The sequence below is a fragment of the Sciurus carolinensis genome, chromosome 11 (assembly GCF_902686445.1).
Source record: "Sciurus carolinensis chromosome 11, mSciCar1.2, whole genome shotgun sequence".
In the NCBI taxonomy this organism is placed as follows: Eukaryota; Metazoa; Chordata; class Mammalia; order Rodentia; family Sciuridae; genus Sciurus; species Sciurus carolinensis.
In genome coordinates, this window is record NC_062223.1 from 42,914,206 (window position 1) to 43,058,384 (window position 144,179).

The 144,179-nt window shown below is 36.6% G+C and overlaps 2 protein-coding genes across 2 annotated transcripts; one reads left to right on the forward strand and one right to left on the reverse strand.

The window, feature by feature from the left end:
* Positions 1-14,105: 14,105 nt before the first annotated feature.
* Pdhx (pyruvate dehydrogenase complex component X) lies at positions 14,106-83,261 on the reverse strand. The gene is made up of 11 exons (XM_047518098.1): positions 83,079-83,261; positions 62,822-62,902; positions 50,333-50,433; positions 40,041-40,240; positions 37,250-37,348; positions 35,787-35,961; positions 33,842-33,989; positions 27,528-27,586; positions 23,918-24,076; positions 17,557-17,621; positions 14,106-15,170 (listed from the first exon to the last, which is right to left on the reverse strand). The coding sequence occupies exons 1-11, from the start codon at positions 83,236-83,238 to the stop codon at positions 14,912-14,914; spliced, it is 1,506 nt and encodes a 501-aa protein (XP_047374054.1). The 5' UTR covers positions 83,239-83,261; the 3' UTR covers positions 14,106-14,911.
* A 200-nt stretch (positions 83,262-83,461) lies between these two features.
* Apip (APAF1 interacting protein) lies at positions 83,462-113,318 on the forward strand. Its single transcript, XM_047515789.1, has 7 exons — positions 83,462-83,658; positions 102,868-102,968; positions 107,187-107,235; positions 109,034-109,151; positions 109,438-109,573; positions 112,284-112,451; positions 112,995-113,318. Exons 1-7 carry the CDS (start codon positions 83,602-83,604, stop codon positions 113,092-113,094), a joined length of 729 nt encoding a protein of 242 aa, XP_047371745.1. The 5' UTR covers positions 83,462-83,601; the 3' UTR covers positions 113,095-113,318.
* Positions 113,319-144,179: the final 30,861 nt, after the last annotated feature.

Genomic DNA, 144,179 nt, shown 5'->3' on the forward strand with positions numbered 1-144,179 from the left:
CCTTACATCCTGGAGTCTCTTGGCCCCTGTGGATCTAGCACATTGCTTTCCTTTTCTATAGAGGCTCCAAGTTCCAAGTGGTCATTCTCCACAACTGTCAAACCCAATGACACTGTCTCCTGGATTAATGTCCAATGGCTCCTCTCAGAAGGCAGGGAAGAAGTAAATGGGTATATAAAGAATTGTGAAAGCAGTGGTTTCTAATAATTTGTTTTCCTTCTTCTAATGGTGGGGAATTCCCTCAGTGGATTTACTTACAGCAAAAATGGCATCCCGCGTTAGACTTCCCCCGGCGTTCATTCATGCTGGTATTTTTCATTTAACTTTTTATAGTAGGTAGGTTTCCCCTCTACCTAAAAACCAAAGGGAAAACCCAGGTTCTTTCATTTGCTCACATTCTACAATGCTTCTTCGGGCTTTCCATTTTCATATCATCTTCAGCTACCACAGCCTGGTTTGAAGGACAGTGGGGACAGGTCAACTAGGAGGTGTCCTGACCTCAAAGCAGGAGAACTCCCAGGTGCCTCTTCCCTATAGCTCTGGGCTATTTGAAAATGTCAGCAGGTCTCATGATAGAAGAAAATACCACTTCTTTCCCAATCTGTCTGGGCTCAGTGAAATATAAAGAATAAATTGATTATTTCACAAAATCTGATAACTGTCAGTCCCCAAGACCCCAAGAGATAAATAGTAAGAGGTTATTTTCAACCTTCAGGGAAATGAAGAGACTTTCTTGATGTAACCAAAATAAAGGAATGATGCCTATCGATTAGGAGAGGGACTGTCCTGCTCTGGGGGTACCCTGTGTCCCTGGCTCTAGGAGACCACCTAACTGGTAAAGCAGTTGCCCACAAGAAAAGCTTGAGCCATGGGATGGTTTTATCCTAAGCGTGATTTGTAATTCTTTTCTTCCTGTCAGGGGAGTTCACACTGTGTCCTGTCCCAGGCTTTGCACTGAGGTTAAATCACACTTCAATGAACTTTGAGCATTGTTGAAAAAGGCACCACAATTGGGGAAGGAGGAAAAAGAGAAAGTGGTACCCACCTGTAAGTCCAGTGACTTGGGAGGCTGAGGCAGGAGGATGACAAGTTCGAGGCCAGTCTCCCCAACTCTCAAGAACCTGTCTCAAGACAAAAAAGAAAAAAGGGCTGAGGGATGTAACTCAGCAGTAAAGTACCCCTGGGTTCAATCTCTGGTTCAAAACAAAACAAAACAAACAAACAAAAAACAAACAAAGCCATGACGCTTACTTTGGCTAACAACAGTCATGATTTTGGAGAAGGGATGGTGGGGATTTTGTGCAGATAATACGTGAAAAGCAACTGTAAAATAAAGGCATCACTTCATTGCCTGGGTGGTGAAACCAACCAACCTCTTTACTCTGCTCTCACACTGAATGTATAGGAGCCACAGATCTTTTTTACTTTTCATTTTTTTAGCTCCAGCTGATGAATCCACACTCTGCTCCAAATCCACCTCCTGCTCTTCTTAGGCAACCTCCTTAAATCCCTATCCACCCATCACCTACCACCAAAGACAAGTTCTATGTTCCTTGAAATACAGGAGTGCTCTTAGATTTGCTATCTAAAATTTTGCCCTAAGATTTTTTTTTTTCCTTCCGAATTCATGCACTGAGAATTTGGTAAGGTATACACCTCAGAGTCTTCCATTTTATGTCCATTCAGAAAGTCAAGCAAAGCAGACTAGTTAATCCAGGAAAAGGCCAATTTAGTCTAATCATTTCATGGCCCAGTAGCCATGAACCTCTCTGAAAAGTGGCCTCTGATGAGAGGGAGCCCAAATGCGGGTTCTTGCTCTATTTCTAATAGCCACAGGGCTTGGAGAAAAGACCACTTTGCTCTGACCTTGAGTTTTCTTCTCTCCTGCATAAAAACGAGAAGTCCTGTCTCTTTCAGCTTCATGCTCTATGCCATGAAGTTGAAGATACAACTTGTACTCACCAAAGGGGCTTAAAAATATTAGTACCTAACACTCAAGCACTTTATATGTATTAACTCATTTAATCTTCTCAATAATCCTGTGAGGTAAGAATTATGATTGTGACCCCTAAATTTTAAATGATGAAAAAAGGCACGGAGAGAGACCTATGCCAGACAGTATTGTAGAACGGAGGTGTGCTTTTAATCACCATGTATACAGGAGAATAAGCATATCTGAGGATTAAGCTTCCTTGACGTCTGCATGCTTTGAAGGTAGAAAGGGAGCGTGAGAATCAGTTCACCTGTCAATCAACAGCATTTCAGAGAAGCAAGAGCAGAGCTAGAGTGTGCCCTCTCTGCTTCTTGCGGGTTTCTCTTGCATTATTTAGTTTTCAACACTACTACAGAAAAACACAAGCACTTCATGGAAATGTGTAAATCAGGATGATTCTGGCAGCAAAGCCTAGACTCACTCAAAGATAAAATGATCAGTTGGGATCTCTTTGCCACTTACTGACCTGCCTGCCAGTGTATTGAGATGGGAAATACTAAAAAGATAGTAGTAGATGAGAGAGTAAAAGAGGTTGGGTGGACAGACTGATGCTTGAGACAAACTTGGAGAAATATGTTATTTCCAGGGGTCTTCAAAATAGCCACTCTGAGGTTCACTACCTTATTCTGATCTCTAACATGAGACTCCTGGAAACAAGCACCTTTCACTGAGCCTGATCCTGGCAGAATAGGATCTTTGCAGAAGAAAGGACAACATGCTTGGTCATTTTAAAATAGGTCCATTAAGGACCCTCAAGTCAAACAAGACTGCGGGGAAAGTTACTTATCGGTCCACTACAGAAAGGCAATGATGAGAACTTGTAATTCTCTTTTAAGTCCATTGATTCCAAGTTCTCTTCTTGATTCTTATACTCCCTAGAAAAACTTTACAAAATTATTCAGTGTCATCTAGTTCTCTTCCCTTCCGTTTTTTTTTCTCTGTCAGTAATCCTTTGGGAGTAGGGTGGAGTTGCCATATCATTTGTCTTCATATGCAGTCTATCTACAAGAGAACACCACCTTTTGGGGCAAATCAACAAAATAGCACCTCTTGATAGGATCTAGGTTGCTAGTGATAGGTACTACTGGAAACTTGGAATTCTATATATTGATACTTTCCACCAAATTGTTACATGTTATATATGCTATTGTACGGAATGAAATGTTTCTTTCCCTTGAGCCCAAAGCACCCCATAATAAGCTGCAGATTCTTTGCTACTGTGCCATTGATTTACCTACTGTACTTTGTAACCAAGGAGAGCTATGAATCATCTTTCCTAACCCTTCAGCTTAAAAAAACAAGATCAGTTTTGATACGATCTCTTCTTTATCTAGATTTATGTGTGCAGAATCCTGATGCATTCTGAGGGCATTATTTCTTCCTGAAGACAGCCTGCCCTCAGTGTTTGTTTAATGATAATTTTTCTTTCAAGCTCTTCCTGTCTGCTTGCTCCCTTTCAAGGCTTTGTATTCACAGCAATCCCTGAGTCACATGCGGTTAGCTTTCCAGCATTCAGAAATCACAGGCAGGGAGCATATTTTTTGACCTTTCTTTTCCATGGGTCACTAAACCCTCTTAAAATTCTGATTTCTTTAAGAGGGGGGCTCAAAGATAATCTTCCTACCCCCTTCTTATTCATTAATTTTCATGTCCCAGTAATGTCACAGATTTCATCCAAGTGTTGGACTCTTAACGGTATGCTGGGGATACCGAGATGAAGAATCATGATTTTGTTCTCAGAAGCTCACAACATGGTGAATGAGATAAGAAAGGTCATGATTAAACAAAGTCGGAAGTGCTCTAAGGAAAAGCAAACGGCATTTGCAAGCACGCAGAGGAGTGCTTGACAGAATCTGAAAGATCCCAGAGAAACCCATTCCAGAGCCAAGAGGAGGTTACGCTTGGGGTAGCAGTCATGGCGGGTTGCACCCAAAGCAATGAATGGGTTGATGAGGATGTAGCAAAGGCAATAATTAAAGGGGAAGTTGGAAGGGGTCATGGTCAGAGCATGAAGGGCTTTGTCCCTTGAGCAAAGAAATTTGAACTTAAAGTAGAAAGGTGTTACCAAAGGGCAGAGATGCCAGAATTGTGATATAGCATGGTCATGTATGGAAGGATAAAACCCCTGCTAAGTTCATGTACATTAGTAAGATTTTGCGTTTGTCTCATCTGACATTGCTTCTTGGTCCTAGTGATAGCATTCCAGTATACAGTAGCACAGGGAGGCCTATTCAGGCTTAGTGCCAAATCCCAGAGCCAGTCTACCTCTCCTGGAGATGCAGTGATGACCTTCTTTAAACTCTCACAAAGCTTCTGGTGTACAGGTCAGAGAAGAGTGATCAACCTGGAACAGGATCTGTGCACAAAGTCATGAAGTGAGGGACCCAGAGAAAGAGAACAGTGCAAATGACCCTTAGGGAAGATAGCACGTGAGGAGGCAGAGACACAAGTCCACAGACTCCAGGTGTCACGTCCAGTACGGGAGCGAGGGGGTAGGGTAGGGGACAAGGAACAGGGATCAGAAGAGCCAGTGGTTCCCTTGGTTCTGTGGAAACGTTGTTGCACAGAATATTATACCATTTCCAAGTTGGAAAAACTAAGGAACAAAGAAACAAATTAAATTGACTAAGGGAGAAAGAGAGGTGGTGGCAAATTAATGAAATAAATCAACGACTTTGTTTCCAGTCTTTTTTCCATGTCCAAGAGCAGCCTGTCTTATCAAGTGAGCCATTCTTCCTCTGAAATCATGCATTCTCTGAGCTCAGGAAAGGTTTCAAATGGAAATGTCCTAACCCTCAAGTAATGCCCTAATCATCACCTATTGTCACTCCTATCTGTAGCATAGCTCATGTGCACCTAAGTACTTAAGTCTCATCCTAGGACTTGGAACCTGCATAAGCAAACAATTGCATTTCCAGTGATACCTGAAAAATTCCTACTATTTTTTCCTCTGGTCCTTGACCTGTTCATTTTTCACAAGAAATTTTGGATCAAGTTAATACATTATTAAATTTCCTGAGTGCGTGGTACATTTGGCTTTTCTGATTTCAAGGCACATCTGCTTCCCAGCTTTTCTACAACTCCTAATCTTTTCCCTCATAGGCATGTGTATAATGGACTTTTCAGGTTTTTAAAATGAAAGTTTAAAACTTTCACTGAAGCTCAGGTGCTTGAGTGAATTTTTATTGGTGACTTTACTGGCCAGGATGTTTTAGGGACTACCAAAGCAGTTTCAAAATGACTGGCTCAGTATCCTGTTGCCCAAGTGACTTTCAGCCCAGCAAAAAAAGTCTTCGTGTTGTTAACTGTCCTGAACACACCCTTAAGCTAGGGTGTAACTCCCCAGTCCTCCCCTTTAGGTCACATTTCCTATTTTATAGTTGAAACCAAGTTCTGGATGCTGTACACTTAATATAGATTTAATGTAATATGTACAATTCTGCAAACCTGCACAAAGGAGGATTTTATAAGCACCATTTAAAACTACCTGAAGGGTAGTTTCTAAGAAACTTTCTATGAATCTGTTTATAACGCAACCTTTTTGAAAACAATAATATCACTCCCTGTATCAGTGTACTAATTTCATGTATTAATTTTACACAACTGTAGAGGCGACCATTCTTTTTTGTTCACTAAGCAAGTTCCACACCAGCAGAAGAACCAACCACACTTTGCCCTTAAGCTTTACTAAATAATATTGAAAACTGTGGGCCACTGAGACAGAAATTTCCCTGATGAGTCAGTAACTAAGCCCAGCAAAAGATCTCATGGTTCCAAGTAACTGGCCCACGGCCTTTTATACACAGTTCTGCTTTCTCCGTGGCCTCTGTGTCTAATTTCTGGTTAGGAACTGAGAAATTTGGTTGATTTCTACTTCCGTAGGACAGTAGTGGTGCTAGTCAAGGCATCCCATGCTGACAGAAAAAGTGGCAGAATCCCAGGCTCTGGGAACTCCTTCCCACTTTAGCCCCCCACCCCACCCCATCTCCATGAGGTCCTAAGGGATGCAATAGAGAGGAAAGAACAAGGCCAGACAAAGAAAGAGACACTGTTAATGGGCTCCTACCTCAAACCCTGACGAAGTGGGCCCTGGTGAGCTGGCCTGGCTCAAAGCACTCTGTTTGCTAGAGGAATTGTTCCTAAATCTGGTTGCACACTCCAACCCTGAGAGGTTTGTGTTTTCTTTTGTGCTAGAGTTCCAAGTCTTACCCAGACTTTTCTGCAGGGGTGGGCCCTGGATCCTATGTTTTAAAAGCAGGGGTATTGACATGTGTCATGATGCCCATCTGCCATCTCCTGGTCTTAGGGAACCACCCATCTAAGTTAAAAGGCTTAGGTTCGCGGTTTGCTGCAGCTGAATAGTACCAGCTTGTGGAGCCAACTGTTACATTTTCAGGAATTTTGCAAGTGAGTACACAGCCATTATTAAAAACTGAATTTTATCAGCTTGAGAATAAAAATTCTATCCAAAACAAATAACCAAAGCTCATCACTTCCTAATAATTTACTATTATCCATGTTCTTGAGATTTTATGTCTTTCATATTTTAATGGTGAAATGATATACAATGATGTACTAATCTACATCTTTTCCCAATTTCCCATTCAGTGACATCACATTGGATGCTTGAAATCAGAACACTTTATAGCATGGAAATCAACCACCATAGCAAATCAGAACTTGATAAGTTGAGTCTCTAGACTTAAGAAAATGATGGAGAAAATGTAAATAATACAGATGAAACTTAAAATGTCATGCCTAAAAAAATTAAAAATTGAAAAACAATAAAAAAGTCATGTCTATCACTTGTACATTGTAAGCAGCACAAAATCTGAGGAAATATTCTTCTAGTATTTGAAAACTATATAAGAAAGTACTCTCTTCATTGACAAACATGTGAAATAACATAAATCCCTTTTGTTTCTGGTAAAGAAAAACACTAACTTTCATGTTGGGAGCCAGATTTATTCATCAACTGCAACTGCAATTGGATTTATATACGTATATATAAATGAGTCTGTAAAATCAGGAAGAGCATTTTGTGAGAATTACCTATATAAAATTTAAAATAAAGACTATTGCATATTCTAGTATTTGTCAATTATGTATCTTATTATTTGTACATGAGTAAAGTTTATAGTAGACTTACATTTGGTTGTACATGCACATTTCCTCCCTAGAGGGCTAGTTGTTAAACATTTACCAGCACATCACTGGCTAAACCAAGAACAGAAACAGTGTGCAGTCTCATGGGCTTCTATTCTACAGGTCTTCAGTTTACCATTCTCTTGTCATGAAAAGTACAGTTACATCAAAAGGAAAAGAAATTGTCCTTAAGATCCAAAGCAGATAATTTAATGTGCCTGAGTCCTTGGTAAGACAGCTGCCTGATCTCTCCTGCCAAGTGGAAAAATTGAGTGAATCCTAACAAGAGGACACTGTTGGAATCACAGTCTGATGAACACCTTCCCTCTAGCAGAGTCCTCATCAGATGTTGGCTCCTTGGGGGCAGAGCAGAGGGGTATAGGAACCAGGAGGGAACACAAGGGGTTTGAATTTCCTGGTCAAATTTAGTACATAACCAAGAAAACTTCTACCTTCCAGCAAATGGAGTACAGGAGAACACCACAGCTCCTTACACATTTCAAAATCATCACGTGGTGATTTGAAAATGTCTTCATAAAGGTCAAATAAAACACAATTACCAAAGTATAGGAATTTCTAAAATCCTGTTACCTAATGGTCTTGTTTGGTAACTTTAAGCAAATGCCAATAACCAACATTAAGCATTAAGGGGTTTTCTTTAGTGCGTGTTGTGTGGGGGAAGCAATGAAAATATTTTTTTTGGAATGGCAAGTCCTGTCTCTAATCATATCAGAGTACTGACTGTCCATGTTATTCTTAAGTTCTTGTCCATGTGACTATTCAATTTTTAACATACAGTAAAAACTATAACTGGTGTTCCATATTTTTTTTATTTTGTCTTAATCCACTCATCTTATTGCCTCTTTAATGATTTTCTTCTTTTAAAGATGTGGGGGGAAGAAAAGTCCTGTTATTATCTAGTATAATGAGGCAGAAACCTTTGCTAAAAGGTCATCCTCCATAAATTTTCATTTATGGAAAAAACACAACTGTTCAATGACAGACTCTTTAGGTAAATTGCTTTTGAACTTCCTACTCATGGTTGCAAAAAATACATGTGCAAAAAGACTTCTCTGGCCTCCAAATATGAGATGAGTCAATGCTACCACCTTAAAATGTTCATGTATCAATCCAAAATAAAAGGGACATTGGCCTTAGAACATTTCACAAAATGCATATTATGGGCCAGTCTTCGATATTAATAGTGCTTTTACTTAATAGTATGTTCTTGAAAGCTAGGCACAGAACTGCTCCAAAGAGATTCCCCCAGTCCCTTAAAAAAAGGAACATTTGGTGAAAGTCAAACTGACCCCTAGTGGGGTCAGCTGGGGAAGAGTGGAGAAACCCAATCAGCCTTGCATCCTACAAGGTAGAAGCCTCCTGTCAACACTTCACCAACTAATATCTGTGTGTATGATGGTACGTCTTGGGTGGAAAGTGATATACTCGATACAAAAGCATATCCAAGAAACTTAGAAAACAACTCAGAAACCTACCAAGCTTTGGTGGCTGCACAGAAGGAACACGTGTTTTTAACCACAAAGATATTTACTACATCTTGTTTTAAAAATTTGGGAGACATTTCATTTTCTGTAACTTATTATCCCAGAGGAAAATTTAAAACACTCTTCGGTTATCACCCACTTGCTCTAAAAGTGAGACGTAGAGGTGGTTTTCTCATTTGACCCTTAATTATTAATTCATACAGGCTTACCCCTTCATGAAACAAAAGTTAAAGAAATACCTCCCTTATCAATAGTAAAATCCAGAAGAAGCTAAAATGTCAGACTTCTCTGTGGTTTCAGCCACAGATTTACTTTTATGGTATGTGCAACGCCAGAAGATGCTCCTGGAAAGCTCACCAAGCTGTTCCCACGGTACCAACACAGCAGCTCTTCCCCAACTAACCAGTCCTGTTAATGTGCTAAATTCATTTTCTGCGTGATCTTGGACAAGTTACTCGTCTTCTGTGAAGTACTGCTGATACTTAAACACCTATTTTATTGGTGTGATGAGGACTTTTGATTTAATGACACATGCAGAGTATTTGGAGCAATGCTTGGAACACAGTAGGCTAGCTATCAGAACTGTATTATTCTATTTTCATGGATAGCATATGCAGTTTGAAGGTTTGTAGATATTTATGAGAACTACATTCTATATAAAATGACACTTTGTTTTTGATTAATCTATACTTATTTTACCAGTTTCTCTATTTTTAAGTTTTTTTTTGTTTTTTTTTTTAAACAAAGCTATTCCTCTTGATAAGTCTCCAAAGTTGCAATGGTTTATTCTGGAGATGAGAAAACAAATATGCAAAAGTCCTACACATCACTGAATATGCACTTCCATTTTGCCCAACTCATTAACTCATACAGCAAAGAACATTTTATTTTTGAGAAGTAAAATTTAAAGTTCTATCTAAGCAGCTCCCTATATGAGCAAATTTCCTAACTAAGAATTTCTTATTGTAGTGATATGTACAGGTACTGAGTCAAGGTCTTAGAAATGAACTGGTGAGCTTGTGTATTTGGGTAACAAAAAATTTGGTTATTGAAATCAGAGAAATCAGACCGAAAAACAAAAAGAGGGGAGTTGGTTATAAGAGCAATTTAAAACCTGGTTAAAATGTCACCTGCTCTGTGAAGTCTCTCTCTTGTTGAATTGTATTCGGGCACATAAATATCCCTATGGTTTAAGCTGATTGCAGTTAAGGGCTCTCAGCTATGCACAATAGGTGTTCACAACTGTTTAATGAATAATGTCTTTCAACATTTTACTTAAATGTCTCTTCCAGCAAATCAGGTAATTTAATTTACATGGAGTGACAATATTTTCCGAATAATACCTATAACTGGACAGATTTCTACCTACAAAGGTTCTAACACGATCTGCTATTCAAACTGTCTGAACATTTGTTCTTATTCTAAATTGTGAAATTACATTTTACTTCCCAGGTTCTGTCAACCTCTTGTGCTAGCAGTTACTAACTCCCTGTCTCAGATTGAAAGATGCCCTGTGAGGCCAGCTCTACCATAATAAATGCCACTTTAAAAACCATTTCTCCTTTACAGAAGCCTATTACTCAGCTTCCTCAGTGAAAGACACTTGAGAGACATCGATAGTTCTGCTGCTGCATGGCTGGTCAGCAGCTGTGGAACATCCAGGGATGATTTGGCCCTGCTGTGAGTCTGGAATGGCGGCTCCAGTTGGCTGAGGACCACCTTCCCATGTTCCCAACATAGACACCATGTGCTCCAGACTCCACTCTCAGTCCTGCTTCCCTCAGCAAGCCAGTCCACCAGCTGAGGCACACTGAGTCCTGGAGACTGGCTTGGTGATTAGGGACAAATCTGGCCTGGGCAACCCAATGAACTTCTCTGCCATCACCCATTGGTCTTGATTGAGTGGATGCTGACTTAACTGACTTAACTCACAGAAGCCTGGAATTGCTGAAATAAAAGCTAAGTTAACTTTGGCTTTGAACTTGGACCAGATTCAAAACTATTTACAAAAGGTAAAATCCTTACAGGCACTAAACCCCTAATTTTTTTTTTTTTTTTTTTTTTTGCTTTCATTTTTCTAAATCTTCCATTAGAAACATGAGTCAAAGCATTTAACTTTAGCATTTCAGGTTACCAGTCGTTGTTTACAATAAAAACCACAAAAAAATTCCTCAGTATTTCCTGCACACTTTTATCAGAAAGAGAACCATGACAGAGAAAATATGAAGGTATGGTCATGTAATAAGCACACTAGTGTTATCACTGAAGAACAGGCTCTTCAGTAGAACCATCTCACCTGCAGTATCAGCTTAGAAATCTCTTATTTTGCAGTACAGAAAGCTTGACCTTTTGCACCACAAAACTGAGTTCAAACCCCAGCTGTGGCACCTCTGAGCTTTGGCCCTTCTGTGTACCCTCTGAGTATGTATGTGTAATCTCTGAGATTCTACGGAGGTATATTGTTGCAAAACAAAATACACCTCCCACATAGAATGGAAGAAATTAAACAGGATAAGCTACCAGTACAATGATTTTTCCTTGTTTCCTCATTTTATAGGTAAAAATATGGAAACAGAGAAATAGTTTTATGCCAAAAGCACAGCAATTTATAAAGCTGAAATTAGGTTTAAACTACTTCTTGGTTTATAAGTATACAAACTTGGGAAGAAAAGTATGTACTAACTACCAGTAAGTAGTTCCATTGGGAATGACGACAATTTATTACCATCCTATAACTTCCGGATACACACCATTCCTTAACAGATTGATGTTGAGGCAATGATAACAAGTGTAATGTGAAACTTTTTATGATCAAAGAAACAAAAAAGGCTGCTACTGAAAGAGGTTCATAATCATATTTCAAAGTACATCTGTACACTACCTTACAATTTCAATTAAATGGTATCTTCAATATTATAATAGCACACAAATCACATGTCCCTCTGGCCCTGTTTCCATCTCCCAACACCAACGGACACTAGAAAAAAAAATTTAAAAAACATAACACTATTTAAAATGAGTTCATTGAAAAACTATTGGCTTTTTCCAATTACAAAAAAATTAAATGTCTTCTGAAATATACCATTTGCTATATGTAACTTATCAGTCTTACTTTTTGATATTGGCAAAAGTGAGCCAAGGGGGACTGTGCTTTGGATGGGAAAGGATGCCACTGTTGCTGCACTGTGATCAAACACACCCAGCCACGTGTTCAAAGCACACCACAACATCCCTCTTTAAAGACACTGACCTAGAGCAGATCCCAAGGAGTGGGTGCTTTCACTGGAGCAAAAACTTCCAGAAGATTCCTGCTGACAGAAATCTTTCCATTTTTACATACATTGCATATTCCAGCCAGATGAATCTTTAAAAGTAATTCTGCATTGTTACCTCCTTCTTCAAAAATTCAGAGTTTCCCATTAAAAACACCAGGTTTAAATTAATGGTTGATTCTTACCTACAGCATACTTGGTTCTTTCATTTTGCTTTACCTGAGACAAAGTCCGTCAGGATGCAATGTGTAAAGAGGACAGATATTCCTTGGAAACCAAGATTTAAGTGCCATTTGAATTCCTCTCCTGTACTCTTACTATAATACATTAGCTCACAGCACCACCTATCTGTCAATGAAAGATTAGAAAAAAGGCTTTCCACATAACAGCCACATGGCTGGTCTATACAATTTATTGTGAAATTAAGTCCAAAGTCTAAAAAAGAAAAAAATTAAGTCCAAAGTCTAAAAAAGAAAAAAATTCTAAAAAGAGGTTGCATTGGACATTTTATATAAAATACCTTCTACTGGTATATATAAATGTCTTGGTCATGTTTCAAATAAAAGTCTCATTAGCAGGATTCACATGTTTTTAATCTAGTACAAAACAGTGAATAGACTGTCTGTAAATATTAACTAGAAATTGCAGTTAGGGAGAAGCAGAGTCATTTTGACTTATAAATCCCAACATTCATAGGTATTTCCATGCTTTAACACGAATGTGTGCGGCTTTTTCCTTAGAAAAGGTTTTAGTCATTTCCTGTTTAAATAGGAAACAAGACCAGTTATAGCATTCCATTTTTCTATCCTTTCTATATGATATCTATCTACTAGAAATAAATCAGTATAATGTAGCAGGGGCCTGTTGATGCACATACAATTCAAAAGTATACCATATTCTTTTCTCAAGTCAACATTATTTTTTGATCTTACACTGTGATCAAATTCTTTTCAGAAATGACAATTTCCTATACAAACCTTATCTCTATAGGAATATTTGACAAAATATTTGCAGTTAGAATGAATAAGCGTTTGTAGTAAAAGCTGAAAATTCAAACCATAAGAAGTGTTACATGAACAGCCCAGCTGGGATGTCTACAAAGAATCAAAATATCTTCAATTGATACTACACATGTGTGCAGTTCACAGCAGTTCTACAAGGCAGGTTTAGGTGGGTATCAACACCCATTTCATCTACAGGGAAATGGTACACTACTGTTTATGGACATTAGTCCATGGAAACGAGAACTCCAAGGCAAGGTTTATGTATGCTCCAATGTTCAAAACAACCAGCGGGGGGACCCTCCAAATAATTTCAACAAAAACGGCCCTCGGGGCCAGGTGCAGCGGTACAACAACTCAGGAGGCTAAGACAAGAAGATTGCAAGGTCAAGGTTGGCCTCAGCAACTTGACAAGACCTTGTCTCAAAATAAAAACCAAACAAACAAAAACACAAAAAGAGATGGGGATGTGGCTCAATGGTAAAGCACCCCTAAGTTAAATTCCCAGTACCAACAAAAAAAATGAACTAAACCAAACAACAACAACAAAAACTGAACTTGAAATAATGTAATTTATAAAAGTTATTTTGAAAATTGCATTTGATTACAAATTTCAGAATGTTAATTATGACTTAAAGCCTATTGTTAAAAAATGGCTATTAAAAATGAGTGAATTAAGCATCTTCTTAGCAATTGATACATTGAGGCAGTAATTATTTTAGAAGGCTCTTTTGTTAGGGTTTATAGCTCATCATGTCATACCTAATACAACTTGTATCATGCAGTCTTTCTTCTGGTGATTTATGTCAGCCAATACTAGTGGGAACCTTTATGTGACTGGTGAATTAAATTACCATTCGTTACTATCCAATTTAAATACAGTTATTTCACCGGTATAGCAGAGTTGCCAAATCAGAGAAGCTCTTCTAACATTTGTAAGTCATCTGTTTTGCTTCTTGAGTCTTCTGTTCTACTCCTTCCAAAGTTTTACATTCCTTATCAGTTACTTTCTAATATTATATTATTTAAATTCCTTCTTTCCTCCTGTAGAAAGTCCTTTTTAAGATGTGCTAGAGAACTTACTAATCTACTTCCAGGTTTTACTTAAACTTCTATGTCCTAACGTTCAGAGTAAAATAGAAATTTTTAAATTCTCATATTTTATTGCACAATACAAACTTGATTAAAATGCACTAAGAAACAACATTTATGTTTAAATCAACACTAACTTAAAGTGTTTGGTAGGAGATAACAATTTATTCAAATATATCTCAACTCAGGATGAAGGTGAGCACTTACTTATGAAGGTTTAAATGAAGAAAAGTTTTTCATTGAACCAAACAACTTTTTTAGTTTCTCTTTTTTCATTTTTCTTTTATCTTCTCAAAAGTTCACAGTGTTACAGAAGTGAAAATAAAACGGATAGAAACATATATGGCTAAAACATATATGGCTTTATATACATAAAAAATTTAATGTTGCCACAACCCCTGATACAGTGTGATCCTCATTTATTTACTACTATCCAGAATAAACTTCTGTACATATTAAATTGTTCAAGTATATCTACAGCAGTGTTTGTAAAAAAGAGGTCCCACTGCTAATTCTCTTTGAAATCTCTTTGAAGACTACTTCTAACTTCAACACAGTTAAGGTAGACCGTTATATTTGAATTTACAACATACTATACATTCTAAAATATCCCAAAATGTTCAAATGCGCCAAACGTAAAATCTGATTTTTTACCTAGTTTAATATCCCTTCCGTACAGCACCAGAGGTTAAAAATGGATCTGGCTAAGCAAATATTCTCTTTCCTTTATTTGTTACAGTTTATCTTCACTTATTTCTATAATAATAAACCCAAATTGAAAATGAAGACAACTTGAGTCAAATGCTTTCCCCTTAAATAAATAAATGTTTCCTTTCCTTCATACTTAAATAATTAATTGTTTACTTGGTAACAGCTACTCAATTAGCCTCTTGACTTAGAGGACTAGGCAAGTCGGATAGGATTCTCTAGGTTTGCTTTAAAACTTTCAAGGAACTTGGTAGCCAGTTCGTCATCGACCACTCGACTGTCACTTGACATTGTGACCGTTATGAGCTGGTGCTGCTGCAGTCTGGCATTCCCCTCTTCATCCTCAGTGAGCTTGAGTACAGGTCGGAATCTCCCAACAGCCAGAATGCAGGCCTGTGGAGGGTTGATCACTGCAGTGAATTCATCGATGCCGAACATCCCCAGGTTGGAAATACTAGAGAGGGAAAAAGCAGCAGAAGGTGGTGTGTCCGCGGTCAAAGTATGTTCTCCCTGAAGCATATCTTTTTACTTTACTAAAAAACAGTACTGTGCTACTGAACCTTCTACCAAGCTACTCAAAGACTAAAGAATATATATAAGCACACACATAAACATTATATCTATTATCAAACATTCAATGTTGGACTGGAGGTCCTAGGCAGTGAACTATGGAAAGAAAGAGGAAGAAAAGGAGTAAGTACTATAAAAAAGAGTAAGAATTGCTTTTATTCAGTTGATTATGTACATGGAAAATTGAAGGCTCTATAGATAAATTATTAATAAGTGAATTTAAGTCACTAGATAAAAAGTCATATAATTATAAACAAGTTACTGCGATTAGACAAATAAATTGAAAAACAGTACCATTTATAATGGTATTGAATACCAAACACCAAGAAATAAATGTAATGAAAAAAAATACATGCGACCTCTACAAAGAAAATTATAAAACATAACTGAAAGAAATCAGAGTTCAACAGGACTCAATACTTGGATGATAATTTTCCTCAAATCAGTCAAAAGAGTTAATGCAATCAAAATACCAGAGGGTGCAGAGTGTGTATGTGTGTGTGTGTGTGTGTGTTGTGTGTATGTATAAAATATATCAAGTTGATTTTAAAATTTATTTGGAATATAAAAAGCTAGAAAAGATAATCTTTGAAAAAAAAATGGAAGATTTTCCTTAATATATATCAAAGTTATTATAGCTTAGTTATAACTGAGCAAGAGATAGAAAACAGGACAATGGAGAAGAAGATAGAACATAGAAAACAGAAACATATTAATACATACATGGTCACCTTCCCAATTCTATGGAGGAGAAACTATTTCAATAAATGATGCTGGGTTCAATTAATATCCATATGGAGGGAAAAAGAAAACCCTGATTTCTTCATTACCATGTAAAAAATTCCAATTTCAGATGAACTATGATCTACATGTGAAAAGTAAAGATAGAATGCTTCATAATGACAACTTAGAAGAATTAATTTCATGACTATTGGTCAGGCAAAAAATTCCCAACAAAACAAATAATGCCAAGTACCAAAAAAAAAAAAAAAAAAAAAGAAAGAATCGCTGATAAATAGAAATCATTAAAATTCAGAACTTCTGTTCATTAAAAAAAAAAAAAAAAAAAATCACCAAGAAAGACAAAAGGCAAGTCACAATGGGAAAAGGCACTTGAATTAGTACCTCTACACAAAGGCCTGTGAATCTGGAAATAACAATAACTCCTACAAATAATTTTTAAATCTGGATGCAAGACTTCAACAGGTACTTTATCTGATGAGTTACCAAATACCCAAATGGCTGAGAAATGCAAAAGTACTCAACATTATTAACTGAAATTTCCCTGACCAAAAAGAGCACCACTACACCCTCCAAGAATCGTTAAAATTTATAAGCTAACATTAAAATGTTGGCAAGAACATAAAGCACTGGGAATTCTCATGTACTACTGAAGGAAGTGTAAATCTGTATAGCCATTTTGGAAAATTATTTGGCAGTATCTATTAAAGCTTTTAATTCAAGAATTCTACCTTTAGGTCTATACTGTCTCTATAAAGCAAAAATGTCATATATTCACCATAATACACTAGGAAGAACATCTACAGTATCATTATTTCCAATGTACCAATCTGGAAATGACAAAATACCCATCAAGAGTAAAATGGATACTTGGCACTTTCATACAACAGAAGGTTATATTCTACAAAACTGAATAAATGGCTGCTTCACATGACAATTTGGTGAATTAGACATTAGTGATGAGTGAAAAAAAATCAGGCAATAAAGAATATACAGTCTGTACATAAAGATCAAAATAAGTACAGTGGTTACCTTTGAGAGGGGTGATGATTAGGAAGAATAAAAGGAAGCCTCTAGGATATTAGTGATGTTCTCTACCTTTCTTTGGGTCATTACTCAAGTTTCTTCACTTTGTAAAATACTCAAGGTATGCTCAGTGTACTTTACTGTATGTGACACTTAAAAATATAGTTGGTAATAACAAAAATAGAGATCATAAGTAGAAAGAAAACTTCTGAAGTTTATAAATCAATCATATTCATAAATTCATTTAAAATAAAAGTTTAAGAACCTGAATGTCATTTTGTGCTGGTAATGCTTCCTTCAACACTAATGGGTTCCTATAACTTTAACAGGAAAGCATAACTAGTCTAAAAAATATTTTTATATATTCTGTTATCTAAATAAATTATGTGATATTTTGCTTAAATTAAAAAAAATGTTTCATATAAATAAAACAGGTTGGCATGGACTTCATAAGTTATATCTATTTCTTTGATGCTACTGATAATTAAGAATTTAAATCTTACCTAAAAGATCCTCCTTGGTATTCTTCAGGTAACAATTTTCCATCTCTTGCTTTCTTTGATAATGCCTGAGAAAAATACAAATGAAGCATGACAACAAAAAATGTTATACATTTAATCATGTCACTTGTAATATTTGTACAGGCTACATTCTGACCTGATATGTCTGAACTTAACTTTTTAAGATGTTAGATATATAATTTTCTCTAATACAATTTTAAGAACAAACAAGTTACAGATAACCCAACAAGCTGAAGTCCAGCAAGTTCTTAAAATTTTTACAAATGTTGGACTAACCCTGTGCATTAATAATATGCATAATGTTTCAGTATCTTCTATATATCCAAAGCAATTTTCTATTTTGCCTATAACTCTTTTTCTTATAAGACAAAAATTCTAAAAAACACATCTGGCAAAATTTACTTAATCATTTTCCCAGTGTTATAATTTGGTTCATTGGTTTCTTCTGAACTATTCCAGATAAATTTTCAGAAGTGGAATTACAGTGCCTGGAGAACGTCATTTTTAGTTCTGGACACCACACTGAAACACTGCCTAAATGAACCAATCCAGTTTATACTGCCACAAGGAATATAAAAACATCCTAGTTTCACATTGCTCTTTTTATACTGATTTCTAAAAACTGAGAAGGAAATGCCAGATGACATTGGCATTTAGAAACTAGTTAAAATTTTCTCTCACTTGCACTTTAAATTAACAACAGTTCTGTTAATCTTTATTTCTCAATGCTTCAAAAGCAAGGAACAGAGGTTGAGTCATCATACATGAAAATTAGTAATTTATTTATGAGGGAAAGGGTAGAAAAAAAGTAAAGTCAGTCATTTGGTAGATGAAATAAATTTGGGGCTTATGTAATACTTTGTATTTATGTAATACATAGCCAACAAAGACACTATTACAATCATAGTTGAGAACTATTTAATTCTAAGTCACAGACAACTTAAGTACAAAAGTGATCAACACACTATTGTAACTTATTGCCAACTGAAACAATTATAAATGTATACTATTTGGATATAGCTACTTATAAAACTATATGAATTTAAAGTGAAAATGAAGATAAGCTTTGACTTGTATAATCTTTGGAATATCAGAAACAGTACAATTTACAAATGCATTATTTTTTTGCCTTTAAGCAATATAGTAATGCACATGATTTGAACAAACACGTACCACATGAACTTTGAAAGACATTGTTTTTTAAAGGTAGATGATCTCAAACAGATCCTAATGAATTACCAGGATGGAACAAATATATAAATAAATTTCATCATACGAAATAGATTCAAATAAACATGTTATATCTTTAAAAAAATCTCTGTAGACAATCTACCAGCAGGATATGTTTGTCAATGAACTCTAATGAGAAACTAGAATACATATAAGGTCTGATGAGAACTGCTGATTCTGAAAATTTGCAATTCTAACTGGGATCTCCTGGCAATGCGAAGTTAAAACCAAAGTGCATGTTACCTGAACAGGCCTAACAAATGTTTCTAGATATTTCATAAGCTTTGCTGATTCATTCAGAAAAATTCATTGGGTCCTTATGAGGTAAACTTTGTCTCTGCCTTTAAAAACTCTTACAATTAATGAAGAATTAAAGCATAGCATGGGATCTAGGGCTTATTACTATTTTACTCAGGGAATTACACAGTTGAACTTGGTTGGCACCTACACTGACATCTTTACAATTAATTACTGATGGTTAAAAAGTGAATATTTAGCACAGGTGTCTTTAATGAGGCGTCTACAGCTCTACAAACTCTTCAAAAATTATCGATAAAAATTTTTATTGAAAAAAAAATTTAAAAATAAGTTCACTGAGAAACTACTATTCCAAGCTATCTACATACAGACATACATGAAATGCCTCAAAAAATGGTAAAGAAAAAAAAATAGAATCTGTCTAGAATTGGATAGATGGCAATGAACAAGACAGTTAACAAGACAGTAGGGCACACAGAAAGGTCAGAAAATAAATAAACAAGACAATTTCAAAGACTAATAAGCTAACGGAATCATGGGATAATGTTAAGGGCTACTAAAGTATGGAAGCTATAGCAAGACTTATAAAGTGGCATCTGAACTGATGAAAAGTAGTCAGTCAAATGATAATAAGGAAAAATGCGTACGGGAGGTCTGTGTCACTAACAAGAGTCCAGAGCTCCACCTGTCCATGATCCCACAGTCCCCTCAAAAAGTTTGCTCCTGCCCTGTCAGGTAGAGCATGCTTTGTTCTCTTCATTGCAGGTTTTCTTGTCCACTGCCTGCTGCAAAGGCCACAGCCTCACATTCCTGCTGAGTCTTCACTGCTTCTTTGGGAGACTATTCTCTGAACTCAGGTCTCTCCTTTCTTATCTCTTTTGGCCCCAGTCATGTATCCCAAATTCTGAATCACAAGACCGGTAGTCTTGTGAGAGAATACCAAAAGCTGTAGTCCTTTGTGTTTGTGCACTGAGTCAGCAATTACAGTGCATTTGGTCTACAACTGTCTGATTCTTCAGACAGTCTTGACTTGTTTATTTCCAGAAGTCTGGGAACTATTTATCAAATACTTTCTTGAGAGGAAATACTACTGATTCTGGAAGGATAATGATCCGACTATGACAGACAAACACGGCTGTGTAATTACTAAATAAGAAATAACAAAGCTGCTGGGGAGCACAGGCTCTAGCCTGTCACCCAATCTACGGGGTCCAACTACCTGCTCTATCTTTCAATAGATAAGATCGTGGACACATCACTTCACTTTTTTTCCTTATCAGTAACTTCACTGACTTGATAAATTATCATTATGTTCTTGGTAGAGTGGTTTTAAAGATGACTGAAAAGAGTTTATATATAAAAGGCTACAAGAAAGTTGACACAGTAATGCCAACTGCCATTATTATAATTATTCACTGTACAAATAAATACCTTTAGGATTCTTTAAGCAAGATTACTAATACTATATTAATATTGAATTAGGCATATTGTTCTATCTGGTCTGAAGCAGACTTTATTTGTAGAATTAAAACCATTCTGAATTTTGTCTGTTCAAATACATAAATATTACATTTTTTAACAAACCACAGTATGAAGCTTGATGTAGAAATGGTGACATGATTCCAACCATGTAAAAATGACACTCTAAAAGTGAGCCTTTATTGTCTGTTTTGGAGAGTAGGGTCAAAATATAAGAACACCTGAAGCATAAGGCAGTGCATTTATTACCAAAAGAAAAAATACAGCTATACTTGGATACCTAGGCAGATGCTGTTTTCTGCATAGCAGGACAGATTCCAATATAATTTTGCTTGATTTGGACTAAATCAAAATCTTTATTGGATATGAAGGACACACACACACACACACACACACACACACACACACGCACATTCTCTATCTCTCTCAAGGTTTCTAATATATACTCAATTCATACATAAAAACAGACACAAGCATACATCTAAACAGACAGACAGACAGACACACACATATTAATAAACATGCTCTTGGTTTCTAATGCTGGATAAATGTTTTTTAATGCTTCCTAATTCACGGAAGCTAAATGAACATTATCTTTGTGAAAAATATATAAAACACAGTTTTGAAGCCACAGTTTAAAAAGTAAGACAAACAATACCACCCAAGGTTTTTTCTTTTTTAAATCATGTTTATGTCTTCTAAACCATTTCAGCAAGAAGCTAATTTTGGAAAAAAATCAGAGGTTTCTCTCTCTCTCTCTCTTACATGTACTCGTGTACACATGCCTCTGTACACTAAAGAACTATGCCGATATACCAAGCAAGGAGCCCGTTTCTCATGAAAAGTTTTAGGGTGGTTCCAAGCTTTTTTACTCCTGAATGCAACCAATGATGCTTATATCCATAAAGGTCGTTCTGCTTTGTACCACATGATCCACAGGCCTGGCATGAGACACGACCAGCAGGAGTGGTCCATAGAAGATTGTACGTGGTGGACCAACAGAATCCGATTATTTGGTAACCAGGAACGGGAGAAAGAAAAGGTGGCAACAAAGAAGTGGAGAGTTAGGAAAGTAAATAAATTAAAATGAAAGTAAATAGTAAGGAGGAGGAGAGAGGTAGTTTGGCATAGAAGTGATTATGAGATCTAGGATCAAACTGCCTGGGTTTAAATAAATCCTCACTTCTACTACTACATCAACCTGGGCTAACAGGATTATATGAAATACTTAGCCCAGTGCCTGGCGCATCAGAGGATCAAGGGTGGAATGTTGATCACAGACAGGAGAGTGGGAAAGAAGCAGGTAGAATGGAAAGCACAGAGGAGCACCAAAGCTTAGCAAGCCCTAGAGGTGCCAAGTGCCAGGGAGTGCTCAAGGACTACCAGGGGCCATCACCTTCCAAAGGTTCTGACTGCCTTCCCACTGCTGGCAGGCCCAGCTGAGGTCTGCTCTAGTGCCTCACTATCTCTAAAACGTGGCTGTTGCAGGACTCAAGGAAAGAGAATGCTACCGTAACTGTTTTATGTATTACTGTAGTAAAACTGCTGAATTGTCAGGAATCAAAGAAACTATACCCTAATGGTTAATTTTTAAAATTTAATGAATATAAAAAATAAAACTCTAGGTCTACTGTTAAGGTTGGTAACTAACGTTTAAATAGTACCTTATACTTCACATGTAATCTCAACACTTAATCTCACTTGGACTTCACAACAACACTGAAATGCATGTGTTCTCAGTGCTGCTAAAAACCTTTGATGAATAAAAGGCATGTATAATAGACCTTGTGTCTGCTGATTCACTTTTCCACAGCTTCAGTTAGTTACCCATGCTCTACCTCAGTCTACAACCATTAAATGGAAAATTTCAGGCATAAACAATAAGTTTTAAATTGCCTGCTGTTCTGAGTAGCAGGATAAAATCTTGAACCAACCAACCTGCCCAGGACATGAATCATCCCATTGTCCAGTGTATCCACACTAAATACAGCTGCCTGCCCACCAGTCACTCAGCCTGTCTTGGTACTAAATCAACTGTGCTAGTATCACAGTGCTTATATTCAAATAATTCTTATTTTACTGAAAAATGGTGGCCTGAGGGGGCAAGAATAATGATACTGGCAATTTTATTATAATATACTATTATAATTATTCTACTTCATTATTAGTTGTTATCTCTTACTGTGCCTAATTTATAAATTAAACTTTATCATGGGTATATAGGTAAAGGAAAAAAAACCCAGCATATTTAGGGTTGTTTCAGGCATCCACTGGGGATTTTGGAATGCATCCCCAGTGGATGAGGGCAGATTACTGTATGATGTCTCAGTAAATCAATGACTTTTGACTTGGATAAATTAGTGTCATCCTTCAATTAAGAAAAAGTTGTATTTTTCATCTATGCGAATATACTCTGCAAATCTTCCAAGGAGGAAAAAACACCTTAAAATGTCAACTACACTAAGTTCATTTTTAATTACATCTGAGTCTAAAATTCAAGTGAGCTCAACATTTAGGGGTATGCATTTAAAACCAAACTAACTTCCATTCACTTATTTTGGGTAAATAGTCCTACACATTTATACTAACAGTACACCAAGTAAGTCTTATCTTCTGTCTTTTATTCACCTTATAACTTGTTTCACCACTAAACATACAATAGGTCCTTGGTAGATGGAAAAATAAAATACATCACTTACTCAAATGAACCTGAAGATTTCAATATAAACACTTCAAAGTCCTGTGATACTTCTGCCAAGAAATACCCTTGCAAATTACTGAGGCTGTAAAGGCTGACCAACTGCCTGTATTTCTGCTTATTCAACAAGTTTTTTTTAGTGAAATCAGATTCCTCCATATTGAAGCTAAAAAAGAAAACTGCTTTTCAAGATATAGAAAAAATAAAGTACCTTGCCTCTGGAATGCTAATTACTTTTAGAAGTCTCAATTTTAAAGAGGAAATGAATAAAATAAACTTGATGAATGGAATGTTGTTATCACTGAAGTCTGGTTATGACGACTTTCATAGAAACGTGGTTTCAGCTTTATTTCAAATTTAAATAATCTAATGCTATCTTAAACAGCATCTTTAGGACTGAATTCTGGACTCTGTGAAATAAAACTTGTATCTGGAACTTAAATGAAGTCGCCTTCTAACTTATCTATATTTTATTTCTGAATTTTTGAATATTAAGTTTTCTTAAATTGGGTCATATCTGAATAAAAACGTAAACGTTTCTAATAGGCAGATGAGAATCACTTGAAATATCTCCTCCCCCAAAATCTAGTGTAACCAGAATGTCAGGACTTTATTGGAAAGTAATTACTTGAAAGGGCAGTCTAACAATTTGAAAGCACAGTATTTGTTAAGACATACCTTTACAGAGTCAGCAATTTCCTGTATACCTTTAGCAGCAGCATTTTTTATGATTGGTGTAATTAAACCTTTATCTGTTGCCACGGCCACTGAAATGTCAATAGAGGGCAGTTGCTTCGGGCCCTCTCCATCCCAGCTTACATTCACTCCTGGCATTTGCTGAAAATAGAAAAAAACGTGTTATTAAAGAAGTGGCTTTTCTAGTTACAGAAAAATAATTAACATTTAATGTATTTTCCAAAGTGAATATAATTGAACAGAAGAAAATAAATAATAATTTGGTTTGAATCTCTATATTGTTTATGTTTGAGAAAAATAATTAACATAATCTAATGCTGTCTTTAACAGCATCTTTAGGACTGAATTCTGGACTCTGAAATAAAACTTGTATCTGGAAGTTAAATGAAGTTGTCTTCTAATTTATCTATATTTTATTTCTGAATTTTTGATTATTAAGTTTTCTTAAATTGGGTCATATCTGAATAAAAACTTAAACGTTTATAATAGGCAGATGAGAAGCAAGCACAAGGAAATTCTGATGGTGTACATGTTTTGATCTTTTTACAGCATGGTTAAAAAAGGGTTTCCTTTGTTAAAAATAATTGCCAGAAGGCAGCTGATGTTCATTATGCTTCCTGCCACATGATAAGCAATATGACCTTGAGGAGGAGAAGGGAGCAGAAAGGGTTGGTGATATTCAACCTCATTCCTTTGCCATAAAGGAAGCCTGACTTTTTAGCACAGTTCTGGAATATATATTAGCAAACCCTCAATAAATGACTATCCTATTTAAAAAGAATTCCCAAATTTCATAAGCTATACACTACATATGAGTATACATTTAACATATAAGCAACTATATTGAAAGATGGCGGGGGGGGATAACAGATGGGATGACTAAATGCATGGAAACAGTGCACTGATAATGATAACGAATATCACAAGATAAGATGGTGATGAAAACAGGCGTCAAAAGGTAATTTCTCATCCCCCAAATTCTTTGCTTTCTACAGAATAAGATCCAAACTGTTCATTATGCCATTTAAGCATGGCAGTCCACAATCCGGAGTTGCTCTACTGAAGTCATTTTACTTGCAATCACCCCTAAGTCTCCATCTTAGTCCAACTTCCCACTGCCATGCTAGGCTTGTACACACTTCAGGATTACATTCACATCATTTCTTGACTGTTCTTTCCATTTCTCCATCTTTCAAGGCTCACATAATTTATTCATTCAACAATGAGACAATGTCAAAAGAATAAAATATGAAGTTCCAACCCCCTATAAGATTTTTAAATTCTTCAGACAACCCTAAAGTAAAACCAAAACCCAACCAAAATCAAAAATCCCTCCCAAATGAAGACTATTTGGCAACAAATTCAATTAGAAAACTATGTAATAAAAAACCGTGGAACATGGTCTAAGTTGCAGTCAAAGGAAAATTTATTATGTTAAGCCTTGTTAATAAAAATAGAATTAAAATGAATTACACAGTTTTCTAACCAAAATGAGGTTAAAGAAATAAAGGAAGAAATACAAAATAAACTGAGAATACAAACATGCAATTATAGATTCAAGACAGTTTCAAATAGTTTCAGACAATGAGGACATTTAAAAGATTATAAGAAATAAATTTAAATGATGCTAAGTTAATAAGTTTGGGAATACAGCTGAAGAAGGTGATTTTTCTGGGGAAATAAAAACTTTCATAATTGGTTTAAGAGAAAGTTAAAAATTAAAGAGATCAATAACTATGGGGGGGAAAATTGAAAAATAGTCAAATGCCCTCCTCAAAATAGAACTAGGTTCAAAATTTCACTGGTGAGTTCTACAAAACTTTAAGAAATAAAAATCCTTATTAAAATGAGCACAGAGAAAACAAAGAAAAAAAACCTGACATGACTAGTACAAAATTTAAATTACAATTACTTATGGTTTCTGATATATGAGAAACATTAACAAATAGCTAATGACCACTAGAGAGTCACTTAAGGAGTATGAAATTGAATCATGATTAGAAAATCATTACTATAATTCAAATATTTGGTTAAGAGAAAAGCCATATGAACATTAAGAAAAATGTTAAAAAGGTTTGCCTTCAAAGTTATCCATGATTGTATTTTTTGAGAAATAAAAATGAATTCATTTTAAGTGCACTACAAATACATTACTAAACAAGCAGCAATTTAGAAAACAGTCTCATTACAGAGAGAAGGCAGGATGGAAAATGGCATTGAGTGGGAAGGCAGGAAGCTGGGTTCTAGATGATACCTCCAGTCAGCCACCTCCACTTCACCTGCCTTTCTGCTACCCACGCTGCAACATCTATTAGGCTCCTTGAACTTAACACATCCAGAACCAAACTAGAGATTCCCTACCTCAAACTTGCTTCTCTCCCAGTTTTCCCAATCTTAGTAGATGGATTAAGTCTACCTCCCACTGCTTGAAAAGAATTCCTTATTCTTTCTTTCTCTCATGTCCCATATTAAACCCTTTGGTCAGTCCCACTGGCTCTACTTCTGAGATGTAACCAGCTCCACTGCTACTCATAGTCCTTTGTGCCACGGTCATTTTCTACTAGGAAGGCTCCCTGGCCTCTCCACTGACTAAAGTCACATGTGAACAGAGCAGTCTCTCTCTCTCTTTCTTTTTTTAAAGTAAGTCTGATTACATTCATTATTTGCTTAAAAGTTTCCAAAGGCATCCTTCTCATTCATAATAAAATCACTAGTCTTCACCATGGCTGGCAAAGCCTCCTTTGGTTTCCCTTTAACTCCTCCCTCTATTTTTTTTCTTCTTACAAAACAAAAAAACAACTCTCCACCCTGTCCACTCTTGACACACACCCTCAGGGCTGTGACTCTGGATAACAGGATACACTCCTCAGAGCCACTGGTCTGGAGTGCTCCTCCATCACAGATCTATTTGGCTCACTCCCCCTCTTTTGTTGATCCCTGTCTGTTATCACCTTGCCAGAGAGGACTCCCTTAACTCTTGAAAAACAGCACCTAGTATTCTGGCTCCTTATCCCACTTTTTATCCTTATCATTTTCACCATCTGCCATGTTTATTGTTCCCCCTTCTAGAATATAATACCCACGAGAGCAGAAGCTACATGGGCTTTTGTTCACTACTATATCTCTATTGCTTAGAATGTATTCAGCACAAGATAGTGTGGTTTAATTAGTATTTGTTTTGGTACCAGGGATAACCTAGGGGCCCTTAACCACTGAGCCACATCCCCAGCCCTTTTAACTTATTTTGAGACAGAGTATCACTAAGTTGCTCAGGGTCTCACTAAGTTGCTCAGGGTCTCAATAAGTTGCTGAGGTTGGCCTTGAACTTTATTACAGGCATGCACCACCACACCCGGTTCTTCAATTAGTATTTGTTGAATAAATGGTCTTTAAACTGTTAATATTAGTTTGGGAGCCCCTTTGATTTTCAATTTCTTCATTTGGAAAAGAGTGAGATTAAGTGATAGGATATTCTAGCAATAAAATAGTAAAATTTGTGTAACTTAAAAATGAGTTTTATTCTTTTTTTATAAAAATCCCAAGACATGAGACTATTTTACAAGCCAAAATTATTTTGAGACTGGTCACTTACTTTAAGAGTAATGGCTGCTGCCTTGATGATAAAATCATTTACTGACACTTTAATGTCATCTGAAAGAAAAGTAAACATATTAAAATTAGTATTCACAATAAAACTTTTAACATTGACCTTTACAATGTCAAACTTGTAAATTATGGACTGCTCTGACAAACAATAATGAAAAATATCACAGATTTTTGTTTTCTGGCTTAGTTAATAAGTTCCCCTGATGAGAAAAATTTGTGTTTATATGGTTCCTAGATAAATAATAAATGTAAAGTTCACTTCTAGGGATTGAGAGTGTATCTTAGTGACAGATCATATATGCTTAGCACGCTCGAAGCCTTTGATTTGATTCCCAGCACTGCCCGCTCCCCACATATCACTTCTGAGTCTTAATTACAATTTTTTGCAAGCACTCAGATATTCTACATGAGACATTAAAGACTATATTACAACTATAATTAGAAAGGAACCAACTCCCATGTCTCTAAAAAGACAAAAGGTCTCTTTGTGTTGTGTGTAACAGGAAGTTTTCAAGATTATTCTTTTTTTCCTCATTCTCTTCAAATGTCCTTATTCTGTGCTTGCTTTATAATATATTGACTATAGTAGAAGAGTGGTATAGGTAAGTACTTTAGATAAACAATTATATGTATTTATAGGGTGTGTTCAAAAATTTCTTCTTACTAATGGGTGTAAAAAGAATTTAAGATGACCACTACATTAAACAAGAGCTGACTTTAAACTCAACATGACAGGATCCAACAAATGCCAAAGATGAAGCAATGCTGGTGTCAGTCCTAGTGCAATGAATAAAATGAGGTTCTCTGTCTAGATTTATGGTGAATCCATTTGAATTTATTTCCTCCCAGTATAAATAATGATTTTATGATAAAGCTGGGTTGGGGCGGGGGGTCCCGTCCCTTTCTACAGAACTGATCACAGCTAAAGCATTTGCTTTATACCTCAGCTTTTGCAATGGTATGAAGGTGTTGGAAAACATAAACCACAAGTGATTCTTTCTTACAAGAGATTCTTGAAAAAGATCTAGACAATGGTATGTGGCAAGAAATACATATCCTGTTACCACAGTATCATGGAATTTTACACGAACAATTGCTCTCTCCAGAAGTATGCTGGAGATTTTAGAAACAGATTAACTGCCAGAAACTGGATACTGATAAACGGTCATAGTAAATGTTGGCTCCACGATAACACAGCTCTTCTAATTCTAATATCCAGAAACACATGAACATTCTGGATTATTTGTTTAAAACCCCTTTATGAGTAGCGACGTAAATAGATTTTCAGTGTTCAGAGACTTTTTATAACAACACAAAAGATTTGGTCTGAAAAAACTCAATCGTGTCCCTCAGTCTCTTGCTTATTTTACCTACTATCTTAAGTGAAAACCCACAGCCACCTCCCTGCTGATGACTCCCAAGTCTACTGCCTAAGCCCACAGTGCTCACCTAGAATTCTGTCCTCACCATAATCCAGTACTTGGAAGCACCCTTGAGTTGATCATTTTCTTCTCTTTAAAACACCTTCACTTATTGCTTCCTATGTCACCACACTCTCCTGGGTTTCTTCCACTCTCTATCTACTCACTTAGTCCCTCCCTTTCAATGTTGGTATCACCCAAAAAGGAATTTTGGTTTCATAATTTTCATACCATTTATATAATGCTGACCCCTCCAAATTCTGTCTATCTTCACCTGTTTGGATCTTCAGATTTGCATATCTTAACTTTTTATGTGATATTTCTACCTACACAATTAACAGGCATCTCAATTCTAGCATGTACAAAGGAGATTTCTTCCCAAGTTCCTCTATTTGTAACTTGGTTTTATTATGGAGATTTCAAACACTGATGACACTTATTGAGTAGGAAATAGTTTGTTATGATGTACTAACAATGAAAACCAAATGTTTCCATTTGTATATTGTTTAGTTACAAAAGTAAAACATGGAACAAGCTTGTGGATATTATATAAGAACAAGGAATGAAGATAATGTGGGTTCTCTGAAGACTCATGAGAAAATCCCTAATTGTCAGGGCATACCAAATTATGTAAAGATAATAAGCTAACCCATATCTCCATTGAAATATTACTGTTTCCTGTCACACAAGAGGAAGGAAAATTATTTATGACTAAGCAAGTATAATTTGAGATATAGAAGGGCTGCTTCCATAGTTAATTTCTTCTTCAAAAGATATCCCTTTCTCTGGAATGGCCTTCCATTTGGTTCCTTGAACTTTAAATAGTTGTCAGGTTATCTTCATAGGAAATGCTGAAAGTCAGTATACAAACTGACTTATCACTCTGGCTTTCATTCAGGACGTAGATAGCTGCAAGAAAGTCATTTCCACCCTAACAGGGTGGGGAAGAAAAGCAGGAAAAATTATAAAATCCTAACTTTTCTTGAGTCCCTTAGGGAGCTGAGGTTATAAAGCAAACAGATGAATTGAATGCCTAAGGGAGATAATCTTCTCTGAGGAGATCAACACAGAAATGATTACCCACTGTCAGGGCATGGGAGTGTATAGGACAGAGTATGTCACCATGTGCATGAACAGACGGGGAGTATCAGCAGAGATGGAAACCATGAAACACATTCGAGTGGAAATCCAAGGAGAAAACATATGCTATCAAATATAAATAACACTTTTTGTCAAGTTTTACAGACTAAACATAGCAGAGAAGAGAATCTGAATTTCAAGTTCCATAAATAAAAGTTATCCAAACTGAAACACATGGAAGAAAATAAACAGTGCACCAAAAAGAACAGAGCATCTAATGGCTTCAGACAATCCAGTCTAGCACTATAACTTGACTTTCAAAGAGAAAATGCACAAAGCAGAAGATACAGTTAATAATTCGAGAAATTTTCCAAAATTATAGTTAAAAGACAATAAACTACAAGTCCAAGAAGTCAAGAAAAATCCAAACAAGATAAATATAATATGGGGGGAAATCCTAGGTATTTAATAGTCAAATTGCTAATAGAGAAAATCTTGAAGGCAACAAGAAGGGGAAAAAGCATACACAGGGGAACAAAAATTAAGAATAGCAGAAGACATTTTGCAAGCCAAAGGACAATGGATATAAAAGTTCTGAAACAAAAGACCCTTAACCCAACAGTTTACAGTCAGCAGAATTATCTTTCAAAAATGAAGGTGACACATCCACCATGATATTCTTTTTTAATATAAAAAAATTAGAAGATAACAAGTGTTGGTATGGATGGGAAGAAATGAGAACCCTTGTGCACAATGTTGATGGGAATGCAAAATGGTACAATCAGATTGCTCAGCAATTCTGCTTCTGGGGACGTACCCAAAAAATTTAAAAGTAAGAATACAGAGGTACTGCATTCATGGCAGTACCGCTTACAACAGCAAAAAGGAAGAAACATACCGAGTATCCACTGACAGATGAGTGGATGAACAAAATACGGTCTGTATATACAATGGAATATTAGCCTTAAAAAGGAAGGAAAGTCTGATCCATGCCAGTTAAAAATGGATGAACCTTGAAAACACTGCATTAAGTAAAATGATAAGCTAGTAAAACACCAAGTACTTTATGATTCCACTCATATGAGGTGCTCACAGTAATCAAATTCAGAAAGTAGAATGGTAGTTGTCAGGGGTTGGGAGAAAAGAGTAATGGGGAGTTATTGTTTAATGAAAAATGTCTCAATTTTGCAAAATGAAAGAAATTCTGTGATGGACAGTGATGACGGTTGTATAAGAATATGAATGTTCTTCATACTACTGAAATAACATTTAAGATAATTTAAACATTTAGAATAATTAAACGTTTAAAATGTTTAAAATATTGAGTTATGTATATTTTACCAGAATTAAAAATTTTAAGATGGAAAAAGTGAAAGAGAAAAGTAATTTTGCAAAAAAAAGCTGAGAAAATTTACTGCCAGTCAATCTGAGCTACAAGAAATATTACAGAAAATTTTTTACAAAGAGGATGATAGCGATAGCACTTTAGAGTCATATGAAGGAATGAAGACTGTTGGAAATAGAAAAAGTATGGATATACAAAGAGAGCCCCCCCCATTTTAAACTCTTTAAAAGACAGTTGATTTGCTACGACAAAAATCATTAAACATGTATCCTGGGCTGGCCTACACAAAGAAAAGATGACAATAACAGCACAAAATATGAGAGAGAGAAAATGTAAGGAAATGGTTGTAAGGCTTTTATATTATACATGAATTGGTGTGATAAAAGTTGAATGCAGACTGGGATAAGTTAAAGAATTAGATTGTAAACTCTAAGGGACACATTTCAAAAACAGAAAAAATGGGGGGATAAAATAGAAATAAAATGCAATCATAAAAAGAACTAATCTAAAAGGAGATAAGAGGTGAAAAAAAGGAAGAAGAGATAGGACAACTAAAAGTCAAAGAACAAAATGGTAGATCTAAATCAAACCATTACATCAAATGTGAATGGTCTAAACACCTTAATCATAACAGAGACTGCAAAGTTGCATAAAAAAGCAAGAACCAACCATGCACTGTCTGCAAGAAACCTATTTAAATATAAGCACATAGATTAAAAGTAAAGGGATATTCTACAAAAATACAAATCCAAGTATTCTTGAGTGGCTAATAAAAGTAGAAATCAATGAAATCAAACTCACAGAAACAACTGAGAAGCTTAAAACCAAACGTGGTTCTTTGAAGAGATTAAGAAAACTGATAAACCTCTAGTCTGACAAAGAAAGCAAAAGAAGGCTCAAATTACTAACATCAAAAACTGGCTATCACTTCAGATTACAAAAGGGTTACAAGTATAACAATATGTTATTGTGAACAACTTTATGCCAAGAAATTTGGTAACTGATACAAATGATAAAAATACAATCCCTTAAACGCATATATTATAACAAGCTAAAAAAAAGATCTCTGTATCTGGTTTTAAAAATTGAATTTGTAGTTAAAAAAGAAGATCCCAGGCCTAGACAGCTTCACATGTGAATTCTGCCGAACAATTGAAAAAGAAATAATACAAACCCTACCAAAACTTTTCCAGAAAATAAAGGAGGAGGAAACATTTCCCAACCTATCTATAAAATCTGGTAACCCAGAAAAACAATCTCAAAAAAGAAAACTGCAGGCCAGTATTCTCATAGGCAGATGCTTACAGATTCTCAACAAAATATTAGAAAATGAAATCAAACAATATATGAGAAAATTAATGATTAAATGATTTTATATGTGGAATATCAAGTTCATTTCACATGTGAAGTCCAGTCAATATTAACAAATGGGGAAAAAATTATATCAAAAGATGCACAGAAAACATCTGACAAAATACAACATTTCTGGAAACTGGGAATGGGAATTTCCATAACCTGATAAAAGAGTATCTACAAAAACCACACTTTTAATGTTAAAGACTAAATGTTTCCCCCAAGTCAAGAATTTCTGCTTATATCACTTATATTCATTGTACCAAAAGCCATAGCCAGTGAAATAAGGAAGGAAAACAATAAAAAGGCAAAAAGGTTGTCAAGACAGAACTAAAACCAACATGCTAAAAAAATTCATGTTTCTAGACTGTTTTATTATTAATTGATTTTTGGGAGGAGTATTACATATTTAATAACCTAAAAATACATTTTGAAAAAATATAAAATTAAAATTTGTGAAAAAAGCATATTAAGATATATTTGTAACCTAAAATAGTCTTAAAAAGTGTTTAATTTTAAGCTTGCTAAAATGTTAATGATGTTTTGTTCAGATGTCATTATCAAAAACTATTCAAAATAAAAGTAACCATCTAGCTTGAGTAAGTCATGCATGTGTCCTTACAAAAAAATCTACCTATGTGAAAGTGAAAACGTATTAAAAAATAAAGTCAATTTTTACCAAACTAAACAAAACAAAGAAAGTACAACAACCATCCAACCAACCAAACCATAACATTATTTATAGAGCTGAGTGTGTGGCACAGAGCTAGACTCAACAACTACATGCCAAAAGAATGCTAAATAAATGTACCTGATTGAAATATCAAAAAGAGATTCTGTAATAAAAGCAAGACAGAACAGAAATCCTTATTCTGCACAAAGGTAACACAACTGTGATTTATTCATAACTATGAATCCAATTTAAATTTACACATAAGGAAACAGAATCAATTCTTTTCTCTAACACTAAAATATACCCAGAGTGCGATTATGAAATTGAAATTAAAAGCTACATAAATGTGAATTTTAAAAATAATGGGTTCCATGATAGTTAATTTAGCATATGTATTTATTGCATTAAGTACATTCAACTTAACTAACCTTTGACCAGATCTTGTCTAACTTTTAAAACTGCTCCAAGGTCACAATTGGCAGTAGCATATGCATGAGGTACAGTACTTTTAGATTCAGTTAACCTCTTGGCAATAACTCTTCGTATATTGCTAGCAGGAATTTCAGTGAATGTGCCCTGAAAACAAAAACAAAAAAACAAATAAACAAAATCACAGCAATGTGTCCACTAAACTATAAGTAGAATGGAAAAAGACAGAACAACTTTCTATCTGAAATCCAGTCTGTGACCCAATTAATGATATTAATTAAAGATTAATATAGAAAAAATACTATTAATAACTTTAAGGGGGAGAGGAATATAAAAAATCTGAGAAGTTTTAGGCTTTAGTATACAACTATAGGAAAAAGTAAAATTCAAGTTTCAGTTGTAAATGGGACATCTTATGTTACTATGTTTAAGATAATTCAAAAACACATCTACTAAATGATGATTAATTCCCCCATGGATGCATGTGATGAGTACATCTGTACGTATATATGCATACAGGTACTATATATGTATACTACACACACACACACACACACACACAAACATATGTATATTACATATAAATTGATATATATAGATACAGATATGTGGACTATAAGCAGCTTTTGTTATTTAATAAAACTCAAAGCAGCCAATAAAACTACAGGAAATTCTTATAAAAAAATGAAATATAGAAGGAAAAGATAATCCAATATAATGAACAGTCTATCAAATTATTTATTTTGGTTTGCAACTTGAAATAAAATCATGAGTATCTTATTCCTAGGAATTAAAAATATACAGTATGAATAAGATAATAAAATCTTCCTACAACTTTACCATTCTGTAGCTTTCCATTCTGTTCCTTGAACCTCTTACAAATGCATGATGGACCTCAAAAAACATCTAATCCCTTCCTTCTCCTTCACTCCATTCTGGGACAGGACTACAATCACCTCAGGATAATATAATGCAACAAAAAAATACGGCTGATTTCTTTCTTTTATTTTTTTTTAATATTTATTTGTTTATTTCTACGTGATGTGAGGATTGAACCCACACATGTGCTAGGCAAGCAGTCTACATTGTGCCACAACCCAAGACCCTGATTTTTTTTTAATAAATCATTTCTTATGAAATTAAACATCTTATGTTAGTAAAGTATTTGGCCAAACAAAATAAACATTCTCTACATTGTATAAGCATTTGAAAGTAAGGCTTTATAAGACTCAACTATGAACAAAGTATATACAGTCATGAATCATTAATGTACATTAAAAAATCTGTCTCCCATAAATTTGGGAGACAAATTTCATCTCTTTTCAAATATTAATATGAAATGTATTTCTCCATAAGTAAAAACAATACAGGTATTCATTCCTTTTTATTTTTTTAAGTGCTATTCAATCTTTAATCTGACTATCCTGAATTTCTTTGATGCCAAGAAAAGGGATACAGAGAGGAAAAATCTGAAAACAAAACAACTAGCTGTTCAACTGCATATGTCTGAGAAGTAAAGTATGATTAGTTATGATTCGGTCTATATGGTTTTTCATTGTGAGTCTATCAATTCTCTAGCCAAAAATGAAAACATAGCCATAAAAAGGAGCCAATGTCACCTAAAATTATTATTATCTCCATGAAAAAAAGAAAAGACATACAGCATATCATGACTGTAGAGCATACGCATGATATTGATGTTGTGGAACTTATAAATTTAAGCTGAATCATAGTTACAATGTTCTATGTAGAAGTTGGTGCAAATTCAGTCTGTGCTGGGAAATCTGCAAGCAAAGCATTTGGAGCATTTTTTTCTTTATAACTTTACTACTAATATAACTTTAAAACTACCACTACAATAAAAATACTCATAAAACACAGTAATTGTCCTAGTTTTCCCTCTTGCTTATCTAAAAAATGAAAACCTTACTCAGAGGACATTACCACAGCATTAGGTTGTCCAGGAATTGATATTGCTGGGATCATTGGCCGGGGATAAGATGGTCCAGCTGTGGCTTGCGGGGGCAAAGGTGCTATGGGAGTGGTCGGCGGAGCTGGGGCTGGTCTGGATTCAGTAATCTTGCCCATCTGTTTCAACTGGACCAGGTTGAGAGCATCTCTGGAGGTAGGAGGAAATCAGGTATATATAAGATATATAAGACAGTTTTTAGAAAATAGAGGCAAGACATGAAAGGAAGATACAGAAATACAAAGACTAAAAGCATATAAAGGAAATCAATTATTTGAGCTAGAAAAGTAAATTTCTTTTAATTCTTCTACCCACATGCAAGCACACTATTCATCATCTCTTAAATGGATTACCTTATGAGATAGCCATACCTCAACTTTCTCCTTACCTCATATCTTTGCCCCAAATCATCTCACACAAACTTGAAGAACCAAACCTTCTAAAGTGTAGCTGTGATTATTTTGCATTCAGCCCAGTATTAGTTATCAATATTAAACATGAAATGAGTGCACTGCTTTAGAACACTAACTCAACTTGAAATGTTTAATGTGACCTCGAAGAGAAATGTAGCTCATATCACTATGGTGGTTTTACATTATTAGTTCATAAACCTATTTGATTATTCTTTGTCTACTCTCTTAGACTGAGTCCCAAGAAAAAAGGGGTCATCTATTATAATATCAAGTCTTGAAAGACTTGAAAATTTGAACAAATGGGAAGACATATCAGTTTCTTGAGTAGAACTATTCATAATCATAAAGATGTTAGTTATTTAGAAATTAATTTAGTATAATCCCATAAAAATACCATAGCACTCCCATCCCACATGGAGTTAAAAAACTTGTTTTAAAATTCATTTGGGAGAATAAAATAAGAACATACTAATAAAATTAGTTTACTGAAAAAGAAAACCAATGGAAAAACATGGTATCTCTATCAGCTTTTAAGGTATAACTATAAAATCCTTTTAATTTTAAGTATGGTGCTAAAAATATATGGTACTAACTCAGAAAAACATCAATGGAATAGAAATGGAAATGCAAAAAGAACCAAATGCTTTGTACCAAGCGAATTACACTGAAATACATAGGAATTAAATTATTTTAAAAAATGTATTTCCACAGTTTAGAAATTTAAATGTGATTGGGTGACAGTTTAACACAAACTTGAAACAATATGAAGTTTTACTGTTCTACACTTAATTTTATGCTTTTGTCAGAATCTGTCTTAGTTGCTATATTAGAACTGTTTTACAGGGATGCTGCAGTTACTCAGAAAACAATCCTGTTCACACCACAATTTAGTGATAAAAGCAATTAAAAGCACAAAGGAAAAGTGTATCTCCTTTTTAATGTTAACACTGAATAGGCTCTTTCTAAATTCTTTCAGGAAAAAAAGATAATAATGGACTTGATTATTATAGAAAGCACACACATACTCTTTAGTGAATATCCCCCGAGGGCCAGTAGCTGTACCCTGGCTGGCATTTAGTGCATGTTTTTCCAGAATATTTCGGGCAGCTGGACTTAAACGGAACCTAAGGAAAAAGCATGAATATTAATGGAACTAATTAACACATATGGATTCAAATAGATCTACATGTCAACAGTTTGCTGATAATTACAAAAAACAAAATCTTATACTAAAATGACTCTCAGATGGACAGTCAAATAAATCTGTATCAATCTAGTTTATTTTATTGTCAAACATTTTTGTAAAACTTTAGTTACTATTTCAAACTATTTGTTTAATAAGAGTAAATATTTTAGTGAAAAGAGCTTCAATTTTGAATTAATTATGTTTCACATGGTTCCTATCATATACACCAAAAGGAATTAACTATATTATTCCTCCATTTTTTTCCTTACTGCAGTAAACACATAAAATTTACCATTTTAAGCATTTTTAGGTGTACAGTTGAGTGGTATTAAGTATAATTCCACTGTTGGGAAACTATTATCACCATCAATTGCCAGAACTTTCTCAGCGGCCCAAATCGAAACTCTGTGTACATTAAACGATAACTGTCCATTTCTCCCTCCTCCCAGATGCTGTCAACCACTGTTCTATTCTTTCTCTGTACCAATCTGAATACTCTGGGTGCTTCTTCCTCTAAGTGGAGTCATAATATCTGTCTTTTGGTGAATTGCTTAGTTTACTCAGCATAATGTCTTCAGAGTTCATCTATGTTGTAGCATGTCTCAGAATGTCCTTCCTTTTCTGACAGAATAACATTTCAAGGTATGTACATAGCATTTTAGACACGAGTTGCCACCACTTTGCTACTGTGAATAATGATGTATGAACCTGGATGTACAAACACTGACAGTCTGCTTTAAATTCTTTAGAGCACATACCCAGAAGTGCAATTGCTAGATGAGAATTCTCTTTTTTTGAGGAAATGCCATATTGTTTTCCATAGCAGTTATGCCATTTTCCAGTCTCATCAGCAATGCATAGAGTTCCAATTTTTCCACATCCTCACCAACACTTGTTATACTCTGAGGTGTTTTTGTTATTGCTTGTTCTTGTTTTTTGGACAATAGCCATACTAATCAATGTGTGCTCAGCCAGTGGTTTTGTTTTGCCCTTCTCTAATGATTAGTGGCACTGAGTAACTTTTCTGGTGCCTACTAGCCACTTGTTTATCTTCTTTGGAATAATGTCTATTTAAATCTTTAAGTCATTTTCAAATTAGGTTGTTTCATAATTACTAAACTATATCCTTAATATATTTTTTAAGTATTGGTATTTTTAAGTATTGGTAATGCCTTGAAAATGCTTCTATTTTTACATATACTCCAGAAGAGTAAGAGGGGGGAAAACAAATTGATGGATTTTATGGGCTAGTAAGCCCACAGTCATCACTAGTAAGCATCAACTCTTTAATTAAGGACTTTGAGCAAAGTAGCAAATATAAATAACTTACATACTCTCATGAAGAAAATGAGTAGAATGGACTGGGTCTGAAAGTTTAAAACTGACAAACGGAGAAGAACATTTTAATGTATTTGCTACTATGAAAACATCTACTTGATATAGGCCTACTGTCACCAAATTTTTAGATTTTACAAGAAAAACTTAAGTTTTAGATTGCTGAATAAGATTAACTAGTAACCAAACAATTCAAAAAAACTTTCTAAATCACTGCATGGACCAGAATCATACAGGTTTACAGGCCAGTTGGTGTTTAAGAAAATATATAGTGGGACTTCAGATTTGTGAGTCTCTAATGATGACAGATTTTTGACCTAGAACATACAGTTTGTCATCTTTACAAGGGGAGAAAATCATTAAGTACTGTGAGACTATTTTCTGATTTTCATAATAAAAGAACAGGAAATTAAGAGAGTCCAGATACTGAAGTCAGAAATACTTTGTGTGGTAAAGGAAATTAGAAAATTAGCACTAATTACCCTGATCTATCATTAAGCATTGTATACATATATGGAATTATTGTATCTCATAAATACCTACAAAATTAAAAATAAAAAAGCAAAAGAAAAATCAGTACCTAAAAATTACTATGATTTTTTTTCTGACAAGCACTGACAATGGTAAACTAAAGAAACACTATTAAAAAATGAAAAGGTTCACATTTTTACTCAAGTTGAAAAAAGATCCTAATAAGACCTTGTCACTCTGAAGAACTTATTAAGAAAAAAAATAACTTTGCATATTTATAAGGAATATTAAATAAATGAAATGTTAGAATTTACAGAGTTCATCAACTATACCTATGTAAAGCTAAAGTAAAATGATATTTACTAAGTATCAGTGTGGTTACAAAGCAATTAGACAAAACTGAGCTCTCATCTATGTGTGAATCTCAAATGCAGGGTAGTTTGAAAAGGAATACATGTTAAATTGGTAATTAGAATTCCATGAATGGGAACACAATAATGAAGTTTGGTATACTGAATGCCACTCTGAAATTCTAAAACCTAATTCAAGTTCAATGTGAAAACAAGTTGTTTTTGTTCTCCACTGGGCAAGAAGGATCTTCAGAGCACCTGGAACATAGCAGATATTCAATAACTATTGCTAAATGAAAAATAATGGTAGAATAATCATTCCTAGACCTCAGTTTGCTCACAGAAATAAGGGAAAATCAACAACTTCCTATGAAATGTACAAAGAGGCTTTAAATAAGATAATGATTAAAAACTGTTAAGAGTGTCAATAACCATTGCTTTTTTTAACATTATCATACAAATAAACATACTCACTGTGGTGTCCCTGCTGTATGTTCCTTCTTAACAGGGAGAGAAATCTGTGGTTCTGGTGAAGGGCCAGGCACTGATGGTTTTGAAACTGGTGGTGGAGGACCTACATCTTTAGGAATTTCAACATGTTTCCAATCTTGTCCTTCTTCAACCATCAAACCAATCAGGGAACCCAGTTTTATGTTTTTAGCTCCTTCTTCAACCTATATTAAAAAAAAAAATTGTATAGATACAAAGGCTCATGACTGCATCAGGTAGTTTATGCCATGGAAAGATCTCTTAATCTGAGCTGAAAGTTACTTTCAGGATAGCTTGCCTCCACCCTCAACCTGCTACTTTCCTTCCCTTATGCCTCTAACTTGTGTCCCCCTTCACTACCCTTCCTCTCCCGGTTATTAGTAATACTTCCTGAGATGGAAGGAAAAATCTAGATTCTTTCCTTTTCTTGGCAGCCTTCAAATATATGAGTTACCATTACTATTGTTTTTGATGTCAATTAATACATATCTAAAACAGGAGACTGTGGTTACATACCTCAATTATTTGTCTTTCTCAATTTCTACACTTTGGCTTTGTAATTTCAAGAGCTCATAAGGCCTTACTCCCCCCAAATTAGTCCTATCTACTAAAATGAATTTAAAATTAAATCTTTTCAGTAAACTTCAGTCTCTGGGGGAGGGGCAGGGAGGGATATTCCATTGTACAGATAGAACTGGTTAACTTCTGGTTAATATTAAGTTAAATAATATTAATATTTAACTTTATTATTTAATTCTTTCCCTAAATATCTAATTATAAAACCTGAAAATAAAACAAAATCATGAGTTTTTTTTTTAAGTGCATCAGTAATACTATGGTGTCCTAGCTAACTAGCTTTTCAGATAATATTTACCAACTAAAGACCTAATAAGTAAGATCAAAGATGATTTTTTAAAATTAAAAAAATATATATTTTAAGCATTTCAACAGCATTAATTTATAAAGAAAAGGCTGATTCTGATTTACTCGTTAGTTAAAAGATGTCCCTAGAAAATCTGTAGATAACAATATTTCATAGGCTCAGTACTGGAAGAAAATGTCACTCTTTAAAATTTTCTATTACTCCCTTTCAATTTTTCTAAATAAGGCTCATTACAGATGTATTTAATGAATAGCAGAATGATAAGCTGTAGGACATTCATTAATACAGTAATTAGAAGGAAAAGCACAATACCTAGGATGCGTCTGACGTTTCAGAGTGACACTAATTCTGATGCTTATTAGTATGTGCATTATTCTTAAAACAACAAGGCATAAATTCTGAGGGTTTGGAAACCTTCTAAATTTATTAATTACCAATGGGGAAGAAAACAAATAATACCTTAATGAAGCACATGTATATATACATGCACACATTCATATGTGTGTGTATATATATATATATATATATATGCATATATATAAATAGATATATGAAACTAAATAAGAATATATAATGAATCGCAGGCTGTGGGAAAATATTAAACAGTCCAAGAAAAATGTAGTTGCAAAAACATTTTACTTTGCAAACTGTTCATTTTTCTTTATGTCGAAAAGATGAATTAAGATTATTATTAGGTTAACATTTTCTCGATCTGAGTGTTTAATTATCTGTCTATGAGTTGCCTACTAAAAGTCACAAAGTAAAATGAGTAATTCTTTAAAAACTCATAGAAATAAGAAGAATTAAATGATATGAAGTCCACTTGATAATTACTTTCAAAAGTGAACAAGACATAAGATCTGTATCCAAGTGCAAAGAATGTGATTCAAATGTAAACCATTCTCTTTTGGGGGAAAGTTTTGTTTTAAAAATATCAATAGTTTTCTGAAATAGAGTCAGATACAGTATTACATCTGAAACTGACATCTCCTGATTAATTTACTGTAAATCATATAAATGATTCCACACATAGCCTTATCAACACATTAACATTTTCAAAAAGAGGCAGTAAAAAGCTTTTATTATTGTTTCAATTTTTACTACATCTAAATATCAAACAAAATTTAATTTTAAGTACTCACATTGTCTCATTCTTAAAAAAAAAAAATGAGACCATGAAGCATAAATATTCAGAACTGGTATACACTTACTACACAGGAGCAAATAATACTCTGTAAAATTGTGTTTAGAAACCAAATAGGTCTTTGGTATTTTTCTGTCTCCTCTGTCTGAATTAGCACTGTAGATGCTAAAGTACCTGGAGCTTTAGGTCACCTGAAACATACAGGATACACCCTTGGCTTACTTGATCAAAGCTTTCTATTACTCTTGTGGCACTGATTTCTTAATATTAAATGAAAATAATTTGCACTTAGCCCTATAAACTTACAGCTCATTAATACTGAAATTCTGAATTAAGTCTGTCATTCAAAGAATTAGCCTTCCTTCCCAGTTATGTACAGATTTCCTGGGTTTCACTGCTGGCTCCATTAGTTACTTGTTATATGGTCTTAGTAAGGTTTGTCTATTTCACCGTGCCTATTTCTTGATCTGTAAAATAAAAAACAGTAACAGCAGCTATGTGTAGAGATGTTATAAAGAATAAATGAGTTATATATAAGGCACTTAGAAGAACATGTCACCACCACAAATGTTAAAGGTATTATTATTATTGCTCTGGTGGGGTTTCCTTCAAGTTACTTATTTTTAAAACAAGAAATACTATCAAAAAGGATCAAGATTAGGTGCATCTTGATAAGGGTTAAAAATTCATGCCTGATGGTCCAGCATGTGGCTGATAGCACAGAGGGCAAAGAGCAACATATAATGGGTGGTAAGGACTGTGGCAAATTCTTAATAATACTCATAGGTTGAATTCCATCCCTCCACCTGCACCAGAGATATTCCCAAGGGGTGACACCAAACATCTGCAAATGTACTAAATACAGTCCACCTAAATTTATCAGCATACCCAAAGACATGGAATGCTCAAGTAGAGGCATGAAGTATCTACAGCAGTATTTCCCAACAGAGCAAATTGTTTGAAAGGGTTCACTCTGATAAAAGTACTGATAAAAACTGTCTTTTTGCTTCTGGTATTATAAATGACCAATATTAAGCAACTATTTAAATATTTTTATTCTTTCAAATTGAGTAATTTGAGAGGTAACTAAATGAGGTGAGTCACGTGACTGACTTACTTGGTTTAACTATGGTTTTCCAGCACAGTGTGAATTACTATGCCTTTAAATTACTTTTATTCTTTAAGATAACCTGTTTAATTTATATGCATAATTAATTCTGGTTTAAAAGGAAGATACATAAGAAACAATGAAGATGAAATCAAATCAATGAGAGCTAAAATGCAGTGAACACAAAGAAACAGTAAGTCCTTGAATCCTTTCAAGTGCTAGGTACGATCCAAACACATTAACTCATTTAATTCTGTTAACAAACTTACTGAAGTAGTATTATTATTTCCATTTGTACACAAGGAAACTGAGGCACAGAAAGACTCACAAGGATAGTAGGTGACAGATCACAAGGATAGTAGGTGACAGATCAGGATTTGAATGCTGAGAGAGCATTCAAAGTGATCAGCATCAAATCTGAAAATCACAATCACTGATCAAAACTATCATCCAGTATCTCAAGAGGGTTCTAGTATTAAATTAAAAAAAAAAAGAAAGAAAAAAAAGCTTAAAACAGAAGACAGAAAGTAGATGCAACTGATTTAGCTTTTAATTCACAGGGGAAATAGACTACCTTTCCTCACAATTTGTCATTTACCCATTTCAATAGAAAAAAATAAAACAGAATAAGTTCAATTTAGTAGAATGTTTTGAGCTTTGAGATGGTATTTTTTCAGTTAAAAATATCAAGATCTACAGAGAAGAATCTATTCAAGGTTTTGCTGCTTCAAATTTTAGCCATAAACTTTCAAACAATAACATGCATTTTTAAAGGTAATTGTGGGCCACTTAATGAAAAATAAGAATGGGGGAGGGGTAATCTAAGAAATAGTCATACTGAAAAAATATACATTTTTAGGAAAATACCAGAGACATAGCATTAAGAGTGAACTACAATTAAAAAACTAACTGAGGAATATGACTAGCATCAAGTATAATTATTCTATTGTTTTCAATATTCAGATGACCACAAGTGTTTTTTAAATTGCTTTAATACCCATGGATGTTATGTTTCAGAAACACCTTTTGGAAATTTGTTTTGAATAATGGTCTAATATAATAAAAATTATCAATGGAGATATTGTCAGTCAATAAAATAAAATTTAAAAAATATATATGTTTAAATAATTTTAACATCTTATATACCCTCTTCACCCCCAGAATTTATAGCAACTCTAAATATACTGGAAGGCAGATCACAAAACCTCTAATAAACCTTCCATGTATATCAACCTAAGATTCTGCGGTATTAGTTTATCATTTAAAACACCTGCAAGTCCAATTTGCTGAACACTAAATTTAAAACTAAGTTGATGAATGGATCTCTGTGTAATAATTAAAGGTTTTCTGCACAATTTATTAGGAATTTAGGGAATTTAAAACTTTTTTAATTAACTGAAATACATTAGAAATAAATAATAAAATTATACACAATGAGTAATTATTCTTTATTAACATAGTAGGAACATAAAATGTAAACATAAAATTAAAGTATAATAAATATTTTATATTTAAAGTGAAATTCAGGATGTAAAACTTATAAGACTATTTAGAAGCCAAATCGTGAAGATAAAATACAAAAACCTCTTAAATTCCTAAGAGTAAAATGTACTGTAATTTCTAATCCTTTCAAATATGTGAGCTCAAACTAACCCTTAGAGTTGTAGTACTTATTTTCAGTGTTCAGTTTAGTTTTATTATTTTCCCTTGCCCTTTAATATACACAATTACCCAACTCCTTGATTTTGAAAGTACAAGTCTCTGGAATATACTTCTGTAAAAATCATTTTATTTTGTTTGCAAAAATGAGAATTATTCCACAGTGAAAGATAAGGGTGCAACTTTTGCTAGTGGTGATGGTGGTGAGGGCTGGAGTGGGGTAGGAGACAAAAACTAAAAGGCACTAGAAATACCACCTTGATTTGTTCCCTCTGTAAAACTGCCTAACATTGTGACATGAATACACTCCCATTCCCGTTATCCAAAAAGCATGTAAAATAGTAATAAAAACACAAAGCCCTAAAATACATGGTCTTTTCTTTGGTAGGAAATACTACCTCCCGACCTTTCAGAGCTTTAGGGACCCTAAGAATAGCCACTACTGAACCACCCACATGGTTAGCCAGTTGAAATGCATTACTAAGCAGTTAAATGGAAAAATGTTATAAATTCTGAGAGATTTTTTCAGCCAAGTAATTCAGAACTAGGGCCAAGAACATAGCCTGTCAAAAGCACACACAATAAAATGCAAACTGGGTTTATTACATTTAAGCAATCTTTTTCTTCTTCAAAATACTGCACATATTATTCAAGTTATTTTTGGTACGAATATTTTTATTTTCCTAGTCATAAAGGTAAAACAAATATTTTGTTCCTTTGGTTCAGACTTCCGTTAAGGAAGTCAAATGTATTTTCAACAATGTGCTTCAATCATAGACAGATGTTTGACATACTAGAATGTCAGGAATAAAACGAGTGGCTAGAAAAAATACATACAAGGGACGTTCTAGTAAGAAACACAAATTGAAAAGTGTTATGAGACCTCTATCTAAATAGAATGTAACATTCCAAAGTATAGTCTCTGAACCAAAAAGACAATGGAAGGTGTTATATCCATCTTAAATGTAGAGGTGAACTGCTGGCTCAGAACCAAAACATATCCGCAAGGAACTACCACTACAAATCAAACTACCTGTACAAATCAAACTACCTGTACAAATCAAACTGTAGAAGCATAAATGAATACCTATTATCCAGTCACAAACAACCAATACAAATGCTTAGACACACAGAATGACAAGGGTCATTTATGTATTCTCTCACTAAAACTCCCCCACTAACCCAGGATCTTATATTCTTCTCTATTATAAAGCAAAAGGCACCAAGGATAAAGAATTTCTCATTATGGAGTTATAACTGCAGAAGACTTTAGCTACATACATCAGGCAGCACTGTGACTCCCAGAGACCACAGTATTAGCTGCTACACCATTATGTCTGGCAAATGTTCTAGAAATGAAGAAATAATATATTGGTTGGTTCTATCAGTAGAGATGTATTTTACCGTATGTAAACTTATGCATTTTATTTTACTTATTTTTTCACATTTTAAAATTCCATTTAAAAATAACATGCACGAACAATAAAATAAAAATGGAAGCTACTCTAACACCTGCAGACTAAATAATACACTACTGAATGATGAATGGATAGCAGGAGGAATTAAGGATTCATTTAAGTATAAAAAAATACTTAGAGGTAAATAAGAATACTGATAAAACATATCAAAATCTCTGGGACAAGGGCCGGGGATACAGTTCAGTTGGTAGAGTGCTTGCCTCGCAAGCATAAGACCCTGGGTTCAAATCCCCAGCACCGCAAAAATAAAATAAAATAAAATAAAATCTCTGGGACACTATGAAGGCATTACTAAGATCAACATTCATTGCATGAGCTCAATCATTAAAAGAATGAAAAGTCAACAACTAAATGACCTAATATTACATCTCAAAGCCCTAGAAAAAGAAGACCAGATCAACCAAAAGTAGTAGAAGAAAGGAAATAGTTAAAATCAGAGTTGAAATCAATGAAACTGAAACAAAAGAAACAACTGAAAATATTAACAAAACAAAGTTGGTTCTGTGAAAAAATAAATAAAATTAATAAACTCCCAGCCACACTAAAAAAGAGAAAAAGAGAGAAGACTCAAATTATTAAAATATGTGATGAAAGAGGAAATATCACAATGGACACAACTGAAATACAGAAGGTAATTGGAAACATTTTGAAAATTTATACTCCAATAAAATAGAAAATCTTGAAGACAGTGACAAATTTCTAGAGACATATGAACTACCCAAACTGAATGAGGAGGACATATACAATTTAGATAGATCAATTTCAAGCAATGAAATAGAAAATGTCATCAAAATCCAACAATCAAGAAAAGCCCAGGACCAGAAGGAGTCTCAGCAGAGTTCTAACAAGACCTTCAAAGAAAAAAACACCAATACCCCTCAAAGTAATCCATGAAATAGAATAGGAGGAAACCCCTCCAAACTCCTATGAGGCTAATACCACTCTGATACCAACCAGACAAAGACACATCAAAGAAAGAAAACTTCAGACTAATATCCCTGATAAACATAGATGCAAAAATTCTCAATAAAATTCTGGAAAATCACATACAAAAACATTTAAAAGATAGTGCACCATGATCAAATAGGGTTCATCCCAGAGATGCAAGGTAGTCCAACAAACAGAAATCAATAAATATAATTCATCACATCAATAGACTTAAAAATGAATCATACAACCATCTCAATAGATGCAGAAAAAGTATTTTAAAAAATACAGTACCCCTTCATTTCAAAACACCAGAAAAAACAGGAATAGTAGGAATGTACCTCAACATTGTAAAAGCTATGTATGCTAAACCCAAGGCCAATATCATTCTAAATGGAGGAAAAATTGAAAGCATTCCGTCTAAAAACTGGAAGAAGACAAGGATGTCCTCTTTCACCACTTCTATTCAACATATCCTTGAAATTCTAGCCAGAGCAATTAGACAGGAGAATAAAATAAAAGGGCTATGAAAAGGAAAAGAAGAATTCAAACTATCACTATTTGCCAATGACATGATTCTATATTTAGAAGATCCAAAAAATTCCACCAGAAAACTTCTAGAACTCATAAATGAATTTAGCAATGTAGCAGGTTATAAAATTAACACCTATAAATCAAACACATTCTTATACATCAGTGATGAATCCTCTGAAAGAGAAATTAGGAAAACTACCCCCATTCACAAAAGCCTCAAAAAAAATATATATATATTTGTGAATAAATATATATATATATATATATATTTGTGAATAAATCTAACAAAAGAGGTAAAAGATCTCTACAATGAAAACTCCAGAACGCTAAACAAAGAAATTGAAATTCTTAGAGGATGGAAAGACCTGGATAGGCAGAATTAATATTGTCAAAATGGCCATACTACCAAAAGCATTATACACATTTAATGCAATTCCTATTAAAAATCCCAATGACATTCTTCATAGAACTAGAAAAAGCAATCATGAAATTCATTTGGAAAAATAAGATACCCAGAATAGCCAAAGCAATCCTTAGGAAGAAGAGTGAAGCAGGAGGCATCACAATACCAGACCTTAAACTATACTACAAAGCCACAGTAACAAACACAGCATGGTATTGGCACCAAAACACACATTTAGACCAATGGTACAGAACAGAGGACACAGAGACAAACCCACATAAAAACAGTCATCTCCTACTAGACAAAGGTGCCAAAAAATTCACTGGAGAAAAAATAGCCTATTCAACAAACGCTGCTAAGAAAACTCGAAATCGACATGTAATGAAATGAAATTAAACCCCTATCTCTCATCCTGCATGACACTCAAAGTGGATCAAAGACTTAGGCACCAGAACAGAGACCCTGCAGCTAACAGAAGAAAAAGCAGGCCCAAAATCTTTACCATGTGGGGTTAGGATCTGACTTACTTAACAAGACTCCTAAAGTGCAAGAAGTAAAATCAAGAATCAATTAATGGTAACAATGTGTGTTTCACTCTACTATCCAGACATTATTACCTCATATACATATATGACTGCATGACCGATGTGATCCTACAATCATAAAAATGAGAAATTATACTCCATTTGTGTATGATTTATCAAAATGCATAAATGCATTCTACTGTCATGTATAACTAATTGGAACAAATAAAAAATTTTTAAAAAGATTCAATAAATGGGTTGGATTCAAACTAAAAAGCTGCTTCTCAGCAAAGGAAACGATCAGTAATGTGAAGAGAGAACCTACAGAATGGGAGAAAATCTTTACCACATGTACCTCAGATAGCGCATTAATCTCCAGGATATATAAAGAACTCAAAAAACTTAACACCAAAAAATCAAACAGTTCAATCAATAAATGGGCTAAGGAACTGAACAGACCCTTCACAGAAGAAATACAACTGATCAACAAATTACATGAAAAAAAATGCAAATGAAAATTACTCTTTCACCTCACTCCAGTCAGAATGGCAATTATCAAGAACACAAAAAACAATATATGTTGGCGAGGATGTGGGGGAAAAGGTACACTCATACACTGCTTGTGGGACTGTAAATTGGTGCAGCCATTAGGGAAAGCCATATGGAGACTCCTCAGAAAACTTGGAACCACCATTTGACCCAGTTACCCCACTCCTTGGTTTATACCCAAAGAACTTAAAATCAGCATATTACAGTGATACAGCAACATCAATGTTTACAGCAACACAACTCACAATAACTAAACTATGACACCAACCTAGATGCCCTTCAACAGATGAATGGATAAAGAAAATGTGGTCTATATACACAATGGAAAATTACTCAGCATTAAAGAAGAATGAAATGATAACATTTGTCAGTAAATGGATGGAGCTGGAGAATATCATCATGCTAGGCAAAATAAGCCAATCCTAAAACACCAAAGGTTGAACATTTTCTCTGATATGAGGAAGCTAATTCACAATAAGTTGGGGGGCAGCGGGGGAAGAACAGAGTTACTTTAGATTAGGCAGAAGGGAGTGAAGGGAGGGGAGGGGAGGAGAATGGGGGCAGGAAGGATAGTAGAATGAATCAGACATTATTACCCTATGTACATAAAACTGGTGTGATTCTACATCATGAACAAGAAGAATGAGAACTTATACTTCATGCAGTATGATGTATCAAAGTGCATTCTACTGTCATGTATAACTAATTAGAACAAATAAAAAATGAATTACAGAAAATTTAGAAAATACAGAAAGAAGGCTATTATTAGACCTTAACAATAAAATACTTTAAACATTTGAATCAAAAATGGACTATGCAAGAAATAACACAACAATATAGAGGTTAAAAATAAAAGGTCACTTTATTCCAAAGAGCTTTACATTTAAGAAATCTTTATCCTACCAATGTAATTCCACATGATATACACCAGAAAAATGGGAAGCTGTAGTCCATATGTGTATAATATGTCAAAATACATTCTACTGTCATGTATAACTAAAAAGAACAAATTAAAAAAAAAAAAAAGAAAGTTTCATCCTTTTGAAGACAACCAAAATGCAAACTTACCACTATTTTAGCCAAGATGCCATCATCACTTGCATCTAAGGTGACCACAGCTTTGTCAGTCTCAATTTCACATAATGCATCTCCAGCACTCACAGCTTCACCTACAAAACAAGACTGGGTTTGTTTTGGTTTTTTTCTTTTTTTAAATATGAATATCTGTATTTGTGTGTAAAACACGATTAACCACCAAATACTCTGCAGTTATTTTTAGGCTGTAGAATTATAAGCAGGTCTCATCTCACATGCATGTGTGTGTATATGTATATATTCTGTTATATTTTCTAAAAGCTTTATTGGGGTATAATTCATTTGTTATAATAAAAAGTTATATTGCTAAGATTACTGAACAAATATTAAAAGTAAAACCACACTTTAGAGACAATAGCAACAAATGAATATACTCTTTAGAACAAACCAATTCAGACCCCATGTCTCATTTTCTTTTAACAGTGCTGAGGATCAAACCCAAGGCCTCATCATGCCAGGCAAAATCTCTATCTCTGAGCTAAACTTCCACCCCATCTCTTTCTTTTTAATGCAATTCAACTATTATTCTATGGAGAGAAACTCCACAATTAATAGCACTTTTTAGTTTATATCTTAGGGCAAGTTCAGAAATCCTATCAGCACAAATGAAATCCACACAGCATAAATGAATAAAGCATATACAGCATAAAAAGAGAAAATTCAACACATGGCTAATGTCAAATTAAGGATCAGTTCTGTGCAACAGAAGAAAATATAAAAACTTAAAAATCTGAGCAGGACCTGACATTATAGACACGCTGGTTTCTGGATCTAAAAGTAGGTTTGTGGTGGGAGGGAAGTGGAGAAAGAGATTTCCATCAGGAAGTACAGGGAACTAAAAGCAGCCTGGTGGAGCCAGGGCACCCAAATAAGCTTCACCACCTGAAGCTAGGGCTAAGTCAGGCTGATAAAATGAGCAATCAAAACCTGCCTGAGGTTATGGCTTTATTTAGAAAATGTGGGTGTAGGAGATGGGGGACAAAAGCACTGTCCCAATATCAGAAAGTAAGTCAAACAACCTTCTGGCTCCAGGACTGCATCTGCCAATATTCCCAGTATCAATAGCAAAATCCAGGGGCTAGGGGGAGGATAAGGGATGGGAAGGAGGGAGGACACTGAGAAAAGAAAAAACTTCCACTCAAAAGTAAACCATAAAACAAGGTCCTGAAACATATTAAGAAACCTAAAACTAAGAAAGCAAGTTACAAAATCAATAATTGGAACAGAAACAGATTTGAGAAGCAATTCATTTAGTGCAATCTGCCAAAGATTTTAAAATAAGTATCTAGAGGATGTTAAAAATATAAGTGAAGATAAAACAGTCATCACAAGAACAACAAAATTTTTTAAAAATGTACAGAAATGAAAGAAAATAGCATCAAGTAGAAAGGAAAAAAGCTAATTAGAAATCTTGGAAATAAAAATTTAAGTCATTGAAAATAAAAAAAAAAATCAGTGGTATATATTCTAGAGTGGACATAGTGAAAGAGTGAGTGATATTGAAAGCTGGCACCAAGGAACTATCTAAAACTTAATACAAGCAGATAAAAAATTAAAAAAAAAAAAATAGAAAGGAAAAGAAAAGAGCAGTTAAGTGACATAGACCAAGGCTGCAATGTGTGGGTTATGGACTTCCTAGGAAAGACTGGGGGTGCTGGTGGAGAGGAGATACATGAAGAGATAATTGCAAAAATTTTTCAGAACTAGAGAAGTGTACCTTCACAATATCAAGAGTTTGAAATAGTTGTTATTGACTGCGAGGGGACACAAGAGAGCCTTGTGGCAGGTCCTAAATCTAGTAGGTGGTAGTAGCATAGGCATATGTTCATATAAATTTTGAGATTACATTCTATGCAAGTTATACGTTGACAAAAATTTAACAGGAAAAAGAGTATTAGAGCATGTAAACATAATCCACATTAGATACACTGTAGAGAAACTGCATACTATCAACAATAAAAACAATTTTAAAAGCTATCAGAGGAAAAAAAACATTACCTCAATGGAATGACAGACTGAGAGCACACTTCTCAGCAGCTGCAATAGAGGTCAGAAGACAATGAAGTAATATCTTCAAAACGCTGGGGAAAAAGAACTGTCTAGAATTTTACATGCAGCCAAACCATCAATTAAGAATGATAAAAGTGTTTTTTAGACACATAAAGGCTAGAAAATTAACCACTATGGCCAGTCACTTAAAAGAGCTCATACAAGATTCAGTCATCAAGAAGGAAAATAGAAACATATAGGACCCATGGGACAACAAGAAACAAGTTACCACAAAAGTTGCTATAATGCCAACCATTTACTATTTAAAAGGTCGTGTTTGAAGGTCAAAAAAGTAAAAACTAAACATCAATAAAATGAATAAGGGAATGCTCAGGTGATAGTTAACCATATTGAATGTTGATACAATTAAGGAAAAATACTGAATAACTACACATTTTTGGGCAAAATTTAAGAATTTAAAAATAGAATTATCATCTAGAGCAATAAAAAAAATCAGAGACAAAATAGAAAATAAAAATGATCACTTAAAGAAAGTATGTCCATGGAAAGAAAAGCAGAGAATAAAACCAGAAATGTACCAAAAACCACAGAAATTAAGTCCAAATGTATGAGTAACCACAATAATTATAATCAGATTAAAACTACCTATAAAAGTAGTAGTTATGAAAATGCACACAGAAATAAAATCTTGGTAAAGGTAGCTTAGAAGAGACAGACCTAAATTATAAACAGAACAAAAAATAAAGGGATAGAAAATATAAGACATACAAATACACCCCCATCTCTTCACATATACCCCTAAAATAGCTGGAATAGCAAAATTAACAGGTGAATGCAATAAGAAAATGTGAAAGAAAATCTAAATCACTAGTAGGTTAACAAGTACGCTCTGAAAGACTCCTTAGAATGGTATCTCTTCTGAGCCTGAAAAGATGAGGAGATAAAAGGGTAGTGATTCAGGCAAAAAGCAGAATACCCACAGCCCTGGGGGCAAGGAATAGGCCACTTTGGGGGAACTGACAAACAGTACATGAGAGAAAAAATGAAAGATTGGGCTGATGAGACAAGTAGGAAGGGACCAAAAAGGACATTTGTATGTCATACAGAGAAAGCGCCAGTGTCAGATTATATATATATATATAATTTTATTTTACATCTTTTTTTTTTATTTTATTTTACATCTTTTTTTTTTTGCTATGCTCGGGATTGAACCCAGGGCTTTGTGTGCGAGAGGCAAGCACTCTACCAATTGAGCTATATCCCCAGCCCTACATACTTCTTTATACATCTGGTGTTTCAGTTAAAACAGATTATATTTCAAAAGGAAAAATAAAAAAGCACTATTCTGTTTCTGTAGTAACCATGGGAGAGATCACTGATCTATGCAAACTAGCCATTAAACCACTTCTTAGATGGAAAATAAGTTCTGGTCATAATAAACCAAGTCAAATATCATTGTGCTCAGTTTCAACCACTCTTTAAGAACTATCTATAATTTCGCTTCAGTCATATAACTTTCTCTGGTTACTTCAACTGACAAGTTTTTTTTTCTTTTCCTGAATTCCTATAACAGTTAAAATTAATTTGAAAAGAACCGCAAATTGCAATATAAAATGTCATACTGCTACTATTAATTACTTTTTAAAAATTGTATTTTTTTCTACTTACTAGACTGTGAGCTTTTCCACAACAGAAACAGGGCACACTTAGAGATGTTTTATATCCCACTCCCATTCCTCAGGTCTCAGGTCAATGCTCCACATGTAATGAATTTAAGATTAAGTGCTTTATAAAAAAACTGTGATAACTTCGCAAATCCTTATTTCCTCATAAGGTATACATCAAACTGTCCTTTACATGTCTTTTCATTCTCCCATTTGATTTGTAGAATGCTTCACATTTTAAATAGGTAGTTCTGTTTCTTATATTCTTCAAACAATACCCACATCTAACCACATAACATAGGCATATATGTCAGCTAAATAAAAATGCTGAGAGAGAGAGAGAGAAAGAGAGAGAAGGAGAGAGAAACAGAGAGTAACTGTTGTAGTGTGGAAAGCTTTGTCCATGAACCATAGCAAAATGTAAAACATTATACTTTTATATAAAGAAGCATTAACCCTAATTTATTATGAAACTAAAGTTCAATCTACTGATAATCAAATACAATGTAAATGCCAAAAGAAAACTTTGAGACGAAATAATTAGCCACAAAGATCCAAGTCTGCTAAGTTTCAGCTTTGATCAACAAGTTAGCACTATCTTGAGAAAGACTGCTTGGTAGAGTAGTTAAAAGGAACCTCTCCCAAGACAGAACTAAGTTCCATTTCAAGGCTGAACGCTTACTAGTGATCAGTCACTTAATCTTCTTTTGCTCTCCGGAAAACATTGTTTAAAAAAAAAAAAATCATGGAGCTGCAAGTGTTAGGTTAACACTTCACTTACATCTCTACGTAACACTTCACATCTTCAGGTAGAAATAAAGACAAAACATTAGGTGTAGCTACTAACAACCATTAAGACTCAAGATCCATTGTAGCTCCCTATTCCATGGTCTATTCTTTCAAACAGATCATTCAACAAACAATATATAAGACATTGTTGTAAGCACTGGGTACAAAAACAACAAGATACGTTTCTATTTGTAAAGAGTCTATAGTCTAGTAGAAAAGACTGAGCAGCCAGGACAGGCTCATGGACGATGTGAGGGGCAGAAGGCTTCTCAGCTGTCACGTTGATGGCTGACTGGCTGCAGAAGATGGCAGCCCTGGAGCTTCCTGAGCCATCTCCTCGTTGTCGGTGTCAGTGGCGTAGGTGGAGCGGGCCCGGAGCGAGAGTGCGGGCCCCAGGAGGGGCCAGACCAGAGGCCCGCCCGGGGGCCGCTCCCCAGCACCGACGCCAGCATTATATCCTGTTCCTTTGTCCAGATGAGCAGCTGTCAGAGCTGAGAATGGCAGTATACAGAAGCTTCCCTCTCTCTTAGTAAATTCTAGACGTGAAATAGTGTCTCAGTAAAACACAGTTTATATTAACTAAACATTATAGTAACCAAACACGTCTTGTGGTTTTTTACAAAATATTTTTGTTCTGCCAAAAAATTAAGAACAAGTCTTTATTTCAAATTTGTATATGATGGTAGAAGGCTACTTATTGTCTGTAAGACCAAGTAAATCAGATCTACATAAACACAAAAGAGAAAAACCTCTTTTTATTGCTATGGTGAACCACAATGACAACTGTGATTAGACATTGAATTATTTGCTCAAAAACATGTACAAGTTGCCCCTATGTGAATGACATTGTACAAGACACCATGGTTAAAAATAGTAAGACAAATGCTACAAGAAGTTCCTAATCAGACTGAAGAAGAGTACAAGCTGGCAATGCCAATCCCATCCAATTAGCACACAGCCAAATTCGAACAGAGGAGGGACCCCTAATAAGAGTCTGTCAATGTTTATCATTTCATTACAATAAAAAGGATGGACCCAAGACCTGAGGCAACCTGGCTGCTAGGCCAGTAGAAGTCCTTCCCCAAGGGCTGAGAGCACAAGTGGTAGGGTAGTTTGAGAAGGAGCCTGTCATGTCAGGTTAAACTCCAAACATCCCTTTGGCCTCTTCTTTACCTGTTTAGTGGCTACTATATTGGACAGTTAAGGAAAGAACATGTCTATCACCACAGAAAGTTCTATTAATAATCTACAATTCATTCACTAATTTTAAAATTCTGATCTAAAGAATAGCAATAACTATAAAAAAGCATAATGGTGAATGCAATTCAGCAAAAAAAGGAATAAGGAATGAACCACTAATCCATGTTTCAGTATGGATGATCTCAACCATGCTAAATGAAAATTCCACATTATTCTGACTCTATTTACATGAAATGTCCAAAAACGGCAAAATTTAAGAGAGAGAACCCAGATCAAAGTTGTCTAAAGCTAGGGATGGGAGAAGCAAACAACTGCAATCAGGCAGTGGAGACCATTTTGGGATAACAGAAGTGTTCTAAAAATGGACTATGGTGATAGTTGCACAATCTATGCCTTTACTAAAAGTAACTGGATTGTACACAAAAAATAGATGAATGTTTAAATTATACTTCAAAAAAGTTGTTAAAATAGTAGTATACAGAAAAAAATACTGAGGCTATTTATGAAATGTACTTTTCCAAAATTTTCCACTTTAGCACCACAAACACATTCCCAGAAAAAAAGAGAAACCAAGCTTCTTCTATAGTAGAATCCAGAATCTTGTGTAATGGTAACTAGTGATACAGGATAAAGCAATTTATCAGAAAAAAGTTCAGAACAATTTTACTTCTCAAACACTAAGCTTGAGACAGTCTTAAGACTTATACAAAGCTATGTGAAATATTCAAAAGTTTCAGTCACATGACATAAGAAAGGCTCACTAAGAATGACAAGTCTCTGTACTGGGATATCACACCCAGAGCAGCAGGGGGCATCACTTACTGAGCACCTATGTGCCTAAGCATGTTACACAATTGTCCAGGGTGGTTTTGTTTCATAGTGCTTCCTGGCAGAGCAAAAATCTCAAATATTAATCTCAAGGAAAATAAATATTTTTTATACATGCAAATATTCTCTCATGAAAGGGGAACAAAAATTTTTCTTTTTGTTATTCACAATCCTCCCCCTAAAAAAATCTGTAATAAAGATATAGAATTATAGTTCAACTCACCTTTTAAGAGATTTTGAAACTGTGTGTTATTTAGCACTTTCAAAGTGTCTTCTCTACTGTCTTATTATATTGGCAGTACAGAGAGGATTGAACCCAGGGCTTTGTGCACACTAGAGAAGTGCTCTGCTATTGAGTTATATAACCAGGACTTTTTATTTTTATTTTTTGAGACAGGGTCTTGTTAAGTGCCTCAGGCTGGCCTCCACTTTGCAATCCTCCTGCCCCAGCCTCTCAAGTAGCTGTGATTATAGATGTACCTCACCACACCCAGTTTCTACTAATTTTATGATGATACTTTTAATTCAATCCTGACTAAATAAGCATCCTAATACTTAATATTAAATCATGTTCTAAGATTCATTAGCTCAAAAAGATGAAAATAATTTATATGCTATGTTACTGCATGTAACTTAGAACATAAAAATAAGTTATGATTGAATTTTGAAGCCATGATATACTTTAGACTTCATCTAGCTTGACTCACTTCCAGGTAGTTCTCATGGCAATGCAGAAGCTCTCAAGGGCAAATCATGATTCCTGAGTCAGAGTTCTTTTACTGCACCCTTACCTCCCTAGCTTATAACACGCAGTATTAATAAAAGTAGCTATGAATTAGGGTCTCAGATTTTTAAGAAACCTTTATATAACTAAACTTCTATCGACAGGCTATTGGATCATTATTTATCCTTTGCTTAAAAATAAACTAGATTCATAATTAAATACAAAAGCATTATTTTTCATAAAAAATTTTTCAATATTCTGAATATTTTAAATTCTAAAATAATTATTTTAAATAACAGTAACCATACACTAATAAAGATCTCAATATAAACAAAAAACATAGCTAATGAGAGAGGTATATAAAAGAGGACTATTTGTTGTCAATATAAAATGAATGAGCCGAGTCATCATCAACATACAAAGGCCCAAGCACAGACTTATCCCAATGAGTACATAAACATTAACGAAAAGAAGGTATACTCAAAAGAACACAATTAGATGACAAAGTTTAAAAAAGTAAGTTTAAAAAAGAAGCTAGTGGATTATCAAGAAATTAGGCTTGCAATAGCTCTCAATTATTTACTGTATTGGTAAACAAGATTTTCCCTTCATTTGGCAGAACACAGAATTTTAAGAGCAACCTTCAGGGAAATATGATCCGGGACTTAAAATACATCTTGGCCTGCCCTACATGAAAACTGCACATTGTCATTGAAAGTAAAAAAGATAAAAAGATGAGACCGTGTGCCTCCTGGCCCGTAATCACAGTCCATATTTTAATGGGTATGCACAACTTATTATCAGTGAGCTAGAAGTCTGAGAGAGAAATGTGGCCTGATTTAAAAAACAAAAACAAACTCCTATCTGCTTGGCTATCCATTCTCAAAGTGTGAAGAAATTTAGTCTTTTTCTAGGCAAGCCTTTTACTACTCTACCACTGAGCCACACCCCCAGCCCTAATCTTTTTTTTAAAGACCCATATCAAATACCACCTCATCTACAAAGCCTTCCTGGATCCCTGTCACATTCCCTGCTTTTGGTTTACTCTCCCTTCTGCCCATATATTTACTAATCAACTGTTTACGGTGCTGTCAGGTCTGTTCCAATTACTGCATTAGTCATTCGAGGGGAGGGGACACATTAACACATTTAGACATATTCCCTACTATGGAAGAGAATTTAGTAATGCTTCCAATCACATGGGTACTTCCAAAACCAGGCATAGTCGTCTGGATAGCCTCACTGTGCCACATCTACTTTATGGATACCGGCCTAATCCAGAGGACCAAGCTTCTGCTCTGAGGCCCATTCTATTATCTATCTTCTTGCTTTTCCTAGCACCCCAGAAACCCTCAAAGAATGGCAACCTTGTCCCAAATTCCCAAGCTTACTTGACTAGTACTCCCAAGTAAGTAGTAGTGCCAGCCCTCTTCCCAAGCCTCAAACGTTATCACTGGCAAATGTAATAACACGAGTGGCTAGACCTCTTGGAATCAGAACTCTGCCACACTCTCAGTTCTTGCCTATTACTTCCTCTATATATTTGTTGCACAATGCCTAACAGACTGAAGAAATTGTCTTCTTTCCTCCTGTGAAGCTTAACCTGGTGCAGAATGAGTATAGCAGGGAGGGAAAGATGCCTATACCACATGCTAAGAGGCTACCTGAAGGGGTACCCCAACCACACATGGCAATGATGAAAAGAAGAGAAAAAGGAACAGAAAGCTGCTGCCAGAAAAATCAAAACTTTTCCCTCAGCTTCCTGTTTCTGTTTTTTTTTGGTTTGTTTTTTTTTTTTCTGGTAGTGGGGATCAAACCCAGGGGCACTTGTACCACTGAGGTACATCCTTTTTATTCTTTATTTTGAGACAGGGTCTTGCTAAATTGCCAAGGGCCTCACCAAGCTGTAGTGGCTGGTCTTGAACTTGGCAGTCCTCCCCAGGCACTGGGATTACTGGCGTGGCCCTTTGTCCTTTTAACTGATGAGTACTGTGGCATACTCTTACTGTTTTGCCTTCACATGCTCAGACTTAATTTTAAGCACCGTGTGAGGTACTTAATATAGTTGGTATAGTATCCAATATTCTCTTAATAACATCAGAATTCAAATTCATCTAGTGCTTATAAAAAATGGAGTGATTTTCCACCTCAAATTATATCCTGCAATACATACAACTTTTAAAAATATGTATAATTACAAAAGTTTCAAATTTATACAAAAGTAGTGGAGAAAATTAATGAAGCCACACATGCCCCTTACTTGACTTATATAATTTTTAGCTGATTCATTCAGGCTTGTTTCATCTACACTCCTCCCTACCCTCTTATCTTTAAACAGGATTATTATGCAATGAATCACAGACATCCTATCATTTTATATATACATATTTCGACCCTCTTAAAGATAACATTTTTTAAAAATGTAACTGCAGTGTCATTATTAAACCTCTAAAATTAGTACTTCCTTAACACTGTTAAAATGATCAGCCAGTTTTCAAATATTTCCATTTTATTTGCTTGAATCATAATCAAAATAAGGTGTACATATTGGCAATGATCTCATAAATATTTTATGCTACACATTTGCCTGCCTCACCCCTTTGAAATCTGTCTGTTGAAGAAACTGGCTTGTAGAATTCCTCATGGTCTGGGTATTGTGATATACTTCTGATGTCGCTGAACATGTTCCACTTTCCCCTGAATTTCCTGGAAAATGGTAGCTTAAGCTACAGGGCTGAGCATATTCAGTTCAATTTTCAGGTGAGATTATATCATATGAGGTGGGTGTACTAACACCTGAAAGCACATAACATACGGTTGTCTCTCTATTTTGATGTTAGAAGCCATGGCTGATCACTGACTACATCCATTATCAGTTTTTGAAGTGAGTTAATTTCTTAGCATCCTCCAAAGCTAACAAAATATAAATATACTTAATTTATATTTCAAAATACTATAGTTATTATGATTATTGATCCTCAAACTGTCTTCTATCTTTGACTCCTGAGTCGTCCTGTAAGAAGCCCTCAGAAGTTTTTGAGAACTTCCTTGTTTTCTGAACTGAAAAGATATTCCAAGCTTATATGTACATTTCCTGCCACAGAACAGAAAGTAGCTAGGAATCTTCAATCCCTTCAGTGGGAACTGTGTTTAGAGAATACAGTTTGGGTTCTGGATGCTCATACTACCTAGTTGGCCCTTGTTTACAGACATGACAGGGGACAAACCTAGAAAATCACCATCAAAAGGGATTTTCTTAGCCTTAACCATCTTTTTTCTGTTTCTTCTTTAAGCCACACCAAAGTCCAGGTTCTTAATATCATCTTGATCATTCATTTGCTTTATCCCATAAAATACACATAAAAGACTTAAGAGGAACAACACCAAAATAATCACATAATATGATTACTCGAACAATTTAGGATAATCTTTGGGAGATGCTTCATCCTTCAGTTAAAATCTATTAGGGATACATAGTCAAATTTAACAATATTTCAAATAGTTCTCCTCTGTATGGTTATATCAGCCACTTGATATTATTATAATGAGTTCATTTGTTTCATTTTATTTTAACTTTACAGGGCTCTTTAAAAATTTTAATTGTTTTAAAATATGCACAATGTATCTATGCTTCCAAAGTCAGAGATAAACCAAGATATATTCAGAAGTCTAACTTCTACTACTTTTTCCACCACAATATTCCCTCATTAGTTCGTAGATAATTATTTACTATTTTTTAATTTTTGTTTTATCCTTTTTAAATTTTTATAACATTAGCACTGCCACCCCTTTCTTTGATGAATAATATACTATAAATACTTGTCTCTACTCTGCTTTTTCACTACAGATCCCTTCACAGTGATAAAAAGAGGTATTTTTCATTCCTTTATGTAGTTGTAATTATTATGAAAATTATGTAACAAATCCTGAATGGATCAACACTTCAATTGCTTCCACTTACTGCTTTATAAACAGTGCGGTGATAAAATAGCTTTGTTTCTTATTTTTGCTAGTATAATATTGAGATAGGCCCCTGAAAGCAGAGTTGCTGGGCCAACTGTAACTTTTCTAGATATTGCTAAACTCTCTTACCTGGAGTTTATATTATTTTGCATTTCCTCTAGCAATGTTTGAGAGTGCCTGCTTCCCACTATTCCCTCCACAGTCACATTAACAGAACAGCTTGTCAAATGTTTTGTCAATATGATTAGTAAGAAATGATATCTCAATGTAGTATTTGCAGGTTTGTTTTCTTATCAGTATAAAGGTTAAGTGTCTTTTTCTATGTTTTTGAGTCATTTACAACTCTTTTCCGTAAAGTATCTGTTCATATTACCTTGCCAATTTTACTACTGAGTTGACAGTCTTATTCTCTATTTTTTAGGGGTATTAGTCCTTTGTCATATAAACTACAAATGCTCTTTTTCATTTTATCACTTGATTTTTTTTTTTTTTTTACTTATCATGTTTTCAGCTATGTAAGTTATTAATTTTACCATCAAATCTATCAATATTCCCCTTATTGTATTGGGATTTGGAGTTATGGTTAGGGTGTTTACTTTCTGGTTCAGAGGAACTGATCATCAATTTCTTTCCCTAGTACTTACAGTATACCATTTCATGTAAGCTTCTCATCCATTTGTAATTTATTCTTGGCATAATACAAATACTAACCTAATATTGCCTTCCTTCATCATGCACCAAGTATCCAAGTGTACCTACTTCCTCATTTTCTATTCAGTTCCATTAATTTGTCTTTTAAAACACCAACCCCACTGTTTTAATTATAAAGACTTAATATGTTTCAATAACTAGGAGTCTACTGCCCTTCTCTATTGCTCTTCTTTTGAGGCTTTTCCTTATTATTCAGACTCATTTGCCCTCTTCTAATCAACTTCCCTAGCTCCAGGAAAACAGGCCATCACACAGTCATGATAAAGTTATAAACTAAGGGAACTAATAAAAGCATGAGGTTGAAACTAAAATCTAAGAATAAGGATCAAAAATTGAGGAAAATCCTTAAAATATTTTAAAATTCAGTGCTTGTGGTAACACAGGATGAACCAAGAAAACTTTGCTACATTAACATGGGAGATTTTTATTTAAACAAGCCTATATTAGTAGCAAAGAAACAGTTTACTTCATTTATATTATGTATTGTATAATACAACTGATCAGAAAACATCAGAATGCTCAGGAAGAGTGATCAACAAAGTACAACAGACCTCAGTGAGGTTCTTAACTCACCTTCCTTTTTCAGCCATTTGACAATGTTTCCTTCTTCCATTGTAGGTGACAGTGATGGCATTAGGACCTTAATAGGATCAACTGAAAGTGAAAAAAAGAAAAGATCAGCCTCCTCCCAAAAAGTACTTTACAAGGCATCAATATCAGTTCAAGTAAATTACTATCAACTTCTGTTGAGAAAGAGGGTCCTCCAAAGACAACTCCCAAATGGCAAATAAAGTGTTCAATAAATACTAAGGAAACATAAAATTCTCAACTGTGCTTTTAATAAAACTCTATTAAAAAAATTTTTTTTTGACTCCTTTCATAATTCCTCAGTCTTTTATGCAAGGTGCTTACAAGTTAAAAAAAAAACCAAAAAACAGAAAAACTGATTTAGGATTGATTTAGGTTTCTCCTTTCCCTTTTGTCTCTGCAAAAAGTATTTATAGGTAAAATGATCAAAAGAAAAGAAAAAAAGAAAAAACATCAAAAAAGGGTTCTGATGACCTACAGCAGAATAATCAAGATTAGACTTTAAGAAATTGGTTGTTCTAAAGTACCTCTAAACCTATACTATGCAATATTCAAAGGTATAATATACTTTTCAATATTCAATACTATTCAGTATTCAAACAGTATATTATAGCACTCAATATTCAATGCTAGCAAGACTGAAAGGAAAAGTTTACCTAGTCAAGGATAATCAGGCAACAGAACCTAAGCAGTTGAACTGATCTCAGATTTTGTTCCCTACCACAATTCAACTGGGGATCCAAAAAGGCTGACCTTAAACCTGAGACACCTCTCACTGAAGCAAACTACTTTTTCTTTAGACACCTAGAAAAGGAGACAGTATGTATTTGTCCTGTTCTACTTCCCAATAATTACCCACTGTCCAGGACCATACTCAAAGAGCACACAGTTTTTGATTAAAATTTATATAAAGCTTATACTAATAAATTATCATAACAACAAATTACATTTTTTGAAATCCTTCACAGAACCATGCTCTCCTCAGATTATTCAACATTCAAGACCCAAACAAGTAAAATACCGCAGCACAGCTAACATATTTCAAATGTAGAAGAGGACAGAATGTTTTTTTTTTTTTCCCCCATTAATGTATTAGGGTTAAAAGTAAAGAAATTTAGATTTGAGTTAAATGAGGTTAAGTATTTCCTTTGGGAAATGAACTAATTTTATAGTAACTTTTGAAGAATTCTGATGGTTTCATGTTAAACATACTTCCAAGTACATATTAAGAAGAACGGTTCTGTCTATTCTCTACTTCCTCACTCCTCCGTAAAGGACTGGGAAAAAGCATGTCTAACTGCCTCAACTTTGGTCTCATTTTCTTTTAAGAACTTTCTGTCTATAAGGAACCCGAATTTTCCTCTCATGAGGCTCTTTCATGGTCCAGGCATCAATGAACCTGTCTTTCAAAGACATATCCACAGGATCACCTCTCACTGTTCCCATTATCAGGGCCCACTGGGTGTGAAGTGACAATTCACGTATGTATGTTTGCTTTGTATGCACAACTCTCTCCCTCAAACAAAAAGTCAAAGTATAGATACAGGGTTGTACTGGGAAGTCCAACTGTACAAGGCCTCAGTTCTAAATCACATTCTCCAATCCAACCTAGAAGCATTAAGACTTCACCCACTCATTCAATCCTTACACACCTGACTCCTTTCCTCTCTCTAAATTTGGTACCAAATTCTAAGACAGCTAGAATTATCACTCCTAATGGTCCAACAATGATAGAGCCCAAACTAAACTCAAAGTGAGCATGACCATTTCATCAAAGAGAAGACTACAGTTCAGATTAAGGGACCTGAATCTGTTAGCCTAGCTCTCTAGGTTGGCCTCTATTAGACTGTGTTACTTTGCATCTCAATGTTCCTTACAAATACTGATCACCAATTGATTGTTGATTATTTATAGCCTATTCATCAAACACAGCAAATTAAAATACAGCAAACCAGACACATCAACTCCAAATGAGCATTCTTCATATACTGAATGCAGTATTCTAAACCCTTGCCCTGCTTTGGGCATGCAGAATTCCAATATTAAGAAATCACCTTTAATAATGACAATGAACATTTCAAACGCAGAATAAAACATTTACTAAGTTCATTATATATCAGAAAAATGTAAGGAAAAATAACCACAATCAATAATTGAAGTCACTTAATTATTAATAATTTTATTAATAATTTATTTTTAATTTTAAAAATTTTAATGTAATTGGGGGGGGGGTTGGAGATTGAGCCCAGAAGCACTTTACCACTGAGCTATGTACTCACACTTCAAATTTTTTTGAGTCAGGGTCTCATTAAGTTGCAAGGCTGGCCTCCAACTTGTGATCCTCCTGCTTCAGATTCCCAAGTAACTAGGATTAAAAGTATGTACCACTGTATGTTTACTAGTATAACTCAGTTACTGCCAGGCACTGTCCCTGTAACCGCAGAGACCCAGGAAGCTAAGGCAGAGACTGCAGGTTTGGGCCAACTTCAGCGACTTAGTGAGACCCTGTCTCAAAATAAAAAATAGAAAGGGCTGGGGATGTAGCTCAGTGGTAACGCATTTTAGGTTCAATCCCCAGTACACACACGCACACACACACACACACACACAGAGTTGTTTTGGAAAGAACTACAGAATACAGGGCATCCAACTCCTGTCCCTTATGACTCAATAATTGTTGTTCCAAGTTTCATTTAATTTCCAAGCTAACTCTAATCGAAAGACAAGTTATAATAGTGTATAGTTTTATAAATTTTTGTACTTTTTCTTAGTAAAATAAGTCCTTGTGGACTAAAACAGGCACATTAAGACATTACATAGGTAGAAAACAAAGCAAACTACTATGCACAACCTTAATGCATAGGATCTACAGAACACTGGAATGCCAAATTCTTGAATGAACTATAATTAGTGAAGTGTGCTTAGGAAGAACACCCCACAGATCAAATCCAAACCACAACAATCCTACATTTGCAAATAAAAGAATTTTAAAGTGCTAAAGTGTAATACTCTAAACATATTTGGAAACAATAAATTTTCTAATTTCCTAGATTATTTTGTCTGAGTCTGTTGCCTTTCTTTTTTTACATGGTTTGATGAGAAAAAATTTGCCTAAGGAATGTAGAGCCAACTCAACCTTCAGCATTTATTTTTTAAGCTTATAATGAAAAATGTGTTTCGAGTTTAAAAAAAAAAAGGCAAAACCCCTTAATTTTGAAAGAGCATCATGGTAAGAAGTACAGTTAAAAAAAAAAACAGTTCCAATGTGCTGATTCTATCAACAAGTTTAAGCCTGGCATTATGAAATTGAATACTGTGTGTGTGTGTGTGTGTGTGTGTGTCTGTGTGTGTATGGAAAAATAAATATGAATTCATCAAATAAAGTTCCACTTCAAGGTGCAAAATAAATGAACCTCAATGATTCTACATTCAGATTCCAATTTATGACAAATCCTAAATCAATTCTCTCAAAACAAAGTCTCTCCTCAATATTTTAATACTTTGGTTCAGTTGCCATGATAAAATTCATATTTATTTTATGATTCTATCTCCTATTATAATTTCTCACCTAGAGTCCTTCACGTTTGCATTATTCCTGATGTTAAGGACTATTTTATGAAATGTCTGCATTTATTAAGTATTTTTTTCCAAAGCACAACATCGAGCACCTCAAAAACTTTCATGTTTTAAAAATTCAAAAAACAAAAATCATTCTTCACATAGTCACCCTTCATGGATGAATTGAAATTGCTTCTATGAATAATGATAAAATATAAAAATTCTGTAATAGATCACTACCCTTATTCTGCAATGAAGGTGACATAAATGGAAGAAAGATTTTGACATCTCCATTATTCAGTACCATCTCTTGATTGATTATACTGGCTTATTATGGAATAAAATGTGTAATATATTCTCTGACTACTCTAACTGATCTATCCTCTGACTTTTATGGTAGAAAAAACATTTCAAAATAAAAGCATTAATTTATTAGTAAGAGTACATTCTTTGGATTGGAACATTATATACATTTTCCAAATGTATTTTTCTGATGGGAAAATAATTTATATAATCATAATATCAGCTTTGAGTGTCAAGGTTGCACATAATTAATATCTATCTTTTAGGGTGCTGTCAACTGTCTTAAGATAGTGGAGGTTTTTCTAGACTCCCTTGGAATGGAAATACCCTATGTATACATTATTTAATTTTCATAAGAAATTAATGATAGTCCCCCTCTTCATTTCAGTAAGCAGTACATTCCAACATTATTCTGTTAAAATGCATAGTAAGTGCAAGTGCACCCATTATATTTCCTACTAATACCAACTGGCATAACTACAGGTAAGAAAAAAGGAAACGTGATTTTTCTAAACTGGTTATATAGGTTATTTCAATTAGCACTCAAAAATATTCAAAAATTAGAATCTAACCCATTTGTAGCAATCTGTTATTCTAGTCCTTTCTATAAAACTAGCAAATTATACCTAATTTTCTTATAAAGCCTGCCATTCTGTAGCAGTTATAAAACATTAAAAAGTCTTAAGATGACTCTGGTAATGTATATTTCCAGTAATTTAAATATATTGATTTTAAAGATAAATGTCTCATAAATCATTATAACTATCTTCATGTCTTTTTGCCTCAACAGAATGACACGATAAATTAAACTGCTTAGTTTACTGCTGCTTTACCTGCCATATCAACCACATGATCAACCTATCAATCACTGAATTTTATAGAAGCTTCTGTAAGCCATTTGTGTTTCTTCAAATTTGTTCTCCCAATTTTTCTACAGCATACTTCTGACTTTCATTTCAAATACAGTACACTGACCTAATTCTCATTTATTTGTAGTTCTTTTGTTCTAAAAATAAAACACTCATACTTAAACAAAATCAATTATATTACATATTTTAAACCAATGATATACAAGAATTATAAAAGGTGTCTGGATTAAAACAGAACACAAGCAAACTCTTAAAATATAAATGCAGAACAAATTGCTTTGTGTTTAATATGAAGCAGATCTAAGCTCCATTACTTTGACTAAAGTAATTAAGAAATCCAGCAGTTTACATATGGTACACTTAAAGCATCATGCTCTGGTCCATTTATGTGACTATATTCTAAGCACACAAAAATTGTGAAATAGATAGACCAAATGAAGAAGTAAATTACCCAGTACTTTCTTAGTATGGCCCCTGTCCCTAACATTAATTTGCTTCTTCTCTAATAGGCAGAGAGATCACTCATTTAATTACTTCTTGTTCAAATGCAAGAACTTACTAAATAAATTGAACCTTTAAAATTGCTGTTTAAACAAACCAATTCTGCCATCTGCAGGCTGAATGAAATAAAGCAGAATGAAATACAGGTAATTTTAAATCAGCATCAGGGCACAGAATATTAAAAGTGGGATCTTTGAATAAAGACAGCTGTAGCTTTTTTTTTTTTTAATGAGTGCTTATCACATGTTTTGTGTGTTCAAAGTTATTTTGGTATGGTACTGGTATAAAAATAGACAAAATGCCTATGGCCCAAAATAGAAATGAATGTACAACAGTTTGTGTGAAAATAGCATTTAGACAAAGAACCTACCAACAGTACATAAGTCATAATCCAATCCATAATCTGCCCAGCTTGCACATACACAAAGACTGAAAGGACATACTCCAAAATGACAGCAGTAGTTACCTCTAGTTATGGTATTATTATAGTTATTTATACTTGTTTCTTATCTACAATAAGTTTATCCAATTTCACTCCCCTCCAAAACTTACCTAAATATAAAACTGTGCTTTCAGATTTCATTATTTTTAAACAGAAACCATCAAGGATGTGGAGTGGGAACAATGGTTCAGAACTTTAGAAGGAAAAAAATAAAGAGCTAGGTAGTAACTAACTAAAGGGACCCTAGAAAACTCAATCCTATGCCAGAGAGGATTTGGGTCAACACTGAGAAGCGTTAGTGCCTGGTCCCTCAGTCCAGAGATTAGGTAACAACACCATCCTCTTTCAACACAAGACTGGAGATTGTTCTCTCTGGAAGGGTAAAAAGAAGACCTTTGGTACAGAGGTTCGACCTACATGGCTGCAGATCAATAAAAACTGCAGAATTAAGTTAACTGCAAAATGAGTTGATGTGACTGACATAATAGAAAATTCTGAGTAGATACTATTAGATGGTATGTGATAGTTACACACAAAATTAAACAATTTTAAAAGGTGGTAATTATTATAAAGAAAAAACGAAGGCAACAAGTAAAATATAGGACAATATCAGACAATCTTCAGCAGTGCACAGTATTTGTCTAGTATTAATAATGAATATGGATTTAAACAAGAATTACAAAATAACTACACAGAGTAGGGAAAACAGGATAGCATTGACCAAATGTCATCCACAATGTCTAAAACACAAATACGGAAGAGGGCAAATGCCAGAAGAAACTGAGACAGAGAATTACCATATGGTTATATACTTTTAGAATTATATGACTAAACTATATGTGTGTATCACTGTGCTAAATATTATTTAATAAACATAAATATTAATAAAAATAATTATTTTTAAAAATCTTATGGAAAAGCAGGGTACTGAAGTAGTTTTACAAGCAATCACTGGAGACAAACTGCTTAGGTTTAAATTATAGATCTTCCTCCTGCAAGTTACTTAGTCATTCTGTGCTTAAGTTTCCTCTTCTACAAAATGATAATATAAGCAGATTTTTATAAAGAAATAAGGTAACACAAACAAACTCTACGATAGAGCCTGGCAAAGAGTAAGTCTCAAAAATGTTAACTTATTGCTAGAAGCACAGAAACCTGGTTAAGAGATGGACTCCAAACGCATCCAGAGAGCTAGAGGTATCCCAATATCCTATACCATTACGGGGTATCACAATTACTTCCTGGAGGAATGAAAGATGAATTCACAGGTTTCTTTAACCTTCCCAACCTAAACTTGAAACTTCCTTTTTATTCTCTCCTATATCCAACCTTGTCCTATGGCTGATGTTCACTCACTCTTAATTTCTATTCTAACTGCATTTCACATTTGAAAAGCAAACTATCATTAGAATCACCAGCCAGTGTTCCACTTTCAGTGCAGTTATAATATTCACTACCAGAGCTTAAAGCCAAAGTAAGCATTTGTCAAATGTCTATGAAGTGCCTGTTATCTTAGCCTAGACCTAGACAGTTTCAAAAGGATTATAATAAAGATGGGAAGATAAATACACAAGTACTTCAGAGTATAAATAAAAGTGCCATGAGACCATAGAAGAAAAGAGCTGAGATTCTAGTTTATCGAGAAACGAGAAAAATTTGGGCTAGTTCCACTTAATATCCATTAGGATGGTATTATAAAAAGTTTCTTAAAACAGAGAACAAATGTTGGTGAGAATATGAAGAAAACAGAATTCTACACACCGCTGGTATAAATGTAAAATGGTTTACTCACTGTGGAAAATAACAGAACAGTTCCTCAAAAAACTACACAAAGGATTACCATGTTATGCAGCAATTGCATTTGTAGGTATGTACCCCCAAAAATTGAAATCAGGGACTTGAATAGATATTTGCTCACCCTTGTTCCTAATAGTATTATTCACAAAAGTCAAAAGATTAAAACAACTCAGATGTATACCAGAATAAAAATGGTGGAAATACACTGAGCCATAAAAATGAAATTGAAATACCTGCCACTAAGTAAAATGTCAGACACAAAAGTTCAAATATCTTATAACCCCATTAATATGAGGTACATAGAATAAGCAAACCCAGAGACAGAGAATAGCAGTTGCCAGGTACTGGAGAAGGGACCTGGGGGGTAACTGTTTAATGGGCAGAGTTTCAATATGAAGTGATGAAGAGTTCTGTGACGGCCGCAGAGTGACACAAACATCAGGGAAACGGTACACTTAAAAATGTTTAAAATGGTGTGATTTATATATCTTTTACCATGGTATAATGAACTTTAAAAAAAATCTGTGCTGGGCAAACAGAACAAGGAGAGAAGAGGAATAGACATTCCAGGTAATGGAAGCATTTCTATGCACAGAAATAGGCGGCAACTGTTGCTTAATTTTGCTGAGGAATAGAATATAACAAAAATGAAGAGTGGGCCATGGAAGTTAAAAAGTACACTCGGACTACTTTGTAGTCATCTATAGCACCATACTGTCTAAGGTACTGTACAGATCAAGTTAATTTTGGTATTATTTAAATAGAAATGAGAAGCCAGGGAAGTTTTTTGGAGCAAGTAAAGAAAATGATAACAAAAAAAACTGGACTTATTTGCTGTTCCACATCTACAGTTAATTTTCCCAAATCTATAAATTACAAAAACAAAACAAAAGAAAAAAACCTAAAACTCGTTAAACCTTGCACATCCTTTTGAGGTGGTCACAATTATAAATCTTGCAGAGGAACTAAATTAACAAGCCTTCAGATTTTAAGTAAAAAGTGAAGATACCCATGCCCGTTTTTACTCGTGTACCCCTGAGTTGACCTGAGACTAAAAAGGCACCTGGGGTCCAGATATTTCTAAGTTTGAGCTTCCACATCACAGGGACAGAAATAGTAGAGTTTAACACATTTTGCCCCATTATCTCAGAAATGAACACCCATAAAATCTTAAACAGAGGGGCTGGGGAGATAGCTCAGTCGGTAGAGTGCTTGCCTTGCAAGCACAAGGCCCTGGGTTCGATCCCCAGCACCACAAAAAAAAAAAAAAAAAAAAAAAAAAAAAAAAAAATCTTAAACAGAGCAACAAATATGCCACTTATATTAACTCCAAAACAATTATTCTGTTTTGGACATCTTTTAAGAAAATAGGTGAATGACAAATGCTTGAAAATATTTTTAGAATTTATTGTGAAAAAGTTGGAGTAGTGTTCTTTAAAGATGGAGAGAAGAGACTAGAAGTTAGAAAGGGCAAGGAAATAGATTCTCTCCCACAGAGCCTCTTAAAGGAACACTTCTCTGCCAGCCTCTTAATTTTAGGTCCTCTGATCTTCACTACCATAAGGAATTAAACCTGGCTGGGCGCAATGGTGCACGCCTGTAATCCCAGGGGCTTGGGAGGCTGAGGCAGGAGGATTGAGAGTTGAAAGCCCAGCCTTAGCAATGGTGAGGCCCTAAGCAACTCAGTGAGACCCTATGTCTTCCTAGCCTATAGGGCTGGGGATGTAGCTCAATGGTCAAACACCCCTCAGTTCAATCCCGTATCCGCACCCCCTCCCAAATATTAAACCTGGATTGTTTTCAGTTACTCAATTTGTGGTGCTTTAGTACAGCTGCAATAGGAAAATAATAGACATCTTACAAAAAATTATTTTGCATTGTCAGTTATCTACAATTCAAGTTGTAAAATAACTCAAAAGCAATGTGTTATGGACTATTTGTGACCCCCCCAAACTCCTATGTTGAGGCCTTAATGCCCAGTGTGACTGTATTTAGAGATGGGTTCTCTAATAGGATTAGCATCCTTCTCAAAAGACACAGTAGACCACTCATGTTCATGGGCACACACACTCTCTCCTCTTCTCCCTTTTGTGTACAAACACTGAGGAAAGGTCATGTGAGGACATAGAAGATGGCCATCTATAAGCCAGGAGTTAGCCATCACTGGAAACAAAATCAGCCAGAACTTTGGTCTTGGGCTTAAAGCCTCCAGAATTGAGTAAATAAATTTCAGTTTAAGCCCCCCACATACAACAAAAAAAAAAAATTATGGTGAAAATGGCAAAACTTTGCTGTGAAAGTTACTTCTACTAAGTGTTCAACTGAACAAAATAAGCACATACATAACTTACATGTAAATTATTTTCTACAACTAGGTAGTCATTTTGAGGAATGCACTGTAATTCAAATTATGTACAGTGGAAAATAGCTGTCCTGCACACAGGACACTGGAACAGTGTATGCTGTGTAATCACGTGCAGTGCAGTGGACTGTTGCCTGACAAACTCTTTTAACATTTGCCAGTTGTCATTATTTGCGGACAAGTTGTGACCTTTCTTCATGCTTTTCCTAAATAGTTACTGTACTTATTGTTGTAACATTATTTATAAGAGGTAAATTCATAAGATATATAAATTCTATGCACTGTGAAATGTTGAGATTTTGCTATAATTGATGTATATTGTAGAAAAGGTGCTCACCAAGGATCTTTTGCTTGGAAGGAAGGTATTTCTACAAATGTATGAAGTGGTGGAGAACGTACAAACTGTTTTATTCAACAGTCTCTTCACTGGTTATGACTTGATGGTAATGGATTCCAAGGTACAAGCATCATGAAGGAAAACAGACTAAATAAGTGCCCTCTGAAACTGACTAGAACTGACGTAGAAACAAGAGGGCCATTCAATGAGGGAAAAAAGAAACAGAGTGAAGTCAGTATGTCTCAACTAGGTAGCTATAATAATTTCAATGGCTATGAGGATGAATGCAATCAGTTGGTTTCCTAATAGTACATTTGTTAGAGGTAAAAAAAAAAATAGTATTGGCTTTTGTTCATCTGAATAATTGATACATTACAGTATACATAGGAATTACAAAATTTGTGAAGAAAATTCTGTTGTTGGATTTCAAAAGAGACACTTGCTAGGCATATCTAAAATGATGCAAGAAGAAACTATGAGGAAGAAAGCATACTACAACCCAAGATAATCAGATTTGATATAAAGTCATATTATTTTCAAGGCAAAATGGCAACATCTAAACAAGTCCCATCATGTGAAATCAACAACACATTGTCAAAAAATGTAATATAACACCGTTTGAAGTGTTTTGTTCCCTTCCACCAAAAATAACAATTGAACAGATCATGAAAGTCACTTCTTTGTATACGGTGTAATATATGAAAGGATACCCTATTTGCCCAATGCTTCATTTATAGGATGGCTCATATATATGTAAAAGATACTATGTTGTCCGAGGGTCCTATTTATAGGACAACCTATATTTTCATCCTCAACAATAATAAAGGATATGTAAGTTCTAGATTACAATTTCTAACCTATTTTAATGTACCTGTATAGATTTTGTTAAACTATTCTCAGAATTGAAAACTTGGGACTTAATGGGTTAAAGCTAGAAAGCAGCATCCTCTGACATACATTTCTGGAAGATTACTTCATGGCACAGGAGTAGAGTGAAGTGGAGGAGAAAGGCTGAAGACGAGATCTGCTTTTTCACTCATTCATTTATTTAACAAGTATTTCTTTGGCACTTACCATAAGCTAATTAGGCTTTCTTCTGGTGTTAAAGATATCAAAAGTGAATTAAAACAGACGAAAATCCCTACTTTTCTGAAGCTTTCATTTTAAAGTAGAGAGAAAAGAAATAAAATTTCTGGTGGTGATAAAAAACAAAAAAATTAAACAAAGGTACAGAGACAATGACAAGGGAGGAACTATTTTATTGGTTGATCACAGAAGGTCTCTTTGAATAGGTGAGTGTGTTAGCTTCTCATCCCTATGACCAAAATACCTGATAAGAACAACTTAGAGAAGTTTATTTTGGGCTCATGGTTTTCAGAGGTTCAGTCCATGGTGGCGGAAGGGTGTGGCACAAGAAAGTTGCTCAGTTCATGGCAGCCAGGAAGCTGAGAGAGAATGAGCAAGCAAGGAAGCAAGGACAAGACACAGTCCAAGGTCACACCTTCAGTGACCTACTTCCTCCAGTTACCACCTAGTAGTCCATTCCAATTATTGATCCTTTGAACAAATTCATCCACTTATTAGGTTACAGCTCTCACAATTCAATCTCTTCACTTTGAACATTATTACATTGCCTAATACCTGAAATCTTTAGGGACATTTTTAGATCCAAACCTTAACAGTGAGTTGAGCTAAATGGAGGAAGCCATGTATACATATCTGATGAAAAATCCTCTGAACATGGTCAACAGAAAGCACAAAGGATGAAAAGACAGTGTTTGTTATGTCAAAACATAACAAGCAAATCGGTTAGTTAGCTGCCAGAATGGGAGTGAGTGAGCTCAGTGGAGCATGGGAAGAACTGGGATCAGGGGTGGGGGGCATTCATTTCCCTGGGCCTTGTAAACCACGGTAAGGGGTTTCAATTTTAGTCTGATGATAATGGAAGTTCTTGGAAGGTTTTCAGCAAAAAACTGACAGCATCTGGCTTCCAATTTAAAGGTAGCACTCTGAAAGCTGTACAGCTTGTGGGGAAGACCTCTAAGGGGAGGGATCTGTGTGTTCTGCAGCGGAGGATGCAGCCAGTCCCAGGTGACCTAATAGGAGGGAAGGAGCCAGGAAGAAATGCCCTGCCCAAACGCCTGTTTCCCTTCACTCTCCTGCCTGTGCTGCCCATTGGCTAAACCCAACTGAAAGGCAGGTAGTGTGGGGAAGGGCAAATGGAAGATACCCATCCCTACCTGAATCGTCCCCACCAGTCATGACACTTTATTTCTACCTCAGTTTAAGCACTTAATGTAGTGTGTGTGTATGTGGTAGCACTATACTGAGGCAAAAGATGGCAGTGAGGACACCTACTGGGACACTCCTTGTAATCCAGATTAGTGATGGTGGCTGCATGGAACAGTCCAGTTGATAGAAGCAGGAGAGGTGAGGAGCGTTTAGATTACATTTTAAAGGTAAAGCAAACAGGAATTTCTGATAGACTGGATGTGGAATATGAAAATAAGGAGTAAAAGGTGACTCTCGTTAGGAGCACAAGTGAGAGAACAAAAGTACAATCAGATGCCATGGCTCCAAAATAAAAATCTTTCTTCCTATAAAGTGTCCAAGTAGCCTTATAAACTACAAACTTAATTCTTATTCAGCTATTCAAATGAAAGACAAAAAAAAAATCTCATTAAAAGTCAGTCAGTTTAAAAGATCCTGATGTAGAGTACTTAGCATGCATGAGGCTCTGGGTACGACCCCCAGCACCACAAAAAACAAAAATAATAAAATAACCTGTGCTTACACTTATGCAAGTCACTAGCCTACAGGCACAATCCAGAGAAAGTACTTGATTTAAATGTAGAAATTATACTTGATCTCTTCCCTTCTCTTAGCATGAGAACTACCCACACACAACCACACACAATACAGTGTTTGACAGTTTAAGTGCTCAAACTGAGGTAGAAACAAAGTGTCATGACTGATGGGAATGAGTCAGTTGTGGGTAGGTGTCTTCCACTTGCCCTTCCCCTCAGTTCCTTGCACTTGGCTTTCAACTGGGTTCAGCCAATGGGCAACACAGGCAGAAGAAGGAAAGGAGAGAGGAGTTTGGTCAGAGTACTTCTTCCCTGGCTCCCTTGCTCCTGTGGGGCACTGCAGCTGGCTGCATCCTTCACTGCAGGGCACACAGCTCCCCTCCCTGTGGAGGTTCTCCCAGCAGGCTCTCTCCCTTCCGATGCCTCTTAAAGTCTCTTGGTAGTGGTGACAGTACCTTCTTCCAAACAGCCCCACAAGATAGCACTGTCTTTACATCTGAACTCACAAAACTGGTCACTTATTAAATTCTCCTCAAGTTAACATTTTGAGACTGCTGTTTCCTGCTTAGACTCCCTCAATTATACCAAAAGAATTGGGAGAGTGGCAGCTAAAAGAGAAAGATGTCAAACTCTAGGCAAGCTCAGTCCATCTGAAGGAATAGAACAGCACAAGAAAGGAGAAAGAAGCACAGATGTTTGGGGAAAGGTAAATGGTCTAATAAGCCTAAATGCAGGAGTAAAATTAACTCATATCCAGATGAATCAGGATTCCCAAATTGCTGGTTTGTAGTCACACATACATGTATCCACTAGTCATATATTTATGTTGAAACCTCTACATTAAAACACAACTTTCTTGTTCTCAGATACATTAAATAGTCTTGCAAGGTAGCATAACTATTTTCTGCAGGAAATGGCCAAAATGTTTATAGATACAGGTTGGAGACCAGGTAGTACATTATGGGTAACTTATATGGAGAATCTGAGTCCCTCAGAATCACATAAAAAATTTGCATGTATGCATTTTTCTGAGGAAATGTTATAGTTTTTGAAAAGAGTTTTCAAGTAGATTTGTGCCCCTCTAAACACCGGTGCTAGTATATTCCCAAGCAAACTGTCCTAAATGATACATGTCAATCCCAATTCGTCCCTAGAAATACTTCATACAGTAGTAATAGAGAAGAAAGTCCTTTATACAATTACAGAAATGTATCAAGTAGATCACTACCTACAGTAAATATACTGCCTATAAAAAAATCACCATACATATATTTTGTTAAAGACCCTGTTGATTTTTTTTATGTGTGTGTGTATGTGTGTACATTTTCACATACTATTCACTGGTACATTTAAAAAAAGACTAGCCAGAATTATTGTGCAGTATACTGCTGCAATATGAATTTCCTCTGAATGAAGAGATTTCAGTTTGCAAAACTGGTCTTCTTGGTTCTAAACCGTATTAAAATTCTACATGAATTCCTGTTTATTTTGCAATTTTGGGACAAGAGCTAAAAGAAAGCATTGATCCACTTTAGGAAAGAAATCAATGCATACATAATTAGGGGCACTGACACATTTGTCACAAAAAGTAAAGAAAGCTCAAGATAGCAATAAAAAGGCATATTTAAGAGTATACCATTTTAGAAACTTAAGACAGCAAGAAATTACATATTTTTTCTCTTAAGTAGTCCTGTTACCTGTTATACAGTCTAGAATTTTAGTACTTTAAATTGTTACATGAGTAGCATGACAACTATTACCGAAACATTTCACAATGTAGTTATTATTAAAATAAGTCTCACTTCACAAAACAAAAATGTGGAAATGTTCTCTTGTAATATATAAATGGTTAATAAAACTCTAGCATGCTGACACGGTTCTGTTGGTATCTATAACCAGTCACTTGATACTAAGGTTGACTGTGTTTAAGGTAACAGGCTTTGGTGCTTAGCAGACGTGGTTGAAACGGGAACTATATCCCTAGAGCACAGCATTAGCTGTAAACACTAAATGAGGGGGCATGGTACACAGTAAGCTCTGAAAACATGCTATTTATTATTCTAAAATCCACTCGCTCCAACTTCTTTCTTGCTGCTAGAGGCTCACTTTTGCTCAGCTGCTCTTCTTGTGTTCAAGGTTAGTGACCCCATCACCCAGCTCCTTCATTAAACCAAAGCCAATCCATTTGTCCCATCAGTAAAGTCAAGGTAGTGACTGGCTTAGGAAAGAGCACATGATCTAATTCTAGTCAACACAATAAGGGAATTCTGTGGCCTTAACACATAAAGATGTTTCCCTGTTTTGCAAAAAAGGGATCCAAGGAGAAAGACCCTCTTCTACTGGGTATCATCAAGCACATAATTTAAAATAATTATCCATTTAATTACTATTCTTGGGCAAATTATTAAAGCCTCTTTCAATCTCTACTTACCAATACAATTTGATTAATCCTTTCAGTGTTCTTATAATGATTAGAAGTGATGCAAATAATCAAAACCGAAGCCTGACAAATAGTGAATCCCCAGGATGTGATAGCTACTTCTAATGTCCCACTTTCACAAACAAAATGTTCTAAAGCAAAGCAAACATGTAGAAAGTATTCTTAGCTTCTCATGTTGCTACTTCTACTCATTTAACCTCCTTTAATCTTTTCCTGTTTTCCCTGGATGTTCATACAGCTCAACTACTGAGTGGCCTAAAACTGCTTTGCTTGGATGATTTTACTTGGTTATAACTTAGCCTAAAATAACTACTACACTGTGGTCTCATTTTAATCAGACTGTAGCAGTAGTAGACATGCCAGTCGTCGGTTCATAACTCATAATTCCTTCTTAAAAAAAGTATTCAAACTTCAGTCTTTGAAAGAATTAACTCTTGAGTGTTCCATGCCATTACAAACTCATACTGGATTAATTGGCCTCTTTTTTCAAGAAATTTGGAATTAGATCTCAGAATGATGGTGGGTACTTGAACAAAACTGAAAGAGCATGGAACAAAAAGGACTGACTCAGCATTAAGGCAAGGTAAGCTGACATCATAAAGGAAGAAAATGTGAATAAGTAGCTTGGCAAGCCTGCGGAGAAAAACAAAGCACACAGAGAAACAAACAACAAACAATAGGAGCCCTAGAAGATACAGATGGAGTTGTTATGGTTACTGTGTAACCCTGCATCATTTCATATTTTTGGTGTTATATACTTTCAATAAATCCCACTTTTACTTCAGCTTTCTGTGTTTTTGTTTCCACAGTTAAATGAGAATTTGAGAAAGACTATCAATCTCATCAATATCAGGATAGAAGCACATAAGAATCAGTCCTAAAAGAGCATCCAAGTCCTGGCAAAAATATCATACCAGCAATTTTGTTATCAAAGAAAAGATGCTGCCTTGTTGTTATAGAACCTGCTGTCAAAAACTCAGGTGCCTAGGGTAAAGAGGTAGGTAAGAGGAGGAGGCTAGCATCTTCAGGTTGTTTTTGTTCTTCTTCTTCTGCTGCTGCTTCTTCTTTAGATTCATTTATTTTCATATTAACTGGATAAAATTTTTCCTTCTTCAAACACACATTCATTTACTCTCTCCCATTTTTCTCGGTTTATCTTTTATTTTCTGCATTCCACAGAGATGAGAGTATGTCTCAGTCCATCTTCTCTTGCCATAACAGAATACCTGGGACTTAGTAATTTATAAAGAACAGAGATTGATTTAGCTCAAGGTTTTGGAGACTGGGGGTTCAAGAGCACAGTGCCAGCACCTGGTAAGGGCCCTCTTGTTAAATCATAACATAACAAAGCATCACAGGGCAAGGCAGAGCAAGTATGCTGGCATAAGCCTGATTTATCTTCCTCTTCCTATAAAGCCACTAAAGCCATCAAGGGGCCCAACCTCACAATCTCATCTGATCCTAATTACCTCCCAAAGAGTTTGCCCTATTATATAATTAAATATGAATTTGGGGATTAAGTTTCCAAAACAAATTTGGAAGGATGTATTCAAATCATAGCAGGATACATGAAAAGAATGACTAGAGGTGATGGTATCACCATTATATGCTCTAATTTGATGTTTATAAGAGAAGACAACCATCTAGATTTTTATGTAAAGTCTCTGAGTTTTAAAATGTTGTCAATAAATTTTCTTCTACAATCAAGTGGGTCAGTTCACTGGCTGTTGAATTGCAATCCCACTGCAGACTTTAGGGTCATTTGAAACTTCCGATATTTCTAACTTCCTTAGATTATGTTTAACACCTATAATATACAAAGCCTATAATTATGTACTAGGGAAATTACTATCAAAGTTGAACTCATTTGTTTTTTATTCACTTAATTCAAAATTCAATGTTGTTCCTTGGCAATTAACTTAAAACAAATGTTAATTAATATTAAATGCCAAATCACACCACATACTCTTAACAGGGCAGCAACATAAACTCTTCAAAGTTAACTGCCTAGAGTGGGTTGAAAAACCACTTACAAATGCTGTCAGTTCTGTAAATATTACATTGTGCCCTGTGGATCCTTGTTTCTGTTGTTCCTTCAGCCTGGAAGGGCTGGCACTTCTTCCACTACAAACAATTTCCTTATCATCCTGAACTTAGCACTCAGAGCTCCCGGCACACTCTACTGAAATCATGTCTTTATTGTTTATCTCCCCAGACTATAAATACTTTAAGGATAAGGTCTATATCAAATTTGGGATTGTATAACTGGAGCTAAATATGAAAACAATGGACCATAAGGCAGAACACTGAAAGTATTGTTTAGTAGATCACTTTTATCCAAGGAAGCTACCATGTACCTGGCACCTAACAGATGCTCATTCCTTTACTCAAATAATATTAGTCAAGTGGTGAACAACATATTCATCCTTTTCAATAAACATGTCAGTTGAAAGAATGAAATAAATGAAGGATTTGTAAACATAAATGTAGATATGCCCTTTGGTTCACTAACATTAAAGATGTACAGTTTAATTTCTCTACACTTAATTTAGTATTTTCACCCAACTAAATACAAAGTCAAATTTACTAGGTTGTTGTGAGACGTGAATGAAGGGCAGTCATAATTTGTAAAAATGCTGCCAGCAAACGTCTTTTAGGGAAACCAAACCTCTAAGGATACTTCCAAATGACAAATTTTTAAATCTTAGATGTGTGAGAGAGGGAACAGTTCAATAATTGTTGCTTAATTTATATAGTCAACAGTTATCCAAATAGTTGTTTAGTTTTATTAAAATAGTTTTTTTTTTAAATCAAACTCTAAGAAAAACTGTCTGTATATAAAGGCAAACAAACACCATTGCAAATTCATATTTGCTGTGCAAGTATTCAGCATAGCAAAACAAAAAACTGTGGCTGGAAGTTAGGAGATAAATTTTGGCTCAGTGTTGGGGGGAGTGCAATTTTTCCACATAACAGCAATCTAACAACACAGCTTCAAATGTAGTATAAACCTCCTCTCCTGAGAATTAAGGCTGTTAATCAACTGACTTGAAAATGAAGAGACTATGGTGGACTATCCAGGTGGGCCCTGGAAGAAGGAAAGCAGGAGGGAGTGGCAAGAGAGATGTAATGTGATAAATAATGGACCAGTCATGGAGGCCTTTAGAAGCTGGAAAAGGCAAGGAAACAATTCTCTCCTAGAACCTCCAGGAAAGAAAAAAGCCTCTGCCAAACATCGTGATGTTAGCCTACTGAGAGTCATTTTGTACTCCGACCTCTCAAACTATAACATAAGGATTTGTCTGTTGCAGCAGCAAAAGGAAATTAATTCATCTTGCCTTGGAATGTAGTACTCTTTCCCTTATAGATGAAATCCAGAGTTAGACAATCCTGGTGTTGTTCATGGTGTACCTCTGAAGAACAGGACAGGGGGAGTACTAAAATGTCAAGATACATCAGATAAAGACTGCCTAAGAGAAATTGTAAAAGGAGGAGGAATTAAATTGTTTCTAAGGAAAACGTCTAAAACTGCATGCACATTCTTGTGTGTGACCATGTAAGTTCTTTTCTTTGTTGTCTGAAGCATTCAAAGATTTTCAAAAGGATATTTTGTAAACAAGAGTAAGCACCTTTATAGATTATTTCCAACACATGGCTTTTAACATTCCATGATTTTCTAAGGCAGTAAGTCTCAAAGTATAGACCATCAACCCCCAAATAAAGGTTAAAGCTCACTTAATGTTGTTAGTACAATGCAGACTCCCAAACTCCACCTGAAACAAAATCTCTAAGAGCTGTAGGAAAGTTCAATACTTTAAAAAAGAGGGTGGAGGAGCGAATCCTACACACTGTAAAAGAACCACTGCTCTAAGGAATGTTGTACAAAATATTGCACTGGAAATTGAACTAAGTTGTTTCCATTGCCCAATCTTTAGAAACCTCAGTCATTTTACCGTCAGACTGTGTAAGCTGTTGTTTTTTTCTGAACCTCAGGCAGCATCACTGCATCTAATTTTTTGGATGCAAATTCATTCTGTGATGTGCCAAGAATGATGACAAGCAGGTAACCTATCAAACTAAAAAAAATTAGTTTTATTCTCCAATCCCTCGCTCCAAACCCCTATCCCAGACTCCCCGGTTTAAGAAAGAATAATGTTTGCCATGCGTTTTACATACTGTCCTGCTAAATATTGGAAGAATTATGTTTTTGTGCCAGAATCATTACTAGACAAATTTCTACAATGAACTTATTAACCCGTCCTAAATTTTCATTTTTCAAGGGAATGCTTTACTTGAAACATTATCCTGATCGTACGAATGTGATGCTACAGGTATTTACAAATGAAATCTTATAAATTACGTGTCATCAGGTGGGGCAACAAGACCGGCAGTCAAGACCTTAAATCTCCCAAAAAGGACAGGTCCTGAGAATGAATAAGAAAGCAAGCAGAGGCTTTAGAATCTAAGTAACCTCAGGCAGCTTTTCTCGGTCAGAGATTCCTGACAACAGTGAAAGAATCTCAAGTGTGACTGGGAAGGGGCCCCGAGAAGGACGTTTAAAGCGAAACTCTCGATGCCTCACAAACAGACCAAATTCCAAGGCAAGGTCACAGAGAAGCCATACAAGCCAGGGGGTCGGAGTCAAGCTTTCTCTCAGCGCCCAAGGCATCCCTTTGCGGCACGCATTAGACCCAGCCAGCAGACCCCTCTCTGAAGGGGATAAGAGACACGGCACCTTCATACCCAGACCGAGGCCCTCAAGCAAGAATGCACTCAGGCCCATTGCTCAGCTACACAGAAAAACTGAGCGAGCCTCGGCCACTCACCCCGCAGCCAGTGAGTGCTGTGAAACCCTCTCCAGCTAGTTCCACGGCCGACAGACCACCTGGCAGCGCCTCTGGATACTCCCAGGTTTCGCCGGCCGCCGAGGCCCAAGAGGTAGCGGAGCAGCGGAGGGTCACAGCCCAGCTTCCAGGAGGCCGCCATCTTCCCGGCTTTCCCCGGGCTGCCCGCAGCACAGCCTGACCGCCAGCCTCAGGCCCCTCCCAGGCCCCGCCTTCCACCTGGCTAGCCACGCCCCCCCGCTCCCGCCTAGCCTGTGGGTGTCGCAGGCTTGCTCTTAGCCCCGCCTCCAGCCTCGTTGGCCACGCCTCCTGACCGCAGCAACACCAGCACCTCTCCCAACCAGCGAGGCCCTCCCAGACCCCGCCTCCCGACCTGTCCGCTCCGCCCCCGGGATGCCCTTATCGCCGCCTGTCTGCACTGTGGCCTGACCGCAGTAGACCAGGCGGAGCGCCGGGCGCAGAGCCGTGTGGAGGCTGGAAACCGGCGGTGCCCCTCGTCCGGACCATGTCTGGCTGCCACGCTCCGGAGGGAGACTGCTGCATGCGACGATGCAGCGCGCAGGTAGGGGCGGGGCCGCTGGCGCCGCTCTTCCGAGGCGGCGGGGCGCTGGCGTGGGGTCGCGAGCCGCGGGGTCGTGGGCGGGGCTTCGGCCTGTGCGAGCGCAGCTCCGCGTCTTGGCTGCGCGCTCGACGGCGAGAGCGGGGTCCCAAACTGAAAACGCGAGAGTAACCGAGTGAGGAGCGCCTTTGGGCTGCTGCCGCATGTGTTTGTCGGGAAAACAGACCGAAGGAGTCTTGAGGCACCGGAGTACAACGAGCGAAAGCTGAGCTCCTCGAACTCCTTTTCTGCGTCCGGCGACCAGCTTCACGCTGCGGAACCGGAGCTGGGCCTTTGGAGCCGGCACACTTCCGTAGAGTTGCTCCTTACCTGTTTAGATGAATAACGGGATGGTTCTGCCTAAGGATTCTTCCTTAAGCAGAAGTCAGGCCTGCAGGGTTTTCATTCACTTACACCAACAATCTTACGGAAGTCTTACCTATGTGCTCAGAGTGGTGAATATGAAAAATGGCCCGGAGTCCAGAGAGGAACTAGACCAGTTAACAAATGCAGGAAAAGCCCCCTAAAGTTGGCTCCCTTATCCAAGGACTGAAAGTCTCAGTTAAACATTGGGGAGATTTTATTGCTAAGTTTTTGTGAACCGTTATGTTGTTTTGAATAAGTGACTTTTCCCAAATTAGCAAAGACGACAGGTTAGAATGCTGAATAGACATGATTGAATGAGGAAGAAGGTGATCTTGGATACAGATCGGATTACTGGGGATCATTCCTAGGCAGGTGGGTGTGGAGAATGAGGAAAATAAAAGCAATCCGTTAGTATAATCATTGCTAAGCCATTTCAGCACATGTGTTCATGCCCCCAGTAATTAAATCGTTGGCAGTGTCTAAGAGAGCAGCATGTCTAAGCCTTAAAGAGCCTGAAACAAGAGACCTGAAAGTAAACTAGGATTCTAAACCAAAAATGGCCAGAGGACAACATGAAGAACTGGCATCTTTTGTTTGCTTCACTCAGTGGTCATGAAAAATCTGAGCTAATTTTCAGAGTCCAGAAAAATTGAGACTTCTACTGAAGCTTAAGAACATATGGTATCACTGGGCCCTTTTTTCTTCATGGGTTCTGGAATGAGCTGACAAATAGCTACCAATTTAACCCAAGGCATGGGCTTCCACTTCTCAAACTAGATTTGCATGTGCACTTAAATATATTAATCCCACTAGACATTTTTGTTTGCCTGGTTTTACAAAAATAAATAAGAACAGCAGTAAGAAAAGTTTTAAGACAAATTTTCAGTGTAGTTTTAAAGGGTTCAGCTGAGTTTATTCTTAAGAGAGAGGAGTGTCCACCTGTTGTGATAATTTCAGCAAATATTGAATGAGGGCCTACTGTGTGCCAGACATTGTGAATTTAACATAATGCAAGTTACATCTAACTCCTTACCCAATAGAGAATGCCGTGTAATAGGAGATACAGTAAAGAGACAGCATGACAACATGACAGCACTATTATGGGAAAGTTTTAGGTGCAGTAGTGTTAGAAAATGCCTCTGGAGGAAATAAAGCTATCAACTGGAGCCTAAAGGATCAGGACATTCACAGTAAGAAACGAAGGTGGGTTTTCTAATTTTGGGCTTACCTTAGAGGTATTTCAGGTTACCGACCATCACAATAAAGCAAGTCATATTAAAAAGTTTTAATTTCCCAGTGCATGTAAAAGTTGTGTTTATACTATAGTCTATTAAGTATGCAATAGCGTTATGTCTAGGAAATGAACATAATGTAAAAATACTTATTGCTAAAAAAAGGTAATTATCATCTGAACTATTGAGAATAATGGTACTACTGATAGATTTACACAACTCAGGGTTGCCACAAACCATCAATTTGTAAAAAATGCAGTATCCAAAGTGCAATAACATAAAGCACAGTAAAGGTATGCCTGTAGAAAGGAGTAGTGTGCACAGTCTTAGAGACAAGGGCATTGTATGTTTTCATATCAAAAGAATCTTGGTGTTATGGGAACAAAGTAGGGGACAGGACTTGGGAATGGGGAGGCTAAAAAGATGAAAATTAGGACCTGACTAGAGGGCTCTTTAAGCCGTCTTAGAAATACACATTCTTATATTAAGGACAATGAGATAATAAGAAAGATGACTGAAGAAAGTGTATGGGGTGCTAACTGGAGTTGGAATCTAGAGGCTTGGAGACAAACCAGGAAGCTGTAGCAGCAACCCAGACAAGAAATGCCAGTGGCCATTTAGGCAGTAAAGTCAGGACTTAGTGTTGATTAAATGGGTATGGGGAGAGAAGAAAACAAGAATGACTTTCAGGTTTCTGATGGAATGACTAGGGCCTGGTGGACTCTCAGAAAGAACATGGGAGGAAGAAACAGTTGATGATAAGCCTGTTGTAGACATAACGAATTTGAGGTCCCTGGTTGGGGTGAGATATTAAAAGCTGAGTATTTGTGGCTCTTAAACTCAGGAAAGAGCTGTTTTGGAAAACTTGATCACCAAAACCTTTCCTCTTGAGACATGTATTTATTGTTCTTTATTTAATGAATACCCCCTCCCTAAACTTCTATTATATTAATTGCCATTCTCTGTAGGCTTTTCAGTAATATTATTTTACCATGCTTGGCTGTAACTTGTAGATGATTTGTTTCATGGACTTTCTTCTAGTAATACAAAGTTTTCTCCAGCACTGAATGTATTATTTTCAAAATAGATTGAGCTTAGACCAGTAATGTCTAGGCTGATTTTACAGTTCAAAAATTCAATCCCCAGTGACTTCTGACTCTTGGACTCAATTTTTCTAGCACCAAAAAGTCAAGGGGTATTTCCCTAAAAGAGAAAGTGTTTACTTAGAAACTATATATTAACAAATTTCAGATTCTAAAAGTGCAAACATGAATAAGTCACAATTCCCTGCTCTTGGGAAACTAAGGCAATTATAAATGCATGCCAGTAACTAAAATACGATATACCAGAATTGGACAGTGGAAGGAAGAGGAAAAGACTAAGTTCTTAAGGAAGAACAAAGCATTTTGCAAATGCAGAGAGGAAAGATGATTTGAAACATCTATTCATAGAGGATTTTATGGAGAATTTTGGATTGACAGGGTTCTAAGAGGAACACCAAAAGACAATTACTTAGGATGACCATTTGCCCTGTCTTAAGAGTTTACAATACACAGCTCTGACTTTTTTGTAATGGAGTATGGACTTCTGCTATTTTAGGGAAACCAGAAACTGGGATTTTGTATGTAATCTTTTGATTTTAAAATGTCAACTCAGATTCTAAGCATGTGTAGGCCAAATTAACTATTTCCTAGAAGTCCGATCCAATTCACTTTATCAGTTTGTAACCTTTATATTACGTTCTTTAATTTAAGATATGTGATCTTAATTCACAAAGAATTAAGCACTATGGTAGGGGTAACTTAGAAAGAGTGTGTTGCCTACCCTTTAGTGAGCTGTGTACAGTTGGGGAGAAAAACCAGGTAGGCACTATTTTTACTTTTTATTTTAGCTTATGTGTTACAGTGTCCCTGAATAAATATTTATTCTTTGTTATTACTGCAACACAAGACTGTCCAACTTCCTGCCCTTTGTTTTCCTTGACCTCAGCAGTTCTGTGGAAGCAACCTAGTCTCGTGGTCATCTCCTCGCTGCCCAACACCTGCCACACAGATTTGGGGGTGAAGGAATTTTTTGTTCTATGGTTTCTTCTGTGTGCCCTCTATCAGAGGATCCTCCACACTATATTATAAATAGGTGCCTTTACTGGGAGGCCTCCCACCAAGTCAGCTGAGCACATTCCCAGGAAAGGGTAGGAATCGCTCAACTGTACAAATTGATGTCTCTACAAATATGGTGTCCTACCACAGCTAGCCCACCTTTGTTCCTCCACTAGCAGCTGAACATTCCTGGAGATTATTCCTCAACTGTGCTGCATGAGCTCACTTCAGACTCATGATTTCAACCTCACACTGCCAGCAGCCCTCCTGTGTCCCCCGTCGTGCCCAATCCTTACTGCCCACTCCCAGATGACCTTTATTCTCTTGTCATGCCTCTCAGACCCTGTCCCCATACTTTCAGCTCATGATTCCATTTGTACTTAAGAAAACAGAAGTCTTCCGATGTGAACTTCTACACTTTCCTACCATAAAACCTACAAATATGCCTAAAAATGAAACCAACTTCTCATTTTGTAAAATGGAAGCGGCCCAGTTCTTCCACCAGTCACAGGATCTCTGCATCTTTCACCTTCTAAAGTTACTTCTCTCCCGCTCCCTGTCTTACCATCAATCATTTCCTCTCTGGGAGGACTGTTCTCATCAGCATGGTTTTCGAACCTCTACATGATCTGGTCCCTGCAGTCATTTTCCACCACTCTCAGCACTAATCCCTGTGCCCTAGCCAGCTGGTCTTCCTCGGGCCAAGCGCTTTCTCACTGCAAGACCTTCACACCTGTTGTTGCCTCTGCCTGGAGTTACTTGCCTCTCCCAGTGAAGTAGGACAGAAGAGGCTGGACATCTGAGGAATTTTCAAGAAGCCGGTTTATTGACTGCAGGGTTCAGAGGTGGCTCTCACCTAAGAATTCTTCCTCTGAACAAATATTTTGGAAATTCTTTGAACTTTATACCCAGTGGCAGGGGGTGAGGAGTGTTCACATGACAGGTGCTCTCTGTGTGTGCCATCCCCTCGACCAGAAATAGGTTTCACTGTTTGTTTGTTTTTTTTAACCAAGAAAACAGAGATAGTATCTTTTCATACAAGGAGTTTGCAGACTTCCCATCTTTCCCCATCTTTTGTGCGAGCCTGGCATTTACAAGGAGGAAGCTTCAACCACAGTCACCTCTGCAGGCATCCTGCTCATCTGACCAGAGGAGAAGCTTAATTATGTCTGTTGGGGGCTGTGCCATGCTCACATCAGCAGTGAGGAGGTTAATTAACATAAGCACACTCAGGTGATTTATCACTGGCCGTATTCAGTTAAGTCCACGCGCACAATGTGTGCACAGGTGTTCCTGAGCGGGCCTGCTCGGGCCTGCTCGTTTTGACCCTTGCCGTGATGGGGCAGCTGGCTCCTCGCCTGATCTCAACTGGCGTGGCCCCGCCCTCTGCCTCCTGGAGGGAATATAAGCTGGCAGTGGGCGGGGGTGTGACAGTAAGAAGCAGCAGCTAGCAGAAAGAAGCGGAGTAGAAGCCACTAGCAGAAAGGTAGAAGAAAAGGCAGCAAGCAGATAGAAGCAGCTCGCAGAGAGAAGCAGCAGGCAGTGGGGGAAGGCAGATCACAGAGCAGAGAATTGAGAACACACCTCTAGATCACAGATAGGTAGATTGCAGTACGCGGGACGCATCACTAAGAAGCACCTCAGATAGACGCACCCTTAGTTCACAGGATGCAGGACGCACCTTTAAGAAGAAGCAGCAGAACTAAGAAGAAATAGATCTCTGATAAGCGTAGAAGCCTCTCTCTCTAAAACTTTCTCTCTAAGCAAAGTTTCTCTTCCTCTAAGCAGAGTCTCTCTTCCTGATAAGCAGTTTTTCTTCCTCTAAGCAAAGCCTATCTTTCTCTCAAAGTCTCTCTTCCTCTATAAATTAGTGAATATAGGAAAAATAGTATATTTCCAGGCCCCTCCGATAAATACCTGTGCAATTGTTGCCGCGGGCAGCAACAATGTCAAGGGTCATTTGGGTGGGGGTCTCTGACCTGCTCCACCACAAAGATTAAATGCCACTTGCTTAGGCCTTGACAACCTTGCTTGAAGTTGATTCCTGCTGTTTTTTTCCCAAGTCCCTCTTTGTTTCTTAGCACTTATTACAACTTACTTGTCCTTTCATTTTACTCTTTTAACATTCTACCCTGGAGTGTAAACTCTTTTAGGGCAAGACTTGGTCTTGTTTGGGGCTGAATTCCTAGAAAAGTGCTGTGCACGTAGTAAGCCATTAGTAAATGTTTATGACTGACATCCCAGAGAATGGTATGACTGGCCCACTCAGCTGTTCCACCAGCCAGAATTCCCAAGTCTTTGAAGTGTCTTTCTTTCCTTCAATTTCCTCACCTAGAAACCTGTCTTTTTAAATCTCTTCCAAATCCATTTCTGCCATCACTCCTTCCCAAGTTCATCTTTAAACTCTCAGCAGCCTCCTTACTGCCGTGGTCTTTTTCTTTACCACCCTTCAGTCTCTTCTGATCACTGACACCATAGAACATTTCAAAACCAAAATCCGGTCATCTTAAATTCCTCAGTGGTTTTTGGTTTTAAATAAATCCCAAACTCCATGAAAGATCCTTTATATGCTACTTCCTCCCGCCTCCACCCCTCCAAACCTAATTTGTAACCACTTCCAACTACTGGGAGTTCTCTCCAACTGAAATGCCCTTCCTCTTCACCTACCCAGTGTACTCCCACCATCCTTCAAAACCGGCCTTAGTCATCCTTTGTTTGTGAAGCTTTTCCCAATTCCTGTTCCCTTCCATCAGGAGCTTCTGGTACCATAATGCCCTGTACCATCTTGTATTTATGAAAGCTTTTGTCATTTTGTAACAATTTCTTTACTAGGTTGTGCTCCTCAGAGGTAAGGATTTTTATCTTACATTTGTGGCTTCAGGCCTTACCACACACAGTATCTAGCACTCAGAGTTCACTGAATGAATGAAAGGAGTATGTGATAAATACACAAGAAAAGTGCAGAGCTCAAATGCCAAGGCACAGCACTAGAGGAAGGGTGGCCGCTTCCCACTGGGAGATGAGCGAAGGCATCATGAGGGAAGTGAGCAGGAGCCTGGTGTAAAGGCTCTCAAGGAGGAGTTGATGGGGTTGTGGTAATTGGATATTCAGCATGAGCAGTAAGAGTGCAACGAAAATTTTAAAAGATGTATCCTTGACTGGTAAGGATAATGTCTTACTTATCTATTGCTGCATAGCAAATGACCCCATAACTTAGCAATTGAAAACACAAAAAGTGATAAGTGTCCTATAGTTTATGAGGATTAGGAATCCAGGAGCTGCTGAGCTCAAGTTCTGGCTCAGCATCTCTCATGAGGTGGCAGTCAGGCTGTCGGGTGGTTTGATAGTCAACCCAGGGCTTGATGATAGCTGTAGGATCTTCTAAGATCACTGAAGTGAGTTTAGCAGGCCTTAATTTCTCATTGGTCATTGACCTTGGTCCTTTCCAGATGGCCATCTTCATGGACTTTCTGATTATCCTTAAACCTCAGCAGGTGGCTTCCCCACAAAGCCATGATTCAGAGAGAAAAAGATCAATCAAGATGTAAGCTATAGTCTTTCATGACCTAATCTCAGAACTGACATACTGTTGCCTCTGCCATAGTTTCTTGGTCAGACAATCAACTTGAATACAATGGAATGTTCATCAGGAGGTGGGGAGTGTTAAGAGCCATCCTATAAGTTGACTACTTTAACTAGGGTGACTAGAACTGAGAGATTTGTATAAATGTATACAAAGTGAAAGAAAATACTTGAAAAGTTAAATTGGGATAAGAGAGGACCTAGCAGACCATGGAGCATTTGAGCATTAGATGATTTGAGGAATGTAGTTCAGTGATCAAAATAGTGGATAAGTTTATGACTCATATTAGAATGGAAGGTAAGCTGGAAGAGAAGGAGAAAGTGTAGGCAAGGAGACCAAATGGGAAAAGTTACATCCATACCCCCGAATGTCAGTCGCTGGGAGAGTTTTTACTAGGACAAAAATAAAGACAGCAAAAATATGAATTTCACAAAACTTAATTGCATTCAATTTTAAAGACTAGTTTTTATTCTGAGATTATCTCCCTATTCTTTTTATGTTAAAATTGCATTGCAGTTAAATGTATTTAATGTCATAACCTGACAATCTTGGGTCATTTCCTAAAATCAAAAGAAAAAAAAGTGAAATTGCTGTTGAAATTCACAAATCTGAGAATCACTGATCTAGATTATTAATATAAGGAAACATAACAGAAAATGTCACCAACTTGACTTAAGGCACACAGCTACTGGTGGTCAAAACTGAAACCAGACTCTGTCTTTGATTTCTAGTCAGCACTTGACTGATGTGCAGAAGAAAGAGAAGAATTTTTTAGTATGGCCAGAGGAAGAGAGAGAGGGGGCTTCTGAGTGAAGGTGATATTGAAAAGCAAAACATTATGCACAGAGAGGAGAGTGAAATAGATGTGCAGAAAGACACATGGTCCAAGCACAGAGAGGAAGTCTTGACAACTACTGGACATACATCAGTCCCTTCCTGAGGCCAGCGTCAGGAAAAATTATGAAAAACTTTGAAATGAGTGAAAAAGTTGACTAGGTGTTTTGGGATTATCTTTAAGCTATTTTATAAGTATGTAAATTACAGAATACTGGCAGTAATGCACGTGACTTGTTTATGACAGTAAGCTGTGTTCAGTAGAGATTCAATTTATTGTTACCCTGTGGATATTGTCTAATTGAGCTTTATTTGTGAATTCAGGATTCTTGATTACTTTTTAGGTGCTTGTATTTGGGATAAACCTGGGGGTGCTTTACCAGTGAACTTCGTCCCTAGTAGTTTTTGTTTGTTTTGTTTTGTTTTAATTTTGTGACAGGGTTTCCCAAAGTTGCTGATCCTGACCTGATCCTCCTGCCTTAGCCTCCTGAGCCACTCGGGTTGTAGGCGTGTGCCACGGTGCCCCGTTAAGATTCCTTATTACCCATTTAAGTGTATTGAATTCTCTTGAACCAGTTCTAATGTCCTACTGGTTTCCTTATTAATTCATGAGCAAAGTACTACTTTTGATATTGTTTCCTCCTCCTCCTAATCATCATTTTTGTTGCTGAAGTTTGAACCCAGGACTTTGCATATGCTAGACATGCACTGTGCCACTGAACTATATCCCCCTCCCAACACATTTATTTTATATTTGTATGAGTCTCCCAGGAAAACTATATTTGAGTAACAGGTGCCTGAATGTTCATTTTTTCTTGTACTGGAGATTGAACCCAGGTGCGCTCAACCACTGAGCCACATCTCCAGCCTTTTTTTATATTTTATTTCCAGACAGGGTCTCACCAAGTCTCTTATGGCCCTTGCTAAGTTGCTGAGGCTGGCTTTGAACTTACGATCCTCCTGCCTCAGCCTTCTGAGCTGCTGGGATTACAGGTGTGTACCACTGAGCCCAGCTAGTGCCTGGATTTTCTTAAATTAAAAGAAAACATTGGAGAAGGAATTAGAGCCATTATAGGCTACAAATGGGTATCTCAGAGACAAGTCTGATTTCCTTAAATAACTAAATTAATAATTGGAAAAAATAAAATACTGAACCAAAAACTTTTAGGGATTTAATATTTTTAATATGTACTAAATACTGTTAAATATGTTTCTGTCTCATAATAGAACATCCATTTTAAATAGTTGATTATAATGAAAATATATACATATTTTAAATTTAATAATTGAATTGAAAACCAGATCTAACAACAGAAAAATAATACTATTGCTATTCAGAAGAGAACTAGATACTAATTAAACCTTTCTTTCTTGTCAATTCTCATTAAAATATATATTCTGATTTTTACTCTCTTATTCTGGACAGTTTTCTAGGGCTGCATTTTTCACCACATGTCTCTGTCAGTGACTTTTAACGGATCATGTTGCTTTAATTGAAATTTTACAGGTCTGAATGACTGAATGATAATGTACTCACAGCAGCTGCCTTATTGTTATTTGTTATTCCTGTAAGCACGAAGCTTGCTAATTGCTACAATACCTCAGTTCTGGAAAAGACGAAGAGGAGGGGGAGACCCATAATAACAGACCATTTTCAATAATGTTTGCAATTTGCTGTGCGAATTTGCTTTTAAGGATTGGAAAACTGCAGGAGTCTTCCCATTAACTCTATTTTAATATGTAATTAAAATATCATTTATGTACTTAAAAAAGGAAATGGTGAATTATACACGGCATGAACAATTTGGGCTGGATTCCTTAAGAACAGATATGAGAAATATCTTTAATTTTAAGTAATAACAAAATAAATTTTAATTCAAGAATTTTTAACTCTTTAAAACAGGAGAGAAGTTGTCATTGACTATGTTTTACATTGTGCTTGGCGCTTTGTATTTATTACATTCATTGCATCTCTTTTTAACCCTGACAGCATGCTCATTCTGTGAATGAGTAAATTGAACCACAAAGCCATGTCAGCAGTGAGTGATGTAATGTGGGTTTGACTTTATGTGTGCTAACTCTAGAGCCTGTATTTCTAGGTTCCCATGTTCCTGATCGTATATTTTGAAGGCTACTCCATCAATTATCATTCATAATACTTCCCTAAAATGAAATGTATATATAAAACATTAACAGTAAATTGGGAAAAACGTTAGAATTTCAGGCATCCGGTTAAGTAGCTAAGAATTCGGTTCATTATATAATGGTTCTTCTTTTCACTCAAAGATGTTTCTCCTTTTAAATGTGGCACCAAGATCAGTAAAGGCAAGCTTGCTTACCTGTGCTTTTCTGCATAGTACGTTTGTTTCTTGTTTGCCCTTTCCTGGAAGGTGTAGCCCTTGGGTTCTCAAGCTTATATGGGTATTTTGAGCGAGCCTTAGGATTTACTGCATTTTTCTAATGGCTTGTATAGCCATCACAATTGAAGCTCAATGTCATCAGAGTTTTGCAAATACCTTCAAGAAAAATTTTGGCTTTGGAGCTCCCAGTTTTCCTCCCAGATAGTATCACTCTCGTTTCTGTATGGACACTATGAAACTTTACTTTCTTGCCAGTTCAACAACTTATTTTAAAATATTTGTAAAAATAATTTACTTAGTTTTAAGGACTGTGTTGAATAGAAGTGGTGCAAGAAGGCATCCCTGTCTTTTTCCAGTTTTTAGAGGGAATGCTTTCAATTTTTCTCCATTTCGAATGATGTTTTCCTTGGGCTTAGCATAGATGACTTTTACAGTGTTGAGGTATGTTTCTCCTGTCCCTATTTTTTCTAGTGCTTTGAACATGAAGGGGTGCTGTATTATGTCATATGCCTTTTCTGCATCTATTGAGATGATCATATGATTCTTATCTTTAAGTCTATTGATATGATGTATTACATTTATTGATTTCTGGATGTTGAACCAACCTTGCATCCTGGGATGAACCCCACTTGATCATGTTGCAGTATCTTTCTAATATGTTTTTGTATGTGATTTGCCAGATTTTATTAAGAATTTTTGCATGAATGTTCTTCAGGGATATTGGTCTGAAGTTTTCTTTCCTTGATGTGTCTTTGTCTGGTTTAGAAGGGATCCCTCCTTTTCTATTTCATGGAATATTTTGAGGGGTATTGGTATTAGTTCATCTTTGCAGGTCTCATAGAACTCAGCTGAGAATCTGTCTGGTCCTGGACTTTTCTTTGTTGGTGGGTTTTTGATGGCATCTTCTATTTCTTTACTTGAAATTTATCTGTTTAAATTGTATATGTCCTCCTGATTCAGTTTGAGTGGATTGTATGTCTCTAGAAAATTGTCTGTCTTCAAGATTTTCTATTTTGTTGGAGTACAAATTTTCAAAATAGTTTCTAATTATATTCAGTATTTCAATAGTGTCTGTTGTTATATTTCCTTTTTCATCACGAATTTTAGTAATTTGAGTTTTCTCTGTTCTTCTCTTCGTTAGTGTGGCTAGGGGTTTATCAGTTTTGTTTCTTTTTTTTCAAAGAACCAACTTTCTATTTTGTCCGTTTTTTCAATTATTTCTTTTACTTTAATGTCATTAATTTCAGCTCTGATTTTAATTTTTTTTCTGTCTTCTTTGGTGTTGATTTGTTCTTTTTCTAGGACTTTAAGATGTAATTTAGGTTATTTATTTGTTGACTTTTCATTCTTTCAATGAATGAGCTCAACGCAATGAACTTTCCTCTTAGCATTGCCTTCATAATGTCCCACAGATTTTTATATGTTGTATCAGTATTCTCATTTACCTCTAAGAATTTTTTAATCTCCTCCCTAATGTCATTTGTTATTCCTGTTTCATTCAGTAGCATATTATTTAGTCGACTGTTGGAGTAACTTCTATTTTTTATTTTATCATTGATTTCTAATTTAATTCCACCATGATCTGATAGAATGCAAGGTAGTATCTCTGCACTTTTGTATTTGCTAAGAATTACTTTGTGGCATAACATGATCTGTTTCAGAGAAGGATCCCTGTGCTGCTGAGACAAAGTACATTCACTGATGGATGAAATATTTGCCTGCTAAGTCTAAGTTATTGATTGTATTATTGAGTTCTTTAGTTTCTTTGTTTAGTTTTCATTTGGAAGATCTATCCAATGGTGGGTGTAAAAGTCACCCAGTATTGTTGTGTGTGGTCTATTTGATTCCTGAAATTGCGGAGAGGTTGTTTGGTGTATTTAGATGCTCCATTGTTTGGGGCATAAATATTTACAATTGTTATGTCTTGTTGATGTATGATTCCTTTAAGCAGTATGAAATGTCCTTCTTTATCTCTTCTGACTTACTTTGGTTTGAAGTCCACTTTATCTGATATGAGGATGGAAACCCCTGCTTTTTTATGCAGAACATGAGAGTGATGTACAATTAGACAAAAGAAATTATAGGGATTACAAATAGGAAAAGAAGAACTCAAACTATTATGATTATGTATTTAGAGGATCCAAAAAATTCCACCAGTAAACTTCGAGAACTAATAAATGAATTCAGCAAAGTAGCAGGATATAAAATCAGCACTCTTAAATCTAATGCATTTTCTATTCATAAGTGATAAATCCTCTGAAAGAGAAATTAGGAAAACTACCCCATTCACAATAGTCTCAAAAAATAAAATACTTGGGAATCAGTCTTACAAAAGAGGTGAAAGACCTCTACATTAAAAACTTCAGAACACTAAAGAAAGAAATCAAAGAAGACCTTAGAAGATGGAAAAATCTTCCATGCTGTTGGATAGGGAAAATTAATATTGTAAAAATGGCCACACTACCAAAAGCATTATACAGAGTCAATGCAATTCCAGTTAAAATCCCAACATCTTTCCTCATGGAAATAGAGAAAGCAATCATGAAATTCATTTGGAAAAAGAAGAGACCCAGAATAGCCAAAGCAATCCTTAGCAGGAAGAATGAAGCAGGAGGCATCACAATACCAGACCTTAAACTACACTAGAGAGCAATTATAACAAAAACGGCATGGTATTAGCACCAAAATACACAAGTAGACCAGTGGTACAGAATAGAGGACACAGAGACAAACCCACATAAATACAGTCATCTCATACTAGACAAAGGAGCCAAAAACGTTCACTGAAGAAAAGATAGCCTCTTCAACAAATGGTGCTGGGAAAACTAGAAATCCATATACAGCAAAATGAAATTAAACCCCTGTGTCTCACCCTGCACAAAACTCAACTCAAAATGGATCAAGGACCTAGGAATTACTCCAGAGACCCTGCACCTAATAGAAGAAACAACAGGCCCAAATCTTCATCTTGTCGGCTTAGGACCTGACTTCCTTAACAAGACTCCCAAAGCACAAGAAATAAAATCAAGAATCAACAAATGGGTTGCACTCAAACAAAAAAGCTTCTCACCAAAGGAAACAATAATGTGAAGAGAGCACCTCCAGATTGGGAGAGAATACTTACCACAAGCACCTCAGATAGAGCACTAATTACCAGGATATATAAAGAACACCAAAAAATAAATAACCTAGTTAATAAATGGGCTAAGGCACACTAACAAAGAGAAGACGAGAGAAAATCCAAATCACTAAAATTTGGAATGAACGAGGAAATATCACAACAGACACGAATGAAATACAAAACATAATTAGAAGCTATTTTGAAAATCTATACTCCAACAAAACAGAAAATTTCGAAGACATCAACAGGTTTCTAGAGACATATGAATTGCCTAAACTGAACGAGGAGGACATACACAATTTAAATAGACCAATTTCAAGTAATGAAATAAAAGAAGTCATCAAAAGCCTACCAAAAAGAAAAGTCCAGGACCAGATGGGTTCTCAGCCGAGTTCTACAAAACCTTTAAAGAAGAGCTCATTCCAATACTTCTCAAAGTATTCCATGAAATAGAAGAGGAGGGAACCCTCCCAAACTCATTCTATGAAGCCAATATCACCCTGATACCTAAACCAGACAGAGACACATCGAGGAAAGAAAATTTCAGACCAATATCCTTAATGAACAACGACGCAAAAATTCTCAACAAAATTTTAGCAAATCGCATACAAAAACATATTAAAAAGATAGTGCACCGTGATCAAGTGGGTTTCATCCCAGGGATGCAAGGTTGGTTCAACATCCGGAAATCAATAAATGTCATTCACCATATCAATAGACTTAAAGTCAAGAATCACATGATAATTTCAATAGATGCAGAAAAAGCATTTGATAAAATACAGCACCCCTTCATGCTCAAAACACTAGAAAAAATAGGGATAGTGGGAACATTCCTTAACATTGTAAAGGCCATCTATGCTAAGCCCATGGTCAATATCATTCTAAATGGTGAAAAACTGAAAGCATTCCCCCTAAAAACTGGAACAAGGCAGGGATGCCCTCTTTCACCACTTCTATTCAACACTGTCCTTGAAACTCTAGCTAGAGCAATTAGACAGACCAAAGAAATTAAAGGGATACGAATAGGAAAAGAAGAACTCAAACTATCCCTATTTGCTGATGATATGATTGTATACTTAGAGGAACCAGGAAATTCCACCAGAAAACTTTTAGAACTCATAAGTGAATTCAGTAAAGTAGCGGGATATAAGATCAATGCACATAAATCTAATGCATTTTTATACATAAGTGATGAATCTCTGGAAAGAATAATTAGGAAAACTACCCCATTCACAATAGCCTTGAAAAAAATAAAATACTTGGGAATCAATCTCACAAAAGAGGTGAAAGACCTCTACAATGAGAACTACACAACACTAAAGAAAGAAATTCAAGAAAACCTTAGAAGATGGAAAGATCTCCCATGTTCTTGGATAGGAAGCATTAATATTGTCAAAATGGCCATGCTACCAAAAGTGCTGTACAGATTCAATGGAATTTCAATTAAAATCCCAATGACGTACCTTACAGAAATAGAGCAAGCAATTATGAAATTCATCTGGAAGAATAAGAAACCCAGAATAGCTAAAGCAATCCTCAGTAGAAAGAGCGAAGCAGGGGGTATCGCAATACCAGATCTTCAACTCTACTACAAAGCAATAGTAACAAAAACGGCATGGTATTGGTACCAAAATAGACAGGTAGATCAATGGTACAGAATAGAAGACACGGACACAAACCCAAATAAATACAATTTTCTCATACTAGACAAAGGGGCCAAAAATATGCAATGGAGAAAAGATAGCCTCTTCAACAAATGGTGCTGGGAGAATTGGAAATCCATATGAAACTAAACCCATATCTCTTACCGTGCACAAAACTAAACTCAAAATGGATTAAGGACCTTGGAATCAGACCAGAGACTCTGCAGATTATAGAAGAAAAAGTAGGTCCAGATCTTCAACATGTCGGCTTAGGACCAGACTTCCTCAACAGGACTCCCATAGCATAAGAAATAAAAGCAAGAATCAATAACTGGGATAGATTCAAACTAAAAAGCTTTCTCTTAGCAAAGGAAACTATCAGCAATGCGAATAAAGAGCCTACAGAGTGGGAGAAAATCTTTGCCAATCATGCTTCAGATAGAGCACTAATCTCCAGAATCTATAAAGAACTCAAAAAACTCTACACCAAGAATGCAAATAACCCAATCGACAAATGGGCTAAGGAAATGAACAGACACTTCACAGAAGATCTACAAGCAATCAACAAACATGAAAAAATGCTCAACATCTCTAGTAATAAGAGAAATACAAATCAAAACCACTCTAAGAATCCATCTCACCCCAATTAGAATGGAGATTATCAAGAATACAAGCAACAACAGGTGTTGGCGAGGATGTGGGGAGAAAGGTACACTCATACATTGCTGGTAGGGCTGCAAATTAGTGCAACCACTCTGGAAAGCAGTGTGGAGATTCCTTAGAAAACTTGGAATGGAACCACCATTTGACCCAGCTATCTCACTCCTTGGCCTATACCCAAAGGACTTCAAATCATCATACTACAGAGATACAGCCACATCAATGTTCATAACTGCTCAATTCACCATAGCCAGATTGTGGAACCAACCTAGATGCCCTTCAGTTGATGAATGGATAAAGAAACTGTGGTACATATATACAGTGGAATATTACTCCGCCATAAAGAATGATAAAATTATGGCATTTGCAGGCAAATGGATGAAATTGGAGAATATCATGCTAAGTGAGATAAGCCAATCTCAAAAAACCAAAGGACGAATGATCTCGCTGATAAGTAGATGATGACACATAATGGGGGGTGGGAGGGGTTAGTGTTAGGGTTAGAGTTAGTGTTAGGGAGGGGGGCAAGAATGGAGGAAGGAAGGACTGTATAGAGGGAAAAGAGGGGTGGGGGGTAGGAGGAAGGGAAAAAATAGCAGAATGAATCAAACAACATTACCCTATGTAAATTTATGATTACACAAATGGTATGCCTTTACTCCATGTACAAACAGAGAAACAACATGTATCCCATTTGTTCACAATAAAAAATATAAAAAATAAATGGGCTAAGGAACTGAGCAGGCACTTCACAGAATATATACAAACCATCAACAAATATATGAAAAAATGTCCAACATCTCTAGTAATTAGAGAAATGCAAATCAAAACTACTGTAAGATATCATCTCACTCCACTCAGAGTGGCAATGATCAAGGATACAAGCAACAATAAGTGTTGGTGAGGATGTGGGGAAAAAGGTACACTCATACATTGCTGGTGGAACTGCAAATTAGTGCAACCACTCTGGAAAACAGTATGGAGATTCCTTAGAAAACTTGGAATAGAACCACCATTTGTCCCAACTATACCACTTCTTGGTCTATACCCAAAAGACTTAAAATCTGCTTACTACAGTGATACAACCACATCAATGTTTATAGCAGCACAATTCACAATAGCTAAGCTTTGGATCCAACCTTGATGCCCTTCAATAGATGAATGGATAAAGAAACTGTGGCATATACGCACAATGGAATATTACTCAACCTTAAAAGAGAATAAAATTATAGCATTTGCAGGTGAATGGGTGGAGTTGGAGAATATCATGCTAAGCAAAATAAGCCAATCCCAAAAAATTAAAGGCCAAATGTTTTCTCTGATATGTGGATGCTGATTCATAATGGGGCAGGGGGGATGAATGAAGGAACTTTGGATAAGATAGAGGGGAGGGAGGGGAGGGAAGGGGTCAGGAGAGTGGGAAAGATGGTGGAATGAGATTGACATCATTAACCTAGGTACTTGTATGATTGCACGAATGGTATAGACTCTACATCATGTACAACTAGAGAAATGAATAGTTGTGCTCCCTTCGTGTACAATGAATCGAAATGCATTCTGCTGTCTTCTATAACTAATTAGAACAAATTAAAATTAAAAAAAATAATTTACTTAGCATTTTAACTTGATTTCAAGGTAAGGGTTGTATATCATACTTCATATTGCCAAAAATGGAATTCATTGTATTCATTGTATTTCTATTTGTTTTGTTTTTAATAAGTTGTTTAAAAGCAGGGGAAGTCATTGGTGTGTTTTTTCTGAAGAAGTCATTATTGGACTTGCAAGTAGGGTTTAATGTTTATCACAGCCTTTATGCATATACTCATACACACATCTTCATAAAAGTGGATTCAGCAGGTATTGTGATTGTATCTGAATGTTTTTTAATACTCTTTGCTTGATTTTATTTTCCATGATGAGCATATATTACTTTATAATAAGAACTGTAAAGTCGTAGGGGTACTGGGCTAGCTCAGGCGGAGGTAAGAGCCGCGGAGTCAGGACCCAGACCCCAGGAGTTGGGTAGGAGCAGGCTTGTGGCAAGCAGCCTGCAAACTCGTTTATTGCAGGAAAAACCATACATTTTATAGACTTTTAGCCCAATCACAGTGTGCCACAGGGGATCAATCCACCAGGCTCCCTTGATAACACTAGGTCAACTTGGGGCAGTTGTTTACATTCCTAGGTGGTCAGAGCAGAATGCTCCTCTCTGCAAGTTTACACACTTGAGACATTAACTGCTGCAAGCCAAGAACTAGAATTTCTCCCAACATCTCCCCATTTTTATTAATTTGTACAAGGGATTCCTTCAGGAGAATCTGATTGACCTGAACCCTCATGAGTCTCTTGTTGAAAATGGACCATAAACATTTAAGAATTGCAAGAATTATAAGGAAGACTATACAGGCTAATCCTACCATTGTAGTAGGATTTAGCATATTAAGCAGGTTCTATTTAAAGGTAGTAACACAAACCTCTCCCCGGGAGGGAGAAGGGGGCCACAGCTGATGTTTTAAAGCCCCAAGAAGTGAGCACACCTTAAATCCATTATAGGTAAAGGTCTCTTTTGTTCTTCAGTTCTTTTCCCCCTTATCTCTCCTTCTTGCCTATGTGATTAGGCCTAGTTTTGCAGGTGAGATGCATAAAGTGAGAAGTGAATGGGCAGGGGAAGGCAAATCTGGTAATCAATGGGCTCTGCAGATCCTGACATTACATTTTCCCAGGGGCAGTCTCCAACTTCCAGAGGCAGATGACTCTCATGGCCTCCATAAAGTCACTTTGGAAAAAAGACAGAATATTTTTAAAATAAAAATAAAATTGAACAAACAGAGTCTAGGTTGAACATGTAGCTAACATAATCTCATGTGTACACTGCCTTAATTGATAAGGTGTTTTGTAATAATAAGGTATTTGTAAATTTTCTGGACAGACTGAAGCATGTTCCTTTCAGCACCAGTTTTTTTCTCTTTCAGCCATTTCAGTGGGCCTTTTGTAATATGTACTGGGCATCCTGCCTTGTTATTGCAGCCTGTTCCATCGTGTTGAACTATATGGTTCCATACTGAATAATCACAGGTTGCCAAATAATATAGTAAATCTACTTCCTGAACATTAACAACAAAATATGTTTGTAATAGTTTTTTCCCTCTCTGTCCCCTCTGTATGGTAGATTTTCTTAAGCTTCTTCAACTGAGCTTCTTATTAGAAATATCAGCTGAAATAGTTATTTGACAAAATAATGCCTATTTAAAAAAAATTTTTTTTTTTTTTTTAAGGACAATGAACATCCAAGATACCTGATCCCAGAACTTTGCAAACAGTTTTACCATTTGGGTTGGGTCACTGGGACTGGAGGAGGAATTAGCTTGAAGCATGGGTAAGTTTCTGGCTGGCTTATCTCTGGGAATTTTCCATATGAGCAGACCACAGGGAGCCTAATATGTGGTATGTCCAAAGAACAGCTGAAGATAAGTTCTATGTGATACTGAAGGTATTTAGTTTCTAAATAATCAAATGGCTATTTGTATAACTAAATGGAACCAGTGTGCAAAAATAGTTATAATAAATACCTGAGGATTTATGAACTGCCTGCCACTTCTAATCAGTATTTTTGTCCTCAGTTCTTGGAGTACCAAAGTTAGATCATGTGTTGCAAGTATGTTCATATGTCTGGAATTATAAAGAATCCTTTCTAGTTAGACAAGATTTGTTTCAAAGTTTCAGATACTTATTTTTTAAAAAATATTTTTTGTTTTAGTTGTAGATGGATACAATACCTTTATTTTATTTATTTTTATATGGTGCTGAGGATGGAACCAAGTGCCTCACACGTGGAAGGCAAGTGCTCCTCCACTGAGCTACAACCCCAGCCCAGATACTTATTTTAAAATCACTCAAATACTGAGTATTAACCATTAAAATTGTAAAAGTTATGCTTTATTGAGTCAAAAGAAAGACTATGTGCTAGTCTAAATATATGTATCATTATTAATGGGACATAGCACCTGCTGAGCTTTATTCTTCAGAGGACAAAAAAAGAGGTATTAGACTTGTATCAAAACAAAAAGAATAAATAGCTCGTTAGATTGTTCATTAGATTTATTCAGTGTCTTTCCTCCAGGAAGATGAAGAATAAATACCCTACTAACAATGAAAAGAAAGATTGTAGAGTCTTAATTCTCTCACAGGTTTATAAAATAGGATTAATTTTTTTCTTCTGAAATACTTTAGGAATATTACTGTCTGGAGACTAAATGTTTAGCTGAGTGACATTGATGACATTGATTTATTTATCTTGATTCACTTTCTTTAATAAAATTGGATTGTTAAAACATTTATATGCTATGAGTGTGAGTATAGATAGATAGATAGTAATGCCCCCAAGGAGGCTGCATTGCATAATAAAAAACGAGATATGAAATAAAATCAGAACATGTTGGACAAAAAGTATTTTATGACATTCCACAAGATGGTGCCATTATAATTTCACCTGCTTCAAATTACTAAGTATAAAATATTAATTGATCAGTGGGAAATAACAGGAGTGGCCTTGGTCAAAAACAGGCACCGTTGTGGATTAAGCATGCACTCAGAGTCCAGTAGGACGCTGTTCCACTGGTAGATCAGTGTGTCCCTCTGTGCCGCCCTGTTGCTGTCATTCCAGCTGCTAATGTGTCAGCTCAGCATTGTGCGTGATTTCTAATGATTTTGCCAAAACTTTTAAGTTGTTCTGTTCACAGCAGACTCTATGCTAACAACAATTTATTCATTTCACTTATCCATTTAGAAGCCGAGTCACAGTAATTTGGTTTCCCCACTGTATTATTTATAATAAATCATGTTCTAAATGTTACCTTTAATTAGCTGCTGTTTGCATATGTGAGAATAGCTTTTGTATGTACAAAACAAAGCTGCCTCTCAAACTGAGCTAAAATAACCATTTCTGACTTAAAAAATATCAGTTAAAAATAGGAGAATACAGAACTCAAGAGGGTTTTTTGTTTTAACCAAGTCATGAAGACTTTTCTTTCTAGCAGAACTTTCCTAATCTATGCACTGTGTGTGGCCACCATAAACCACTTATTGGTACATCTTTTAAAATTAAATGGCTTTTATAGCACTACAATCAATTTATAGGAAAGTTGCATCATGTGTAAAATACTTTTTCTATAGATTCTTACTGGGTGAGGAGCTCCTCCTGGAGGTCACAGATAGAAAGAGCCACAGTCTCATGGCACTATTTGGAACTGTGCTAAATTTGAGCTTTACAGACTGAAATAGATATTTTGGAGTGAAATGTTGAATGTCGTTTCTGACATTTGAATGACTTCGTGAGCTCACATCCCTAGCTTTGTCAGCAGTGTCATCCTCAGGTCAGTGGTAGTTTGGTTTTCTTTTTCTGGATGTTAAGGCAAATACATTTGGAATGTGTTTTCAGAATAGTACTGACAGTAAGCCCTTTGGCTGATCCTAAGGTTTGCTAATACCATGCCAGCTTACCCCCTGATTTGTGTTATGAAAAGATGTATGTAAGAGATAACTAAGGACAAACTTAAGAGGTAAACCAGAAGGAAGAAATGGAGGACTAAGAAAATAACAGTGACCTAGGTAATTCCAGGACACTCTGCTGCCATTGTGTTTAGGTTGGGTCCTCACCATTCAAATTTAACATTTTGTATTTTCACAGTGTAATATTGATAGGTGTCAGAGACACTAACCCTGTTTCTCACTATTAGGATTACAGTTTAAACCCATATCATAGATGAGATCATCGAGTCATATCCTAACGATTTTTTTATGAGCAGAGAATAAATAAAAATAGAAGTGACCACAAATCTATTATGAATTATTGCTTTTATTCCCCTGATTACCACATAGTGAAAGATCAGGGAGAATAGAGAAGTAAATTCCAAATCTTAATACCTTAAAATTCAAAATTCTTATTATGTGTGGCTTACAGTACCAAGTAAACCCTCACTGAGTCTGGCATTTTTCCCTCCTAAAATAAAAGCCCTGTCACTTTGTTTTTATTCTGCTATCTCTTTCTTTGTAGGTGTTAATATGTTTTGGTCTAAAAACTATTTAGCTAATCTTTTAATTGCCCAAAGTTGATCAAAGTCTAAATTGATTTCCATTTTACAAAGGCAGTAATAAAGACCAATTAGATTGATAAATCACTAGAGTAAACAGAATAAATACCCTGGGTTTTCCTGCGTCATTGATGGGTTTTGTTTGCTAGCAGGCCATTTTGTACTTTATTTTGGTCCGTTCCCAGGACTGCATAAATTTCTTCCTACACCAAAGATCTATGAGTCCATTTACCTATGGAGGTGAGTAGATGCCATACTACCCATGATTCTAGATTTCTTTTGTGTTACACAAAGAGAAGAATTTTAGATGACTGCTCTTTGTAAAAGGTCCCTGTTAACAGTGATTCCTACCCATTCCCACTGGTCCTGAGGAGTGCCCTCTGTGTTATCCTGAGCAGCAGAACTCTAGAACAGTAGCTGCTTTATGAAACCTATTGCATGCATGCAGCTTATTGTGCATTGGACTTCACTCATATTATCAGGCATTGATTTCCTAGACTTAAATTTACCAATGGAACTTTAAAGAAACTTTTATTCACCTCACATTTTTGTTAGTTCCAAATGTACAGGTTTATTAGTAACCCAAACTTTGATAGACCCTCATCCTAATTTTCACTATGAAGCATTTAATATTTGTTGAGTGTCCCTATGTCTGTTCCTCAGTAGCAAAAGCATCACGTGGTGCTTGCATTTTCTTAGTTTGTGTTTATGTGACAGCTCATAAACACTTTCCACCAGCAGCTGAAACTTGCAAGTGAGCCAAAGAACTCTTGATTAGGGTGGAAGGAGTATAGAGAAGATTTTGAAATTAATTCACAGATCAAATTTGAGAGTGCCTTGTAGAAAATGGTAGAGTGTAGCATCTCCCTTAGTACCATATCCTGTAGTAAAGAGATCTCCACATGTGGCCATTCTTATATTTATAACTTTTTGCATTTGTTTTACTTCATTATCAATTATTTTCCAAGATATGTGTTTTTCAAACAGGATAGAGTTCTATCCAAAACACTATTATACTGTAATTTAATAACCTGCCCAGCAGAGGTCTCTGAACTTCATGGTTTGTAGTAAGCATTTCGGCAATAAAATTAAACCTGTGTCTTTGCACACAGAAATCTCCTGTTGAGCACATTTTCCTGATTGGATTTTAGAACAACTGTATTTCACATACGATAGGATGAACTCTACTTAAATCTTAAGATGCCAAAAGCTTACATGTTCAGATTTTTACTTCTTCCAACTAGGTAAAAGCAAGGTCAACACTGATTTTACAACATAAAAAGAAATAAATAAATTTGAAAACAAACAGCTACTAGTCTTGTGTTATGCCACCAGCATTACCAAGGCATTAAAGTAATTTAGTGTTCTCTCTATGCATCCTAAAGCCTTAATTAAACCAGGAAACGGTATAACATGATTTATAAATAATATTAATGATTATACTGCAAAGATATTTTTGTGCATAAAATTAAATAAATACCAATTTCCATATTTTGTGTTACCAGCAATGAAATCTACATTGCTCCTTCAGGAGTGCAAAAGGAACGAATTCAGGTATGGTAAATGGATCCTTTTTAACCCAAATGTCTTTTCTTTTCTTCTTGACTATTGTTTTATGAAATGATTATGTTAGTTTTGAGGGGTAGTTATACTGTGATAATTTAAGTAACTAATCAGCAAACATTTGTTGAGTAAAAAAATATTTATTGAATAATTTAATTTTTTGAAGGCGGTAAGTATCCTCCATGCAACCAATATATAAATCTCACTCAATAGGTAGAGGGCAAAAGTGAATAGTGCAATTGTAAATCATATTAAAAAGTGATTATAATTTTGTAGCCTTAAGCATCTTGCTATCTTTATAAGGTTAGTTGGGTAATCAGATTACTGGTTTCAGATGGCCCAAACTGATTCATATTTTGTATTAACAAAACTATTTCAATTTAATGTTCTAAAACTTCATTTCAAAGTTTTGGGAAGTTTTATTTTATATTAATACTGGAATCAAGCCCAAAATCTTGTTAAGATAAACATATAATACTTCTAAGGCAAGAGAAAAGTAAATATATTTATTGTGGTTTGTAATAAGCTCTAACAAAAGTTATAGATCAGAAATACACATGCATTACTAAGAAAAGTCTGCAGGTCTATATGGTTCCTTAAAACCTGAAGTATAAACCAAGTATGGTGGCATACCCCATAATCTCAGTTGCTCAGGAGGCTGAAACAGGAAGGTCCCAAGTTCAAGGCCAGCCTGGTCAACTTAGCCAAGATCTTGTCTCAAAATATTTTTAAAAGGGAATTGGGAAGGTAGCTCATGGTAGAGTGCTTGCCTAGCACACTAGAGGCCTTGGGTTTGATCCCCAATATTAAAAAAAAAAAAAAAAGAATAATATACTTCATTGAAATCAACCTTTCTGAATGCCAATTATGTTTCTCAGGAGATAGGAAATTTTTACTTTAAGATTATCCTCAATGTGGGGAAAAAGGTACACATACATTGCTGGTGGAACAGGGAATTGGTGTAACCACTCTGGAAAGCAATATGGAGATTCCTTAGAAAACTTGGAATGGAACCACCATTTGACCCAGCTATCCCACTCCTCAATTTATACCCAAAGGAGTTAAAATCAGCATACTACAGTCACACAGCCACATCAATGTTTATAGCAACCCAATTCAAAATAGCTAAGCTATGGAACCAACCTAGGTACCCTTCAACAGATGAATGGATAAAGAAAATGTGGTACATATACACAATGGAATATTACTCAGCCATAAAAAAGAATGACTTTATGACATTTGCTTGTAAATGGATGGAACTGGAGATTATCATACTAAGTGAAATAAGCCAATCCTCAAAAATCTAAGGCCACATGTTCTCTGATATGCAGATGCTGACTCACAATAGATGTGGGGCACGGGGGAGAAGGGAGTGGGGATGGGAATGGGAAAAACAGTAGAATGATTCAGACATAACTTTCCTATGTTCACATATGAATACCTGACCAGTGTAACTCCACGTCACATATAACCACAAGAATGGGAAGTAATACTCCATGTATATATATGTGATATGTGAAATGTGAAAAAAAAATTGTAACACCCATCTGGGAATGTTGTTTTATTTAATCTCCCTGAACTATAGTTGAGAAATTACAGGGCCAAATTAAGCTAAATGAATAAAATGATATTAGCATCATTACATGTATATTAGTTTTTCCTATCAATTTTTTCTTCACATTTTATTTTTAAACTCTCAAGAAGGGAACTATTTTTATTTCTCAATAAAAAGGGCGCTTCTAATCGATATTTTTAAGTCATCTTTTTCTTTCTCTCCTTCTCTAAGTAGCCGGAAGACATGTTTGTTTGTGATATAAATGAGCAGGATATAAGTGGACCTCCAGCATCTAAGAAGCTAAAAAAAAGCCAGTGCACTCCTCTTTTCATGAATGCTTACACGATGAGAGGTATGCCGGAAATGCCTTTGGCACCAAGAATATTTGCAGAGTGGGCTCCCCAGTAATAATAGTTCTTATTTTAGTTAACATTTCTTGAATATCTATCCTGTACAAGAACATTAATTCATTTGGTTCTCACATCAGCTTTTGAAGAATGTCCATTATTATTCCACTTCCCCTCCTACCTATGTCATGCAGTGTGTGTGTGTGTGTGTGTGTGTGTGTGTCTGTGTGTGCTCTTTAAAAGCTATCATTTGTCTTCAGTAAGCATGGGACCTTATTCTTCCTCCTCCAGGAGCAGGCGCAGTGATTCATTCCCACTCTAAAGCTGCTGTCATGGCTACCCTCCTCTTTCCAGGACGAGAGTTTAAAATTACACATCAAGAGATGATCAAAGGAATAAGGAAATGTACCTCAGGCGGGTATTTTAGGTATTATTGCTGTCATTTTTTTCTTAAATAATTTGAAATTATTTTTCCTTTTTGATAAATAGGATACTGATCATTTATGCGTATAAAGAAATGCTGTGGGATCTGTGTTAAATAATGCCCCACTTAATATTACACTTCCAGATCTGTTCTCAGTGACACAGATCCTCCTCCACTCTTCTTCAGCCATGGTAAATTACTAGCAACATGAATAATGAAATGTTCATTAAAGTGAAATGAAAAAAATCCTTGGCTGCAATTTCTTTAGAAGTGGAAAAATTCTGTCCCTATATTGAGGCACCCAAAGAGCAAAATCTACCCACCTTCACTTTGTCTTCAGGAGGTCTGAACTGCCTCTAGAATTCATGTTGATCCAGTTTAGCATTTGTAGAATGTTTTCATATTTTTTAAAAGTTTTCTAATCATTTTAATTAAATAGGTCTCTATGTTTTAGAATTTTTCAGTGTGGAAGGTAGCTTGGATTGTAAGTGTAGAACAGTGACCTTCTAGATAAGCTTAAGTAAATCCTGCAGCCCACAAAAAAGTGGTCATTATTCATAAATCTAAAATATTATGGCTTGAAGAAGCAGGTTCTTGGTGCCCCGGTACAAGCCATGCCTTGCCTTTAAATTTAGTGGCATTCTTCCTGAGATGTCACCCTTCTTGATTTCCTAAGGGCCTGGTGGCTTGACTTGTTTGGAGGAAAGCCGTGCCAGTTTTACCATACTGTGCTCATAGCAGTGTCTTCTTGTTATTGCAGGTAGTAGGAACTGCACAAACTGGTGTGCTGAGAACTTAATTTGATTTCAGTTAATATTTGTTGTGTGCCTAAAGCATTCCTCAGCACCATGAAACACCTGTTTACTAAAGTTAAATATTTAAATTGTGGAAAGTGTACATACTGGAGAAAGGATAGCCTGTCTTGCCTTTTCCGTCTTTGGGTCTCGAAGGAGAAGCCACATGGGTGCTATCAGTTTCACATGCATTTGATTGCTTTGGTGAACAAATAAAAGTAAGTCAGAACAGTGTGGGGAAGTGTGAGTTAGGCGCAGAGCATAATAGAGAGCCTCTTGAATTTTGTGGAGAAAAGAATGATATCAATGAAACAATGCTATTTGATATATATAACATATACATTTATATATATTTTCAGTGTGTCAGAATTTAAAGAATAAAAACATGTGTGGTGGGGGGGCTAGGGTTTGAACCCAGGGCCTTGCACTGAGCTATACCCCCAGCCTAAAACTCTTTTTAAATGCCCTTTGCAATTTTATTTTGGCTTTGTTGGGAAATGAGTAACAGGTTCATTATCACAACTCAGGAGGTAGTGATATTTTATCTGCATTTAGGGAGAATCCTAAGGATCTAATCAAAAGAAGGGTTAGTGAAACCTGGAAGAAGGAAGAAAGAATGGAGTTTTGATATCCTCTACTCTTAGTTTTATTTAAATCATCCTTTTAAAAAAGGGGCTTAAAATACTTAGCTTTTGCCCAGGGAAGTCAACATGTGCAATTGTCCTCCCTTTTGGAAGCAACATGCCTGGTGAAGTGAACAGAGCACCAGTGGTCAAGGAACTATCCCCGTTTCCTGTTGAACTTGCTGAGATCAGTATCCTGCCTGTGATATGGGCGATTGGTTTGAATTAGCTCTCAAGTCCTATTTTGCACTTGGAAATATTTCCGATCAGTGTATGCTAGAAGAAAATATAAGTTGTGGTTCTCCTGGACAGTTTTAGGAAAGATTTTGAACTAGCAACTCATTCCTTCCGTGTTTGAGGATGTTTTATAATTACTTCTGTCTTCATCTAATGTTAAACAATGGGCAATTCCTAACTATTAATGATAATGGTTGGCCACATGATTAATCACATGACAGATACTTAATCTATACCCACCCTAAAGCAATAATTTCTGGTACCACTTTAAGTAGAACTTTTTTTGTTGTTGTTAGGTTTACACACTACAGAGATGGGAAAAGGCAGATATTACATTAACAATGTAAGGGAAATTCATGTGAAAAGGAAAACTTGTCCAAGCTTTATTTGTTTCTAAGTGACTTCAAGAAATAGACTTAATTTTATTGTAACCAAGTTTTTTCCTTGAACATTGTTACATTTTGTTCTCATCATAAGTATTTACTGAAATAAAGTAGAAATAAAAGAAGTTCTGATGCTACATTTTTGAGAATATTCATACCTTTAGTAGTTATCGCTAGAAACTTTTTGCTATCATACTGCTACAAATCACACCTATATTTATTGATTTGTCTGCCTAAGACACTTTGGAGTTCTACAGAAATAAAACACAATGATCTTAGATTGTTGGGAAATTCCTACTTAATATTTAGTTCAGTTTTTAATCCTATCAACACTTCTGATTCTAAGATTTTCCTTCTCCTATTAAAATATTATGATTGTCTCTGCTTCAAGGAAATACTTGTATGATCTTGATGGTTTCTTTGTTAGATTTTGGGATACTATACAGATTTCTACCACATATACTTAGGATTGTCTGCCAAATTCCCAAGGTGTCTTTTGATATACATATTTATGCAAGATACACAGAATAACATGCAACATCTTGTTCATAATTTGGAGTGACTTTCCAGATGTAAAGAGAATATTTAACTGGTTACTTGACAAAATTACATACTATATATGAATACCTTTTTTTATTTTAACGGAAAAAATGGCTCATTTTGTCTATAATTATAGGTATGATGATATGTTAGTGGTACCTATTGTTGAGAACACACCTGAGGAAAAAGACCTCAAAGAGCGAATGGCCCGTGCAATGAATGAATACCCTGACTCCTGTGCAGTCCTGGTCAGGCGCCATGGAGTGTATGTGTGGGGAGAAACGTGGGAGAAGGCTAAAACCATGTAAGTGTAAATCAGACAGTTGGGATAAGTCATCATACCCTGAATTTGCAAATGAAAAAAAAATGTGTTATGATTTAAAATGAAGAGTAATTGTCGTGTTTCATTGGTCAAGTGGGTTTAAATTTGAAGGGTTGATCGTTTCCAGATATTTGATTTTTACTGTGTATTGATTCATTGAGAATTATTTATTGGATGAGCCAATATTTGGGAAGGCCCTGTGGACAGGTAAAAGGGAGACACAGATTCGAAATAATATGCCCTATTTCAAAAAATAGCACACAGTAAAAACTATAAATTCTTGTAAGTTGTCTATTTAAAACCCTCTTTCATTTCCTGAGAACTGTATAACATGGCTGCCTGATTCAGTATGACTCCTTTACATATTTTTAAATTGTTGAGGGCAAAATATTCTTATATGGGGGAAATACACAGGTACTAGGAATAAAGCCCAGTTAACTGGATGGAAAAGAGATGTGGTTATTTAGGATTGGAACTCCATTTCAGTAAACCTTCATTTTTTTCTTTTTTCTTTTTCTCTTCCAGGTGTGAATGTTATGACTATTTGTTTGATATTGCTGTATCAATGAAGAAAGTAGGACTTGATCCTACACAGCTCCCAGTTGGAGAAAATGGAATTGTATAAGCCAAACAAGTTTAATTATGCAGATGTAAAACTGAACTTGATTATTATTTCAGTGAAACCTGACCATTTTTTAAATGAATTGAAATTTCCCAAAAGACCATTAATTTGTCACTAAATACTACAGATGATCACATTTAATCTTTTCTGACATTGAATGGTATTTGCTCATATTCTCCTAATTTTAAATGACAAGACAGCAGAATAAAAGTTTTTTACTCAGTGTGCTTTATGTTTAAAATCTGTGACAGCAAAATATTTGTCTACAAATTAATACCTTTTTTATATGCATTCAGAGAATTCCTTTTAATCTTTGATTCTGTTATCTGGTGATAACAGAATTCATAGTAAATTTTCATGTAATTATGAAATGAGCATTTTCTTGTTTTAATGTTTGTACATAAAATTTATGTGAAACATTAAGACCTAATGTATCCCCCATATTTGATGTCAAAACAACAACTTTGTAGATCTCACCTATAAACAAGCATTTCACTATACAGGCTGAGCAGCCATAATCAGAAAACCCAAAATTCAAAACTTTTTGAGCATAGACATTTGCCACCAACCTGTGACTGGTCATGGTCAAAACACAGGTACGCTCATTCATTGCTGGTGGGACTGCAAACTGTGGTGCAACCACTGTGGAAAGCAGTATGGAGATTCCTTACAACACTTGGAATGGAACCACCATATAACCCAGCTATCCCACTCCTCAATCTATACCCAAAGGACTTAAGAGCAGCATACTACAGTGATGCAGCCACATCAATGTTTATAGCAGCTCAATTTGCAATAGCTAAACTGTGGAACCAACCTCGATGCCCTTCAATAGATGAATAGATGAAGAAACTGTGTTATATATACACAATAGAATATTACTTGGCCTTAAAGAAGAATGAAGTTATGACATTTGCAGGTAAATAGATGGAGCTAAGTGAACTAAGGCAATCCTAAAAAGCCAAAGACCATATGTTTTCTTTGATAAATGGATGCTGATCCATAATGGGGCAAGTGTGTGGATAAGGGAAGAATGAAGTAACTTTGGATGGGGCAGAGGGGAGGGAGGGAAGGAAGAGGGTATGAGAGTAGGAAAGATGATGGAATGAAATGGACATGATTATCCTATGTCTGTGTATGATTAGACAAACGATGTGACTGCAGCATGTACAACCAGAAGAATGAGAAGTTGTGCTCCATTTGTGTACAATGAGTCAAAATGCTTTCTGCTGTCATGTATAACTAACTAGAACAAATTAAACACAGGTGCACTAAAAATTCTGTATAAAATTGCCTTCAGGACAAGTTGTTTATGAAACAAATGCATTGTGTGTTTAAACTTGGGTCCCATCCCCAAGATATCTCATTACATATATGCAAATATTCTAGAATCCAAAACTCTTCTGGACCCAAGCATTTCAGATAAGGGATATTTAGCCTGTGATATAATATAGGACACCCTTGTATATTGAGAACATTTATGAAATTCAAGTCAGAGGATATTAAGTCCAACTCCTTACCAAACCCTGACCAAACCAGAGATTCAATTAATCAGAAAATACTTATTTTTTAATGGGGCCAAAAAGAATATCAACTTGATTATAAAGATCTTATTCGGTTAATACTTTCTACAATTAAGGGAGAATATCAATAATGCACCATCTCCAAAATGTTAATGTCATATTCCCTCCCCTCCTCATTATCATCTTCCACCCTTTGAGCTTGTGTACCCAGATCTTCCCACCAGCCATTCTCTAACCTCACCCAGGTGTCTAGCCCTTGCTCTTGCCATTTTTCATTACCCCTTACTCTTCGTGGCCTTAATTCCTTGTGAAGCACCCTGGATTCACACCACTCCACTGCAGACACCCCAAGCCCCTTGTATCTTGCGTCCTCAGTGATATTCACCTGGAGAAGACCTCAGTCTCCATTAAGCCACTTACTTAGCACCTGTACCCATGCAGCAAGGCCTGATGGGGGAAATTACATACCAGGTTAACTGATTTCAGATTCAAGACCACAGATCACAGGGGAATTCTGGGTACTATGAACAAATCTACCACATTTCCCTGCTGAATTCATTTGCCCAATCTCAAGAATATTTCTCTTTATCCTTCCTTTTCTTTAGTCCAGTCTCCAACAGTCTGTCACACCAACTCTCAGATGATAACTTCATCTTATATTTGAGAGGTGAAATGGATTCATTCCAAGAGCCAACTCTGCCCCTCTTCACAGTTCGCCAGCCACTTGCCTGCAGCCACCCTGCCTTTCCTACCCCAAGTTTGGTTAAGGCTCATTCTTCCACTTAGGCCTTGGACCCTTTGTCTTTAGATTTTTTTTTTCCCCCAAGGGATTTGCTTCTGTCAAGATCCCCACATTTATCCCATTTCTCTTTTGTATTATCAGGTATTTGCCCCAAACTATGTCTTTTCACTTGATATAAAAACATGCCATTAATGTCTTCCATTTTAAAACCTACATACAAGTTTTGAAGTTTTTTAAAATAATTGTTCACTCCTACCAATTTTGTTTTCCCCTACTTGCTCCAATCAGGCCAGAAAACTCCACTGAAATGGCTCTTACCAAGAGTGACCAAATCTCCCATATCCTCATCCTTCCCCTAAAGGCAGTTTCCCCTGAAGAGAAAGGTGGTTTCTACTTCCTCTGACTACTGGGCCTAGGGCTGAGATGAATGAATTCCTTGAATGCTAAATGTCCCTCTTTGCCTTTGTTCCATTGCACTCAGCAAACTTTCCTTCATGGTTCCAGCTGTCTTCTGACGCCACACCTATACATATGCATGTCGATATATTAAGGGGGGAAAAGCAACCATGTTAATGTCAAGTGGGTCTTCAATGCTGCCAGGGAATTTTACCTTACTGCACTTGTCTATTCATTCTCCCATTTTCTGGTCAACTGTTTCTCTATTTTCAAACTTGAAGAGTGCCTGCTCACTCTGGGCTGATGACCTTCACTGCTGTTTCACTTAAAAAAAAAAAAAAATCAAGATGTGAAGTGAGAACTTCCATAGGCTTCCCACCTCTGCATGTGCTGTGCAGCTCAGGGGAGCTGTCCCTGCTGCCCACTGAGGCCAGAGTCCTTCTGTAGTAGAGCTCCCCTTCTCCTGCTCAAAGACAGCTTGCACCAATTTCCTCCTACAGCATCAGTTCTGTTCTCTCTACTTGATCTTTCCTTTAGCATATATAGTCTCAAACTCACTTTCTGGGTACTGCCTCATTTCTCTGCTTTTGTCTTCAGCGTTTCTCAGAAGAGTCTCTATAATACTCTGTCCTTATGCCTCTTTCTATTTTGTTCTCGAATTCACTCCAATAAGGTTTTTGTCCATCCCACTCTGCTGAAATCATCCTCACAGCCTCTAACAATGATTAAGCTACTAGATCCAATGATAAGTTCTCTGTCCTCAACTTGACCTGTCAGCATGTGACCTTACCAAATCATCCAGGTCACAACACTCTGATTTTCCACATGGTGCTAGTTCTTTAGCTACAAAGACAAGGGTGTCCCATGCATGAGCCATTGCATGACTTTTTTTCTCCATCCTCCCTTGGGGATCTCATCTAGTTTCATGGAGTATACTGTCTGTACTCTGGGAATTCCTAAGTGTCTATATCTTCAGCCACTTATTTTTCCTAGTCTCCAAACTCAGCTTTTTTATGTCATCACAGTAATGTTCAGTAGATACCTTAATACATTCAAAAACAGTCCATTTTCTGAAGCCTTTCCTTGACTCAGTTAATGGTAACCATCCTTACCTTCACTAGGGCTGACAATCTTAATGCTTAATGGTTTCTTTCACACACTATATCCAACTAATCAGCAAATTCTTTCAGTTTTACATCCAAAATATGTTTGGTCTCTAAACTTCTCACTGCACTCACTGTTACCACTTGGCCCAAGATCCTCCATTTTTCACCTAAATTATTCCAATTGTTACTAATCAATTTCTCTGCCTCAGCCTTTGCCCCAGCACCCCTGCTCCACACAGTCCATCATCAGTGCCAATCTACCTGACCTGTTAGCCTGGAGGTCAGCCAGTGTCACTCCTCTGCTGAAAACCCTGGCTTCCTGTCTCAGAGCAAAGGCTCAACAGCCTTTCCCCCTCTCCTCTTGCTTTATTCAGTTACCTTCTTCCTTTACTCCTCTCTGACCACTCTGGAAGGCTGTGTCTTCACACTTTCCAGCCATTTTTTGCACATTTTATTCCATTTTTAAGTGTTCTTCCTCCAAACACCCTTGTAGCTCATTCCCTACTAGTTCCCATTTCCAATGTGCTTGACTGCCATATTTGAAATCACAACTCCTCCCCACACAAACTTTCCTTCCCTACTTTACTTTTCTGAGCCAACTAACATATTCATCTGTCTTTTCCCTTCCAATAGAATGCTAATCCCATGAAGGTAGCACTCTCGTGTTTGTTCAGTGTGTATCCATCCCTTCTCCCTCAGGTAGTGTTTGGCACATAGTTGGAACTCCAAAAATATTTGTTGAATGAAAGACCACATTTTTGTCAAGACCAGGAGTCAGTTCTCTATATCTTGCCCAACTTTTCAGCTGCATTAGTAGTGATTACTCCTTCCTGCAAATGTTTCTGTCCATGTTTCCATGACTTCAAACTCCAATTTTACATCACTAGTCACTTCTGTGAATCTTTCCTCGACTATTTCTCCTTTATCACACTTCTAAATGTGGAGGGGCTCAGGGCTCTGTTCCTAACAAGGTCCACTATACTTTTTTCCTAGTGAATATCATTTGGTGCCATAACTTTAAATGTCACCTCTCTGTGGTGATTCATGGTGTTTTATCTCTGATCTCTATGCCTTCTTCACATTCCAGCTACTCCCAGCCCTTACTCTGCATTTCCCCTTGGATAGCTAATATCTACCATCTTAAACTTACCATGATCAAAACTGCACAATTGATTTTTCTTCCCTATAAGACATTACCTCACCCCATTTCCAAACACTTTCTGGATGCTTATGCCAAAAATTTCTTTGAGACAGACTTCATCTTGTTCACTACAACCAACAAAAATAACTGCCACGTTGTAATCACTCAATAAATATTTGTTTTTTGGATTCTTAGTGGAGGTTCCTCTACTGGGGAAAAATAGTTTGGATCATTTCTGTTTAACTTCATTTTCCTTATTTTTAAAGTGGAGCTTAGAATGAGATAAAGTATGAGAAAAGACAAATCATAATGTTTGATATATGTATATGGTTTGATATATGAACATGGTGTATGTTCAATAAATATTAGTTACTTTCTTTTCTATAATTCCATTTAATCTTCATGATAATTATCAAGATGAGATTAAGAGAAACTTCACATAATTTTCTTGTGGGATCATTATCGTCTTGATAAAGGTATTATTGCCATTTTTTTAACATGAGGAAATTAAAATCAGGAATAATGTAGAATTTAAAGAAGGGAAAGCTTATAAATTTTGTGCTGGGGATCGAACCCAGGGCTTTGGGCTTGCAAAGCAAGCACTCTACCAACTGAGCTATCTCCCCAGCCCCTATAAATTTTTAATACAATACCTATCTTATAGCAGGTATGCAATCCAACATAAGCTTCCTTTCCTAAGAACCCCTTGCCCAGTTTTCCTCCACCTCACTGTTATTCACGTAAATCATTTAAACCACGATGCAACAGCACATCTCCACTGTATGCTTCTTCATCACAGGGAATGCAAAAAGGATTTGCAAACCTGGTCTAGAGAGAGGAGGGCAGCTTGTGGAACCCCATATTTCTGAGTTGATATTCTTTGTTTTTAAGAATATGAACCCTCCTACGTGGTTACACGGAACCAAGTTCCAAAAGTGAATCCAAACACAGCCTGAGTGGGCTAATTCCCAGTGGTTGGCACAGAGCTGTTCAGTGACTGGGAGAGAGCAGCAGGCGTTCTTTGCAGGTCCTAGTGACTTATTCTCTCAATGACTTCTACTCCTTAAGAGGGAAAGTTTGGTTATAAATGAAGGATTAAACTGGAAAGCGATCTAGAGCAAACATTTTTTATTTCATCAAGTGCAGGACATGCTAGTCATGCTCAAATTAAATAAGAGATTAACATTTTAATCAGCAAATTGTCATTAATTTTTCAAATGATTTTAGAACCCTTTGACCTCATTCAATTCTTTTGTGAGAGATCTTTTAAAGTAATACATTTCCCCCAGAGAATGTTCCAAACATTCAGAAAAGTAAGTCATAATCTGAAGGAGTGTTTTCATGTTACGTTTCGATTTGTTCAAATACTTCACATCAATGTTTTTAGCAGCTTAATTCACAATAGCTAGATTGTGGAACCAACCTAGATGCCCTTCAACTGATGAATGGATAAAGAAACTGTGCTATATATATACACAATGAAATATTATTCAGCCATAAAGAAGAATAAAATTATGGCATTTGCAGATAAATGGGTGGAATTGGAGAATATTATGCTAAGTGAAATAAGTCAATCCCAAAAAACCAAAGACCGAATGTTTTCCCTGATAAGTGGATGATGATATATAATGGGGGTGTGGGTGAGAGAAGAATGGAGGAACATTAGATTACGTAGAGGGAAATGAGAGGGAGGGGGGTATAAAAAATGGTGGAATGAAACACATCATTACCCTATGTACACGTATGGTTACATGAATGGTATGAATCTACATCATGCACAACCATAGAAACTAAATGATATACCCCATTTGTGTACAATGAATCAAAATGCAGTCTGTTAAAAATAAATAAATAAATGAGTAAATAAATAAAAATTTAGGAAAAAGAAAAAGAAAACTTTGCCAGGTCTCATCAGCAACTCTAGGCAAGGTCGATATGGGACTAACATTATTGATATCCCTTCTCAAGAGACAATTAGAATTCTCCCACCAAGTCTCACTAAAACAGGACTACAAGAGTGTGTTTCCATTCTGCTGATCAGTAATCTGTAAGCAGTGAAGCATCAAGTTTTGAAGATGATCACTGAAATAAGTATTGCCTTAAGATTATAAGTAATAAGCAATGTTTCATCTCTTTGTCACAGTTCTGTGTGGTTTTGATTGCTTGAATGTATATTTTCTGAAAATTAGACCTGAATTAAGAAAAAAATTTTCCTCCATTTACTACCTCATTGTTATGTAAATTTTTAATTACTGGCCTTTATGGAGCCAGAAAAGAAGCAATGCAGTTCTTATCATAACTGCTGTTGTAATCTCTATCAGTGTCCTCGAAGGATAAGATGAACTTACACATGTCATGAGAACAGCACCCAGAACAGTCAACTGAAACTAATGATCAGATAGTCTCTTATTAGAACCCAGGCACTATGCTAAGGACCTTTCACATACACTGCATTCATTTCTTATAACAACCTTGGAAGGCATTATTACTCTGTTTTATGAATGAAGAAAATGAAGTTCAGAAACTAAATGACCTGAGCAAAAAAATTATGGAAATCACCCAGCAAGCCCTTTCTACTTCCTCAGTATCTCTGTTTTATCTCATCAATATAATACTAATTGGTCTTTGGATATAAAGAAAGTGGATACCAAATTTCAAAAGGCAATTACAACTCTCCCAGCAAGGTTCTTTAAAACAGAACCACAAGAGGAAGAGTTTTTGGTTTCCATATTACTAATGTGTAATCTGCAAGCATTGAAGCATCAAATTTTGAATGATCACTGAAATAAGTATTCTTCTGCAGTTAGAAGTTGTAAACACAACTATATTTTTATATTACATAACCTTCTGATATAGGTATGGAGGACTTTGGGTTCTAAAATAATTTTTTATATGGTCACAAAGAAGCATCTTTGTCCTAGGGGCTTAACATTTCTTTTGGGACCATTTATTGAAAATGGGTTGCATTTATCGTTCGACTGTATGATTAATTTTTATCCTTTTAAATATAAATATAGTATTCTCTTCCTTCTATTATTTTACTTATACTTTCAGTAAGTACCTTTTGCTCACCCTACTTAATATTTATTGTTGCAATAAAGATCATATCTTTACAAATGAAACCAGAGAATTGTTTCTTTTGATAGTTGCATCTTAGGTTGGAAAGTTGAGTAAAGTGAAAAATCTCCAATAGTCAAAAATTACTGTAAACATTTTCTTTAAATCATTCATAAAGTACAGCACTGTACATATGATGTGTGAATTTAATCTAGGTTCTCTTATTCATTCAGTAATGTTTATCCGTGGTCCTCAATTAATCAAACTTTGTTTCCTTTCTCGAGATATTGATAAAACTGTCACAATCACAAAACCATCACAATCACTTACTACTTTAACAATATGTTTTAAAATCATTCACAAATTTTCCCATTGGTTTTACACATGTTCCTTGTTGATTTCAGATTTAATTACATCAATTGTTCTTTTTTTTCTTTTGGTGGTGCTGGGGATTGAACCCAGGGCCTTGTGCATGCTAGGCAAGCTCTTGACCAATGGAGTTATATCCCAGCCCCTTCAATTGTTTTAATATAAGCACAGAAAAGGAAAAATCGTCCTGTAATTTAATCCCTTTAGATACAACTTTAAAATAATTCACTATCACTATAATGAGAACACACTAACTAGCCAGTACTTGTTCCTTCCTCAAGCAGGGTTGAACTTTCCTATTAATAAACATTTGTGTGTGTGTGCTCTTATGCTTATTTAGGTTTGCATTATAAAAACTGAGTGAAAAAATACCCTAGACCAAGGAAATGCCATGTGTGAAGCAGTCAGTTGTGTTTGTGCCAAATGTAAGGCACCTGGTCCAAGCCCTGACGGCCATCTGTAAGCGCATCTGTTGGATATAGATGAACACCTCAAGAAAGTTACAGCAAGGGAGAGAATGGGAGCAGACCTCCTCAGGGCACCAAATGTTCCTGCCCAAGACAGGAAATGATTTTGCTGTAAGCCTTGTCCTTCAACACCTCTCCAAAGAATCGAATTAGTAAGTCGATGTCGATAACTGTTGAATGGTTGACTCTTGGTCCTCCAGAATCATTACAGCAGATGGAAATGAGGAGTAAAATGAAATGTCTACCTCACTTCCTCCTCCCAATACCACTGTGAGAGAATTGAGCCTAAGAAGAACAAATGTCACATTAAGTTCATTGTACAAAAGAACATGTTGTCATTACGTGTAATGACATAATTGGCCATTGTAGTTAAAGGAGTAGGACTGGAAAAGTCTCAAATCCCTGTTCAGGAAAGAATTGGGAGGGAGAATTATAAAAACAAATCTGTAATAAATTACCTCTTGAAGGAATTTGGAGTAACAGGATTATAAAATCTTGATCCAACAAAGCTTATCTGATATCTCTTCATTCAGTGTCTTTAATTTTATGAGCCTTCCCATTAACACACTCTGAATCACTTGATATACTGGGTTTAATAATGATCGCATACAATGTGATAGTTTAGCAAGCACTTTCTCTCTGCAAGTCGTCTTCCCAACAGGTCTGTGATTTCAGTGTTGTCACCATCTACTAACGATCGTGAGATTCTGGCCAGCTGGAGCCATGTCCTGTATATTTTCCATGGCCCTGTACCCACTCATGGTAGACAATCAAAAAGATATTTTCTTTTCAGATAAATGCCACAGGAAGATACAGGTTCAGAAAGGTGAATTTGCTTGAGACCTATACACCTTAGGGCTGGGAATTTGTTCTAGGTCTTTAGCTCTAAATTCTTTTTTAAATTTGTTTACTTTGTTCTTTTTGGATACACACGACAGTAGTGTATTTTGAAGTGTTATACATACATAGAGTATAATTTATTCTAATTAAGATCCCATTCTTGTGGTTGTACATGATGTGGAGTTTTATGGGTGATATGTTCACATGTGAACATAGGAAAGTTGTGTCTGATTCATTCTACTTTCTTATTCCTATGCCCCCTCCCTTACCTTCATTCCCCTTTGTCAAATCCAATGAACTTCTATTCTTTGTCCCCCACATTGTTGTGTGTTAGCATCCACATATCAGAGAGAACATTTGACCTTTGTTTTTGGGGGGATTGGTTTATTTCAATTAGCATGGTATTCTTGAGTTCCATCAGCTTACTGGCAAATGTCATGAAGTCGTTCTTTTTTATGGTTGAATAATATTCCATTGTGCATATATAACACATTTTCTTTATCCATTAATTTGTTCACGGGCATCCAGCCACAATAGCTTAGCTATTGTGAATTGAGTACTATAACATTGATGTGGCCGTGTCACTATGGTATGCTGATTTTAAGTCCTTTGGGTATATACCAAGGAATGGGATAGCTGGATTAAATAGTGGTTCCATTCCAAGTTTTCTGAGGAATTTCCATACTTCTTTCCATAGTGATTGCACCAATTTGCAAGCCCACCAGCAATGTATGAGTGAACTTTCCCCATGTCCTTGGCAACAGTTATTGTTACTTCTATTCTCCATAGTTACCATTCTGACTGGAGTGAGTTGGAATCTCAGTGCAGTTTTAATTTGCATTTCTCTAATTGCTAGAGATGTTGAACATATATTTTTTCATATATTTGTTGATCATTTGTATTTCTTCTTCTGTGAAGTGCCTATTCAGTTCTTTTGCCCATTTATTGATTAGGTTATTTATTTATTTTCTGATATTGTTTTTTGAGTTTTTTATGTGTCCTGGAGATTAATGCTTTATCTGAAATGCAGATGGCAAAGATTATCTCCCATTCTATAGGCTCTCTCTTCATGCTTTTGTTTCCTTTGCTGTGAAGAAGCTTTTTAGTTTGATACTTCCCACTTATTGATTCTTGAGCTCTTAATTCTATGGCACTTGCTCAACGTGGATAAACTGATGTCTCCCAGCAAAGGCACATCTAAGCATTCAATTCGTGCTTTTCAAAAAATTTTAAGATAATATACACGGGGACACTTTCAGGTTGATTTGTCTGTTCTTATTCCTCATGTAAATTTCAGGCATTTTCTCTCTGACATTTTAGTAAAACTGCACAATTATTTTAATAATATTTGCTGAGGTGGTTAACATCACAGTGTTAGAATATTAGGATATTATCAAAGAAACAACCCTTTCCCTATTTGCCTCTACCGTAGGTTTAAGAATAAACCTAAGCAAACAGATAAACCTGCATGTTTCTTCTCTTTCCACTTTGAGTAGCTGTTGAGGGAAATGAAGATCCTCCATCCTGTCACGTGGAGCTTGGCAATGTATTGATTGTTTTAAATTCAAGCCTCTAAGAACTTCGCCCTCAAGTGATGCTTTCCAAGGCACTTGCAAAGCCATTTACAAGATGTGAGCTTCAGTTCTGTTCTTTACAGCCCCCTGTTTTCTAGCAATTATTGCAGTTAATCTAATTGTATGGCATCTTGAACTGGTGATCGCATCACACAATAGAATGAATTAACTCTTTTTCCATCAAAGTTCATCAATGTCACATCAGCAACCAATGGGTGCCTGTTGTAGAAATCTCCCAAAAGGACTTCTTTCCTCTCTTTTCCTCACAACCTTTTATGGGTTTTCTCTTTTTTGCCTCTTTTTATCCAGAGAGCTCAGTGGAACTCTTGATTGTTGATTTCCTTTTCCAGACCAAGAGTGACATTGTTTCAAAAACCTCCTGGTGTTGCGAAAGCTGGCAATTTGAAGGAAATGACTTTTGCCTGGGGTAGTTGGTAAGAATTGCCATTTACCATCCACAGTGATTCTGACTCATCAAATGTACAAATGATTGTGATTTTAAGTAAAAGCCTTAACTACTTCTAGCTGTTAATCTTTAATCATTCAATGCCATTCACATATTCTTCAGGCATGTTTCCTACTTAAGACACAAATCACCACTTATCGTTCCAATATGAAATAAAACTTCACTGTGAAACAAATTCACAATGTATTTATTATCACTCATAATCTTTCTTAATGCTTTTACCCCCTGGAACTCAAATTCGTACCAGTGTTCCTTTCTTCTGTCCATTTTATTTCTTTATCCCATCCCCCACCATCCACCCACTCCCATACTTTTTGTTTGTTTGTTTGTTTGTTTGTTTGTTACACTGGGAATTGAACCCAAAACCCTGTGTGTGCCAGGTAAGTCTTCTGCCATTGATCCACATTGGTAGTTCCCTGTTCATTTTTAATAAGGGAAATTCAATTCATTGTCTTATTAGGTTTTTTTGACTTTTTCTTATTATGCTTCTTTTTTATTCTTTAATCACACATCTTTGGTTTCATTTTTTACTACCATCTTGACTTACTCTTTCTCTCCTGACACCTATTTTCTTAGTTTTACTCTGTGTTAGTATTTTTGATATTTTTATGTTGACCGTATGCAGAATCACTTAACTTTTTTCCAGTTTTTTGGTCTGCATTTCCTAAGGATTTTTTTTTTTTGACCTCTAATTTCAGAAAATCCCATTTAATAGTCAGACTACTTCAATCCTCAGGTATGGTCCGTATGCACAGGTATAGCTGGTGTCTACCCAGTTTCCCTCTGCTCCACCCCCTATTTCATGAGCTCTGGAATGACTGTCAGTCTCACTGTCCTGCCTGCCCTTTGACTGTAGGCATGAACAGTGACCCAGGCACTGACCTGGTCAGATATGGCACATGGTTCCCCAGTCCACAGAGATCATTCCAAATATTAGATTTCTGACTCAAGGAAAAGCAATCAGAGCCCATCTTCCCTCCACACAGAGAAAATCTGTTTGTGATTGAAGAGAATGAAACCAAGACACAAAGAGAAGCATTTAAAAAAAAGAGTCAAGATAGAGAAACAGAGCTCTAGCCACATGGTGCCAGCCCCAAGATTCACCTGGCCCTTTGGATTTGTCTTCAGTCTTTTAAGTGAGAGGGTATAAGTTTTTTTTTTTTAATTTATTTTGAGATGTTTTCTTTCATAGCAAAGTCTTAACTAATATAATGCCCAATACTAAGTCAAACCAAATGTTAGAAAATATTAGGAGATAAAAGGCTAACTCACATTCATGTCAAGGAAAATGGTCTCTCATGCTCAGTAGGGGCAGAATTGGTAAATCAAATAATGATGTCGGTACCCTGGCCTAATAAGGAAGCTGTGCAGTTCATCTCTTTTTCTTAGCATAATGTTTAAAGCAATGAGAACAAGACTTCTTACACTTAACAAGAAACATATGAAAACCTTACGGGGAAAAAAAGGTGAAAATCTGCAGAAGTCCCTTATTATGGCAAAAAGGAAAGCTGATTTTATTTTATTTTATTTTTTTCGGTACTGGGGATTGAACCCCAGGAGCTCTTAACCACGGACTAGGAAGCTGAGTTTTGAAGATTCAGGAAGCTTCAGCATCTCTTCTATCCAGTTACCTGTGACCGACATGGACGAAGACAGCAGAAAGATGTTTCCACGCACAAACAGTGATTAGTTAATGAGGAAGGCCACTAACTTGAGCAGATTTCCAACTCTGATCCTTTTAGAAGCAGATGCCCTCTAATATCTTAAAGAAGGAAGCACCACCCAGGGAATTACAAGGAAGGAATTGATTGGCAGTGAAAGAGAGCTAATTGTGCCAGCATTTTTATTAGTAATATTTTTATTACTGTTACATGGTTCCATATAAATATTTAGTGCCTGCCCCTATCTTGTCTATTCAATTTGGCTTATTATTTTGGATAGATTTTTATCCATTATTTTATATGGATTTCTCAGGAATATATACATGTAGTGTTAGAGTATTTGTATCACATTTGTATACCCTTCTTCTAAAGAAGACTTGAGGACTACAGAAACATTTACACAATAAGGTGATCTGGGGTGAAAGGGAGGGAAAGGAAGAAATAGAAATAGAGATATTACAGTTGAAGGGAAAGGTTAAGGCAGAAACAAAATGAACGGTGCGGAGTCCTATGTTGGTTTATGTACTATTCTGATTTTGTATAAAATAAGGTGACAATTCCAGAACAAAACTAGTTTATTAACCTTCTTTTCCTTATGCTACCCAGCTGGCTATGTTGATTAGATTGAAAAATAAGAGGATGAATGGAGTAGGAGAACTTGAATAATTTTACCCATTTTGTTAACCAGACATGTAGTAGACATTTAGATCCATGAGAAATGAGATTTTGTACATTTTCTCACTTTCGGATCCCTAGGATCCTGACACATGATAGATGCCCAATAAATACTTGTTAATTGAATTTTTAAGAAAATGATGTAGATCCTTAAGTTCTAAGTTATTTCATGTTATTTCCATAGAATACTTATTTGTTAAATAGATTTTCAACTTAAATTCATGCCTGCAATTTATACATATGCTTAACATGATTTTTAAAAATTCAAAACGGACAGAGGAGTGTATCATTAGAGACTCCTTCCCCCACCCAGTTCTGGTCGTCCCCTTCCTGTTTGGAGGCAGCCACTGTGATAAGTTTCTTGTGCATCCCTGCACGGATGGTCCATGTGAATGTAAGAGTACGACCACCCACATCCGCCTTGAGCTCCGCCCTTCGCCACCAGACAACTTCTCAAAGGGGGGCGTGTTGTACCACGTCAGAAGGGTATTGTCAGCCAGCAGTCTGTTTGCTAATTTTAGAGATCTTCTTAGCTACAGAGTTGCTCTTTCAAGGCCATAAACTTCCTAGGACAGTGCACAGCCAGTGACAGAAGAAGCAGGGACATAAAGGTGCAACCATGTCAACCTGATGCTGGAAATGTCCAGTGAGCCCAGTTAATTACAGAGCTCTTCAAGGGATCAACTGAGGCCATCAGGCCTGAAGTACAGTTTGCCTTATCTGCAGTTAAATCCCGCTTCTACCCTGTCCCTTTCACAGAGAGCACCACCAACGGTCCCCGTTCCCAGAATGTTGGATTTTCAGTGCTAAAACTGAGGCTGTTCCAGGAGAAATAACAAAGAGGTCATCCTGTCCGTATGTGTTGATCTTAGGACACCAGCTAAGAAACATCCTGAACACTGAACTCGGTCTCATCACCAGCTTCAAGGCTAACTTGGCCTGTGACAATAGCAAGAGTGATCTGAGAAGGTAGGGATCTGGTAGAGTTTGGAGATGAATCTCTTACCACCAAGCCGGCATTGAGAATCCCATCTAATGGGAAGTGTAACAGGTAGACCTTGGCACAAGGTGATGGCCTAACCGTTGACATTTTCACTGATGACAAAGTAGGATTGTTCACAAAGGAAGGAAAATTACTCGCACGTGCAACCTAGCAAGAATTTGAAAAATATGGAGGAGAGAGCCACTGCAAGGACAGAGGGATTGGATACACTGTGATTGTTTCTCTGTTGAAGATAACAAAAGGCAGAGAGTGATTCACGGGCAATTAAAAGCTAAGTGTGAAAGCCAGAGGGCTTCCTTGGAAGCCAAGAGACTCACTTCCTGCTGTGGGAGGGCAAAGAAAGCCCAAGAACATGCTCAGGTTTTGTTCATCAGAATACCTGGGAGTCAAAGAATGTTAAACTCCCAACTAGGGCCTGTCTGCCTTGACAAGGTCCTGGCTCTGTTGGGAAAGAGTAGGACCCTGACTCATTGGATGGATAAATTAGCTCTGATGGCCTTGGAAATCTTTTGAATCCCAGATTCCCTGAACTTTCTTAGCCCATGGAAGGAATGTCCCTCCTTTTAAGAGTTGGTATTCCTCTCCTATTGCTCCCACTCCTTCCCCTGTCCTCCTGGCCACTAGGTGCATAATTGGGATTAAATTAAAGAATAATCCACCCAGGATTTCAAAAGACCCAATAAGTGAGGAAAAGGAGCCTGAAAGAGTTGCGTCCCCAAACTATCCTGTACTGGCAAAAGCCACAGAAGTTCCATAGAAATGAAATCCAAGGGTGTTGGTCAACAAACCTGGGACATACGACTGGTTATGGGAGAGTTTATTTATTTTCCGAAGGTGCATCACACTCTGGCTAGGTTCCCAACAGATAGGGTCAACTTACAGCGTTAGATACTAAACAATAAACACATTCAATCAGATACCATCTCACCCCAGGAAGAATGGCTGCTATTGAAAACCAAAATATAACAAATAATGGTGAGGATGTGGGGGGAAAAAGGAACTCTCATATGCTGCTGATAGGAATGTAAAAGAATATAGCCATCATGGGAACAGTATGGAGGTACCTCAAAAATTAAAATGGATCTGCCACGTGATCCGGCTATCCAAGTTTTGGATATATATCCAAAAGAAATGAAATCATCACACCAAAGGGATACTTGAATGTCCATGCTTACTGCAGCACTATTCATAATACTTAAGTTACAGAATCAGGCTAAGTACCCATCAACAGATGAATGGATAAAGAAAATATTGTGTAGAGAATGGGATATTATTCAACTATAAAGAAGAATGAAATCTTGTCATTTGTAGCAAAGCAAATGGAACTAAGGAACATTATGTTAAGCCATATAAGCTAGACACAGGAAGAGGGGTATCACATGTTCTTTCTCAAATGTGGAAGCTGAAAAAATGTTGAATGGTAATTAATAGAGGTGTAGCAGGGTGTGAATGAAGGAAGTTTGGATTTGATCAGTGCATGCCATATGCATGTCAGAAAGATCACACTGAACCCCATTAATGTGTGCTATTAGTACATGTACATCAAAAATAAAAATTCATATCCTTGGAGAACTGACAAATTAATATCACATTTAAGGATTTAAAGGAGGTAGGGGTAGAGATCCACATTTTATTTCCACTTAGTTCACCAGCTTGGGCCCATGCAGGTATTAGATAGATGTCCTGGATGGTAAGCGTGGACTACCTCAAATCCAACCACATCTGCCTTGGCAGATGTGCAGTCTTTGCTGAAGCAGATTAACACAGCCTCGGGTACATGGTATGCAACCATTGACTTCCATCAGTAAAGAAGATCAGATACAGTTCACCTTCATGTGAGATAGGCAACAATTATAGTTTTCTCCTAAGGGCTGCATTAGTTCTTTACTCTCATAATACAGTCTGAAATTGTTTGGGACTTTTTGTATACCTCACAGAATATCATATTGATCCACTATATTTATAACATTATGTTAAATGGGCTCAATAATTAAAAAGGGACTAACATCTGCCCTAGGGGTAGTAGGGAACTTATGAAGACTCAGGGTCTTGACACATCAGCAAAAATTCAAAGGTCAATGGTCAGGGGCATGCTGGAGTCCCCAGTCCAAAGTAAAAGACAAAGTATTACATCTGTACTTCCCACTAGGAAGGAGGAAGCACCTTGAAGGGTTGGCCTCTTTGGGTTCTGAGGTCAGTACACTTTACACATGGTAACATTCCTCCAGTTCCATATACTGGGTTCTTGAAAAGTTGCCCTTTAAGTGGAACCCAGAGCAGGAAAGAGCTCCATAGAAACTCCCTGGAATTTGAGCCAGATGACCCAGAAGACCCCGTGACATTTGAGAATCCATGGTAGGAAAAGGTGTCATACATAGTTTTTGGTAAATTCCAGTAAGAGAGTCACCACGCAGGTCCCAAGGCTCCTGGATCAAGGCCATGCTATCTACAGGGGAGAATGATTTGCCTTTGGAAAACCCTAGTGTGCTACTGGGCCCTGACGGAGAAGGAACCTGCCCATGAGAACCGAGAGGGATGATTAACTTTATGTGCCAACCTGGCTAGGCTCTCGGGCCCAGATGTTTGGTTGAGCACAAGAGCAGATGTTGCTCCAAAGGTACTTTTAAAAAATATATATTTTTGGTTTTTTTAGTTGTAGATGGACACAATACCTTTATTTTTTTTTAACTTTTTTTTTATTATTGTAAACAAATGGGATACATGTTGTTTCTCTGTTTGTACATGGAGTAAAGGCATACCATTTGTGTAATCATAAATTTACATAGGGTAATGTTGTTTGATTCATTCTGTTATTTTTTCCCTTCCCCCCACCCCCCCAACCCCTCTTTTCCCTCTATATAGTCCTTCCTTCCTCCATTCTTGCCCCCCTCCCTAACCCTAACTCTAACCCTAACACTAACCCCTCCCACCCCCCATTATGTGTCATCATCCACTTATTAGCGATATCATTCGTCCTTTGGTTTTTTGAGATTGGCTTATCTCACTTAGCATGATATTCTCCAGTTTCATCCATTTGCCTGCAAATGCCATAATTTTATCATTCTTTATGGCTGAGTAATATTCCATTGTATATATATACCACAGTTTCTTTATCCATTCATCAATTGAAGGACATCTAGGTTGGTTTCACAATCTGGCTATTGTAAACTGAGCAGCTATGAACATTGTTGTGGCTGTAATCTCTGTAATATGCTGATTTTAAGTCCTTTGGGTATAGGCCAAGGAGTGGGATAGCTGGGTCAAATGGTGGTTCCATTCCAAGTTTTCTAAGGAGTCTCCACACTGCTTTCCAGAGTGGCTGCACTAATTTGCAGCCCCACCAGCAATGTATGAGTGTACCTTTCTCCCCACATCCTCGCCAACACCTGTTGTTGCTTGTATTCTTGATAATCGCCATTCTAATTGGGGTGAGATGGAATCTTAGGGTGGTTTTGATTTGCATTTCTCTTATTACTAGAGATGTTGAACATTTTTCCATATGTTTGTTGATTGCTTGTAGATCTTCTGTGAAGTGTCTATTCATTTCCTTAGCCCATTTGTTGATTGGATTATTTGCATTCTTGGTGTAGAGCTTTTTGCACAAAAGAGGTGAAAGACCTCTACAATGAGAACTACAGAACACTAAAGAAAGAAATTAAAGAAAACCTTAGAAGATGGAAAGATCTCCCAGGTTCTTGGATAGGAAGAATTAATATTGTCAAAATGGCCATACTTCCAAAAGTTCTATACAGATTCAATGCAATTCCAATTAAAATCCCAATGATGTACCTTACAGAAATAGAGCAAGAAATTATGAAATTCATCTGGAAGAATAAAAAACCCAGAATAGCTAAAGCAATCCTTGGCAGAAAGAGTGAAGCAGGGGGTATCGCAATACCAGATCTTCAACTCTACTGCAAAGCAATAGTAACAAAAACGGCATGGTATTGGTACCAAAATAGAAAGGTGGATCAATGGTACAGAATAGAGGACACGGATACAAACCCAAATAAATACTATTTTCTCATACTAGACAAAGGGGCCAAAAAATATGCAATGGAGAAAAGATAGCCTCTTCAACAAATGGTGCTGGGAGAATTGGAAATCCATATGCAACAGAATGAAACTAAACCCATATCTCTCACCATGCACGAAACTAAACTCAAAATGGATTAAGGATCTCAGAATCAGACCAGAGACCTTGCATCTTATAGAAGAAAAAGTAGGTCCAGAGTTTCAATATGTCGGCTTAGGACCAGACTTCCTCAACAGGACTCCCATAGCACAAGAAATAAAAGCAAGAATCAATAACTGGGATAGATTCAAACTAAAAAGCTTTCTCTCAGCAAAGGAAACTATCAGCAATGCGAAGAAAGAGCCTACAGAGTGGGAGAAAATCTTTGCCAATCATACTTCAGATAGAGCACTAATCTCCAGAATATATAAAGAACTCAAAAAACTCTACACTTTTATTTTGTTTTTATGTGGTGCTGAGGCTCGAACCCAGAGCCTCATACATGCTAGGCAAGTGCTCTACCACTGAGCCACAACCCCAGCCCTCAAAGATGTAATCGACATTTTAATCAGTAGACTTTGAATAAAGCAGATTACCCTCCATTAAATGAATGGGCATCATCTGATCCAATGGGAAGGCCTTAAAGGGGCGGGGTGGGGAGAGACTGACATCCCTTGAGAAGGAGGAAATTCACCTCCATACTGCCTTTGGACCCAAGATTGCAGCATCAGTTTTACCTGTCTCTAGTCTGTCTCTTGCTTTGCAAAATGTGGACATGCCAACCACCACAGTCACATGAACCAATTCTTTAAAATAAATCTCTCTCTCTCTCTCTCTCCCTCTTCCTCCCAATATCTATACACATATATGTGTATAGTTACATACAGATCGATGCTCCTCAACTTACAATGAAGTTATGTCTTATAAACCATCATAAACCAAAAAAGTCATATGTTGAAAATACTCTCAACCTACTGAACATCATAGTTTAGCCCAGTCTACCTTAAACATGCTTGAAGCACTTAACAATTACCTACAGATCAGCAAAATCATTTACCACAAAGCCTATTTTATAGTCAAGTATTGAAAACCTCATGTAATTCAATGAATACTGAGTACTACAGAGTACGGTATTGGTTGTTAACCATCAGAATCACTTGACTGGGAGCTGTGACCACCTGCTGCTGCTCAGTATCACAGGAGGGTGTCATGCCACATATTGCTAGTCTGGGAAAATATCAAAATTTGAAGTATTGTTTCTGCTAACTATGTATCACTTTCACACCATCGTAAAGTCAAAAAAATTCTAAGTCAAATCATTGTAAATCAGGAACCGTCTGTATGGATGTATAGATTTATAAATCCTAGTGGATCTGTTTTTCTGGAAAACCTCAACTAATATACCAAGTGACCATGCATTCCAAATAACCATCACCATGAGCTGGGTTCTGTCAGACCCAACAAGTCAAGTTCAGACAGGCCCAACCACAGTACTTCAAAAACAAGCAATACACCTGGGGCCAAGCATGAGCTAGGCCAGAGGTACCAAGCACGTTGCAACAGCAGGTATCCCAGGTCTCCATGCCATTCATTATGTTACCCCAGCTTCTCTCAGTTAGCTTCCTGTGACCACATTGGGGAGTTCCTGACAAACAGTTGACAGAGGAGGAAAGAGCCTTTGCTTAGTGCGTGGACCAGGCAACTCAGCATAGGGGTACAAGTTAAAAATGGCCAGAAGCTGCCCTTAGGAGTGGCCCTGAAAGATTGTGGTGAGGGAAAACTTCTTCCAATGGGCAGAGTTTCAGGTGATGAATCAGGCCACCCACTTTGTACGAACAAAATAAATTGCCCAAGGTTAAAATAGAATCAGAATTTTCAGTGGTGGAAAATGGCCTGGCTGGCTGATCTGAAGTCTGGAAGGAAGAAGATGAGAAAATGGGGATCAAATCAGTCTGGGACAGAAGCCTGAGAACAGGTAACCATGGTGGGCACGAAGCAGTGAAGATCTTTGAATCACGTGTCAACGCCCACCAGAGGGCGCGTGCTACAGGACAGGTATGAAAGGACAGGTGGGCAGCGTGACTCAGTCAGCAGATGTCATCCAGCCTCTCAGTCTCTCTTCGGTAATCCCTCCCATAAAAAGTCATTTGATTAATTATTTCGGACTGAACAAATCCTCAGTGGACCACACCCCTAGTAACTAAAGACAACCTCCAACTTTGGCGTTCACAGCCAAATTTTATGGGCATATTTGAGGACTCACAGTAGGAGGAGGCAAGCAAAAGAAAGATCTGGAAGCCCTGATAGGATTGTGACTCTTCATGGCTATGAGCTCATTATGCTGCCATGTCTAGACTTGACCTGGAATTAAGTCTCCTCTGTGCTCTCAACATTAGGACATTTACCCAAATGAAGGTGGTGATATTATCACACCTGAATGAGCTACCAGGTATTTCAGATCTACCTGTCCTCTTTCCATGTCTACTTAGCAAAGGCCACCCAGTTGCTGCACAGGGACCCTTTTCAAGGAATTCATACCCATGGCATTGGAAGAATCAAGCAGCTCTTCTCCACCATGGAAGATCTGTGTCCCACCTTGGTAAATGGCTGCCTTCACTGAGAAAATGATGAAAAAGTCCAACTGGTATCGCAGCCCCAGGAAATTGTTGAAACCCTCAATAGATACATCAAACTCTTACTACCATTTTACAGTAATGGTAGGACTCTGATATCTAGTGGGTACTTTGAGAAAAAAGAATATTTAAGAATACTCAACAGCTCAGCGGTTCACCCATCCATTCAGCCATTTATTTTTCCAACAATGTGTATGGAACACCTACTATATGTCAGTCACTCTTCAAGAGCCTAGGGATTTGGCAGTGAATTAAGAGCAATCTGGTCTCTGTTGTCCTAGAATTTAGAGTCTGGTGGGATCATGGAAGTGTTAACTGAAACCAAAGGTGTGAAGAAACACTAAGTTCTGGGGCACATTCTGGAGTATGAGAAAAGAGGAAGTAGAAAAGGAAATAGAGAAAGTAGGAGATAGGTGGAGAATCAGATGAACGTAGATTTAGTTTAAGATGTGGGAATTTCAAAAGTGAGCAAGAAGGTAAAATATCATTGCTAAAATGTCAAGAATAAGATGAAGAAAATAGTGTAGTACTGGGTCAAGAACATAGGCTCTAGCTTCAGAAAAATCTAATTTTGAGTCCTACTCCACCATCTATTAGTGAGTTGAACTAGGACAAGTGTCTTTCAGTATGGATTAAAATGTTCCCTTTAAAGGTTGTAAAAATGAGGTTATGTATGCCAAGTGTCAAGTGTACTGATTAATACATGATTTGGGTGTTTTGTTTTTCACCCTTGAATTTTGACAAAAAGGAGAATTGGAAAGACACTTTGCCTGAAGTTCGTAAACATTAAAATATAGTAATTTCTTCCTTACAACACCTTGCTGTGTTTTTCTATGTGACCCTCCAATAAAATATAGGAAGAGGGGAAATAAAAGGGAGCTTTTGTGACAACAATTTAGGGTCACCGTTTGGCATTCAGATGCTTGACCTTTCAGTTTAGAGGATGTGGTCAGTTACACAACTGGACATTTAAACCAAGAATATATCTTGGTTTCCACAACTCAGAACTGTAGTACAGGAATAAACCAAGCAGGAAAGTCACCCCAAGTTAGAAATATTTTCCTTGTGCCTGTACTTAGACTTTGGAGCTAAGGACAGGAGCAGGGAACCAGTAAGGAGAGCAGCAGAGACAAACGTAGGGAGTACCAACAATTCAGATCCAACATGGGAGATGACCCAGCTCAGGAAAGACAAGTAAAAAATAAAAGCCAGATGTCAGAGGGTTAAGGAGACAGTGCCCTAAAATACATGCACAGGCCACTCTGAAGAAGTTTGGTCATGAAGACGGAGACCTGGGGAATTCTGGCTGGACCACTACCAAATGCAATCCCAGCTTAAACCAATTATTTAGGCCAAGTCCTGTTTGATGAGGTAATTTCACAAGCAAGAAGTCTGTCTCAGCTATTTCCCAGGGCCTGGCTGTCTCTTGTCCCATAAGCAGAGAGGATCTTAAATCCCTGCTGAAATGTCAGTGAGGCAGACTCTACTTTCTAGCACGCCCCAAGATAATGATCTTGACTAGAAGGTTGCAAGGTAGTTAAGGTGTCAGGTCACCCCGTCCTTATTTCAGTGGTAGAAAGATCACTTTTCCTATGTGTAGCTTATGCAAGTAAAGTAGTCACTGGAAGTGCTGTTCCCTGCAAGGACTCCGAAGAAGGATATGAGGTCATGTCCTGCCCTGGGATGCAGGTAGGGCAGAATCTAGGTTAATCAGTGTGGATCTGGCCTTTGTAGGACACTGACAGTTGAAGACTTAGTTTTAGGGTCAGATAATTTTCTCTGACGGATCAACTGGAAGTGACAGTGGGTGAAGGTTCTGGTTTGTCTCAAAAATCTTAAGATCCTCTCCCATCTCAAATCTGTTCCAGAGCACCTTCTAGTATGCCCAATTGCTCCTAGATTGGACCCAAAGTACACAGACTCCTCTGGCACTGAATTGAGGAAGACGGGACCTTAGGTAGAATTCTTCCCCTCTCACTTCCAGCTCCTCCCTATGGATGCTGAAGTGGCTCTTCCAGTTAGTATGAGCATGGCTGGATTCACCACCAGGTCTTCCTTTGCCTCACTTTGTATGTCAACCAAGGAGTGTGTGTGTGGAGGTGGGGGACTGTTGGTCAGAATGCTCATCCCAGTGATCAGAAAGCATGATGACCAACTGTTCATGGTAGAGTCTTGCTGATGGATTTTAAAGACCCCTAAAGCTCATGATAAAATTTTAATTTACATACTAATTTTATGGTCATTCAAAGAAATGAGAAGGGAAGCCCTTGTCAGCGTTGTCTCTGAGTACATTGGTACCCAGCATAGATCATTGGTTGTTATGGGACAGGTGAGCCTTTAAAAGTGAAGAGATTTTCCCATAATTTCCATTGTTTAATTTAAATCAAATATTCTGACATTAGGTTCCATGGACGGGGTAGATAGAAATAAATAAGAAGATCTTACTTCAATTTTTTTTCCATTTTTTTAACACATATATTTTGAGCACCAACTGTATGGTTGCAGGTACACATGCCTCACACCTGGGAAAGATGAAATCACTCTGTGCTGAGTGCTCAAGGTGTGCATGAACCAGACTAGCCCAGGTTCCTGTCTCCATGGGATTAGGAGAGTGCACAGGGGTAATTGCTACAAAGGATGCTATAGGGTGTTATGAAAAGGTATGTTAAAGAAACTGGACCTAGTTTGGGTGGCGGAAACGGTGGTTAGGAAGGAATATCCTGAAGTTCAATTGCCAAGGACACAGAGGGCATGAACATCCCCTCATGTTGGTAGCCTCAGGACACTGAGCTATCGTGAACCTCCTGTATTCTTATCCAGTTGTTTCACATTTCCTTCTGGATGGAAAGGGAAGAGTAGAAAGTATTCTTACAAGTTTAGTGGGCAGGGTTTGGATAAAGAAATAGTCCCAGAATGGAACACAATTTCTTAATTTGCTAAATTCAAAGGCAGTCTATGGTAATTGAAAACTTGAAAATGAAAAAGTATCAGGTAAAACCATAAGAAACATTATATTCAACTGTTTTGATTCATAAAAGCAGCAATTTCACCTGGTTCAGGTCACCTAACTAAGAGGCTTCTGATAAACAACTGTAAAGTGCTGATACTGAAGAACAAGTTGACCTTGAACCATAGATCAAGCAGTAGTACCAAAACAGGATTCTTTTTGGTTGTTGTTTGTTTGGTTGGTTGGGTGGGTGGGTGAGTGGGTGGATGGGTGATTGTCTTGCAATGCAAGTGTCAGTAGACTCTGTGGAAGCCAAAGAGGTGGCAGAAAGACCACTAGCCTGGGTGCCAGGACACTTTGGCTTTATCCCCAGCGAGGCCACTAACATTTTCTCTGTATTGCATAAGTGGCTTTCTGTCTCTGAGGCAATAGTTCCTCATGTATGAAATGATTGGACTGGACCCATGTTATTTAAGTTTCTATCCCTTCAAGACTCTTTCCTTGCTCCTTGATACTATAAGATGGCTGGACTTAGAGTAACACACTTCTATAATCCCCAGATCAGAATACAACCATTTCTCATTTCCAATGCCTCACAGTGTGGACAGGTGCAGTCAAACAGCAGTATGGCTCATATCTAACTGTCAATCACGTGTGCGAGTCTCCATGTGGGCCAAGACAGAACTAGGATTTACCTTTCTTGGTCAGATGATTTGTGACTTAAGGAATCAGATTTGGATTTAAGCTAGCATTAATCATTTACTACCTGTGTCACCTGGGTAACTTAGTTCAACTTTCTGAGACTCTATTTGCTACTGTAGAATGGAGATGACAATCATCACCTCTCAGGATTGTCATGTGCCTGGCATATAATAAATGCAGGCAGAATGGCTTTGTGGTTACATGCTAAAACACCAGTGTCCTATCTCACATCCACCATTTACCAGCCCTTGGTCACTTTACTTTCCCCACATTTCACTTTCCAGTCTGTAAAGTGGACATGATAATTATAACATCATGCATCAAATGTAATGATATGCATAGAACAGTGCACAACTCTTGGTTAGAGCTCAATAAAAGTTAGCCATTATTACTGATAAATGTAGCTAGTATTTTATAAATTAAGGATGCATATTATATATCAGACATACAAACATTCAGTGGGAAACAACTAATGAGGATATTACCCAAAGCATCAGAAAAATAATCAATCTAACAATCAGTTTAAGCAAATGCAAATTAATTACTAACATTTTGCTTTTTCCCCTTCTTGAAAATAGAGATAATATTACTCAGAGCTTAGGAGCCAAGTTTAAAGGAATTGGAAAGGAAATGCTTTCCGAGGTCCAGCTTGGTTTGTGATACTAATTATCCTTACTCTACTGACCAGTGTGACCATGTGCCAGGAGTCAAAGCTTTGCACCTTCCAGCAGAAGGGCAAGTGGTAGCCACAGGGGTGTTAGGCCAGCAAAGATAGGCTGTCTGTGTGTGGAGTCATGATTCAGGGCTTTGACTCTCAAACAGTGCTGACAAAAACCCACTATTTTCCCTGACAGTACAGAGTCATATTACTGCACATGCAAGTGTCTCACACCTGAGAAAGATGAAATTACACTGAGCTTAATCCTCCAAAACCAGCTTAACAAGAAGTCACTTACACATTTAGGACAGAAGTTGTCTTCTTTTTTTTTTTGGGTGCTGGGGATCGAACCCAGGGCCTTGTGCTTGCAAGGCAAGCACTCTACCGACTGAGCTATCTCCCCAGCCCAGAAGTTGTCTTCTGATAAAGAAAATATCGCAAGACAATAGGGCAGTCAGTCCCACTAACTCGAAGGACCGGCGCGTGTCAGTTGAAGTGTTCTTCGATCCTTGATTCCCTTTATTAGTTACACCTTGAGGAATCCAAGCACTGACTCTTCTACAGGGACACTTGGGTTCTTCGCACTCATCCTTATTAACTGAGGAAATGAAACTTTTGGTGAGCATATTAAGCATATTAAGCATATTAAGCCCAAGCAGACCAATTCCAAAATCTTTACCAAAAAACAGATCTAGAAATGCTAAGTCAGATAAGCCATTCCCCCAAAAACCGAAGACCGAATGATCTCTCTGATTGATAAGCAGATGATGATACATAATGGGGGGTGGGAAGGAGGCAAGAATTGAGGAGGGATAGATTGTATAGGAGAAAAAGAGGGGTGAGGATGGGTGAGGGGAAGGAAAAATAACAGAATGAGACAAACATCATTACCCTATGTACATGTATGGTTACACAAATGGTATGACTCTACTTTGTGTACAACCAGAGAAACAACAATTGTACCCCATTTGTGTACAATGAATCTAAATAAAAATTAAAAAAAAAAAAGAAATGCATCCCTTTACTCTAATTCAGGTCAGTGAGGATTACTTCCACATTGCGACGTGTCAGCAAACACATACCGAGTTGTCACCCAAATTGAGGCCAGATAAGAGTTTCACAACCTTTGTCTCTGGTGTTCACTAATCAGAAAGCCAGCATTTGGAAAACTGTGTAAACAGAATCTTCCCAGGAGCTCTGCTGCATAGCTTTCCCTACAGGCACATGGTCTCCCACCTGCCCTTCCTGCAGGGAGGCCAGTGACTTGGCTCCACTCCAGGAGGTGGCAGAAGCCGCAGCCTCCCCACCATCTGCACTCTGCTCCCTCCTGCAGGAAGCTAACTCCGTTTGGAGTTCTATGGCAACTTAATTCCATGAAGTGTACATTAATTGCCCATCCCACCAAATGAAGGACTATGCAATAAAGGTCAATCAACATTTTCAAACTTAGCAATTGAGATCCAGAAAATAGATGGTAAGATAAAAAATGAAAACAGGCAACATATAGCCAAATCCTCAGACGATCCATAACTCATACGAGAAATAGATGGTCACCAACCCTTTCTCCTCAGCAAGTTTCCTTCCCTAGAGGCAATCAGTTCCATCAAGTTCTTAGGATTCTTCCAGAAGTCTTTAATGCATTTTTAAACCTCTGCGTATCTATTCCTTTAAACACACATGCATTCGTGCATGTGTGTGTGTATGTGTGTGTGTGTGTATGTGGGTATGTGGTTACAAATCAAAGTTGCCGTTATGTAGTTCATATTTTTCACCATCTATTGGTGTTTCTGCCACTTTGATTACACATAAAGACAGACTTACTCTTTTAAAGTCAGTAAAGAATTCCAGGTTACAGATGCACTGTAATGGACTTAACCAGTTCCTTAAAGGACATTTAGTTTTCTTCCTTAATCTTTTATATACATGTTATCATAGGTACAACATCACATTGATGTGTGAGTCTACCTGCAGAACAAATTCCCAGGAGTGGAATTGTTAGGTTGAAAATTATGCACATAAAGAGTTTTGACAGATAATTGCCCTCTCAGTTCACCCTCATACAAGCAGTGTTTGAGAATGGCTGTTTCTCTAAACACTGGTCAGGTCAATGTGTCATCGAACTTTTTGAACTTTGCCAAACCGACAGTGACAATGATATCTCACTCTTGTTTTCATTTGCATGTCTCTTAGAAGTACCCAGAGCACTTTCTATAAATTTAAGAAGAGCCTTTCTATAAATTGTCTGTTTGCTGACTTTGCCTCTTGATTTGTTGGACTTTGGTTCCCTGCTATGCTTGCTTGTATGTTTTTGCGTAGTTGGATTCATGGAGATTTTCTTTCATGGTTTTGAAGGGAGAGCCAGTCAGCATTTAACTAACCAAAGTCAAAACTGATCAAAAGCAAAACTCCTCACAGTAATTAGTAAGGCTTTGTTTTCCTTGGTTCTCTTTCAAGTCCCATCTCTATAATCCTCTAGCAAATTGAATTCCAGTCATCCAAACTGTTCACATCTCTCAGAACAAATCATGGTATCTGTTTTATCCTTACAGATTATGGCCTTGGCTGTTCTTTCTGCTTGGAACGCCTTTCTGGATCCTATACTCTACCTGTGCCTGTTGACCAGATTCCTGTTTCATCAAAAACAACTCAAATATCACCTCCTTTGTGAGGATCTGACTATTTCATCCTACCTGTACCTAATCAGCCGTGTGGCACTTTCTACAAACCCCGCTGTTTACTAACACGTGGGTCCAGTTCATACTCTAGAAGTAGAAGCTGGGCTCTGGAACCAGGCTGTCTGGGCTCACATCCCAGTTCTGCTATTTATCTGTTTGTGATTGACCTTGTACTTCAATGACCTACCCTATAAAATGTGCTAATAATGATGCCCAATAAGACATTTAATTCTGAGAATTAAATGGGCTAATATTTGTAAAAGCGTTAAAACAATACCTGTGCTGAACTAGTACTGGACGCACAGAATGCACTTAAATAAATAAAAATATGTGGAACCTAGTGTGAGTCTCAGCCTCAGCCTGTAAACCTCCAGGAGGTCCAACAACTGCTTTCCTGTCCATCTTCTTTAATGGAGGGTGAAGGTGAATGGCTTGAAGGAGGGGGATGAATATTGTTTAACTCAACTTTGCATCCCAAGCACCCAACACATGATAGTTTTGTTGAATGAATACAGGCATGAATAAAGGCTTCTCTTCCAAGGCCTTCACTTTAGTTGAAATATCACATAAATGCATAAAATAGATTTTAGGTGGTCTTCTAAAATAAAAACAGGGTTGAAATGTGTCTATAATAAGCAAATCAAAGTCTATGTGTGAAGAGATAGTCACATAGATAGTGGAGTAGAATAAAGAAAAAAATAAAGAGAAGTTCTTTCACAGGTTTAAAGTGGAGAAAGGACATAAATTGTGGAGAAAATCAGAGTATCCCAGAGAGGGGGAATAACTCCCACTCAGTGCCATTGGAGGATCCTTAAGTCCTAGCTAGGCAGTTTCTCTTACTTCTTACCAAACATATTCAAATGTACCCATGTCCCATATAATTTGGGGACCAAAAAAAAAGAGCATTTTCTAATTGGACTCATTTTTGTATTTGTAACTCTTTGATTCATAATTGATATGATTTTATATAATTAAATTTTAAGTAATTAAATTATTTTAATTATTTAATAATTGGTAAATGATTTTTAAAGCCATCAATGAGTATCCATGTAAGATTTTAAATGAGAAAATCAAACTCACACATGGCTTTTAACTATAATACGATGTTCATGAATATTGAATTTAATCCTGGATGAAGTCGATACATTATCATTTATGTCACTACACATTTTAAAATTCTGATATCACAGCATTCAAGTGGAAATTTCTTTCTTTCTTTTTCTCCCCCACCCCCAGGTCTCAAGTATTTGAGTCAGCTTTTGAAATGTTTCTGAGCCCTTGCCTGGGCACTCTGCCTATGGTGGCTGATGGATAAGGCAGCTCTGCTTGTTCATAAGCCTGAAGGCGAGTGCCATCAAGCTTTATGCTGAATATGGCAAATCTATTTTCTTTGTTGAAGCCAAGTATCTGTGTGGGGGATTAGCTGGATGCACACTTCTTAAGGGAACTAGCTGTTCACGTAAGTAAAGGCTGACAGTGAGAACAAACAATCCTAAGTAGGATTGAGGGGGATGGAGGACACTACCATTTCCAATTGCTTGCCAGGAACACCTTGCCTTCATTTCATCTTAACACCAGACACATGATCTGGGATCTCAAATGCTGTTTTCCATCACAAAGCTACTTCTCACACCTTTTTCAGAACAAATGTTCCAACCTCTTCAGAGTACCTTAAACACTTCTTTTTAACCCCCATCCCCAGCCTCTGTTGTGGCAGATATTGCACGTAATAATCCTTCGCACGGATGAAGGAGCCTGTCTTTGACGAATAGGCGGAGATAAAAACAGAGTGAGGTTAAAAAAATCATTTCACCTGAGTCAGGTGGTGGTGAAGGAATGCTAAAATGGAAAATCTAGCTGGACGTGGACATCATGTTTGGAAAGCAATTATAAATAGGAATGGCCCTAAGATAAAGCATACAGTGAGGATGTTTTGTCCATCGCCAGGGGCAACATTTAACCGTGTTCCACGGCCACGGTTCTCCCTGGAGTTCTGTGAACTGCTGGGTCTGAAAGTCACGCTCATCTGTCTCTTATTTCCAGGGGAATGAGCAAAAATGATCCTGGAGAGAAGAAAGCACGTATTAGCAAGTTGCAGGTAAGCTACAAACAGTCCCCAAACTGCAATTGATTTCACGCCCAACTCTTGCTACACCTGAGATTTGCATAACCCAGTGTTGGGGAGATTTGGGGGGAAAACCAGAATTCCAGCCCTGAAATCAAGCCAAACTTCTGGTGACTAGAGACTGGGAAAGTTGCCTTTCTCAAATGTAATCTCGTTTCTCTTTCCCAAGAGCATTTAAAGGACAAACGTGTTCTGTTCTGCAGCCCTGGAACTCATTCTTCGTGGTTAAGTTGTTACCTGTGAGGACTTTATAAGGGTTATAGGAAGTTTAGCTTTACAGTAAGTGTAGCGTAATTCACACAATAAAATGAAG

Excerpts from the sequence above, each read along its gene's own strand:
- Apip (XM_047515789.1), top strand. The coding sequence starts at position 83,602 with ATGTCTGGCTGCCACGCTCCGGAGGGAGACTGCTGCATGCGACGATGC. Across the intron at positions 83,659-102,867 it reads TGCGACGATGCAGCGCGCAG|GACAATGAACATCCAAGATA; the intron begins GTAGGGGCGGGG and ends TTTTTTTTTAAG. Across the intron at positions 102,969-107,186 it reads GGAATTAGCTTGAAGCATGG|CAATGAAATCTACATTGCTC; the intron begins GTAAGTTTCTGG and ends TTGTGTTACCAG.
- Pdhx (XM_047518098.1), bottom strand. The coding sequence starts at position 83,238 with ATGGCGGCCTCCTGGAAGCTGGGCTGTGACCCTCCGCTGCTCCGCTAC. Across the intron at positions 40,241-50,332 it reads GCATCTTGGCTAAAATAGTG|GTTGAAGAAGGAGCTAAAAA; the intron begins GTAAGTTTGCAT and ends TTTTTAATATAG. Across the intron at positions 27,587-33,841 it reads TAGACAAGATCTGGTCAAAG|ATGACATTAAAGTGTCAGTA; the intron begins GTTAGTTAAGTT and ends CTTTTCTTTCAG.